This window comes from Lactuca saligna, chromosome 8 (assembly GCF_052625555.1).
Source record: "Lactuca saligna cultivar CGN05327 chromosome 8, ASM5262555v1, whole genome shotgun sequence".
Lineage (NCBI taxonomy): Eukaryota > Viridiplantae > Streptophyta > Magnoliopsida > Asterales > Asteraceae > Lactuca > Lactuca saligna.
In genome coordinates, this window is record NC_136424.1 from 222,373,705 (window position 1) to 222,509,416 (window position 135,712).

The following is a 135,712-nucleotide window of genomic DNA, read 5'->3' on the forward strand; positions in this document are numbered from 1 at the left end:
GTCCAACTCTATCCATTCCATGCTGACAGAAAGACAAATTCTTCAGAGCAACTCCCACGAGTTCTCCTTTTGCAATCACCTGCACATGCTGAACTGGCTCTAGCACCCCCGGGTTAGGAAAACCCATCACACTGACGACCCTCAAAACATCCCTCAGGATGAACCACTACTACATACACAACTCCTTGATCAGAATCAGACTGGGAGTCCAAGACTCCATCCCTGCATCCCTTCCGGGCCTCTCGGTTCTACACCCACGGAATTCCTTCCACAACCTCAGCAAACATCCCATCCGGACGTGTTTCCATATCACCACCGCACACACTGCGCAATAACCAAAATGAAAACACTTCAGTCATAACCTCACACTACTGATTTCACTCCCGTGACTTACACTCCCTCTCGGAGCTACATTCCCTTCATTTTTCCTTACCAAGGAGATCCATTTGGCAGTCTTGACACTACCCCAAGCGCCGCGGTACTAACCCAACACTACACCATTTTCCTTATGACATAGCCGCTATCCCATGCACCATACATACCCTGAATACACTCGCGAGGACTCTCAAGTCCATGCACTACCTCCACTAATCGTGATCAATATCTAGGGCCAGAACTTACAACGCTAACACATCACAACATACTCAACCCATTTCCTCGAACCGATCCAATAATACCTGCAGAGTCTTCAGCATGACTGGTCCGCCTTACCAGGTCTTCAGCCAATCTGGGCCACTCTCAAAACCTTCAGCCAATCTGGACTGCCCTCCAGGGCCTTCAATCTGGCTGGATCGTCCTCCGAGCCTTCGGCCTGACTGGTACGCCTACCGGCCTTCAGTCTATCCGGAGCGCTCAACCAGCATTCATCACTCCGAGTCCTCTCTCCGGGGAAATCCTCCCATGCATACTGTTCTAGCCCTCAAAGGGTTCCGAACTTTATCCCCATCATACATACTCGATCCTGGCCTGATCCCAGGCCCTTCACAATCAATGTCATAGGTCTGTATCCCGCCCCGCACTCCTGCTACTCACCCATACCAGCCTGCTCTCGGCTGATAGAAATACCGCTGAATCCCAAGCAGCTAAACAATCTCTCAAGCCTATCTACCATCCGGAGAATTTCTAATTCTCCCCCACTTAGGGCACTGACTATCAACCACCGGTCGCCATCACCGACCTCCCAAAACAACCTTGCACAAAACCCAACACTTACATGCGGATTGATTCCCACTAGCACTAGAAACCATCGCAAAAACACATTTCCACACTGATCATCCTGCTCAAAAGAAACTCAATCTTCAACTATCCATTCCTCAGACTGCAGATGCCACCCGACATTCAAACCAACACCGCATTTCCACTAATAACCCTCATGAATGATAACCAATGAAAACCCGAAACACTAACCCATAACCAACCCATAACCCTCAAAACCAAAGATTACAATACCGAAATCCACGCAACAAGACTAGCAGATAAACAATACTCTACAATAATCATAAAATAATAAGACATCCAGAAGAACATACCGGTAGCTGCATCCGGCACTGCCCTGACCTCCTCCACTGTAAGCTGAAAAGCACGACCCTAAGCCCTTGGGGGATCCACTCCACCCTGACCTCCACCTGTGATCCTCAACGTGGCCGGTGCTGGAGCCTGCACCGGTCCTGCAGTACGCTGTGGACAGTTGACCCTCAAGTGCCCAACCTGATGACAATGATAACAAATCCTCAAATCTCGAACCTGCACTGACTGCCGATAATCTCTCGCATAGTGCCCCTCCTTTCCGCACTTGCGGCATGCAACACCGGACCGACAAACTCCGGTGTGACCCCTCCCACACTTCCCACAAGTGTGGCCGCTTTGATCTCCCAATCTAGAATCGACGGTCTTAGACCGTTTCGGTGTCGGTTACGACTACACCGTAGCTTGCCTCAGCTAATGCAACTGCAACTCAATCTCCAACTCACGCCGCCTGACGCCCTCCTGCAACTCCAACAAAGTCTCGCACCTCTGCGCGGAAACAAACTACCTGATATCTCTCTTGAGCATACTCAGATATCGCGACATCTGAGCCTGCTCCGAAGCAAAGTCGGGGCAAAACATCGCCCTCTCAGTGAACATCCTGGTGATCTCCGTCACCGACTCCGAATCTTGCTTCAGCTCTAGGAACTCCCGAGCCAATCTCTCTCTCTCTCTCTCTCTCTCTCTCTCTCAACCCGCGGAACATAAGGAGTGTTGAACATCTCTCTGAACTGATCCCATGAAACCGCAGCCCTCTGCGCATCCGAATACGACCCCATGGTCAATCTCCACCAATCCTTCACCCCGAGCCTCAACAGGTTCATATCACACCTCACCCTCTGATCAGCAGGGCATGAACACATGAAGAAACACCCTTCCACGTCTGACAACCATCTCATAGCAATAATCGGGTCCTGAACTCCATCAAAGGTAGGGGCTTCGTATTATCGAAGTCCCGATACTGAAAACCTCTACCAGCTCCTCCCCCTGCCGTTGCTACAGCCGTTGTAGCCGCGGTGGCAGCCGTCTCTGCGAGAGCCGCATAACGCTCATCAAAATACTCCACCATGGCGGTCTTGATCGACCCAAACAATTCCGGCAGCTCGGCCCGGAACAACGCATCAACCTCATCGTGCAGGATCTCACATATCCTAGCATCCAAATCACCTGTGCTCATCTGATCGATAACCTCGGGCGGTACTAACCCACCCGGAACTCCCTCTCCTACTCCCAATCCTGACCCGGATCCACTCCCAGCATGCCTCGAAATCTCCATACTGAAAATAAACCACACTATCTCAGATACTTCCCACTAACCCGGGGACCAACTCTCAACCCAACCCTAGAAGTCATGGTTTCCCTGATACGCGTATGAGTCCTGTGCTTTCAGTAGTACGGGCCCATACTACCGTCCACACCTACCCATATTTGTATAAAGTACTACCACAACACTCTAGTGACAAATATACATAACAAGCGCTCAATCCTCACTCCTAGAGGAACACTGGAAATCTCATATAGAAGGAAACCCTAGGCTAGCAGGCATCATAAAATAGGCAACATTATCATGAAATTCTGAAGATCCCTAGCCTAGTACTAGCATGTTGTTTTATCAAAGCTCAATAAAAACAATTATCATGTATGGCATTTTGGGGTTACTTACTGGCTCCGGCTGATCGTACCTCCGCATCCTTCTTTTACTTAATTTGAAAACCATTTTAAATTCTCTTTTGAAAACCCTCCTCGATTTGAGACTGGAGTCACACGAGTGTTCCTCCAATTCACTCAAACCAAGGCGCTGATACCAACTTTTAACAACCAAAAATTTCAACAAAATTTAAACTTTTCAAAAACCTCCCAATTCATTAAGTTATTACAAAAAGGTTATCAATACATTTATTATCAGAGTATTCCCAGGTCCATATCATAAAACATAAACACGAGGAGCGGTACGATCACACCTTTGCCTTGCCACAGTCTCCTGAAGAACCTGAAAAACATTAAACCACAACTGTAAGCCTGAAAGCTTAGTGAGATACCCCCAAAATACCAACCACATATACCATACACATAACATGCTATATCATATCGAATCACAGAACAGCCATGCATATCGGGTCTACTGTGAGACTGGTCTGCCGTGTCGGGCCTTCAATCCACCTGGTCCACCCTCCGAGTCCAGTCATGTCCTTCGAGTTTGCAGTGTGGTTGGTCCGCCCGCACCGAGCCTTCAACCCAGCTGGTCCACTCTCTGAGTCTACAATATGACTGGTCCGCCCGCATCGGGCCTTCAGTCGGCCTGGTCCACTCTCCGAGCCTCGGCACGTCTGGTCCGCCCTCGTGGGGCTTACAACCTATCCGGACCGATCGCTGGGCCTTCGGAACAACCGGTCCGCCCTGGGTATCTTGGCCTACACCACGAAGTAGGACCCGCCTCAACCCAACTCCAGTCCAAACAACCATGTGCACATAAACATACAATCACATAACAATTCATATTCAGTCAAACCGATCTAGCAGATCACGTAACACAACATACTTTGAATAGGATACCGACCTAACCGGTCACTAGCATAGCATCATCCTATATACCAGGATACCGACCTTAACCAGATCTCTAACGAATACCATCCTAACTACCCGGATGCAAACATATCAAAGCAATAACATAACAACAGATACCCGGATCTCAATCCGATAAAGGGACGACCTTGGTGCCTTAGACCCTGTTGATATAGTGAGGATAACTCACCTCGAAACTGTCGGCTGAACGGATAACCCAAGCTGCTCCGACTACTGGTAGGATCTCCACCACTCGCCAACCACCAATACACTGAACTTAAAACAATATTCAACAATTACCAAAATGCCCCTGGAAATCAACTGGTCAACCCTTGGTCAAAGTCAAAGTTAAAGTCTACCCCTGACTGACTCTACTCGCCGAGTCCCCATACACAGAACCTCCTTCAATTCGCAACCCAACTCGACGAGTCATCTTTTAACTCACCGAGTCACAGCCCTTCCAAAAGAAACTTGGACCCTACGACCAGACTCGCCGAGTCCAAGAACAGACTCGCTGAGTCTATGACTATCTTCAACCTACTCGCCAAGTTGTTCTTACAACTCGCCGAGTTCCAGGCCATCTTCATCTAATTCGCCAATTTCCAGCCTTTCTTCAAGCAACTCGCCAAGTCCACCCATGTGACTCGTCGAGTACCACCGGGTCTGAATCCATACAAAGGCTTTCCAAGCCATGCAGATGATCCAAAACATATATCTACCCCTCCTAAGGCCATCCATCACGTAAAGTGGCAATCTTTACGTGAATCCAAGAAAATCTAGGCATTTTCACTCTTGGGTTTGGGTTTGGGACAAGATAGCGCCATCAATCTCTCAAAACCAGGGACCTTTATGCATTCTAACCCTTCTCCATTCCAGATCTAAGGTAGCAACCTCAGATCTAACCTCTAAACTCCAATACATCAAAAGATATGATCTCTAACACCTCCAAAAATGATGAATCTAGATAATAGCAACTCAAACAATGAAGTATTACCTCAAAAGGATGCTCCAAGATAAGGTTAATCCGAATCCTTGCAAAGCCCTTTGATCCAAGTCTCTTCTCCTTCAAGATTTCTTCAACAATCACTTCCCCAAGCTCCAAATGCACTCAAATCCTCCACAATCATGTATCTAGTGTTTCTGGACTACAAGGGAGATCAAAGAGGCTGGGGAGAGGGTATAATGTCCTTTAAATAGGGCTCATCCTCCAGATTTAGGGTTTTCTCCACTCAGCACCTACTCGCCGAGTCTACCCAGGGACTCGCCGAGTTGCCCTTATAAAATTTCACTTTTAGCCCTTCAACTCTACTCTTGATATTCCGGGATGTTACAAAAGTGCTCTATTGGAGATTGTTATCAGACAACTATATAGACATGAACTCTCACATTCAAAGTATATTCCTTTGAACATCCTTCTTGCATAAAACTTTCTAATCTACAAATAGATTCTTAATCTCCAACTCCCATTATGAAAACATTTCCATATTTTCCATATGACAACTCATTCTTAATAGAATCCTATTTATTTATAATAATGTCAATATGTTCCATTCAATACTTTACTTCCAACTGCCCTCTAGTGACCAATCCTTAGCGAACCTTAGATCGTCCTTGATAGTTGTTTAATTATTTTAGTCGTATCCGGTTCTGGTCCTTTTTTCCCTCTTAATACCCTAGGCATTTGGAAAATAAGAACTGTCTTTCACAAAGACGTGATATTTTACCAGTCTCTTGCTATAATATTGCCATATATATACAATTCCCTTATGTTGAACCTTTTCAATATAACATTCATACATATCCATGACTAAGTTTGATTAAAATTTCTTGATCTAAGCTCTTAGACTTGAACTGAAGTGTAAGTTCCTCTCCCATAAATATAGTAAAACAACTTCTTAACCTCTGCAACTTGGCGAATTGAAACTTTTTTTTCTATAATTAATATTCCTAACTTGCAATACATAATAATCATGCTCCCGCTAACATGATAATTATTTCCTTACTAGCATAACACTTATGCTCCCATTAGATTTGACATGTATTTAGAAATCAGTTGGACTTCTAGAAATCAATAGTTATTGACTTTCATTACCAAAGTTCATATTTTTGATACGATATGCTTTGATAAATTATATGTGTATCTGAACTAATTAAGAACTTAAAACAATAAGTACCAAATGTTTAGACTAATTGCCAAATCTCACAATTCGAACTATGAAGAGGGATGCCGTAATCATAATCGAATTTAAGAATGCAATTTACATAATGTTGTTTCCTTAAAATCTTCTTAGTGAAAGTGTTTCCTCACAATCATTTTCATGAAGCAGAGACAAACCTTATGACACTAAGATTTTATGGTGTATATGTTCCTATCCATGTGAATTTGTCATAACCATAATCGCAAGACAATGTTTGTGACAAATCCAAACTCATATGGATTGAACTTGTTCAATCTTTATTTTTCGCTACCTGGTAGCACAAGGGCTTACCATGTATTCTAGACCAGTCAGGCAACTCATCAATACAGATCAATGAACTTTCATTGATCTAGGTGCATCGCCTTTATGCATTTGAATGAGAACTCTTAGGACTCCCATGCATTGTCAACTCTACTAGAATGGCATAGAAACAAGAATATGTTAACACAATAGGTTACAAACCTCAATTCGTGTGCTAGTGATAAACAATAGGTTTACTCTTGATTAGTTCTTAAAGCTTTTCAAGTTCATTCAGACTCTCACTGACCTCTTGACATATAAGATTCTCTTGTTAAGAAATATTCCTTGACAAACAAATATTCAATAGTTAGTACAGGTTCTTATCAAGACAAACACTTCACACAATTGGTCTTAGTTGGTCTTTGACTTATCCAAGACATCACAACTTACCAATTTCAAATGTACAAAAGTAAGAACCTTTTCTACTCCACATATGATGAGTGTTGTAAATCTTCTTAAGATTATGCCACTCAATCACAATCTTCGAGTACGACTCTAAGACTTGATTTTGGAACAAAATATGATTCACCTTTTGATTTAATCATTCACTAATTTTCGATTCCTCTTCTTAGCCATAGTAGTGGACTAAGGTGTTCTTAGAGGATCCATTATGACATGGTTTCATAATCATAAGTTAGTCATAAAACACGATACTTAAGTAGTCTCCCTTCTTTTCAGATTGGAGAAACTTTTATCTTTCTGCCTAATTGATTCTTCTTATTCGTTTTGCTTTACATTGAGATCTTTTCAATGATTCAAAATTTCACTTAATCTTGTAAGAATAACCATATTTACTAAACCATTAGCAAATCATGACGAATATTCTTATCGTTCTTTGTGGCAGACTTAACCTAGTGCACAACAATGTATACTAGATCCCCTAGTCCTTCACTTGACTCACATACTTTTGTGAACAAGGAATTAGTCTCAATTTACCAATTACGAAGGTTCTCATTCATAACACAACACAAGTCACACGATTCCAAGTTTCTGTCCAATTGAAACTTGGGTGATGATAATCATTCCCTAATTGGTAAATTTTTGACACTACCATAAATAACATACTAAGAATCACATTTATTTTCAATATTGCTAACAATAGAAACATACAAACATCAATTTTCACAAAATACATTGCAAGAATATATATAAATAAGACAAAAATCAAAATTTATTTTATTTATAAAAACGTGGAAAATACTTGTCCTTATAACGCAATTACATATGAAAACTATGTTACTAAAATGGTCCTAAGCAATCTATCATAACTCCTATGTAGCAGCTCAAAAATCCGATCATTGAACCATGCGATCGAAATCCATCTCTTCGCGATCAGACTCATCATACCTTTCCTTTAAGCTTTCTTTCTTTTCTTCGATCCTACAAAACACCAAAATGCAATCTTATCACATCATGTATTAAGAATCTTCAAATAGGAACTTAATATAGTTAGATAGTGAATTTACCTGAAGTAGAGTCAGACATCTTGACTTTTCCATCCTTGTGATCTTTCAGGTAAATATGGAAGCTTAGCATCCAATGCCCCTTCTCTTGGCAGTAGATACAAATGGACTCTTTTGGAACAATACATGGGGCAATCTAAGATTCAGCATTTCTCTTTACCATCCTGTCAAACGGTTTGACCATGGCCAATACCTTTCCATTGGGAAGAGAAGACTTTTCTAGACTTCCAATGCTGCCATTGTCAATGTACATGGAAGTTTTGGAGGTTGATCTACCAATCAAATTTGCTTTACCAGTACGCCAAATCATTGTTGATTTAGCAGCAATAAGCAAATAGGTAAGATCAATGAGGGTCAAGTCGTGGTCCATCATATAGTAATCTTTAATGAACTCACTATATGATTCAGAAAGTGATTGAAGAACCAAGTCAACAGCCAGCTTCCTTGATACATCGACACCCAACATCCCCAACTTGTCAGTATGCAACTTCATATCCAAGACGTGAGCACATATAGACTTTCTTTCTTCATATTTGCTTGCCAATAGGGCTTGAGTGACCTTGAACTTTTCAAGTCATCAAACACGTGGGTCAGGGAGAACTATTGGAGAATGTGGAGGAAGTGAAGCATGATTTCCGTTTCCATGATCCAATCGCAGAACATCATATTCATGTGGAAAGTTTTTCTAAAGGATTCAGGAAGACCATATTTGTTAGATTTTGGCATCTACAAAACGGGAGAAATTCAAGTTAGTTGATTCAACCCTTAATATAACACCCAAAGGAAATATTAAGGCTACGACCCAACACAATATTCAACAACTCAGAAGAGGGATGTCGTAATCCAGCTGAAGAATATCTGAAGGTAGGTAAATGAAAATTTACCAATTTTTACAATTAAAACAAAATTTGAAAAAAATAGGTTTTAAATGATTGAAACTCCTAGATCTTTTGAGATTCATTGAACTTTTCAATGGCATGTTTAGTCTCGATTATACCCTTCAAGTTCATGATTGGGATACCGAGGATCACAAACAAGGTGTGAGTAACCATGCAAACTAGCTTAGTACTCTCGAAGACGTTTATCACCTGATCAATGTGTCGGTTAACCACACACGCTCCATTGATCAATGATAATCTTTGATCTACCTATTTCCATCCTTCATTGGTCCCATATTTGTGTGCCGGTTTTAGATTAGTGTCAAAGTCCATAACTATTTTGGTATGCACTTGACCAGATTATGAGCATGGTCCTTTTAGGTTGCCTTCACCATAGCAATATGTAGGATGAATTAAGGAGGGAAAGGTTTAATTATGATTTATTAACATATTAAAAGAATAATATATTAAAGGAGAAATCATAATGTTTAATTAATATTAGTCAAGAATTAATTAAGAATTAATTTTGTGGCTAAAAGAGATTAATGAAACTTAAAGGACTTATTGTGTAATTATAAGATAATTACATAGATGCGCTTATGGACTCCGTAGAAGGTGGAGTGGTTGAATTCTATGGGGAAACCCATTAGAAATCGTCCAAGGCTTCTAAAGAAGGAGTCCATGGGATGCTTAGGGCTTAAGCAGTCAAATTAGGGTTTCCTTTTTAGATAACCCTAATTGCCTACTTATTTAAGGAACCCCTAAGCCCCAAAAAAGTGGTGAATGATTTCCTTAGGGTTTCTGGATGATTTTGGGTTCTCCTCTCTCGTCTCTCATCATCCAAGTAGCTTAGTGGTGTTTGTGACTCCATTAGAGGTGTAACACTTGAAGCACTAAGCTTTCTGAAGCCAAGGATTCATTGTTATTGCTATATAACAATCAAAGGTAAGATCTAAACCCTAATTTCAGTTATAGTTTCTTAGATCTAGGGTTTATGGCTTTGGATAACCAATTGCATGTTCATTGGACAAACTAGATCCAAAGTTATTAGGGTTTGCATGTACACCATAGGATTGATGTATTGCTCAAAACCCATCAGTGGTATCAGAGACTAGGGCTGGTTGTTGATGAATTGATGCTTATTTGATAGTTTATTGGCTAAAAAATCATTTTTTGCACCTTCTGCTTGACTGACTCGGCGAATCTGTAGGTGAACTCGACGAGTCAGGCTGACTCAATGAGTCCAAGGATTTGGCAGTGATTTTTGGCGATTTTCTTGCTTTTTTGGCTTGGGATACTTACCATAAATGTTTTTAATTAATAAAATCCGATTTTTATTGATTTTTGGTGAATATCCTTACTAAAATAGAAGATAATTATCAATTAATCAAATATTTATTACCTTATAAGATAACCTTTCATTAATTGAGTTATTTGATGAATTATCTTGCAAAATATTGAATTAGGTAAATTTTAGATAATTACCAATTATTTGTTTAATTTAATTATTTGTAATTTGATCTAGATTATTTTGAAAAGTTTCAAAACTTGCCCTCAAGTTTTGGAATTTAAAATTTAATTAAAAAGTTTAATTTTGAAATATGAAACTCTAAAACCCTAGTAATTTAAAAATTTCAAATCACACCCTTATGGTTTTATTAATTAATTAAAGTGTATAATTAATAGAAATTCAACAAACCCATAAAGTTTTGGTTTATATTTAACTAAATTAAAAGTATAATTTATTAAATTAGACCACCTTGTATTTTAAAAGTGTAAAATACACCCTATACTATATATAACATTAAAAGTATAATATTATATATATATATATATATGAGCAAACAGTCAGTCTTACCGTTAGTAGGCCTCATTCACGGAGCTGGTCTATAAAGGGTGTTTAAGGAAATTACCTATAAATTAGCGATTGAATGGGTATCCACTCTTACCCATCGCATTCTTGACAAGTGGAGGGTCGTTAGCCGAACGGATAGGATAGGACAGATACCTTCCATTATAAGTATAATGAAGTACAAAGTAACTACATGCTTTTACAAATTCCCAAGTGTAGTTACTTTAGGCAAAATGTGAAATTGTATGCTAATCCATGGAATGACAATTTGTACCCTTGCCGAGACATTGGTGGAGCGTGTGTGGTTAACCGGCACGCTAACTTGGGTTTGGCATTGGTGCGAAGGCTAGCCCAATGTTTGTCGTAGATCAATGGAGCGTGTGTGGCTAACTGGCACATTAATTAGGTGATAGTAGCATTGAGAACCACATAGATTCGTATGGTTATTCACACCTTGTTTGTGATCCTCGGCATCCCAGTCGCAAACTTGAAGCGAATAATCAAGATTAAACATGCAATTGAAAAGTTCAATGAATCTCAAAAGATCTAGGAGTTTCAATTCATTTAAAACTTAAACTTCATTTTCGTTTATCATGGTGGAAATTGGTAAATCAACATTTACCTACCTTCAAATATTCTGCAACTAGATTACGGCATCCCTCTTCTAGGTTGTAGATTACGGCATCCTCTTTATGGTGGAAATTGGTAAATCATTATTTACCTACCTTCAAATATTTTGCAACTATTTTGGTATGTACTTGACCTGATTCTGAGCATGGTCCTTTCAGGTTGCCTTCACCATAGCAATATGTAGGATGAATTAAGGAGGGAAAGGTTTAATTATGATTTATTATTATATTATAAGAGTGATATATTAAAGGAGAAATCATAATGTTTAATTAATATTAGTCAATAATTAATTAAGAATTAATTTTGTGGCTAAAAGAGATTAATTAAACTTAAGGGACTTATTGTGTAATTATAAGATAATTACATAGATGGGCTTATGGACTCCATAGAAGGTGGAGTGGACGAATTCTATGGGGAAACCCATTAGAAATCGTCCAATGCTTCTAAAGAAGGAGTCCATGGGCTGCTTAGGGCTTAAGCAGTCAAATTAGGGTTTTCCTTGTTAGATAACCCTAATTGCCTACCTATTTAAGGAGCCCCTAAGCCCCAAAAACGTGGAGAATGATTTCCTTAGGGTTTCTGGACGATTTTGGGTGTTCCTCTCTCTTCTCTCATCATCCAAGTTTCTTAGTGGTGTTTATGACTCCATTAGAGGTGCAACACTTGAGGTATTAAGCTTTCTGAAGCCAAGGATTGATTGTTATTGCTACATAACAATCAAAGGTAAGATCTAAACCCTAATTTCAGTTATAGTTTCTTAGATCTAGGGTTTATGGCTTTGGATAATCAATTGCATGTTCATTAGACATACTAGATCTAAAGCTATTAGGGTTTGCATGTACACCATAGGATTGATGTATTGTTCAAAACCCATCACGATTAACCACACACGCTTGACCAATGACCAATAAGGTGCAGTGTGTAATTACATGGAGTAACACCAAATTCAAATTTTTCCTAAAGTAACTAAGATTTGGGAATTTATAAAATTGTTTAGTTACTTCGTACTTGATTATACTTATAATGGAAGGTTGTGTCCTATCCTACCCATTCGGCTTACGACTCTCCACTAGTCAAGAGTGCGATGGGTAAGAGTGGATACCCAATAACGGTCATTTTACAGGTCGCTTTCTTAAACACCCCTTATAGGCCAGCTTCGTGAATGAGGCCTAATAACGGTAAAACTGACCTTTTACTTATACGTATAACATACTAAACTTTTAATTTTATATAGTATAAGAGTGTATGTTAAACAATTAAAATACTAGGGTTTTTTTTTAATTTTATTAAAATTTCCAAAAATTAAAACCATTTAATTTAAAATTATAAAATAAAAAAAAAACTTTTGCTTTAATAATTATTCAAAAAATTAAACAAATAATTTAAATTATTAAATCTTAAATAATTATTCATTAAATTAAATAATTAATTTAACCTAATCCGTTTATCCCTTAGATTTCGAAAATTTTGGGAACGAATATTTCAAAACCATAATTATCCTATTCAAATTAATTTATTAACCAAGTAACAAATTAATAATTCATTCTTCACTCTCCAACAGTTATCCTATTCAATTCTCAGGTTTGAAGGCAAACCAAAACGACATTGCTACTATCAATTCAAGTACATACCAATTATAGTTATGGGCTTAAACACCTAATCCAATAAATAGCTGGTGGTGGTGGGGTGGTGGTAGTGTATGGTGTTTTGGTGGGTGATGGGGTGGTGTTGGTAGGTTTTCGTGATAGGTAGTATAGGTGGGTAGTGGTGGTTGGTGGTAGGCGGTGGAAGTCTTGTTGGGTGGTGGGTGGGGATGGTTGTGGCGGGTGCTGGTGATGGGTGGTCAAGGTGGGTGGTGGTGTGTGACAACCGGAAGTTCATACCATCGCCGAAACCCGTTTCCGTCTATAAATTCGTCTTTTTCAAATCATTTTCGTATACATTTTTAAAATTAATTCATTTATTCCGAGACTTCTATTATGACTTAATTAGTATCCAAACCCATTAGAAACTCAAGAAAACACCCCAATATGATAATTAGATAGATTTTAGCATTTGTCCCGCCGGGTTACGACGACTTAATCGGGTGCGACCAAAAGCCCAGTTTAACGTCGGTATCGGGTAGGATTCCACCGTGTCCCGAACTTAGGACCTATTTAAAGCTCAAAAGACTTCATTTGAAGCCTTTCCTCTCTCTCACTACTCTCTCTCTAACCTCTCTCCTCAAACTCAAGAATTAGGTCCAAAATCATCAAATTTAAGATCCAAATCACCAAGGTAACTACTCTAACTCCTAGTATAACATCTTAGACCTTGAAATTCGTGGTCAAACTATGGAATAGGACCATATTCATGAGTTTACGGCCCTAGAACAGTCCTAGGCCGTGAACTCATATAAATTGGGTTTTGGAGCCCAAAAACCCTTCCAATCGACCTTTGGAGCTTAGATATGACTTAGAGGCTTACCAAAATGGACTTAGAACACCTTGAACTTAATTTTTGGAGAGTAAACATGAGTTTACCACCCAAGAACATGCTTGGGCCGTAAACTCCATATCATGGAGAGTAAACTCATTTTAAAGTGTTAAAATGCCATTTAAACACACCAATAGCCTTGGAATAAAGTCTAGAAGCAACCACAAACGAATTAGAAGCCTTAAACTCAATGAAAAACCCTCCCTTAGGAGTTCACGACCATAAACCCCCCAAGGATGGTTCCTGGGCCGTAAACTCCTATAACATAAGCAAATGATGCCCTAAATTCCATCTGAGGCTTGTAAAATGAGTTTAAATCACATGTGATTGTCCTAACACCACCAAAACACATAAGAAATGGGAATGGGGGAGTTTACGGCTGTAAAATCCTAGTTTACTGCCGTAAACTCCATTAAGTGGTCTATAAGTGGGTTAGTTCCATTCCTATGCCTTAGATTTGATTCTAGCTAATTTCCCTAACTGATGTTTGACCATTTAGCACCTTAAAACCCATCATCCATGAGTTCACGGCTGTGAACTCATATGGACATGATATTAGGGCCATAAACTCCATAAGGAGTTTACTCTTGAAGAGTAAACACAATATCCAAGCCATATACGTCCCTAGATGTCACCAGGGTCCCTCCAAACGCTTGTAATGGAGTGTTTTCGCGGTTAGAAGTGTTTGTCCTTAACTAATAAATAATTCAAGTCCTAATTAGATACAAATGTGTATCTTTTCATAATACAAAGGAATCTTGTGCGTTTGCAAACCCAGAACTGACGTTTAGGATCCAAATCGACGCGTTCCTCAACCGGTGAGTTCATACCCCTACCCTTTTTCAAATGTTTTTCAAATGTTTTCAGGGGGAATACAAGAAAAAGTTCAAGGAAATCTTGTACTCAAACTTATTATTTTCAGTTCAAATGTCTATATTCTGTATGTTTTTAACATCGAAAAACTGTGTAAATCAAATAGTTCGAATTACGAAGTTAGCTTTCAGACAAATCATAGATTTCTTGATAAAGTGTTACAATCTAAATTATATTTCATAATCTACGAATAATTCATACTAATCATAAATTAGAACTAATATGAATAAAAATACGAAAATACAACTAGGAATAGAACGAATACGAAGATAACTAATAGGATAGAACGAATACGAAATAACGCCATTGGATGACGCCAAGACTTCAGAAATACAGTTAGTGTACGCCTTGAGTGTCACCAGAGTTTTGAAATTAATTCGAAAGTACGCCCCTGGACATCGACTGAGTTTCGAATACATACGCCTTAGGATGTCGACAGAGATTCGAAAATACGTCTAAGGTACTCTTTTGGAAATCACCAGAACATCGAAAATACTGTTAATGTACGTTTCTGAGTGACTCCAAATATTCGAAAATACCACTAAGTATAGCAGATAATCAACATTCGAATGTAGAATAACTAAGATATCAGAATACTTAATTAATACTATAAGTATGGTAGTTAACTAGGAATGCAAATACAAATGCGAATACGAATACGAATGCGAATAGGATTAGAAATAGGACTAGGAATGCGAATACGAATGCGAATACGAATGCGAATACGAATACGAATACGAATAGGATTAGAAATAGGACTAGGAATACGAATACGAATACGAATAGGACTACAAATATAAATACGAATACAAATATAAAATACGAATATGAATATGATTAAGAATAGGAATATGAATACGAAGGCACGCATCTCATTCAAGTGTAACACAATTAGGATATCAAAATACCTAGCTAATATAACAAGTATGATAGATAATCAAATATTACATTGGGATTTAATAACTAAACTTACTTTTAGGAAAATATAGGATTTTCCTGGGATAACAATTGTACATAACCAGATTTGTGTAATAAAACAGTTAATCAAACTTTACATATAAGAAAATATGGGATTTTCTTGGATAACAAACTTTTCGGAAAACCAAAGGGAACTTGTACATTTTCAGAAAAAAAAAACATCTTATGAACTCACCAGCTTTATGCTAATTTTCAAACTGCTTGTATTCTCAGGTCCATATTAGACAGGTACCCAGCGATCCTTTTTGGAGAAAATGGAGCGTACAAAAGACTCGTCTCTTCTTTTGTCCATATATACATATGTATAACACTTGTAACACTTTACTTTTGAACAGATGTAAATTCTAATATGTAATGTAATGGTTGTTTACTTTGCTTACTATGTACATTGGATTTGTTACTCAACGTGGAGTCCACCCTGGAACGTTTCCGCCTTCGGTTTCAGGGTGTGACAGATTGGTATCAGAGCCCTTGTTTATAGTGAACTAAGTATACCAGACCTTACATGGTATAAGACTATAAAGACTAAGGGGCCTAAGTGCACTGAACTAAAAGTATACCTCAAATATAAGTGTTTTCAAAAGTATATAAATATACCTAACCGTCGAAATCCATAACTACAAGTAGAACAAAACATAAGTAAATGGGTGTTGTACGCTGCGGTGAAACCTGGGCAGTTATGTAGTTGTGTCTAGGATCAATATAGCCTAGCCAACTATATTCATTTGAGACACGGCCAACATGTGCTTAGGAGTGACTGTGGTGTGCGGCATGCCTAAAACTTACCTAATACCCCAAACATCGAACCATGGTCACAGCGAATTATGAAATACTATGGGAGTATTTCTCGAGCCAAATCCGTTATAGAAATCCTTATCCCATCATTGCCCCTCAATCATTCCTTTAGCGATAATTTATTTGATTTGATGACTCTTTCCTGCTTTATCGCTTATTCAGAATATATATCTGCCATATCTCTTGATTCAATTCGGAGGATTTATCATCCTCTCTTTCCTAATCTTTTTAAATCAAGATATCTCCAAAGAAAGGACCTAGCCCAAGGAACAACAACTCTCCGCCGCCAGACTCTCCTCCGTTCAACAAATTTCAGAGAGCCAACTACTTCTCATAGATAGAGCTTTGAAGCATTCATTGGCATGGATTGATTGAATCTCAATCGTGTTGATATCCTTTGTTCCGAAAAATCTATCCATCTTAACGTCCGCCCTGGTCAAACTCTTATAATCTACGACAATAAACTTAGTTTCATTCGTTGCCACAGGTATATTCGTCTTAGACAACCCTTCTACTTGCAGTCCTTTTTCAATTCTAGTCCTGAAAGATAAACTGTTACCTATTCATTCGAACCTCTTCATAAACATAGTCCTCAATTAGTAACCGAATTGTCCTCCATCAAGGTAGCCAACAATGAGAAAGATGGCGCGTTACATTCTGAAACGCATATCCCAAGGAACATAGAACTTTTCAAAATCCTCATTTTGATTGATTCTGTAGCCTACAAACTCCGATTACCCTCAAGACTTAACAGCATCCATCCGGTATCCCACGTCTCTGTCATTAAGAAGTATCTACCCGATGAAACCCTAGTAATCCGTTAGATGAGACCAAAATCAATGAAAGTCTGAACGTCATGGTAGAACCAATCGAAATCCTAGATCGATATACTAATGTACGAAACAAAGTCATATTCCAACACTAAATCTTCGCCGGAAAGCTACACTAGGACTCGAATTCACTTGAGAGCGTGAAAATCCAAAAAAGTAGAAGTATCCGTATCTCTTTCCAAATCCTTGAGTCACATCTAAAGTTTGAATTTCGGGATGAAATTCCTTCTAACGAGGGGATAATGTGACAACCCGAAGTTCGTACCATCGCCGAAACCCGTTTTCGTTTATAAATTCGTCTTTTTCAAATCATTTCCTTTTACGTTTTTAAAATTAATTCATTTATTCCAAGACTTCTATTATGAATTAATTAGTATCCAAACCCATTAGAAACTCAAGAAAACACCCCAATATGATAATTAGATAGATTTTAGAATTTGTCCCGCCGGGTTACGACGACTTAATCGGGTGCGACCAAAAGCCCCGTTTAACATCGGTATCGGGTAGAATTTCACCGTGTCCCAAACTTAGGACCTATTTAAAGCTCAAAAGACTTCATTTGAAGCCTTTCCTCTTTCTCACTACTCTCTCTCTAACCTCTCTCCTCAAACTCAAGAATTAGGTCCAAAATCATCAAATTTAAGCTCCAAATTACCAAGGTAACTACCCTAACTCCTAGTATAACATCTTAGACCTTGAAATTCGTGGTCAAACTATGGAATAGGATCATATTCATGAGTTTACATCCCTAGAACAGTCCTAGGCCGTGAACTCATATAAATTGGGTTTTGGAGCCCAAAAACCCTTCCAATCGACCTTTGGAGCTTAGATATGACTTAGAGGCTTACCAAAATGGACTTAGAACACCTTGAACTTAGTTTTTGGAGAGTAAACATGAGTTTACTTCCCAAGAACATGCTTGGGCCGTAAACTCCATATCATGGAGAGTAAACTCATTTTAAAGTGTTAAAATGCCATTTAAACACACCAATAGCCTTGGAATAAAGTCTAGAAGCAACCACAAACGAATTAGAAGCCTTAAACTCAATGAAAACCCCTCCCTTAGGAGTTCATGGCCGTAAACCCCCCAAGGATGGGTTCCTGGGGCGTAAACTCCTATAACATAAGCAAATGATGCCCTAAATTCCATCTGAGGCTTGTAAAATGAGTTTAAATCACATGTGATTGTCCTAACACCACCAAAACACATAAGGAATGGGCATGGGGGATTTTACAGCCGTAAACTCCTAGTTTACTGCCGTAAATTCCATTAAGTGGTCCATATGTGGGTTAAATCCATTCCTATGCCTTAGATTTGATTCTAGCTAATTTCCCCAAGTGATGTTTGACCATTTAGCACCTTAAAACCCATCATCCATGAGTTCACGGCCGTGAACTCATTTGGACATGATCTTAGGGCCATAAACTCCATATGGAGTTTACTCTTGAAGAGTAAACACAATATCCAAGCCATATACGTCCCTAGATGTCACCCGGGTCCCTCCAAACGCTTGTAATGGAGTGTTTTCGTGATTAGACGTGTTTCTCCTTAACTAATAAATAATTCAAGTCCTAATTAGATACACATGTGTATCTTTTCATAATACATAGGAATCTCGTGCGTTTGCAAACCCAGAACTGACGTTTAGTGTCACACCCCAAAACCATTGAACGACGGAAACGTTCTGGGGTGGAGGACGTCATGTACAATATCACAACAATGAAAAGTAGTAAACAAGCAACAACATCATCCATTTCATTAATAATATAATTATTATACAAGTGTGTTCTATCAAATTATAATAGATACTAAAACATAAATCAAAATGAAAGATGAGTCTTGAACGAGCTCCATCTTCACTAAACCTTGCATCGGTACCTGTCTATTGATGACCTGAGGATACAAGTAATTTTGAAAGCGAGTATCAGCTTTGAAGCTGGTGAGATCATAAGTATTTTTAGTGTCATAATTTGTATGTAAGTACTTGTATCTAATTTGAAATGTAAGAATTTGTATATAAATGAACATCCTAGAAAACCCTATGTTTCCTTCTAACTGTATCCTTCTACCAAGGCATCTAGTATCCATGTGCGTGTCTCTTGTAAGAGTGTGTATTTTCCCAAATATGACTATCATTAACCAAAAATATAGTTTTTACATCACCGTGCATCGTGTTAATGTTCACGAAGTGAATGTAAAGGGGAAAATGAAATAGTACTATGATGTAGTATCAAATAACTACAAACGTACTAACTACCTTAAGTCTATTGAAATCTTGAAAGTACTGTAGTATTTGTAATAAGTGAATACCATTGTACTAACTACTTTAAGAACAAAAAGGTATTCAATATAACATGTGATCGACCTGTATCCTGCTACCGACTCTAGTAAAACGACGATGTAAGACGCCGTAAGAAATGACATTTGACACCCGTAGGCTTGCAAGTCCCACTGTAGCGAGCAACAAGGTGTAGGATAGTCAATCCAGTATAGATCTATACGCAAACTCATACGCTCCCCAATTAAGGATATTCGGGATACAAGTGCGGTCATGGAAGGAAGTGCCATGACCCGCCCAATGGTTCACATAACTGCATAAATGTATATGTAATGAATGTGCTAACTAAAAGTGAAATCTTTCTCTGTCTAGCCTGTATGTACTGAAATGTTCTGCCTGTGCTAGCTGTAATGTATGCTCTTTCTATCTAGCATGTATAGTAATGTACTGTATGTACTAGCTGTAATGTATGTTCTCTCTATCTAGCATGTATTGACTCATGAATGAACTGACTCATTGTATGATATTGTGTTCTACTAATAGTTCTAGTATCTTCCTAAACTACCCCTATGGTAGCTTACTAGTATAACTGGTAGGTATGAACATGGGCATATACCCTTGCTACCCAAGGGTATTGAATGAACTGGAAGAACCTTTATGACTATATATGTACACATGATATATAACTAATATTTAAACGACCTTCGGACGGGTACCCGATATCCCACCAGACCACATCTCAAGTGCGAAAAGGAAATAGGGTGGATAGCCTTCCTAAGTCTTTTAAACATTCCTCATATAAATATACATATATAGGCATGCAATTTATAATATAAAAGCATAAAGTAAGTTTTGTAAACATTTGAAAATAATTATTATCTAAGAAAAGATCAACTTGATGTCAATCTATAAAACGGTTTGAAAGCGTGGGTTTGATAAAACAGTTTAAGTATAAAAGAACATTTGTTTGAAACACAATTATAAATGAGTTTAAAATGAAGCATATAGAGTAAAGTGTACAACTTAATAAGGAGTTTTAATCATATAAAATGTTTATGAAAATCATTTGAAGGAAACTGTTTGGTAAAATAGCTAATGAGTAGCCAATCATTTGAATGCTGCTTACTAATCACATGTGATTGATATAGTAACTAGCATAATTCTACTTGTATCCCCCCCCATAAAACATTTAAAAACAGTTAAAACATTGATTAAGGGGTATGAACTCACCTGTAGTAAGTGATTGGAATTGAACGGACTATATCGTAAGGAAGGATCGGACAAGTGCTTGGTGTCAAGTGAAGACTTTAGACACACACAATGATCCTAATTACATATGAAGACATATGTATATAAACAATTAGTGATTAAAACACTACTTAAACATGTATAAACATTCTAATGCGAGGTAAACACTTTGGTCGAGTGCTAGGAGGCTAATGGGTTGCAACAAAGGAGTGCAAGACCTCTCATGGAAGTTTATGGTCAAAAGACCATATATGTTGGAGTTTACGGCCCAGGGAAGTAAACTCCTGGCCGTAAACTCTCAATAAGGTTCTGAAATGAAGCCTAACATTATTACAGCTCAAGTGGTGAATTGCTTCAAGGCTTAAACAAGTGTTTGGGCTTCCTTTTAACTCCTTTGAGGAGTTCACAGCCCTGGGACCATATCCCTTGGAGATTATGGCCGTAATCTCCCTTGGGATGATGTTTATGGTGTTTTCAAGTCCCTAAATTAACTAGGAACTAAACTAGGCTCTTGTACTAGGCATTAGAAGAGTTTATGGCACCATTTGGCACCATTTTATGGAGTTCACGGCCCTAGAACTTCTTGGGCCGTGAACACCTTACTCTTGGTGTTCCAAGTGTGTTTGCTAGTCCTAAAATCATTTAGGTACATGTCCAATTTAGTCTCTTGGCTTAAGGGGGGGGGGGGTAGGGCATTTTGTCACTTAAAAATGGAGTTCACGGCCCAAGAACTTCCTTGGCTGTGAACTCACTTTCACTCTTGATTCTTAATTGTTTTGGTGGTCTAAACATGTAATGGTAGTCCCTATGTTGAGTTCCAAGGCTTTGAGGGACATTGGGCGCACTTTTGGCCCTTAAAATGGAGTTTACTCTCCAAGTGTTCTTGGGCGGTAAAGTTTCAAATCTTGGGGTTTTGGTTCGATTTTATTGTTATAAAACATAATCTAAGCTATATAATACAACTAGATAGAAGTACTCTTTATTTTGGGTAAAAACCCGCAGATCCGTGAGAGAGAAATTGGCTTTTCTCTAGTTGTAAATGTAACTAATGAACGAATATGGTTCTGGTTTCTATATATAGTCCTGAGATTTTTGGCAGAAAATATTTTATTCTTGAAATGAACTCTAATATCATAGTGTATTGGAATAATAGTGTTGCACAAAACTGTAGTACGTCCACTCTCCTGATATCTCCTTAAGTGCTAAACCAGAAATACTCAAACTTATACCCAAAGTCTGAAATTTTACTGTAACTGTTCTAACTTCTATTGGCTTGATATGGTTTGTTCAGAATGGAAATTTCGGGTTGTCACATCATCCCCCTGTTAAAGGGAATTTCATCCCGAAATTAGAATTTAGATAAGGAAGTAGGTATGAATGATCAAGTCGTGAGGAGGAAACTTCCTAATCGATTTGTTCTAGCGCTCCTAAGTGAAATCGGGATCTCGGTTGGTATCCCAACGAACCTTCACTAACTGGCGACGGTGTTGCTTCGTCCGTTTGACCTCTTGGTCGAGGGTCACTACGGTTCTAATATGAAGGCGAGCATCTCAACGAGTGGACTTACAAAAGTCCTACCGGAAAGGTATGGTTTCACGATCGAGACGTGAAGAGTAGAATGTACGTTACTGATTTCACGGAGTAGATCTAGTCTGTGAGATACAGGACCGATTCTAACTATCTTGGATTTAGCTTTCCACGCAATACGAAGCGTATTAAGCCATTCCCAGAGTGATTTCTCCTAAAGAACTTGGTCACTCACTTGGAATCTCCAAGGTTTCTTTTTCTTGTTTAACTTCCCCAATCAAGGACCACCCCATGCTGGGTCAGAGTCGTAAAGGTTTCTGTAATTCATGAGGTGTTCTGAATGAACTATGACAGTAGGTCGGTAAGACCTAGAATTTGGCAAATGACTGTCGGCATCTCTGGTGTCGACAAATTCTCAACGATTTTGACAAATTGTAAGAGTACTCAAAATTTCCCACATCACTACTAGTGTGTCATAGAAATTTGACTCTTCAATTTCAAAACTCGTGCCTAAGGAACTTCGTGAAAAGTACTTCTGAAAGTAATGTTTCCATGGTTTTCTTCTTACTACGAGGGTAGATAAGTAAGTCATTACTTGGAGTAATGATGAAATGATCCAGGTAAGAAAGGCGTACCTTACTCATTTAGCTCATGAATACTATGGGTGTATTGGTCCTATCCGAAGGGTATCACTATGGACTCGAAGTGTCCGCATCGAGTTTGGAAGGTAGTCTTCCGGACATCCTTCCCTAATGCTCGAATTGGTGATATTCGGATATCAGATCCATTTTTGAAAGTAATTCTTTCCTTGCGTTTGCTCAACCAAATCATTTATGCGAGGCAGAGATAACGATTTCTACTGAAAAATCTTGACGGAGTCCTCGATAGCCGAGGTACATACAATGCAATCCGTCGATCTCTGGAAGAATTTGACCGGGATTCTCCAGGGTAAGAAGCCTAGTCTTCTAATTCTATTTATGTGTAGTTCACTAAGTTGTCTGGGCTGTTCTCGTATCTCTGTAGGTGTTTAGACTGTAGGGCAATCCGTTTACAGAAGTCATACTGGGTTCTATGTTTGTTCACATGACGTTGCGATTACTCGTAGTCTTGGGCAGTCTCCGTCCTGAAGTTCATATTTAGGATTCATACATGGTTTCACAATCACAATCTCGTGTATACGAGTCATATATAATTAAGATTGAAAAGGTAGTCGAATAATTGATTCTTCCTTAAGCTCATATCCTATCGGGGAAAAAGAAGTTAAAGTGGAATCATCAATTCTAAACCTGTAGAACCTTTATTATATATTACCCTTATGTATACATTCCCCAGTGATAGATCAACCACATGAATCCTTGGATTAAACTTGATGTACTACACGAGTGCTACTTCGGGGATTTCTTTAGAAAAAGAAAAGAACTATGAGGTACTCCATGCATGAGTACTTCGGTGTTCTGATATGACGGCTTTGCTAAAACGACGTTTACTGACAAAGAGATCTACGTATGAAGCTGTTTTTGTGAGGATCAAATTGAATCGAGTCATATGATAATGTCGGAATCATACAGAAACTTGAAGACATTAGATTTGAACATAAGGCGCTTACAGACAAAACACAACCGTGCAACCATGAACAGAGTTACAGTACTTTAGACTTACTACAAGACTATTGCTGCGAATAAGGTATACTACAAAAGACAAGTATACGGAGCATGCGCATCCTTATACTAATAGGATCCTGCAAAAGATAAGACTCTAGTTGCACTAGTTCTGGATAGTTTATAAGTCTGTTACAACGAACCGCCTAAATTACATTAACGAGGGTCCGACATAGTTTCTCCTGCAGCTGTGATCCTGAGAATTCTGCCGTCTGCACCAGAGTTCTTTGCTATAGGACAATCTTTCTTAAAGTGGCCTATCTCACCGCAGTGGTGGTATGACTGGCTAGTACTGGCATTGTTGGTGGGAGTGCGGTGTTTAGCCAGTGTTATGTGGACACAAGTGCCTTCCTCATTACTCCACCTTGGAAACTGCTTCCTAAAGCGTTCGGCTTTATCACTACTTTTTCGCGTAGGGTCGATCCCGATGATAGGGACTTGAGTGATGGGTTGTGCTGGTGCTCCACAGCTACGATCATGGTGCCCTATTTTTAGGCAATTTCAACATTGCATCTCATGGCAGGCCCCATGATGATGGAAACTAAACTTGTCACACTTCGGGAGTTTTCCCTCGTATGGCCTGCTAGGTACTGGGATGGCAGGGGTTTCCACTTGCTGTTGTTGCATGGCATGTTTTTGGGATTTCTTGCGTTCTTTCTGGGCTTGGTGCTTTCGTTTATTGTTCTCTGTTTTTCGGCTTTGCGAGCCTATGACTGTTACTGTTTGACGACTTCCTGGATGGATACCACGATTGGAAACTTCAATCCCATCATCAGCATTGATTGTGCTGATAGCGCTACGGTGCGCGAGGACATCTGTCATGGCAGCCATCACGACAGTTGTAATGGTGGTTTGAAAGGTAGCGGCGTCCATAGGAAAGGCAGAGGTTTCGTTTCTCGGCTGATTGTTTCCGGATGACGACATGATTCTGTAACACGAAAGATAAGGATTTTGTGAGCGATTTTGGTTGATCCTAGATGTACTTCGATTGTTCAAGTAAAGAGTAAGACTATGTTCTCGAAAGTTTGACCTACATCCCTATGATGCAGTCCTAGCACAGAATGGAAGTATGTTCGCGAAGGTTTGACCTACATCTCAATGATGCAGTCCTAGTACTGAATGGAGGTGTGTTCATGAAGGATTGACCTACATCCCTATGATGCAGTCCTAGTAATGGAATGGAAGTGAGTTTGTAGAATGGTCTTAAGACGTTTTTCATTCAAGCTAAGGTATTGTTGGTTGGTGAATAACATGATCCAACCATTAAAAGATACTTGGAGATGTCTCCGGAGCTAAATTACTATAGTCCAATGACTTGACTAAAGCATGAATTCAGATAGACTCCAATGAAAGTATGATAAAAGTACTTGAATGAAGAATGACACATAAGTTAGCCGACTGTCAAAATCTTTGATATTCATGACGTAAAAGTTTGGGAAAATGACCTTGTAAAAGGTATTACATCATATCCAGAGCAGATAGTCCTTGACAGTATAAAGACCTAACCAAAAGTACTTACGGTACATGATAATTTCATAGAAAATGCCACTTCAGGCATAGACATAAAAAAATTCCTTTCAACAAGGAAAAGTAAAGTAAAACATCTATTACTGGCGACGGTAATCCCTCTGGTGAACTCTCAGTTCAGCCAGTTGACGTTCCATATCAAGTAGGTATCTTTCGTATACTCTCTGTCGTACTCGGAGCTCAATGACTTCGGCTCGGGTTTCAGCTAGTTCTTGTAGCAGGGTCTCGTGGTTTCTCTTAGATCTCTCGCGAGTATGTTCAAGGCTGTTGGTGCGAAGGATATGCATCCCTCTGTTGGTGTTAACTTCCTCGATACGACGTAGAGTTGTCCTGCCCTGAATTTCGTTTCGGGCAACTCTACAGATCAGGATTGGTAGAGCTTTATCTGATGTGCTCCCTTCATTTACGTTGTACAAGCTTCGATCTCCATTAAACGGTATAGGTTGATCATGATCTTCGCTCCATGCTTCCAAACATTCAACCCATGGAGGCGTTGGGCCATGAAAAGCTGGGCGAGGGTTAGGAATTGGAACGGGAGTTGCCTGGGGTAGGTTCTCAACCTCAGGTTCGGAGTTAGCACCATCCGAAAGGTCTTCATCATTGTGATCATTCAAAGGAATCGGATGATCATTCTCTGGTTCTTCTCCAAACCATCCAGCAATGACTTCGTTCAGAAGGTACTGGTTGGCGTGGGGATGGAGTCCAACCATGTTATCTACGCGAGAATTAGGTAAGAAAATAATTATTAGACGAAACTATCTAGATAATTATTTAGAAAATATCCATTAGTTACATCGCTATTTGTGAAGTGTATACCAGTTATATGTAATCGAAACAAGATAGGCCTTCGAATAAGTGATATTAACTCCAAATTCACACAGAATAGGGGTAAAGTAAAAATGTTCACAGATTCTAAGTCTATGACATCCTAATTACATATAGCCTTTGTGTATCCACTTAGCAACTATCAACTTAGTAATGAAGATTTCGTTTTAGTTCTCAAGTATAAAGTACTTATAGTAACACCAAATACTCCTATAGTATTTTAAGTTTAATGGTATGTTCTATAGTTCTCTTTGTGGTAGGCTTTGTAAGATTTTAGACTTGTTGCAACCACACAACTACATTTAGGCACATGCTAGTCAACCCTCGGATAATATAGGTGATCAGGCTATATCTTCCCAGTTTTGACTATATGTCTCTAAGTCCACCTGTGTTGCCCAATAATCGTAATTCTTTTGTACTGTCCTAGTGACACTGATTTTAGCATGAATGCAGGCACGTATACTTAATTAAATATTTTATTATTTAAAGTATAAACTCTTGGTTAGAGTATTTTTAATCCCTTATGTATTTATAGTTAGTATATCTTTTATGGGTTGATATACTTAACTCACTATGAACAATGCTCTGACACCAATCTGTCACACCCCAAAACCATTGAACAGCGGAAACGTTCTAGGGCGGAGGACGTCATGTACAGTATCACAACAATGAAAAGTAGTAAACAAGAAACAACATCATCCATTGCATTAATAATATAATTATTATACAAGTGTGTTCTGTCAAATTATAATAGATACTAAAACATAAATCAAAATGAAAGATGAGTCTTGAACGAGCTCCATCTTCACTAAACCTTGCATCGGTACCTGTCTATTGATGACCTGAGGATACAAGTATTTTTGAAAGTGAGTATCAGCTTTGAAGTTGGTGAGATCATAAGTATTTTAGTGTCTTAATTTGTATGTAAGTACTTGTATGTAATTTGAAATGTAAGAATTTGTATATAAATGAACATCCTAGAAAACCCTATGTTTCCTACTAACTGTATCTACCAAGGCATCTAGTATCCATGTGCGTGTCTCTTGTAAGAGTGTGTATTTTCCCAAATATGACTATCATTAACCAAAAATATAGTTTTTACATCACCGTGCATTGTGTTAATGTTCACGAAGTGAATGTAAAGGGGAAAATGAAATAGTACTATGATGTAGTATCAAATAACTACAAACGTACTAACTACCTCAAGTCTATTGAAATCTTGAAAGTACTGTAGTATTTGTAATAAGTGAATACCATTGTACTAACTACTTTAAGAACAAAAAGGTATTCAATATAACATGTGATCGACCTGTATCCTGCTACCGACTCTAGTAAAACGACGATGTAAGACGCCGTAAGAAATGACATTTGACACCCGTAGGCTTGCAAGTCCCACTGTAGCGAGCAACAAGGTGTAGGATAGTCAATCTAGTATAGATCTATACGCAAACTGACTCATTGTATGATATCGCGTAGTCAACCCGTAGACTTGCAAGTCCCACTGTAATGTATGTTCTCTCTATCTAGCATGTATTGACTCACGAATGAACTGACTCATTGTATGATATCGCGTTCTAGTATCTTCCTAAACTACCCCTATGGTAGCTTACTAGTAATATAACTGGTAGGTATGAACATGTTCGTATACCCTTGCTACCCAAGGGTATTGAATGAACTGGAAGAACCTTTATGACTATATATGTACACATGATATATACCTAATATTTAAACGACCTTCGGACGGGTACCCGATATCCCACGAGACCACATCTCAAGTGCGAAAAGGAAATAGGGTGGATAGCCTTCCGAAGTCTTTTAAACATTCCTCATATAAATATACATATATAGGCATGCAATTTATAATATAAAATCATAAAGTAAGTTTTGTAAACCTTTGAACATAATTATTATCTGAGAAAAGATCGACTTGATGTCAATCTATAAAACGGTTTGAAAGCGTGGGTTTGATAAAACAGTTTAAGTATAAAAGAACATTTTTTTGAAACACAATTATAAATGAGTTTGAAATGAAGCGTATAGAGTAAAGTGTACAACTTAATAAGGAGTTTTAATCATATAAAATGTTTATGAAAATCATTTGAAGGAAACTGTTTTGTAAAATGGTTAATGAGTAGCCAATCATTTGAATGTTGCTTACTAATCACATGTGATTGATATAGTAACTAGCATAATTCTACATGTATCCCCCCCCCCCCCATAAAACATTTAAAAACAGTTAAAACATTGATTAAGGGGTATGAACTCACCTGTAGTAAGTGATTGGAATTGAACGGACTCTATCGTAAGGAAGGATCGGACAAGTGCTTGGTGTCAAGTGAAGACTTTAGACACACACAACGATCCTAATTACTTATGAAGACATATGTATATAAACAATTAGTGATTAAAACACTACTTAAACATGTATAAACATTCTAATGCAAGGTAAACACTTTGGTCAAGTGCTAGGAGGTTAATGGGTTGCAACAAAGGAGTGCAAGACCTCTCATGGAAGTTTATGGTCAAAAGACCATCTATGTTGGAGTTTACGGCCCAGGGGAGTAAACTCCTGGTCGTAAGCTCTCAATAAGGTTCTAAAATGAAGCCTAACATTATTAAAACTCAAGTGGTGAATTGCTTCAAGGCTTAAACAAGTGTTTGGGCTTCCTTTTACCTCCTTTGAGGAGTTCACGGCCCTAGGACCATATCCCTTGGAGATTACGGCCGTAATCTCCCTTGGGAGGATGTTTATGGTGTTTTCAAGTCCCTAAATTAACTAGGAACTAAACTAGGCTCTTGTACTAGGCATTAGAAGAGTTTATGGCACCATTTAGCACCATTTTATGGAGTTCACGACCCTATAACTTCTTGGGTCGTGAACACCTTACTCTTGGTGTTCCAAGTGTGTTTGCTAGTCCTAAAATCATTTAGTTACATGTCCAATTTAGTCTCTTGTCTTAGGTGGGGGGGGGGGGGGGGGTTAGGGCATTTTGTCACTCAAAAATGGAGTTCACGACCCAAGAACTTCCTTGGCCGTGAACTCACTTTCACCCTTGATTCTTAATTGTTTTGGTGGTCTAAACATGTAATGGTAGTCCCTATGTTGAGTTCCAAGGCTTTGAGGGACATTGGGCACACTTTTGGCCCTTAAAATGGAGTTTACTCTCCATGTGTTCTTGGACGGTAAACTCCCAAATCTTGGGGTTTTGATTCGATTTTGATGTTCTAAAATAGAATCTAAGCTATATAATACAAATGGATAGAAGTACTCTCGATTTGGGATAAAAACCCGCAGATCCGTGAGAGAGAAATTGGCTTTTCTCTAGTTGTAAATGTAACTAATGAACGAATATGGTTCTGATTTCTATATACAGTCCTGAGATTTTTGGCAGAAAATATTTTATTCCTGGAATGAACTCTAATATCATAGAGTATTGGAATAACAGTGTTGCACAAAACCGTAGTGCATCCACTCTCCTGATATCTCCTTAAGTGCTAAACCTGAAATACTCAAACTTATACCCAAAGTCTGAAATTTCACTGTAACTGTTCTAAATTTTATTGGCTTGATATGGTTTGTTCAGAATGGAAATTTCGGGTTTTGTCACATTTAGGATCCAAACCGACGCGTTCCTCAACCAGTGAGTTCATACCCCTACCCTTTTTCAAATGTTTTTCAAATGTTTTCAGGGGGAATACAAGCAAAAGTACAAGGAAATCTTGTACTCAAACTTATTATTTTTAGTTCAAATGTCTATATTCTGTATGTTTTTAATATCGAAAAACTATGTAAATAAAATAGTTCGAATTACGAAGTTAGCTTTCAGACAAATCATAGATTTCTTGATAAAGTGTTACAATCTAAATTATATTATATAATCTACGAATAATTCATACTAATCATAAATTATAACTAATAGGAATACGAATACGAAAATACAACTAGGAACAGAACGAATACGAAGATAACTAATAGGATAGAACGAATATGAATACGAAATAACCCCTTTGGATGACGCCAAGACTTCGGAAATACAATTAGTGTACGCCTTGAGTGTCACCAAAGTTTCGAAATTAATTTGAAAGTACGCCTCTGGACATCGACTGAGTTTCGAATACATACGCCTTAGGATGTCGACAGAGATTCAAAAATACATCTAAGGTACTCTTTTGGAAATCACCAGAACATCGAAAATACTGTTAATGTATGTTTCTGAGTGACTCCAAATATTCGAAAATACCACTAAGTATAGCAGATAATCAACATTCGAATGTAGGATAACTAAGATATCAGAATACTTAACTAATACTATAAGTACGGTAGGATAACTAAGATATCAGAATACTTAACTAATACTATAAGTATGGTAGTTAACTAGGAATGTTAATACAAATGCGAATAGGATTAGAAATAGGACTAGGAATGCGAATACGAATGTGAATACGAATCCGAATGCGAATACGAATACGAATACGAATACGAATAGAAATAGGACTAGGAATACGAATAGGACTACAAATATAAGTACGAATACAAATATAAAATACGAATATGAATATGATTAAGAATAGGAATACGAATACGAAGGCACGCATCTAGGTACATTCAAGTGTAACACAATTAGGATATCAGAATACCTAGTTAATATAACAAGTATGATAGACAATCAAATATTACATTGGGATTCAATAACTAAACTTACTTTTAGGAAAATATAGGATTTTCCTAGGATAACAATTGTACATAACCACATTTGTGTAATAAAACAGTTAATCAAACTTTACATATAAGAAAATATGGGATTTTCTTGGATAACAAACTTTTCGGAAAACCAAAGGGAACTTGTACATTTTCAGAAAACAAACATCTTATGAACTCACCAGCTCTATGCTGATTTTCAAACTGCTTCTATTTTCAGGTCCATATTAGACAGGTACCCAACGATCCTTTTTGGAGAAGACGGAACGTATAGAAGACTCGTCTCTACTTTTGTCCATATATACATATGTATAACACTTGTAACACTTTACTTTTGAACAGATGTAAATTCAAATATGTAATGTAATGGTTGTTTACTTTGCTTACTATGTACATTGGATTTGATACTCAACGTGGAGTCCACCCCGGAACGTTTCCGCCTTCGGTTTCGGGGTGTAACATGGTGATGGGTGGTGGTGGGGTGGATGGGTGAGGTTGGTGGTAGTGGTGGTGTTGTGGTAATAATGGGTAGTGGAGGTGGTTGGTAGTGATGGGGGTAGGTGGGTAGGGTTGGTTGTAATAGGTGGTGTGGGTGGGTGGTGGTAGTAGCGGGTGGTGGTGATTGTTGTGAGTGGGTGGTAAAGGTGGGTGAGTGATGGTTTAGGTATGTGGTGGGGGTGCTAGTGGTGGGTATTAGGTCGTAGTTTTGGTGGGTCGTGGGTACAGGTGATGGTGACCGGTGGTGGTCATGGATGGTGGTGTTGGGTGGTGGAGGCGGGTGTTGGTGGCGGGTAGTGGGTGGTAGTGGAGGTGGGTGGGTGGTGGTTATGGTGTGTGGTGGTTGTGGTGAGTGGTGTGGGATGGTGGTGGGTGGTGGTGATTGTGGCGGTTGGTGGTCTTAGTAGGTGGTGGTGGTGATGGGTGGTGGTGGTTGATAGTGATTATGGCGGGTGGTGGTGGTGGTTTATTGAGATTGGTAGTGGTGGTGGTTGGTCGTCGTGGTTAGTGGTGATGAGGTTGGGTGGTGGTTTTTCTGGATGGTAGGTGGGGGTGGTGGTGATGGGTGGTGGTGGTGGTGGTGGTGGTGTTGTTGTTCATATGGTGAGTGGTGTTGGTTAGTGGGTTTTTTAATTTTTTTTACTTATTTTTTTTATTTATATTAATATTATGTGATGATTTTAATTTAAAAAGTGTGTGGTCCAAATTGTTCTCAAATGTTCTCGCAATAAGAAATGTTCTCAATTGAACGCTATATATATATATATATATATATATCTATATATATATATATATATATATATATATATATATATATATATATATATATATATATATTACCAGATCTACACACACTACATACATTCTTCCATGGTTATTTTCTCTCTCTCATTTCAAACTTGAAGAACACACAAACATTACTGCTAGTTAGCCACTTGCAACCACCCTTGACTGCCTTTGCCTCCTACCGTCGGCGAACCGCCGCTGCCTACTACCTCCAACGAACCACCGCCCTCAGATCCACAAGTTCCAGTTGGCACCAAATCTACAATTTCAGCTTCAGATCAACGATTTTCCTCTTCGGATCTACAATTTCAGCTTTAGATCTATGATGTCTCTCTTCAGATCTACAATTTTCGTCTTCAGATATGCTATTTTCGACTTCAGATCTTCGATTTTCTCCTCCGAATTATGAGCTCCGGCAAGCGGTGATAACCACCACCTTCCTCCATCATTGTCGATCGCCATTTGGTTTCAGACCTGAATTTAAGAAGTTGTTTCAGCTTCACTTTCTCTATCTAAAACACAAAACATATCAAATCTGGTGCAATTTGTTTAGATCTGATAGTCGACCTTATCACTACCGACCACCACCTAATATCAGCTATTGTGCTTCGTTGGAACAACGAAAAACGTCACACTCTGCTCTGAAGTCTAGATCTAGTTCATCTCCAGGTCTTCGACATCCAGATTTGATGGAATATAAGAAAACTTCTCCGATTTGCTTCGCCGGAACAATAGATCTGACGGAAATTACCGCCAACAAATATGACATCCAGATCTCATATTACCACCATCGATGTGACTCTACCTCTACAACAACCGATGTCGCACAATCGTTTTTGTTGCCTACCATCAATGCTCATGGATCTGAAGCAAGGGAACAATCTCTGGATATAAGATGCATTGAAGGTGTTTGATGAAACACTTCACCAAAAACAAGGTATGTTTTTAAACATTGAATAGTATGAATAAGTTTCTGAACTTGTTTCTTAAGCTTGGAAAAAGTTTTTTTTTTTTTTTTTTTTTTTTTTTTTTTTTTTTTTTTAGTAATTGTTAAGTTGTTAATGCATGGACTTTATACATATATGATTGTTTCAACTAGAAAAAAAAAATTAAGGTGTAAATGCATGATTTTTTATAAGTCCTAAGTTGTGAATATATGATTTTTTGTAAGTATTAATTTGTGAATGTATGATTTTTTTATGAGTTTTAGTTGTGATTAAATGAATTTTTTATAAGTTTTAAGCAGTATATGTATGAATTTTTATAAGTTTTAATGTGAATTTAAACGTTTTTTTTATTATATTAGTGTTTTCTCAAATAATGTGAATTTATGTTTTTTAAGTTATGAATTGTGATGAATGTTTGACATGAGTGTGTGAACTAAAATCTAATATAACCTCCAACCCCCAAACATCATTAGATGTAATTTTAAACCTATAAATATATTCTATTAAACTATGAATTTGTGTATTAAATTATCAATTAAATGTATTAAGTTGTGAAATAATTATATTAAGCTGTTAATTTTTTTATGGATTTTATTTTTTCATCTAAAATATAAGATGAAAGAAGCATTATATATAGATTTTATTTTCTCTAATTTTGAATACCATGTAAAATTTTAATTGTGGATATTATATAAATTAAAATTTGAAAGAAAAACCAGTCTACATATCTGAATGTATAAATATAACTACTAAGTACAAAATATGGATGTGAATATATAGTTATTGTGTATTAAACTTTGAATTTAATATATTAAGCTGTTAATTTTGTGTATTGATTGTATTAAGCTGTAATTTGATTAAATTAAATTGTGATTTTTTTTTATGAATTTTATGTTAAAATATAAATATTTGTATTGATTTTCTTGTGAGTATTTTTTTGTAAAGTAAATATGTAAGAATATATTAGTTTTTATAATTGTTGCATTAAACTTTAAATTAGTGAATTAATATGTTTATTAAATTATGAATATACTATTAAGCTAACAATGCATGATTTTATATACAGATTTTGGTTTGAAAGAAATGATGGTTACGACGTTGACATATATGGATGGTGCTGATATGTGGTAGTTGATAGTGGTGGTAGAGTTTGGGGCTGACTTTCCTAAATTAGTGAATTAGTGATATTATGATTATGTTAAATTGTGAATTTTGTTTACTAAACTATGAATGGATTGTATTAAATTTTGTATTTTGTATAATTTTTGTGTCAAAATATGAATGTATGAATTAAAATATTAGAATGCAAAAATTATAATTTCACCCTTTACATACCAAAAATACAAAAAAAAAAATCCGGATTTTAACATGTTTTATAAGTATTTTGTATATATTTACTTATAAAATTGGGTTCTTACTATTCTTAATATTTTGTGGTTGTTATTTGAAGCACTCATTCATATATATATATATATATATATATATATATATATATATATATATATATATATATATATATATATATATATATATATATATATATATATATATAAGTCTTAAAAAAGGAGCTTCATTATAAGCCATTGCATCTAATTTGAATGGTCCAAAATGTTAATCCATGTGAATAGAAATCAACCAATCAAGTTCAATGCTTAAATTTTATTACCACTAAAGCACACAATACCATATATTAAGCGTGAAGAAACACATTCAACTCATGACACACCCATCTTACACACATAAAGAATATATTAAATTACCTAAACCAATCTGATTACTCTCCATTCCAAAATCTATACTAATAAATAAAATTTATTTTCTGCTACATGTCATGTCCTCATTGATTTGGATACATGCCATTTTAATAGATTTTTAAAATTTACTTATTTTCACATGTAATTTTCTGATTTGTTCACATATCATAACTTATTTCGGTTACAATTGAGAGAAATAAATGTTTTCTTGAAAAAGAAATAATATATTTATAATGTAATAAATGATATAATTAATGAGAGCTCTAAAATTAATATTAATATTAAATTTAATGTTTAAATATTGATATTAAATTTTTATTTTTAATAAACCCGTAGTATTTAGTTTGAAATAAAGACGCCTCATTTTCTTTCTCTCAGAACACCTAATCCATGTCGCCCTCTCCTCTACCCATACCAGTCAGCCTCCTGCAACACGAACAACCATGAAGCACCATCACCGCTTCCCGTTCTCGCTCCGTCAACATGAGTTTCACCATCACCGAACAACCACCAACACATGCTTCACATCCGTTAACCATCAAAATCCACTTCCTGCTCCACCTCCTCTTGCTCTTAAACGCTCACAGCCACCACCACGCCCTCTTTGTTTCTATCTATAAAAATCCTAGACCTAGATGTACACGCAGCGAGACACACGATCTAGGTATATATTATTTTTGAAATGGCATATCTTTTGGCTTCCTTTGCTCTAAAATTACCATTTTTCCAATTTATTCGTTTTTTTCCAGGCATTTGATGAAGCAATTGCTGATTTGGACACTATTTTTTTGTTTCTATTCAAAATTCTAAAATTCCTCAAAATCTATTTTTTTTTTTCTAACTTTTTGATCTGTATTGTTTGTTCTTTTTGGAATCAGCCTTTGTGACTTCCATATGGTGTATATCTCCATGGTTTTCTTTGATTAACTATAGATATCTAAGGGGGTTTGTCTATAACTCTTGATTTTTAACATCATTGTTAGGCATAACTACTAAACATACCTTATTTTGGCTTCTGAAGACGAAAAGAAAGAAGAGGTAAAATCATTTTTTTTTTTTATCTTATCTCAGTAAATCAATGGTCGTTCTTTCTGATTTATGATGCACTTATCTAATAGAGGAGTAGGGAAGTGTTATGGCCTTGATGAAGAAGGTCACGAGCTCCTTCAAGATATAAAAACGTCGTTGTCTTTCTACAAAAGTTTTGAGTTTCCTGTCTTTACTTCATAATGCATGCCATTCCTTTAAGAATTGTTTTCCTTTCTGTGTATTTAAAAAAAAAAAAAAAAAACTTTCCCTGTGAATTTTTTAGGAGAGTAAGAAGTTTAAGAGTCTAATAAAATTAAGTGTTCATTTTGAAAAAGGGAAATCTGGATTTTTCTGATGTGAAGGAATATAATAGAAGTATAAAGGTTTGGCGAAGTGCAAAGTAGAAACTCGGACATCTTTTATTTGGGGATGATAAGGGTATTTTGTCACTTTCCGAAAAGTTTTTAGTAATCATTACCTGGAACATTTTTTGTGTGGTAACTGTAACTTGCTCATGATCCTTAGGTCTACACATTGAAGACATTGCAAAAGAGGATCTTCATGAAGAGGAAGAAGATGAAATAGTTGATGAAGCAGTTGATGAACAAGAAAAAACAAATGGCAATCTTGTATATTTTCTTTGTCACCAAATGCCTTTGGTTTCGTATTTTTGTTGATCTTTAGAGCATATCATGCGACATACATAACATGGTCAACGAAATTGGTATGTTTCAGCTGACTTTTTCCCAAAATTAGTACCAGGTGTTGATTTATTAGGTTAAAGCATAACTTGGTTTATTTACTCTTCACAATTTGGTTTTATACTTCAAAAAATTTGATGACGAGGATGTAACGTTTATGTGTTGTGTGTCTGATCTCAGATTGTTTTCGTACACATTTAACTTTACTGTTGTATTGAGGTCATATTGAGCCATTTATGGTTCTTATTGGCCCTAATCAAATATTTTTTATAAATCTTGTGCATATATTAAAATTTCGTTAAATGTAATCTGCACAAAAAGTAGTGCTTTTGTTTCCATCTGTTAATTAATTTGTAGCTTATTTTTTCGTTTTTCTTATGTATTTAGTTCTCAATAGATCTTTGTGGATGGTTCTTTTATCATATATATTTCCATGCTATATAATTTGATATGAATAATTGTTAAGTGATGTTTTTTTAATTGACATTCATATATTTTGATGGATGGTGTAAATTTGTTTTAGTAAAGTTGTTTAAGTCGTTAAATGTTTTTAAATTTGTGCATTTAAAAACAGAAGTAGATGTTTTGGTTGTTTTGTATGCCAACAAGGTTTGGCCAATGCTTCTTATTAGTTCTAGGAAATTTTCTTGACATGTTGACATTTAGGGAAGTGCAGTTCAAGATTAGAAAGTAAATATTCATACCTTGTACTATTTAGAGCCAACTTGATTATGAAACTTTTTTTTTCTTGCAGTTGTATACACTGTTTAGCCTACTGTTGTTTTTATGCTGGTTAAAACACTTCATGTTGTTATGGTGGTGAGAGCAAATAAAGGCTCATCATGATGATGTCAACGGCTTGAGCATAAAGTTTCTCTATCTCAATTAGGATATTTCTAAGAAAATTAAAATAAGAATCTAAGAAAAAAGTACTTTAGAGATACGTTATTGATTTTTGTATGTTTTGATGTCCAAGATATTTTTTTTTTGTTACCGACTTACGGTTAGCATCAGAAAATAAAACGAAAGTTTGTTGTTATTATCAGTTTTTTATAATGAAAGATGTTTATCTTTTATTTTAATTTGGTAACGATGTTTGTAATTTAATATCGTAATGGTATTTTGTTAATGTATTTTGAAGTTTAATTCATGAGTATCTTAAACAAAAAACATAGTTGCAAATAAGTTGTTTTTGTTTGTGGTGTCCAAGTTAAATTAAAATTCAGACTTCGAAATTATGTATTGTTTATTATTTTGAAATGTTGAAATTTATATAGAATGACGGACATCAAGTGAAAACCATAAATATTGAATTTTAGTAAAATGATTGATAGAAATATTGGAAAAAAAACAAAATTCTAACATTGAAAAATAAAGTTTAGAAAATTATATGAATTAAACTAAATCTAAAATTTTATCGGTTTGAATAAATTTATAGTTTATACGGTTATACCAACTCCACATGTCTGTAAAAAACTATAGTTTAAGAGCTAAAAATAAATACGAACAAAGTTTATTTGATTGTTAGGAATGAATAATAAACAAAAGCATAATTAAGAGCAAAATATTGGATAGAAAGAATCTAGACCGGTACTAAAATGTCCGGACCGAAAAAAAGAACAGTTTAATATTGTTTTGAAACTAAATTTAGGTAGGTCTAAATTATCATATGTGAAGAAAAATGTTTTAAATTTTGTGTATTCTTGTTGTAGGTTATTTTATGTTATATGATTTATTTTTTTACTTAATTTCTATTTATTTTATAACAAAGTTATTAAGATATTGATAATAATTATAAATCTAACATTAAAATTAAGTTAAATATCATGTATAAGTGTCTGTTCAATTCAAAAGTTATATTTTTGAAATATTTTTTTTGTAGCTTAAAATTTATTATTTATAAAATAATGAATTATATGAATTATGTCACACCCCTAAACCAGAACGGCGGAAACGTTTGGGGGCAGAGGACGTCATATTCAGTATCATAACAGTTCATAGAAAGGAAACTACACACCACCATATATATTAAAGTTTCCAAGATGTTTACATAATTGTATTCATTACACGTTCAAAAGATAAATATATAGACATCATTCAAAAGAAGTAATTAACGCCAGCACGTTAATACCAAAAGTTGATTCCCAAACCTGCTTAGCGGTTCCCTGAGAATACAAGTTAATTCAAAGAAAAAGTGTCAACAATTAAGTTGGTGAGTTCGTAAGTAGTTTAGAAAAATTGGATGCCATTCCAAAATGGGTGTATGTTTTCCAGAAAACTCAGTATTTCAAGTGTGAAGAGTTATGACTTGTTGTGTTGAAATGAATGTATTAGATCCAGAAAATCTCATATTTTCCCTAATGGTTGAGATATGATTTGTTGTGTCTTCCAAGAAAAACCCTTATTTTCTTATAAAAGTATGAAATGCATATGAATGTTCATGTCATAAGTTGTAAATAATTGCACCAGGAAGATCCCTTATCTTCCTATTAGTTGTTTGGTTTGTATACAGGAAAAACCCTTATTTTCCTAACATGACTGGCAGTCTCTAAGACCGAAAATCGCAAGAAAACGACGTTCTTAAAAGTTGTGTCATAGTTTTATATAATAAAGCTATACGAAGATCGCATTTGTTAGATGAAGAATAGTTTTAACAGTTACTCGTTCATAAAAGCATAATACCACAATAGTTGTATATCCGATGAGTTTTATAACCATACTAAACATAATATGCCTGTAACGACGTTCTTCAGGCGTCGCAGCGTTATGACAACTGTCACCCCAAAGGACGGACTGTAGCTAACAGTCAGGGCGCGGGATCATGACTTCCCGTATAGATCTATACACATTTGACACGTTCTCCGAACGGGAGACTCTGGTTATAGACAGGACTTGCAGCATTACTTTCTAATAAAGAAAAGTAACGTTTGAAGATATACACGTCTCATGGATTCTCAACTAAGCCTGTATTAAAGTGATAGTTTTTGTACGCTAAGTTTATCCTTTTTCACAATGTTTAACAAAGCATAAATCACAAGTCTTTAGAATGTATAAAACGACTTAACCACGAAAAGTACTTTGAAATCATTATATACTTTGCATAATTCTAATGCACACAAAGTATGACAAGAGTTTTTCATAATAGTAATGAGTTCCAAGTGATTTGTTCGGTAAAACAAGCGAAGTGAAACTTTATAAAATACACGATAATAACCGTATGTTTACTTGTATTCCCCCCCTAAAAGAGTATAAAAGCATTTAAAATGTATTTAAAGTGTGTTTGAAAGGGGTATGAACTCACTTGAAAGTTTGAAGATAGCAAGATGGAAAACCGGGCAGAGTTTCGTCTCGGGAAATGGATTTTCCTCGGGATTCTCGGGATTTCTCGGGAGTAAAATCGACCTTCGGGACTTGCACAAAATGACTAGGGCTTCAGGGTAGTGCGAGCTCGGAAAACGAGGCAAAACGCAAGAAAAAGGAGAGTGAATGATCAATTTTTCCGGGAACCCTCGCATCCCTTTCACAGGGGGCTGGAAGGCACACGTACGCGGCGCGTACGGGACGTCATCGCTGACCGCATCCTCGGCTGCATCGCGCTTCGGACGGGACGGAGGGGGGGGGGGGTAGGTTCGCATAGGGGCGACGTGGACGATCTGAGGCCGTGGCCTCGAGTACGCAGGGCGTACGAGGTTACGCGGCGCGTAACTCGGATGAGGACGCTGACTCCTCCTTCGGATATTACCCGGATTTTTGATTTATTTTTATATATAATTTATTTAATTAACTTCAAAAATTTATATATTTCTCATACGAACTCCGTTTTCGACGTTCTTTATATCCACGCGAAGGTGAGACTAAGATCTACAACTTTCGTTTAGATTCCGTCGGTAAATTCCGAAATTATTTTTATTATTTATTTATTAAAATGATGTGATTAAGGAATTTCTTTAAAAATTCATAACTTTTTCATACGATGTCCGATTTGAGCGTTCTTTTTATGCACGTTTGTAGTTTAACGATATCTATGCTTTCATTTAGACACCTAAGGTCAGAAAGTGTTTTATTGAAACTTTGCGTTTTTACGTAACTTCGTATTGCCGGTTTTTGTCGGAAAACTTAGAATTGTCATAACTTCTTCGTTATAACTCGGATTTTTGTGTTATTTATATGTTTGGAAACCTTAAGACGATACCTACCACATAGCGTACTCCAAATAGAGTTTTTGAATACTTCATTTTTTGATGATATTCTAATTCCTTTCTCAAAGAGGTTACAGGACTTGATTTTTACTGACTTGAAATGACGGACTGTTACATCATCCCCCCTTTAGAGGGAATTTCGTCCCGAAATTTTAATACAAAAGAAGAGTCTTAGGGGCTGAGGAAGAGGTGTGGATACTTCTGTTGCATTTGATCTTCTCGTTCCCACGTGAACTCAGGTTCCCTCTTAGTATTCCATCGGACCTTTACTATTGGAATGCGACTCTGTTTAGTTCGTTTAACTTCCCTATCCATGATCTCGACGGGTTCTTCCGCAAAGTTAAGATTTTCATTTAGTTCGATCTCATCGAGTGGAATTACAAGTGTTTCGTCGGACAAACACTTCTTCAGGTTTGATACGTGGAATACTGGATGTACTTTGTTAAGTTCGATTGGAAGTCAGAGTTTGTAGGCCACTGGACCAACTCTTGAAATGATTTCGAAGGGTCCAATGTACCTAGGATTTAGCTTCCCATGTTTTCCAAAGCGTATCAGGCCCTTCCAGGGTAAGACCTTCAGTAGTACACGATCGCCAATCTGAAATTCCAAGGGTTGACGTCTTTTGTCGGCATAACTCTTTTGCCTATCCCTCGAGGATTTCAGTCATTCTCGTATTTTCACGATCTTTTCAGTAGTTTCTATGATGATCTCCAGACCAGTGAGGGTGCTATCAGGGACTAGACCTTTTACTAATTGTGTGTCTCCCACTTCCGTCCAGCACAGAGGTGATCTGCACTTACGACCGTAAAGGGCTTCAAATGGAGCAGTATTGATACTAGTATGGTAACTATTGTTATAAGAGAACTCGACCAAAGGTAAGTGAACATCCCATGCTTTACCAAAGTCGATTACACATGCTCGCAACAGGTCTTCTAAGGTTTGGATCGTCCTTTCACTCTGTCCGTCAGTTTGGGGGTGATAGGCTGTACTCATGTCCAATCTTGTTCCCATGGATTTTTGCAATGATTGCCAGAATCTAGACGTGAATCTGCTGTCTCTGTTCGAGATGATAGACATTAGCACTCCATGGAGTCGTACGATCTCTCGGATGTAGATTCTCGATAGCTTTTCCATTTTATCAGTTTCCTTGATCGGTAGGAAATGAGCGGACTTGGTTAATCTATCGACAATTACCCAAATAGTATCTTGGCCACCCTGAGTTTTGGGCAGTTTCGTTATGAAGTCCATGGAAATCTGCTCCCATTTCCACTCAGGAATTTCAGGTTGTTGGAGTAGCCTGAGGGTTTCTGGTGTTCTGTTTTTATCTTGGCGCAAGTCAAACACTTGCTCACATATGTAGCGATCTCTGCTTTCATGTTTGGCCACCAGTAGAGTTTCTTGAGATCTTGATACATCTTGTCTGACCCGGGATGTACGGAGTATGGAGTGTTGTGTTCCTCGCTCATAACTACCTCTCTAAGTCCACCAAACTTGGGTGTCCATATTCGGTTCATGAGGTAGCGTGCTCCGTCACTCTTGATTTCTAAATTCTTGTCCATTCCCCTAAGGGTCTCACCTGTCACGTTTTCGGGTTTCAAGGACTCTATTTGAGCTTCCTTGACTTGTGTTGACAGGTGCGAATGGATCGACATGGCTAATGACTTCACTCTTAGGCCAGAGTACTCCTTACGACTAAGGGCATCTGCCACGACGTTTGCCTTTCCTGGATGATAGCGAATCTCACATTCGTAGTCGTTGAGCAATTCGACCCAACGTTGCTGTCTCATGTTCAACTCCTTCTGGTCGAAGATGTGCTCTTGTGGTCTGTAAAGATAGTGCACTTGGTACCATATAGGTAGTGTCTCCAGATTTTAAGAGCGAAGACCACCGCCCCAAGTTCTAAATCATGAGTGGTGTAGTTGACCTCATGCGTTTTCAGTTGTTGTGAGGCATATGCAATAACCTTTCCTCTCTTCATTAGTACACAGCCCAACCCTTGCTTCGAAGCGTCGCAATACACCACAAAATCTTCGGTCCCTTCTGGAAGAGAAAGGATGGGTGCACTGCAAAGGGCATGTTTCAAAGTCTGAAATGCAACATCTTGCTTTTCTCCCCAATTGTAGGTCACACCTTTCTGGGTTAGGGCGGTAAGAGGCTTTACGATGCTGGAGAAATTCAGAATGAACCTTCGATAATAACCAGCAAGACCTAGAAATTGGCGAATTTCTGTTGGTGTAGTTGGTGCAGACCAGTTTTTGATAGCCTTGATTTTTGATGGATCCACGTGGATTCCTTCTTTGCTGACCACGTGACCGAGGAAGTCCACCTTTCTAATCCAAAACTCACATTTTGAGAATTTTGCATACAGTCTCTCAGTCCGTAACGTCTCTAAGATTTGCCTCAGATGTTGACTATGCTCTTCTTTATTCTTTGAATAAATGAGTATGTCGTCTATGAATACTATCACAAATTTATCCAAGAATGGATGACATACCCGATTCATTAGATCCATGAATACGGCCAGGGCATTGGTTAGTCCGAACGGCATCACTACGAAATCGTAATGTCCGTATCGCGTTCGGAAGGCCGTCTTGGAAACATCACTCTCCAGGACTCGCAGCTGGGGATATCCCGACCTTAGATCGATCTTGGAGAAGTAGTTGGCTCCTTGGAGTTGGTCGAATAAGTCATCGATTCGGGGTAGGGGGTATCGGTTCTTGATGGTAAGTTTGTTGAGTTCTCGGTAGTCGATGCACATTCTGAATGATCCATCCTTCTTTTTCACGAACAACACGGGTGCTTCCCATGGCGAGAAGCTCGGTCTGATGAATCCTTTTCCAAGTAGTTCATTCAGTTGGCTGTATAGCTCTTGCATCTCTGCCGGGGCTAATCAATAGAGTGCTTTGGCTACTGGGGTAGCTCCGGGAACCAGATCGATTCTGAACTCAACTTGTCTCGCGGGAGGTATTCCCGGAAGGTCCTCGGGAAAAACGTCGGGAAAATTGCATACGTCGGGCACATTCTTGATGTCCTGGACTTTGTGTTTCACATCTACAACATGTGCCAAAAACGCGTGACACTCCTTGCGTAGGCATTTCCGAGCTTGGATACATGAGATCATACGAAGAGTGGTACTGGGTTTGTCGCCCAAGACAATGAAAGTTTCGCCGGTTGGCAGATTAAGGAGAACGACCTTATCGTAACATAGAATGTCCGCATGATGAGAACTCAGCCAATCCATGCCAACGATGACATCGAAACTCTTAATCGAGACTGGCATGAGGTTGATTGAAAAGGGATTATCGTTTAAAGTTAGGGTGCAGTTTAAGTATATCTCCGTAGTGCCTTCGGTTTTCCCGTTGGCCATTTCTACTATGAATGGTTCACTTAATGATTGTGGTATTGATTTTAGCAGGCCTTTAAAGTCATGACTCACAAAACTCCTTTCCGCTCCACTATCAAACAAAATGCATGCATACGAGTTATCGAGAAGAAACGTACCCGTAACAACAGTAGGGTCCGTAATGGCTTCATCTTGTCCCATTGCGAAAACTCGGCCCCTTCCGCCGGTATTCCGGTTGTTTGCCTTTGGGCAGTCCCTGCGGTAGTGCCCCGTGTCTCCGTACTCAAAGCAGGCGTGGCTTACCCCGGTATTAGTAGTGGGTACGGATGGTTGGGTTGGCTCTTTGCAATAGCGGGCTGTATGTCCCTTCTTATTACACTTGGTGCATTGAAGATCATGACAAGGACCGTGGTGGTGGAAGTTGCATCGGTTGCACTTAGGAAGTTTCCCATTATATGAGCTTGTGGGGGCAGGGTTGGCAGGTACAGTCATAGCGTGGGTCGCTATTACTTGTTGTTTCTTGGGGTTTTCTTGGAGGGTTTGTCCCCTCCTTTTGTTCCAAGGCCTACTCTGGCCCTGAGCCTCCCTAGATGGATTTGCGGTTGTTGAAATGGTACCGTGTTTTACTCCGTGGTCGATGAGTCGCTGAGCCAGGCGTTTAGCGCTGTTGTAGGTAATAGGGCTGGAAGCTAGGACATGCCCTTGAATCTGGAGTGACAACCCCCAAATGTACCTTTCAACCTTCTTTGATTCTGGTTTGACCATGGTAGGGCACAGTGCAGCGAGGTCGTTGAACCTAGCTATGTAGGTGACTAGGTCAGACCCAGTCATTTTCGGATTCCAGAGCTCCTGCTCAAGCTTTTGCACTTCGCCCCTTGGGAAGTATTCTTCCAATAGTAGAACCTTCAGATCGTCCCAACTCATGGCGTTGGCGACAGTGAGCGTCACCGAATTCACATGCCTTTTCCACCAAGTGAGGGCTCGATCTATTAAAGTGCAAGCAACGAACTTGACTTTGCTTGCTTCTAGGCATGAGCAGATCTCGAAGACCGTTTCGGTCTTCTCGAACCATTGCATTAGTGCAATGACTCCCCCAATTCCATTAAAAGTTTTTGGCTTAGCATTAGAGAACTCCTTGTAAGTACATTCTCTTACTTTGCCATGACTAGTGCCATGATTTGGATGATTCGTGCTGCTTCCCGCCCCTCCATTTCCGTGGGAGTTTATTTGCGAGAGGGCTGCAGTTACTGCTGCTGTGATAGCAGCCTGGACCATGACTGGATCATAAGTTGGTGGTGGAGGTGGTGGTGGTGCCGTGCCCGACCTGGGCCTTAGGTTTGGACGAGGAGGCATCGCGCTGCCAAAAGAAAATGAAAGATTTATAAGTTTTGGTAGTTCAGAGTTGAATGATATTAAGTTAACTTCTAACAGTTCTAAGAAATTGGGTTTGACCGACACAATGTTTTGGGTTCATTACACGTTCAAAAGATAAATACATAAAGATCATTCAAAAGAAGTAATTAACGCCAACGCGTTAATCCCAAAAGTTGATTCCCAAACCTGCTTAGCGGTTCCCTGAGAATACAAGTTAATTCAAAGAAAAAGTGTCAACAATTAAGTTGGTGAGTTCGTAAGTAGTTTAGAAAAATTGGATGCCATTCCAAAATGGGTGTATGTTTTCTAGAAAACTCAGTATTTCAAGTGTGAAGAGTTATGACTTGTTGTGTTGAAAATGAATGTATTAGATCCAGAAAATCTCATATTTTCCCTAATGGTTAAGATATGATTTGTTGTGTCTTCCAAGAAAAACCCTTATTTTCTTATAAAAGTATGAAACGCATATGAATGTTCGTGTCATAAGTTGTAAATAATTGCACCAGGAAGATCCCTTATCTTCCTATTAGTTGTTTGGTTCGTATACAGGAAAAACCCTTATTTTCCTAACATGACTGGCAGTCTCTAAGACCGAAAATCGAAAGAAAACGACGTTCTTAAAAGTTGTGTCATAGTTTTATATAATAAAGCTATACGAAGATCGCATTTGTTACATGAAGAATAGTTTTAACAGTTACTCGTTCATAAAAGCATAATACCACAATAGTTGTATATCCGATGAGTTTTATAACCATACTAAACATAATATGCCTGTAACGACGTTCTTCAGGCGTCGCAGCGTTATGACAACTGTCACCCCAAAGGACGGACTGTAGCTAACAGTCAGGGCGCGGGATCATGACTTCCCGTATAGATCTATACACATTTGACACGTTCTCCGAACGGGAGACTCTAGTTATAGACAGGACTTGCAGCATTACTTTCTAATAAAGAAAAGTAACGTTTGAAGATATACACATCTCATGGATTCTCAACTAAGCCTGTATTAAAGTGATAGTTTTTGTAAGCGAAGTTTATCCTTTTTCACAATGTTTAACAAAGCATAAATCATAAGTCTTTAGAATGTATAAAACGACTTAACCACGAAAAGTACTTTGAAATCATTATATACTTTACATAAGTCTAATGCACACAAAGTATGACAAGAGTTTTCCATAATAGTAATGAGTTCCAAGTGATTTGTTCGGTAAAACAAGCGAAGTGAAACTTTATAAAATACACGATAATAACCGTATGTTTACTTGTATTCCCCCCTAAAAGAGTATAAAAGCATTTAAAATGTATTTAAAGTGTGTTTGAAAGGGGTATGAACTCACTTGAAAGTTTGAAGATAGCAAGATGGAAAACCGGGCAGAGTTTCGTCTCGGGAAATGGATTTTCCTCGGGATTCTCGGGAGTAAAATCGACCTTCGGGACTTGCACAAAATGACCAGGGCTTCGGGGTAGTGCGAGCACGGAAAACGAGGCAAAACGCAAGAAAAAGGAGAGTGAATGAGCAATTTTTCCGGGAACCCTTGCATCCCTTTTATAGGGGGCTGGAAGGCACACGTACGTGGGGCGTACTCCCGTACGCGACGCGTACGGGACGTCATCGCTGACCGCATCCTCGGTTGCATCGCGCTTCGGACGGGACGGGGGGGGGGGGGGGGGGGTAGGCTCGCATAGGGGCGACGTGGACGATCCGAGGCCGTGGCCTCGAGTACGCGGGGCATACTAGGTTACACGGCGCGTAACTCGGATGAGGACACTGACTCCTCCTTCGGATATTACCGGATTTTTGATTTATTTTTATATATAATTTATTTAATAAACTTCAAAAATTCATATCTTTCTCATACGAACTCCGTTTTCGACGTTCTTTATATCCACGCAAAGTTGAGACTAAGATCTACAACTTTCGTTTAGATTCCGTCGGCAAATTCCGAAATTATTTTTATTATTTATTTATTAAAATGACGTGATTAAGGAATTTCTTTAAAAATTCATAACTTTTTCATACGATGTCCGATTTGAGCGTTCTTTTTATGCACGTTTGTAGTTTAACGATATCTATGACTTTCATTTAGACACCTAAGGTCAGAAAGTGTTTTATTGAAACTTTGCATTTTTACGTAACTTCGTATTGCCGGTTTTTGTCGGAAAACTTAGAATGGTCATAACTTCTTCGTTATAACTCGGATTTTTGTGTTATTTATATGTTTGGAAACCTTAAGACGATACATACCACATAGCGTACTCCAAATAGAGTTTTTGAATACTTCATTTTTTGATGATATTCTAATTCCTTTCTCAAAGAGGTTACAGGACTCGATTTTTACTGACTTGAAATGACGGGCTGTTACATCATCCCCCCGTTAGAGGGAATTTCGTCCCGAAATTTTAATACAAAAGAAGAGTCTTAGGGGCTGAGGAAGTGGTGTGGATACATCTGTTGCATTTGATCTTCTCGTTCCCACGTGGACTCAGGTCCCCTCTTAGCATTCCATCGGACCTTTACTATTGGAATGCGACTCTGTTTAGTTCGTTTAAATTCCCTAACCATGATCTCGACGGGTTCTTCCACAAAGTTAAGATTTTCATTTAGTTCGATCTCATCGAGTGGAATTACAAGTGTTTCGTCGGACAAACACTTCTTCAGGTTTGATACGTGGAATATTGGATGTACTTTGTTAAGCTCGATTGGAAGTCAGAGTTTGTAGGCCACTGGACCAACTCTTTAAATGATTTCGAAGGGTCCAATGTACCTAGGATTTAGCTTCCCACGTTTTCCAAAGCGTATCAGGCCCCTCCAGGGTGAGACCTTCAGTAGTACACGATCGCCAATTTGAAATTCCAAGGGTTTACGTCTTTTGACGGCATAGCTCTTTTGCCTATCCCTCGAGGATTTCAGTCGTTCTCGTATTTGCGCGATCTTTTCAGTAGTTTCTCTGATGATCTCCGGACCAGTGAGAGTGCTATCAGGGACTAGACCTTTTTCTAATTGTGTGTCGCCCACTTCCGTCCAGCACAGAGGTGATCTGCACTTACGACCGTAAAGGGCTTCAAATGGAGCAGTATTGATACTAGTATGGTAACTATTGTTATAAGAGAACTCGACCAAAGGTAAGTGAACATCCCATGCTTTAACAAAGTCGATTACACATGCTCGGAACATGTCTTCCAAGGTTTGGATCGTCCTTTCACTCTGTCCGTCAGTTTGGGGGTGATAGGCTGTACTCATGTCCAATCTTGTTCCCATGGATTTTTGCAATGATTGCCAGAATCTAGATGTGAATCTGCTGTCTCTGTCCGAGATGATAGACATTGGCACTCCATGGAGTCGTACGATCTCTCGGATGTAGATTCTCGATAGCTTTTCCATTTTATCAGTTTCCTTGATCGGTAGGAAATGAGCGGACTTGGTTAATCTATCGACGATTACCCAAATAGTATCTTGGCCACCCTGAGTTTTGGGCAGTTTCGTTATGAAGTCCATGGAAATCTGCTCCCATTTCCACTCAGGAATTTCAGGTTGTTGGAGTATCCCTGAGGGTTTCTGGTGTTCTGTTTTTATCGTGGCGCAAGTCAAACACTTGCTCACATATGTAGCGATCTCTGCTTTCATGTTTGGCCACCAGTAGAGTTGCTTGAGATCTTGATACATCTTGTCTGACCCGGGATGTATGGAGTATGGAGTCTTGTGTGCCTCGCTCATAACTACCTCTCTAAGTCCACCAAACTTGGGTGTCCATATTCGGTTCATGAGGTAGCGTGCTCCGTCACTCTTGATTTCTAAATTCTTGTCCATTCCCCTAAGGGTCTCACCTGTCACGTTTTCGGGTTTCAAGGACTCTATTTGAGCTTCCTTGACTTGTGTTGACAGGTGCGAATGGATCGACATGGCTAATGACTTCACTCTTCGGCTAGAGTACTCCTTACAACTAAGGGCATCTGCCACGACGTTTGCCTTTCCTGGATGATAGCGAATCTCACATTCGTAGTCGTTGAGCAATTCGACCCAACGTCGCTGTCTCATGTTCAACTCCTTCTGGTCGAAGATGTGTTGTAGGCTCTTGTGGTCTGTAAAGATAGTGCACTTGGTACCATATAGGTAGTGTCTCCAGATTTTAAGAGCGAAGACCACTGCCCCAAGTTCTAAATCATGAGTGGTGTAGTTGACCTCATGCGTTTTCAGTTGTTGTGAGGCATATGCAATAACCTTTCCTCTCTTCATTAGTACACAACCCAGCCCTTGCTTCGAAGCGTCGCAATACACCATAAAATCTTCGGTCCCTTCTGGAAGAGAAAGGATGGGTGCACTGCAAAGGGCCTGTTTCAAAGTCTGAAATGCAACATCTTGCTTTTCTCCCCAATTGTAGGTCACACCTTTCTGGGTTAGGGCAGTAAGAGGCTTTGCGATGCTGGAGAAATTCTGAATGAACCTTCGATAATAACCAGCAAGACCTAGAAATTGGCGAATTTCTGTTGGTGTAGTTGGTGCAGACCAGTTTTTGATAGCCTTGATTTTTTATGGATCCACGTGGATTCCTTCCTTGCTGACCACGTGACCGAGGAAGTCCACCTTTCTAATCCAAAACTCGCATTTTGAGCATTTTGCATACAGTCTCTCGGTCCGTAACGTCTCTAAGATTTGCCTCAGATGTTGACTATGCTCTTCTTTATTCTTTGAATAAATGAGTATGTTGTCTATGAATACTATCACAAATTTATCCAAGAATGGACGACATACCCGATTCATTAGATCCATGAATACGGCCGGCGCATTGGTTAGTCCGAACGGCATCACTACGAACTCGTAGTGTCCGTATCGCGTTCGGAAGGCCGTCTTGGGAACATCACTCTACAGGACTCGCAGCTGGGGATATCCCGACCTTAGATCGATCTTGGAGAAGTAGTTGGCTCCTTGGAGTTGGTCGAATAAGTCATCGATTCGGGGTAGGGGGTATCGGTTCTTGATGGTAAGTTTGTTGAATTCTCGGTAGTCGATGCACATTCTGAATGATCCATCCTTCTTTTTCACGAACAGCACGGGTGCTCCCCATGGCGAGAAGCTCGGCCCGATGAATCATTTTCCAAGTAGTTCATTCAGTTGGCTGGATAACTCTTGCATCTCTGCCGGGGCTAATCGATAGGGTGCTTTGGCTACTGGGGTAGCTCCGAGAACCAGATCGATTCTGAACTCAACTTGTCTCGCGGGAGGTATTCCCGGAAGGTCCTCGGGAAAAACGTCGGGAAAATCGCATACGTCGGGCACATTCTTGATGTCCTGGACTTTGTGTTTCACATCTACAACATGTGCCAAAAACGCGTGACACTCCTTGCGTAGGCATTTCCGAGCTTGGATACTTGAGATCATACGAAGAGTGGTATTGGGTTTGTCGCCCAAGACAATGAAAGTTTCGCCGGTTGGCAGATTAAGGAGAACGACCTTATCGTAACATAGAATGTCCGCATGATGAGAACTCAGCCAATCCATGCCAACGATGACATCGAAACTCTTAATCGAGACTGGCATGAGGTTGATTGAAAAGGGATTATCGTTTAAAGTTAGGGTGCAATTTAAGTATATCTCCGTAGTGCCTTCGGTTTTCCCGTTGGCCATTTCTACTATGAAAGGTTCACTTAATGATTGTGGTATTGATTTTAGCAGGCCTTTAAAGTCATGACTCACAAAACTCCTTTCCGCTCCACTATCAAACAAAATGCATGCATACGAGTTATCGAGAAGAAACGTACCCGTAACAACAGTAGGGTCCGCAATGGCTTCATCTTGTCCCATTGCGAAAACTCGGCCCCTTCCGCCGGTATTCCGGTTGTTTGCCTTTGGGCAGTCCCTGCGGTAGTGCCCCATGTCTCCGCACTCAAAGCAGGCGCGGCTTACCCCGGTATTAGTAGTGGGGACGGATGGTTGGGTTGGCTCTTTGCAATAGCGGGTTGTATGTCCCTTCTTATTACACTTGGTGCATTGAAGATCATGACAAGGACCGTGGTGGTGGAAGTTGCATCGGTTGCACTTAGGAAGTTTCCCATTATATGAGCTTGTGGGGGCAGGGTTGGCAGGTACAGTCATAGCGTGGGTCGCTATTACTTGTTGTTTCTTGGGGTTTTCCTGGAGGGTTTGTCCCCTCCTTTTGTTCCAAGGCCTACTCTGGCCCTGAGCCTCCCTAGATGGATTTGCGGTTGTTGAAATGGTACCGTGTTTTACTCCGTGGTCGATGATTCGCTGAGCCAGGCGTTTAGCGCTGTTGTAGGTAACAGGGCTGGAAGCTAGGACATGCCCTTGAATCTGGGGTGACAACCCCCAAATGTACCTTTCAACCTTCTTTGATTCTGGGTTGACCATGGTAGGGCACAGTGCAGCGAGGTCGTTGAACCTAGCTGTGTTGGCGACTAGGTCAGACCCAGTCATTTTCAGATTCCAGAGCTCCTGCTCAAGCTTTTGCACTTCGCCCCTTGGGCAGTATTCTTCCAGTAGTAGAACCTTCAGATCGTCCCAACTCATGGCGTTGGCGACAGTGAGCATCACCGAATTCACATGCCTTTTCCACCAAGTGAGGGATCGATCTATGAAAGTGCAAGCAGCGAACTTGACTTTGCTTTCTTCTAGGCATGAGCAGATCTCGAAGACCGTTTCGGTCTTCTCGAACCATTGCATTAGTGCAATGACTCCCCCAATTCCATTAAAAGTTTTTGGCTTAGCATTAGAGAACTCCTTGTAAGTACATTCTCTTACTTTGCCATGACTAGTGCCATGATTTGGATGATTCGTGCTGCTTCCCGCCCCTCCATTTCCGTGGGAGTTTATTTGCGAGAGGGCTGCAGTTACTTTTGCTGTGATAGCATCCTGGACCATGGCTGGATCATAAGTTGGTGATGGAGGTGGTGGTGGTGCCGTGCCCGGCCTGGGCCTTAGGTTTGGACGAGGAGGCATCGCGCTGCCAAAAGAAAATGAAAGATTTATAAGTTTTGGTAGTTCAGAGTTGAATGATATTGAGTTAACTTCTAATAGTTTTAAGAAATTGGGTTTGACCGACACAATGTTTTGAGCTTGAAAGTAAAGTTTGAATAGATGTACCTATGAATTGAACGAATTGCGCATGATTAACAACAAGAAAAGGGATATACCCTTATATATATTAAACATATACTTGTGTTACAGCGGGGTCAAGACAAAAGTTCTTGACCTTTCTAAAGGCCTCCAATTACAGAACAATTTAAAGAAAATAATACTTTTATCCGAAGTCCTAATTTATAACAAAATTTGAGAGTCGGGCAAGTACTAATTGCGGCACGCTTTGCGTTTGGAGCTCGACTCCGTGTCGGACTGCTTCGACTCCATGAGGCGCCTATCAAACGCAGCTTGTTGTTCCCTCAATTCTGCGAAGGCCGCATTTGTTTGTGCTTGAAATGCTTCGGCGCGAATGTGGATGTCGTTCTACAACATCTCTAGGCGGTTGATATCGGCCGTGTGGATTTGTACTTCCACATTGACCTCTCGGATTCGGTTGGCTTGCACTCCGGATTGATAGCACTGGTTGGCGAGTTTGCTAACCATGACCGGAAGTGCTCGGTCGGCTGATCCCCCGCCTCTAACATCATAGAAGTCTCGGCACATGCCGAAGAGAGGGCGTAATCTTTGTTGTTGGCTCCAATGATGGAGGTGACTTCCCCACACAGGAGTGGGTCCTTGGAAGTTCCTCACATGAACGGGAGGTTGTGGGATTTGTGGATTGATGATTTCTGGCTTCGAATCCGTGCCAGAGTCATCCCCTTCCTCCAACTCTATAGGCTCTTCGTCTTCTTCAGGATCTTCTTCGATCCATCCTCCATTACCTTGGTTGGGGTAGTAGGGGTCATTAGGGTGATGGAATCCCGCCATTTAGACTGTACGAGAATAGGGTTAAAAATTTACTATAAGTTAGAGCACATGAAACTTACCCTTAAGTTTAATGGTTGACGGCAACACAACAACTCCCTTAGTATTATGTAATGATGTGCTTTTGGTAAGTTTTAAAAATTGTTGTCCACTGCAGACACTCCTTGGCATACGTTAGTCGGCTCTCGGACAAATATAGTTGATCAGGCTATATTCTTCCCAGTTCCGATTACATGTCCCAAGGCGTACCTGTACTGCACAACTTATTTATAATACTTCTAAAGTTATTTACTATGAAACTGTTATTAGTATAAAATGAGTGCATGCTTACCTTAAAACTAAATAAATTTAATTTCAAACGTATGACTTTTCTCAGAGTGTTTTTGCCCAGTTGAGTTTATAGTTGTATACCAAAAAGAAATGGGTTTGATATACTAATTCCCTATAAACAAAGATCTGATACCAATCTGTCACACCCCCAAACCAGAACGGCGGAAACATTCGGGGGCGGAGGACATCATATTCAGTATCATAACAATTCATAGAAAGGAAAGTACACACCACCATATATATTAAAGTTTCCAAGATGTTTACATAATTGTATTCATTACACGTTCAAAAGATAAATACATAAACATCATTCAAAAGAAGTAATTAACGCCAGCGCGTTAATCCCAAAAGTTGATTCCCAAACCTGCTTAGCGGTTCCCTGAGAATACAAGTTAATTCAAAGAAAAAGTGTCAACAATTAAGTTGGTGAGTTCGTAAATAGTTTAGAAAAATTGGATGCCATTCCAAAATGGGTGTATGTTTTCCAGAAAACTCAGTATTTCAAGTGTGAAGAGTTATGACTTGTTGTGTTGAAAATGAATGTATTAGATCCAGAAAATCCCATATTTTCCCTTATGGTTGAGATATGATTTGTTGTGTCTTCCAAGAAAAACCCTTATTTTCTTATAAAAGTATGAAATGCATATGAATGTTCGTGTCATAAGTTGTAAATAATTGCACCAGGAAGATCCCTTATCTTCCTATTAGTTGTTTGGTTTGTATACAGGAAAAACCCTTATTTTCCTAACATGACTGGCAGTCTCTAAGACCAAAAATCGCAAGAAAACGACGTTCTTAAAAGTTGTGTCATAGTTTTATATAATAAAGCTATACGAAGATCGCATTTGTTAGATGAAGAATAGTTTTAACAGTTACTCGTTCATAAAAGCATAATACCACAATAGTTGTATATCCGATGAGTTTTATAACCATACTAAACATAATATGCCTGTAACGACGTTCTTCAGGCGTCGCAGCGTTATGACAACTGTCACCCCAAAGGACGGACTGTAGCTAACAGTCAGGGCGCGGGATCATGACTTCCTGTATAGATCTATACACATTTGACACGTTCTCCGAACGGGAGACTCTGGTTATAGACAGGACTTGCAGCATTACTTTCTAATAAAGAAAAGTAACGTTTGAAAATATACACGTCTCATGGATTCTCAACTAAGCCTGTATTAAAGTGATAGTTTTTGTACGCTAAGTTTATCCTTTTTCACAATGTTTAACAAAGCATAAATCACAAGTCTTTAGAATGTATAAAACGACTTAACCACGAAAAGTACTTTGAAATCATTATATACTTTGCATAATTCTAATGCACACAAAGTATGACAAGAGTTTTTCATAATAGTAATGAGTTCTAAGTGATTTGTTCGGTAAAACAAGCGAAGTGAAACTTTATAAAATACACGATAATAACCGTATGTTTACTTGTATTCCCCCCCTAAAAGAGTATAAAAGCATTTAAAATGTATTTAAAGTGTGTTTGAAAGGGGTATGAACTCACTTGAAAGTTTGAAGATAGCAAGATGGAAAACCGGGCAGAGTTTCGTCTCGGGAAATGGATTTTCCTCGGGATTCTCGGGATTTCTCGGGAGTAAAATCGACCTTCGGGACTTGCACAAAATGACCAGGGCTTCAGGGTAGTGCGAGCTCGGAAAACGAGGCAAAACGCAAGAAAAAGGAGAGTGAATGATCAATTTTTCCGGGAACCCTCGCATCCCTTTCACAGGGGGCTGGAAGGCACACGTACGCGGCGCGTACGGGACGTCATCGCTGACCGCATCCTCGGCTGCATCGCGCTTCGGACGGGACGGGGGGGGGGGGGGGGGGTAGGTTCGCATAGGGGCGACGTGGACGATCTGAGGCCGTGGCCTCGAGTACGCAGGGCGTACGAGGTTACGCGGCGCGTAACTCGGATGAGGACGCTGACTCCTCCTTCGGATATTACCGGATTTTTGATTTATTTTTATATATAATTTATTTAATTAACTTCAAAAATTTATATATTTCTCATACGAACTCCGTTTTCGACGTTCTTTATATCCACGCGAAGGTGAGACTAAGATCTACAACTTTCGTTTAGATTCCGTCGGCAAATTCCGAAATTATTTTTATTATTTATTTATTAAAATGACGTGATTAAGGAATTTCTTTAAAAATTCATAACTTTTTCATACGATGTCCGATTTGAGCGTTCTTTTTATGCACGTTTGTAGTTTAACGATATCTATGACTTTCATTTAGACACCTAAGGTCAGAAAGTGTTTTATTGAAACTTTGCGTTTTTACGTAACTTCGTATTGCCGGTTTTTGTCGGAAAACTTAGAATGATCATAACTTCTTCGTTATAACTCGGATTTTTGTGTTATTTATATGTTTGGAAACCTTAAGACGATACCTACCACATAGCGTACTCCAAATAGAGTTTTTGAATACTTCATTTTTTGATGATATTCTAATTCCTTTCTCAAAGAGGTTACAGGACTCGATTTTTACTGACTTGAAATGACGGGCTGTTACAAATTAATCAAGATATCTACAAAAATTTCATAACATAAAGTGAAATGTTTATTTTTAGTTTGATGTAATATGACAAAAGAATAATGTTACATAAAATTTGATTATATCGAGTTTTACAAACTTTAACCAATATAAAAGAATAGATTAAGCTCAAATGACAACATGAACATCAAAATCCATAAAAGTGAAAAAAAAAAAAAAAAAAAAAAAAACTAAACTGATATTGAACTAAAAAAAAAATCGAATTTGAGCCAAAAATATGAACGAAAAATACCGCTAGACCAAAATTGGACTAGAAAAAACTGGGTAAAATAAAAGACAAAAAATTTACATGATTTTTTTATTTGGTTATTAGTTCATAGTTTTCTTGAAACCGACTCTCAAACCAACTGCCCTATGCTTTCACGAGCCCTAGGCTCTGATACCAAGTGTAGGTATACCACTTTATATTACCTTGGTGCCCAAGGTATGAACTGAACAATGAAGAAGAAAAGAACAAGAACGATGAATTACTTGCTGAACTTAGCTGAACTTTATTGCTGGAAAAAAATTAACTTAAGTTATCCCAACATATGTTAGTACCATTTTTTGAAAACATTCACATAAGCTATTTTTTATAATCAATACAAGTCTTAATTTATGTTAACTAGGAACAAATTGAAAGGTAACAATTTGATGACTGTCGTAATGGAACTAACTTTCGTCTGAAAACTAATCGAAAAAATGAAACTAATCGTCGTCGCCGCATCGCGCGGGTATCCGACTAGTATATATATATATATATATATATATATATATATATATATATATATATATATATATATATATATATATATATATATATATATATGACAAAATTGCAAGAATGATCCTTGTGGTATGTCAAAACTAGCACCTTTGGTCCAAAATGGGTTTGGCTCGCAAGGATGGTCCAATAGTTTCGTTTTGTTACGAGTTTGGTCCAATTTCCTATGAATTTTTTTATAATGACGGATTTGCCCTTATATTTTAATTTTCTATTTTTATTTTATTATCAATAATTAAAAAACAATTAAAAATAAAACAAAAATAAAATACTCTCTCTCCTTCTCTCTCTCTCTCTCTCTCTCTCTTTCTCTCTCTCTTTCTCTTTCTCTTTATCTTTCTCTTTCTCTCTCTCTCTCTCTCTCTCTCTCTCTTTCTCTTTCTCTTTATCTTTCTTTCTCTCTCTCTCTCTCTCTCTCTCTCTCTCTTTCTCTCTCTCTCTCTACAAACAAAATTAATACAGATCTGGTAGTGGATTTGTAAAATGAAGAACCCTAACTTTTATTAGTTTTGTTCAATTCATTGTATGAAGTCGAATAGACTAAACACATACACACTCATATATGCATATGAATCTCAAGAACACTCGGTTTTTCCTTAGTTCAAGAACAAGAACATCATATTCACGAACTAAGAAATCGATTTCTGATGAACTGCAATCACCACCATCGGAATCAATTTCTTCTATGAATTGCCTAATTCAAACCCACAAGCACACAAACAACTCAATAAACATAAAGATGAAGGTAAACTGCACCCCTTTTATCCCTCTCCCTGAATCGCAGACACCGTATACCCTAAATCAGTACAAGTTAAAGAGATTATGATTTACATATGAAAGGGATTACGATTTACAACCTAGAAATTTTTGTGTCCTTTCCAATTATTGAATCAAATACCAATCATGTCGCTCTCTCTTGTTCTTCTCTAAATCGGTGTGTGTATCAATTTTAGGCGTAGAAGATGACTCCTGTAGAAGAACAACGATAACAGTGGCATTGTAGCTCTAAACGAAAATGAGAGAAAAGCCAGGTATAGTGGTTTGAACTAGGAGGCAATGGTGTTGTTGGTATTCGTCGGAGATGTTACCTGGTTTAGGTGATGGGCGAGGTACGATGGATGATGGCCAAATATAATAGGTGATGTTGAGGGTCAAGCGGGTGGGTCATGCAAGAGAAAAGATGTGTTTTCCGGCGATTGTATTCTCACATAGGTCACTGAGAGGTTGCAGCATGTTTGATTTTGAAATTGTTTTGAACTGATTTCTTTGAAATTGTCGAAGAAGACATATCAGATAGGCAGGGGAGGGATGAAGAAGATGAACTGTTCTTGGGTAAAAAGAAAAAAAAATATAGGGCGAATACGGTGGAGAGAGAGAGAGAGAGAGAGAGGGTATTTTATTTGTGTTTTATTTTTAATTATTGATAATAAAATAAAAATGGAAAATTAAAATATAAGGGTGAATTTGTCATTATAAAAAAGTTCATAGGAAATTGGATAAAACTCGCAACAAAACAAAATTATTGGACCATCATTGCAAGCTAAACCCATTTTGGACCAAAGGTGCTAGTTTGACATACCACAGGGACCATTCTTGCAATTTTCTCTCTCTCTCTCTCTCTCTCTCTCTCTCTATATATATATATATATATATATATATATATATATATATATATATATATATATATATATATATATATATATATATATATATATATATGTTTTGAAATGATTAAATGATTCCCACTTTATTCTCAGTAAATTTTGTCCGTAATACATTAGTTTAAAAGAACATACAGCGATTAATTATAGATTTAATTAAAGCATGCTACATAAAATTAAATATAACGTCCTACTTTTTTTCTTCATTAAAAGCTCATCCTTACATAAAAGTATACAACTGAAAAGGATAAAATATGTTTTATAACCACCAAGTCTACAAATTGGACTAGAGAATAATATTAAAAAGAACCAAAGATAAATGGCTTAATAACCTCTCAAAAAGTCTTTGAACAAAAACATTGTCAGAAGATATATCAATACCTAAAAATAAGAAATTTTTCATCAAACTTTATATCTTCGAAAAATATGAAACCATCATGCATGCAATGAGTGCGTTAGTATTTCATACTTCTTTTATACTACAGTGATCCATACTGACGTCCTCTGATGTGTTACATATGGTGGCTTGTGATCGTGGAAGAGAAGAAAAGAATGGTTTTGGTGGAATTTCCAGTGACTCCATGTTTCCTTCTAACATTTCAATCACTCCATTGATGGATGGCCTTTGTTTTGGATCAGTTTGTATGCACCATAAGCCGACTATTGTCATTTTTCTAGCATAATCATTTTCCTCTATAGTTGTCACACCATCTAATAAGATTTTATCCTTCTTCAGACGGTTGTAAATCCAATGAGGGAAATATATCTCACTCGTATGCCCAGAACCAACACCAGCATCAACATTTTTCCTTCCCCCAACCATTTCTAGTATTAACATCCCATAACTATAGACATCCGATTTATGGGAGACACCTCCGAAGTTTCTATTAACAACTTCAGGGGCAATATACCCAATAGTGCCTCTAGCCTCTAACATAGATACGATACTGTCTTTCCTAGAGTATAATTTTGCAAGCCCAAAATCTGCTATCTTTGGGCAAAAGTCTTCATCAAGGAGGATATTATGTGGCTTTATGTCAAGATGCAAAATTCGAGTGTTGCAGCCACGATGCAAGTAGTCAAGACCTCGTGCAATTCCAATGGCTATCTCATATAACTTGTCTACACCTATGGGTTTGCTTGTATTTGGACAAACACGACCATATATAAACTTTTCTAACGATCCATTTGGCATGAACTCATATACGAGAGCTCCTTTTTGATGCTCAAAACAAAATCCCAAAAGAGTAACAATGTTAACATGAGATGTCCTACCAATGCTTGCAACTTCGTTTATGAATTCTTGCCCAGTTGCTTTTGATGAGTTCAAAACTTTTACAGCCACAAGACGTCCATCTGAAAGTTTCCCTTTAAACACAGTACCGAAACCTCCTTGTCCTAATTTAACTTCAAATGAGTTTGTCATGTCGTTAATATCAGCATATGTGTATCTTTTTGCACTCAACGATCCATATTGTATGACAAAGGCCTCAATGCTATTCTCGTCCGCAGTTGGATGATTAGATAAGACAACACAATTGCTTCTTAGTGAGGATTTCATACTGCAAATGCACATCAACACAATTGATAGTGATATTGCCGATAGAATTCCTAGAACTGCAAACAAAGAAAAAGTTACTGCCTCAGAAATAGCCTTGAAAAAAAATTCTAATATAAATATTTATCACAAAATGCAACCATTGTCTTCGTTTTCCTTATCGCATTTAATTAAAGGAAACCTCCAATCACCACAACCTTTGGAAATTCAAATCAAATTATAACAGATAAGAGGATAAACGTACTCATTATCTTAACCGAAACGCCGGACCCTGCAATACCAACAAAAACTTGTATTAAATCTTGCTTACTACGATAGCCATGAAATATAGGAATCTTGAGTACACTAACCTTCTAATGAGTTTTTAAAAAAAATAAACATTTTATTCAGTTAAACCATCACTTACTCCAAAATGCTCTATTTTGGATTTGATTTTCAAATTCCAAGAGGTTTTTTTTTTTTCAAAGAAATCTCTTTACTTATATCTGAAATATCAATTTCGAAGTGTTTAATTTCACCGTTTTTCAATCAAATTTATGATTTTATTCTCTAATATTGAATATAATTCACATTTACTATTATCTGTTTAACTTTTGGGTTGTATTTAAGTAAAACACAATTTTTTTTTTTCGAATTTTCGGAATTGACCCTTGGATTTCAAAGTTGTTTTTGAAACTATAAATTTTTTTTTTTCGAACTCCGAAATTTCTGTTCGGAAGCCAGAATGTTGGTTCGGAATCCAGAATGTTGGTTCGAAGTTCCAAAATGTTAGTTCAAAATGTACATTTTTGTCAGAAAAATAATTTTTATCTCGGTATGGAGTACTCATTCCGAATTAAGTGGTTATTTTTGTCGAAAACAATTTTTGTGGTTATTTGTTTTCAAATACACATTAAATTATGGTTAGATTCCTCAATTTCTCTTAAATGTAAGTTTCTTGATTCATTTTAGATGGTTTTAACCTACCTTTCAGAGATTAACTTTTTAGATAGGTTTCATGTACGACTAGTCTATCCTCTCTCATTGACGCCTAAACTATGTGCGATGTGTGCAACAACTTGTGGCCTCATGGACTAATTGGGCCTAAGTTTAACCTATAAGCATCTCCATTGAAAGCTTTTTAGAAACATAAAATATTAAGAATTAACCTATAATTTTTTTACCAAACGATGGTCTTTTAGTTTAATTATAGGAGTATCCTGGAAAAAAAACCCAAATGTCACATCTTTCCTATAGTTTAGTCATTGAGTCGATGACCCCGAAACATTTATACAAACAATAAATGTGTAACTGTGTGGTGATTAGATAATAGGGAATTATTTATATTCAAAGAGTATGATAACACAGACAATTAATTTATCATTTTGTTTCATTTTGTGTGTTACTTCCTGAATATTAATTTATTCAAAATGTCATAGTTATTCATATTTTTGGGAGTCCGTATTGATTTAAGATTGTGATGAAATATTTGTAGATTGTCCATGATAATTGGACATTGCATAGGGATTGCTGCAAGATTCATGAGTACTTAGAAACTATGAATTTTGATTGTTGGTTAAACTCACGCTTAGATATTAATTCATATATTCAATCACGAGTAATTATAAGACGATAATATATTTTATTCTTCAAACGAAGATATATAAGTCATAGTTTCCAAGTCTGTTGTATACTATTTTGCATCAACGCATTCGTAACAAGATGTCATAAAGTGTAATTCCATATATGACATGATGAGTGAAAGGTATGCTTATATAGTCAAAGTTTATTCGTTCATTTTGCCTCAACATAAAAGTTATATCTTTAGGCACCTCAACGATTTGTTGCTGATATCTGAAGTGTTTGGCCATGCCCATACTAAATTGATGTGTTTAATTAGTGATCTGAATCTAGTAGTCATAAATCAGAAATCGGGAAATAGAATCTTTGACTATGAGATTGATTTATATTCGTGTCTTATGTCCATATGATATCTTATAGATAGAAGGAATAGTTGATCGATTATATTAGGGCCAACGTCTATTTTAATCTGAGTTCGACAATGGCTTTGGAATGCACTATCTACTTGTTAGTTAGAGATTTATACTTGCAATTCTAGTTGACGACTTATCCAAGTGAGAGATTGTTAGATTAAGGTTTCTAAGGTCCTAAATAAATTAGTATAATGAAAAAAGTAAAGCCTTCTTGGGTTGCTATTAAGAGAGAGGTAAAAGATTTATTAATATATTAATTACAAATAGTAATAATTAATTAATAATTAAACATAACTAATTGGAATTAATATTGGGTTAATTAGAAATAATAAATGGTGCAATAGTTGAATCGCAATTGTTTAATAATTGAAAAAGGAAGGCAATTCTAGAACCCTCCATCTTATAGACGTTTTAAAAAAAAAAGATTTGAATAGGTATAAAATAATATTAATGAAACAAGATTTGAATAGGTATAAATAATATTAATTTATTATTCAAATCTAGGGTTTAAGTGTTATCTGACAGCTATATAAATGGTCTTAACCCTGGGCCAAAATCAATCCATCCTTCTCACATAGAGAAATCATTTTTCTCCCCTCTCCCCTCTCTCTTATTTCGATCTTAGGGTTTCCTAGGGTTTAGGAGTGATACATTAGAGGCTTCCACATTATTAGGGCTAGCATTCCAAAGAAGGGTTCTTCAAAGTTGGTTGTTATTTTCGATTATAACAAAAGGTATGTAACCTAAACTTTGTAATTTTTGATTTTAGCTAGGGTTATTTAGGTTTTCAAAGTACGTTGCTATTATTTGAAAATCCATAGAATTTCTAGGTTGCATGTGCCTATAATTGTTATGTGAAATTCTACAAGTACATAGAAGTAATCTTGATAACCCATCAATAATTAATTATCATGTTTCTTGTTAGTGTATCCCACATAGGTGTGATAAGGTCTTATAAGTGGATATATATATATATATATATATATATATATATATATATATATATATATATATATATTGGAATCTCTCTTCTCTGCAAAGGATCTTTCAAAGAGTTAATATGGGCTCCACATATATTTACATGGTATTAGAGTCGGTGTATAGCACCCCTTTGCCTCAGCACATCCCTTTCTATTCTCATCAATCCTCCGAATAAAGATAAAAGTGTTATTGTATCCCACATTGGTGTGACACGGTCTTATAAGTGACTATATATGTTGGAGTCTCTCATCTCTCTACAAGGGCTCTTTTATAAAGTTAATATGGGGTCTACATATATTTGCATTTCTGAAGTTTTTTTTAATTCATCTCAGTTAAATGTTGAAAGTAAACTAATGTAACTAAAAATTGTTTTTTTTTTCTTAAGCATGACACCAAGGGGCATCCTGCATGAGGTCTCATACACATATAAACAAATAAAGGAAACATTAATACTACTTCTAACCTAGTTATCCACAATATATTAAACTCAAATTATTTGTATAAATATTTTTTTAGATAGAAACGTTTTTATATTGTTGCTTTACAAAATTATGTCTTACATTGGTAGTTGTAGGTTGATGGTATAAAATGATTATATGTGTTTGAGATAGGTAACAAGGCATTCATTGGGGTGATTTTAGCGTTACTGATTCATTCTATGTATTGGACTTTATGCATATTTCAAAGGGGATTATATCGTAGTTTTAATACAATGTTGGAGGTGTGGAGTGCACACTTGTATTAATATAGATTGATTTCGTTATGACCAAAATAGTTGGGGTCAAGGAGATTGTACCACCCTTGCGAGGTTCCAAAGGGCAGCACCCCTTGGTTGGCTAGGGAAAAAAATTGTAAATTACTAAAGGTACCTTGGTAGAAATTATTGAATTTTTGGGGGTTCTAAAAAAATTATGTATGCTTTTTTGTAATACCGCAGATTCGGGCTAGTCAATTGAGAGACAATAAGCGTCAAAAATGACTTTTGATAGAAGGTTATTTAGAGTAAATAATCTTAACCAAGTTATAGCATATGTCAGAAGGATTCCATACATATAAAGAATGCTGAAATCTAACTTATAACGAAGAAGTTATGAACCGTCGAAGTTTTACGACTAAACCAGCACGACGATGTGTATCGTAAAAAGCGAGTTTGCGATAAAATACTTTTTAACCGTAGCGATCTAAATGAGAGTCTTAGTATACGTTAAATCGAGAGCGTGCATATACAAAACGTTCAGATCTGACTTCGTTAGACGAAGTTATGGTTTTTCTAAGATTTGGCATAGCAGTATGCAGCCCGGAAATTGAATTTTTGATCGATCGATTTTTAGCCGACACAACTTAAATGAGAATCGAATATCTCATTAGTAGGAGCTCAAAGGTATAAAAACAGACAAAAACGAACATCGGATGACAAAGTTATGATTTTTTAACAGATTTATCTAAGCCTGTTAAAATATAACTTTTAAAAAAAGTCAAAATTAGCCGTTGGAGTCTAAAAAAAGTTGTAGAGCACGTCGCTACCTACACGTGGATATAAAGAACGTCAAAAACTTGAGCTCGTATGTAAAAGTTATGGAATTTAGAAGTTAACTAATGTTTAGGATTAACTAACGAGTGATACGTGTTAAGATTTGGGCCAACCCTTCCTCCCGACGGCTTGGAACAAGATTGCGACACCTAGACTGAGTACGCCCATCGTAATTCAAAGTACGCCCAACATACTGCTGTTTTGGCTATTACGCCCAATGTATCCTTATGTTCGCTCATCGTACGCGGGTGCTAGCAGCCTATAAGTAGCACTCGTTTTTCCTCATTTCTCCACAACAATTATCATCCACTTCTCTCTCAACACCCCCCAAACCCTCAAGGATTTTCCCTAGCACCTCCTAGGTGTTATATACGAGTCCTGAGTGCCAGAAGGCTCCATGAAGAAGAGATTCCGGCTCATAAGTTCTGCCCGCGCAGAGCCCGGTTTAATGTTCATTATCGTTATTATGAACCTATAAACAATATTAATCCATGATTCCAAGTCGTTATATTGTTTGATCTACTTACAGGGATGATATATAAGTTGTGATTTAGTGAGGTGTTTAAAGTGGTATTTCCAAATAGTACACTACATATACCAGACGAACTCTACCTCCGATATGATACTACCTGGATGTTCTTTACTTGATTGATCTTAATAGTAGACTTTGAGTTAATGAGGAATCTATACTAACAATTAGTCTCAATAGATATTAGACGAAAATGTAGAGATAATAATGCTAGGTTACATCAAAGGAAAAAACAGTTGCTAGAAGCAAAGCGCTGCCCAAATTTCAAGTCATCACTTTAACAAGTGAGTACATAGTCCCATTTATGAACATGATTTTAACACCAGTATTAATAAAAGTATTAAATATATGTTGAAAGTTTATATGTGAGTTATGTGCTTATTATCTGGACATATGTGTTATATGTATATTTGATGATATACGTTATGCAAACCAGACATTATTCTATATGTGTTGGAATATATTTAAATGATAATGACAATGGAAGTATTATAAAATAGAATTTAAATGTATGTTAATGCTTAATACTCTGTATAAAATATTACACTAAGTTAAGATAATGTTTTCGTAACGAAGTTAGTATTGGAAGTTGATTATAAGCATTTTAGTGTCGCTTAGTGATGAAATAAGACTTAAAAGAGATGCTTAGTTCAATTAAGTTTGGATATTGGGTAGTATCTTAATAAGGATTCGTGTGTGATCGGAATAGAGAATAGAAACTTTGTTCGACGAGATTGATGATCGGTGGAGTATGTTGTATGTACAAAAGTACTTTCAAAGTACCAAGTCTTTTTCAAAGCTCTGTGTCTTAGGTGCTGCTTGTGTCGGCGTATTATTATGTTCTTGGGTACAATTCCTACTCATACTAGGGTACTATAATGTGCTCGAAGTACTATCATTTACAAAGTCCTTTTTTACACTATTGTTTGTCGGGGGTACAGGAGTACTTTGTTAGTATTCTTCCATACATGCTATTTTGAAGAGCTTTGGAGTCATCGTTTCCTTTATGAAGTGATGAGATGAACTTCATGTGTCAGCATTTCCTTTCATGAAGTAATTGAGGGAACTTCATAGAGTGCCTAATAGAGTGTGTCAACAATAGACCACTACCAGGTATGTCTGATGTTGTATTTCCGGATAGGGTGAGTCTGTGGGTAAAATACATCATGATTTCAGACCACTGTTAGGCAAAGTTTGATGTTGTATTCTCAGATAAGGTGAGTCTGGGGGTATTTCTAGATAACAATCCCTGACTTAATTGTCATGTTGTTTTTACGAACGAAGGTTCATGGTGAAATTTTTTCCATTCCCCTGATTTGATGTATTTACGGATCCTCGTTTGCTGCCACGAAATTTTCAGAGCAGCGTTGTCAGATTGTTATTCATATTGATCCTTTAGACTAGATCTTGTAAGATCGTTGTATATGCTCTATACGTGGGAATCGACGGGATGGGATAATTTGTTGTACATATGATATATTTGTGTTAATGATAATAGTTGGATTTGCAGGTTTCAGATATACATTATTATCACATTGTGGGATTAAAATCCTTATGTACTCACCAGATTTCCCAACCTGACCCACTAAGTTTATTGTATCATAGGTGACTATATGAAAGATACATGCTACTAAGAGATTGAAGGAGTATTAGGATACTATTTTAATTACTATAAGGCTTGTAATATTTTGTTGTGATTCCAAGTCGTTATATTGATTGATCTACTTACAGGGATGATATCTAAGTTGTGATTTAGTGAGGTGTTTAAAGTGGTATTTCCAAACAATATACTACGTATACCAAACAGACTCTACCTTTTATATGATACTACCTGGTTGTTCTTTACTTGATTAATCTTAATAGTAGACTTTGAGTTAATGAGGAATCTAGACTAACAATTAGTAGCAATAAATATTAGACTAAAACTTAGTGATAATAATGCTAGGTTACATCAATGGAAAAGACAGTTGCTAGAAGCGAAGCGCTGCCCAAATTTCAAGTCACCACTTTAACATGTCAGTACACATTCCCTTTGATGAACATGATTTTAACACCAGTATTAATAAAAGTATTATATATATGTTGAAATTTTATATGTGAGTTATATGCTTATTATCTGGAAATATGTGTTATATGTATATTTGATGATATACGCTATGCGAACCAGACATGGTTCTATATGTGTTGAAATATATTTAAATGATAATAACCATCCCTAACTTAATTGTCATGTTGTTTTTATGAACGAAGGTTCATGGTGAAACTTTTTCCATTCCCCACATTTGATGTATTTATTGATCCTCGTTTGCTGCCACGGAATTTCCGAAGCAGTATTGTCAGATTGTTATTCATATTGATCCTTTAGGCTAGATCTTGTAAGATCGTTGTATCGGATCTATATATGGAAATCGACGGGATGGGATAAATTGTTGTACAAATATGATATATCTGTGTTAATGATAATAGTTGGATTTGTAGGTTTCAAATATACATTATTATCACATTGTGGGATTAAAATCCCTATGTACTCACTAGGTTTCCCAACCTGATCCACTCAGTTTATTGTATCACAGGTGACTATATGAAAGATACATGTTGCTGAGAGATTCAAGGAGTATTAGGTGACTAGTTTAATTACTATAAGGCTTGTAATATTTCGTTGTGCTTATGTTTCTGTATTCACGATGACATCCCAATGATTTAATATAAATAAAATACATTTCTTCATAAATTCTTTGATAATATCATTATCATGTTTTACTGGGAACAAATTTCGCAATACTATTCTTTAAAAGGATACTCTGATTTTTAAATAGGCATAAACAAATCGGTCTTTTCTAGCCGTGAAAATGGAGATGTCACAGTTGGTATCAGCGCATTAGTTTAAGTGAAGTAGGTACTTGTAGGAAATTTCTACACTTAAACTTAAAATGCTAAGCGATGATTGTGAGATGAGTCTCTGGAATATTTACGATGTATGCTTGAATAGACACGAGCACTAGCTTATTTAGGGGAAGATTCCTAAATTTGTTTTATGCGCAAAATTATTTATGCTATAAGATGCCTTATATGTTTTGTGATTCTATCGTTTGATCGGATCTATGCCCTATTGCTGACTAGATCTGGAAATTTTATGTGTTCAGATTTCTAAACATTTAATTATGATATTAAACTGGCATGTAACTGTTCGGAGTAATAAGAAGTTTTTACACGTCTAAACCTTCTCTATCTTAAATTTCTCATCTCGAACAACTATTACGGTGTATGGAATGTCATGGTGAAAACTCGTAGCAAATTGAGTAAATGGAGGAAATGAGAAGCCTTACGATAACGAATGATACCTATTGGAAGATATCGTAAGAGTGGTATATTGCTTTTATAATACAACACGTATAGAGGAGTAGGTACATCCAAATGTAAACATTTGATTGGTAGGATAATAAAATGATTGGTGTAATCCATGAAGTTATCCCATCATCTGGCATTTCCACTACCAACTGAGTTGAAGTAGAATTGATGATTAAAGATACGCATGGAAGAAGTCCTGGTAGAGTCTAGGGAATTTTTATGATTATTTGGACACATTCATATGTGTTAAATCATGATGTGATTTTAGGAAATAAGAACTTGGGGACTGCGAGACAATACTAAGGAAACGTATGCGTAGGTGTGAAAGGTAGTAGAGGCCTATACTACCGGAAGCACATGACTCGCACTTGGATCATGGAAAGTCATAAGGTTACCAAGGCACTAGTAATTGATTCCGTTTTATTCATGTATGTCGTTACCATCATTTCGGTAATGACTAAGAAGATGATTGTTTTTCCGACCCTTGTGGTCATATCAAATCGAGTCCGGTTAAGATGAGTGTGTTACGTGGTTCAGAGAACCAAGTTCAATGTAACATTCGAATTAAGCCAGAAGATTGAAGTAAAAGACAATCGAAGTGATCAATAGAAGTATCTCAAACATTGTTAAGGTAAGAAGCTTGTAGCTAGAAGTGCTTCATGCTAGAATGTGATTATATCACAATAGAACATAAAGGAAGGTATATTTCGTTCTAGAATTTGACTCTAAAAGTCCTGAGTCTAAGAGTTGCATCATGCGACATGAGGTCAATAGAACATAACCCATCGGTTTATTATGGTAATCGAAGTAAAAAAAATTAGCTTAAGTTAAATAGGTTCAGGAGTTTGCAATAAAGATCTAGTTTGTAGCTTGAAGATTATGCTTGAAAGTACAACATAGTACGAAGAGAGCTGGTGCAAGATTGAGCACCGCAAGTAGTTAAGAACTCCACGAGTTAGATACTCATTTGAAAGGATATAAGAGTTACAATTATTACCTAGGATGAAAAGATAACATATGGAGTAATTATGCAAGCCCTGTCTTGTTGATGACTCAGGGACGTAATCACCTAAGGGGAGATAACTGTAACGCTAACAGATTCGGGCTACTCAATTTAGAGACAATAAGTGTCAAAAACGACTATTGATAGAAGATTATTTAGAGTAAATAATCTTAAACAAGTTATAGTATATGTCACAAGATTTCATACATATAAAGAATGCTAAAATCTGACTTATAACGAAGAAGTTATGACCCATCGAAGTTTCGCGACTAAACCGGTACGATGTTGTGTATCGTAAAAATGAGTTTGCGATAAAATACTTTTTAGCATTAGCGATCTAAACGAAAGTCATAGTATACGTTAAACCGAGAACATGCATATAGAGAACGTACAAATCTGACTTCATTCGAGGAAGTTATGATTTTTCTAAGATTTGGCACAGCAGTATGCAGCCCGGAAATTGAATTTTAGATCAATCGATTTTTAGCCGACACAACCTAAATGAGAATCAAAGTTCTCATTAATAGGAGCGCATCAGTATAAAGACAGATGAAAATTGACTTCAGATGACAAAGTTATGAATTTTTAACGGATTTTAACTATCTAAGCCTGTTAAAATATAACTTTAAAAATAAATTCAAACTTAGCCGATGGTGGCTAAACGAAAGTTGTAGATCACGTTGCTACCTACACGTGAATATGAAGAACGTCAAAACCGGAGCTCGTTACAAAATTTAGAAGATAATTAATGTTTAGGATTAACCAGTGAGTGACATGTCGCAAGATCTGGGCCCCACATTCCTCCCGACAGCTTGGAACGAGATAACAAAACCTGGACTGAGTACGCCCAACGTACTTCTGTTTTGGCCATTATGCCCAACATACGTGGGTGCTGGTAGCCTATAAATAGCACTCGTTTTAACTCATTTTTCCACAGCAATTCTCATCCACTTCTCTCCCAACACCCCTAAACCCTCAAGGCTTTTCCCTAGCACCTCCTAGGTTTTAGAAGCGAGTCCTAGAGAGCCATAAGGCCCTGAGAAGAAGAGCTTTCGGCTCAGAAGTTTTGCCCACGCAGATCCTTGTTCCTTGCTAAACTCCTTTGTAAGTGAGTTATGCTTACCCTACTTTAAGTATAACTTATGTTTAAGTTCATTATAGTTATTATGAACCTATAAAAAAGATTTATTAGTTATTCCAAATTGTTATACTAATTGATATACGTAAATGGATGATGTTTATGCTATAATTTAGTGAGGTGTTTAAAGTGGGACTTCCAAACAGTATACTTCGTATACCAAACGGACTCTACCTCCGATATGATCCTACATGGTTGTTCCTTACTTGATAGATCTTGAAAGAAGACTTTGAATTAATGATGAATCTACACTAATAATCAGAATACATATTAGATTAAAAGATAGCGATAATAATGTTATTTACGTCAATGGAAAAGACAGTTGCTAGAAGCGAAGCGTTGCCAAATTTCAAGTCATCACTTTAATAAGTGAGTGCATAGTCCCTTTCATGAACATGATTTTAATACAGGTATTAATAAAGGTATTAAGTATATGTTGGAAGTCTATATGTGAATTATATGCTTATTATATGGAAATATGTGTTATATGTATACTTGCTGATATACGTTATGCGAACTAGACATGGTTTTATATGTGTTGAGATGTATTTACATGATAATAATAATTTAATTATTATAAATGTGAAGATAAATGTATCTTAATGCTTAACACTCTATATAAAATATTAAATTAAATAAAGATAATGTTGCCATAACAAAGTTAGTATTGAAAGTTGATTATAAGCATGCTAGGCTCACTTAGTGATGAAATAAGACTTAAAAGAGATGCTTAGTTTAATTAAGTTCGGATATTGGGTAGTACCTTATTAAGGGTACATGTATGATTAGAATAGAGCGTAAAAACTCTGTTCGAGGAAATTTATGATCGATGGAGTATCTCCTACGTATAAAAGTACTTTCTATGTACCAAATATTTTTTCAAAGCTCTATGTCTTAGGTGTTTCTTATGTCGAGGTATTATTATGTTCTAGGGTACGAGTCCTACTCATACTAGGGTACTATAATGTGTCAGCAGTAGTATCATGTACAAAGTCCTTCTTTTTTACACTATGGCATGTCGGGGTACGGGATTACTTTATTAGTATTTTACTTTTTATGTTGAAGAGCTTTGGAGTCATCGTTTCCTTTATGAAGTGATCAAAAAAGCTTCATGTAACAGAGTTTCCTTTCACGAAGTAATTGAGGGAACTTCATAGACTGCCGAATAGAGTGTGTCAACAATAGACCACTACCAGGTATGCATGATGTTGTATTTCCGGATAGGGTAAGTCTGGGGGTAAAATACCTCATAGTTTCAGACCATTGCTAGGTAAAGTTTGATGTTATATTGCTAGATAGGGTGAGTCTAGGATTAAAATACCTCACAGTGTCAGACCAATTCTAGGCACAGTTATCTAGATAACCATCCCTGACTTAATTGTCATGTTGTTTTTACGAATGGAGGTTCGTGGTAAAACTTGTTCCATTCCCCTCATTTGATGTATTTATTGATCCTCGTTTTCTGCCAAGGAATTTCTGAAGCAGCATCGTCAGATTGTTATTCATATTGATCTTTTAGGCTAGATCTTAAGAGATCATTTTATAGGATCTATACGTGGAAATCGACAAGATGGGATAAATTGCTGTAGAGATATGATATATTTGTGTTATTGATAATAGTTGGATTTACAGGTTTGAGATATACATTATTATCACATTGTGGGATTGAAATCCCTATATATTCACCAGGTTCCCCAAGCTGACCCACTCAGTTTGTTGTATCACATGTGACTATATGAAAGATACATACTGTAAGGATTATTAGTCAACTAGTTTAATTAATGTAAGGCTTGTAATATTCCGTTATGCTTATGTTTCTGTATTAACGATGACATCCCAATGTTTTAATATAAATAAAATACATTTCTTCGGAAATTCTTTGATAATACCATTATCATGCTTTATTGGGAACAAATTCCGCAATACTATTCTTCAAAAAGGATAATCTTAATTTTAAATAAGCATAAACAAATTAGTCTTTTCTGGCTGTGAAAATGGGAATGTCACACCTTTCAACCCAAACTACCTTATAAAGGTAGTTAATTTTGATTTCTGGATATTAGAATGCTCTCGCTCTTTTTTTTAAACATACAAAATTGACACACCATATTTTATCTAGTTCATGACTATCTTTTGTGCCTAGAACACTGGTTATCCCTTTGAGGATTATCCTGTGTTGAATTTCTCGTAACCTAGGCATATGGGAAAATATCGATATGGAAAGTGAACCAACACCTCCTTGAAGAATCCAGTGATTATCATATTCTGTTTCTACCTTATTTTCTAACATTCATGGCATCATTAAAAAGAAAATGAATTCAAGCCTCTTCATAGTTATGGCATTATCAATGAGAACACATTAAGTATGACACTATTTATTTAATAAATAAGATGGGTTGTTTATATGTTGCTTCAGTTTTACATACCAAGAATATGCTCTTATTATTCTCTAGGAGCAAAAAATTTATCTTTAAAGTAACTTGCAATGTTCTTGACATGTTCTTGAGTCATAATGTTGCTATGTAGCCTCCTGGATGTCTGGTAGTAACCATGTCGTCTCTTTTCCTTATGCACAAACAATAAGGCACGTTGAAAAAGTATACACATGCTAGGTTAGGAAGCGATACCGATGGATGGACCCCAGTATTGCTCTCTGATGCCTAAATTAGATGTCAATTGTGACTTTTGCAAAATTTATTATCCAGGGAAATTTTCTACCTTTTTCAGTGTGTATCATGGCCTTTATATACAAATAAAAAAGTCCGAGTTCATGTTTCATTGACCGGTTTACACCTTTTCCCAAGGGTTACAAGGGTAACCTTTAATATAATAGTACTGCCTTTTTTGTGTTCCCTAGGATGTTGCACAGATGAATTTATTGCAATCAAATATTCCCTTTACCAACTGTACAGTTGATTTGGGCTGCTAAAGGTAACCGACCTGGTAAGCTATGGGCTTACGGTGCTGGTTAGGCATTCTTTAATATTTTTGCTTCGACTTTATGTATGGGCTAACTTCCATACACCATTAATCCTCCCAACTTAATTGCTAAAGGATGGTGCTCAACCGTTTTTAATAATTGGAATTTAAATATCCTTTAATTACCTAGGTAATGAATTGTCTGATGTTGGTTACACTCGCTTGCACACTCGCATAATTGTTGATGTCATTGGTTCCTCAGAAAATTGGCACTCCTGCCTCTTTTCCCTTATAAATATCTATGATATCAACTATTCTTCTATTTCCTTCTAGTTATTCTATTTTGCCATTATTTTTTTGTCTTATTAGAGATAAAGTCTTGACTTACCATGTCCATCTTACATTCTACAGTATCTCGTGATCGGCTAGCCGAAGTTTCTCATAAATATCATCTCATTGAGTAGGATGGTGCCAAAATTTCTTGTGTGGGTGCCACTATCGATAATCCATATGCTGGTAAGAAGAGATTTTATCTTTATTATCTTGAATCAGATTTAAGGGTTCCTTTGTCGCCCTCTTTGGTCAAGTGATTCAGGATTATAGAATCCATACTTGTCAACTGAAACATAATTCCATTCGAAGATAATTTGTTTTGAGTTATTGTGCCATGCATGTCTTGTTTTTTCGATAATGGATTTGTTATAGTATTTCTTGTGTATATGAAGTAGTGGTGCATGTATCTATTTTCGTTCCAGTGGAAAGAGCTTCAAAGAGGGCCTTCCTGAATCCATCAAAGGGTGGAAAACGAGTTTATATGGATCATTGCTTCGCGTTTTACTTATCCTAATTTTTTTCATCCCCTGGTATCATTTAAGAATAAAAACCTAAGTGATCTTCTAATCTTGGTCAAGATATATCCAAAATATCTAGATTGTGTTCGGTTACAAAAAAATTTCCTAAGGTGGCATTGTACTCGGATGGTAACTGCTCCTTCCTTGTATGTTCAGGGGCCAGGTATTTCCTTTTGTTCTTAAACCCTTGTTGAACTTTTAATGCTTGTCTACATTGCCCGCCAATCTTTTTAATGTTGTGTGCATCTTTGTCTATATAGGTGATGCCTGATTTCTTTTTTGTTGTGTCACTTTCTTGAAGGCAAGAATTATGATCGAGGTATTGCCTCATATGCTTTTGATTTACCTATAATGGATGATAGCACGAGTAATGATGAAGAAGCATGGAATAGTGAGGATCATAACGAGGAGCATGGTGAAGAGTCTCAGTCTTCTATTCACGTCCATGACTCATATGATTCGGACTTCGGTAGTATTAATAAAACTTTGGAGATGTTGTTAGGATGATTATTGATGATAATGATGTTGATAACGAAGAAAATGATACTAGTCTGCTTTCCCGGAAGAGGGATAGGGAGCGGAACCTCAGTTGCTTTTGCTATTGTAACATCCACTATTTTTCAAAACCAATTTAAAAATTTTGTTTATGCTTTTAAGTATTGAAAATGCGGAAGTTTCTAGTTAAATAAACATCTTTCAAATAACAAATGTCATTGTATTAAAACCTTCAGGATTTCATTCATTTATATCCGAACATACATGACAACGTAGATAAAAAGGTCCTAAAATTAATAATTCAAGCATATCCTTTATTCCACTCAGCATCCTAAGTAGGCAATTTCAACTTTGGTTCCACTACCTATGATGCAATAAAATGATTGGGTTAGGTTTGGGAAACTTGGTGAGATACGTAGAGTTTTTAAGCCCATATGTTTTAATGATAAAGTATCATTCCTGTAAGACATATATTAGGTGTAAATATACAACCTATCCTAAAACCATCTACCCAGTCCTAACCGATCCTCACATATCCTAATTTGAAATCAATTGGAAGAATCACCTTACCGGATGAACTATCTAAGCAAATTTTTTAGTACACCTGCTAAGGAGTCTGTGGCTAGTGTATGTCATATAAGGCAACCAATGTTCACACATTCTGATGAATATGACTTCTCATTTCAACTACGTCCATGGGTTGTAAAGCCATGCTAACAATGTAATTCACAAGACCGCCAAAAATAGTCAAGTGTTGGCGATCTACTCTGGTCGATGACCATGACAAAATCGTTCGGTTGTCTGATCGGGACCCACCATTTCTAATCATCCAAATATGGGGAGGATTACACTCCAATCTGGTCCCATCCCTAACCCAACTACGATACCTAATCGATTTCAAGCCTATTCGACACTAACCAATCCTATATAAGTATTATTCCTAACCTAAGCCAAGACCTATATCAAAAGATAATAGATTTCTACAACACTTCCTAATCCAAATGTTACTATCTTATCTTTATAAATAGCACATAACACAAATAATAAAAAAAAACATTTATTATATGGATTTTTTAAGTTAAGATTATGTTCTTGATAATAACTACACACTCACTTGAAAAGTGTCTGGTGATTGGTGAATCGGGCAAAGCTATGCCTTACACCTTTCTCGAAAGACTAAGATGTACATAATACTGTGTCATAGTCTAGTTTTATACTATGTGGAACTATTATCTTAAGAGTTAAGATTCCTCAACAATTCCAAAGTCTAATTCAAGATCAAACAAGTAAGGATCGGTCAGGCGGGACAATCGGGATGCAGGATTATTTCAACATATAGTCTTTTTAAAATCCAACAACCAAGCCGACATGACCATTATAGACACATATCCTATAGTAGATTAATAAACATGAAAACGTGGAATCATAGCTCACTTAAAAGGTAAAATAGATGAGAATCAGGATCTAAACAGTCAGAATACCGACTTAGGTCCTTCCTACATGAAGGTTATGGAAAGTTGATGAGGGTGTCGTAGGGCTTCGCTGCAGCTAGAATGAAGAAAAATGGGATATCAAAATTTTCAGAGAAATACCGAGTGTGTGGGGAGGAGTGAAACAATGAGTTGGTATTTATAGGTGAGTTTGGAGTTTTGTGCATTGTGCAATAGGAGGTGCACCGTGCATAAGGGTGACGTTGATCCATTGGGCTGCCAACACGTGGCAGGATTTGGGAGGGGCTACATGGTTGACTTCACGTGCAAGCTAAGCATGATTTGAGTATACGTATGACGTTTCTACATTTTCAAAATTGCATAACACCTTCATAAGAGCATTGTTTTTAACCTTATTTATATCCACGGAAAGCTCTCAACGAGATCTACAACTTTCCTTCACACTTCATCAGCTAATTCTGATTTATTTTATTTCTACAAGCTTCGCCTATTAAATCCCATATAAAATGCATAACTCTAACATCCGACTTCCATTTCTAATGGGTTTTATATCATTGGAATCTTAACAACGAGATCTTCAACTCTCATTTAGATTGTTTTTTGCTAACAATCTATCGATCTAAAATCTGATATCGGTGTCCACACTGTTGCGCCAAATTTTAGAAAAATCATAACTTCCTCTAGTGAATTCAGATTTAGACGATACATATACACACAAATTCACTTTTAAGATATCTATGAATTACCTTTACACTTCCTAAGCGAAAAAGCACTCTAACTGAGATTCATTTTTTACGCTATCAGTAGCCGTGTCGGTTTTATCGCGAGACATTGGCGCTTCCTAACTTCTTTGTTCTAAGTCGTACCGAAGCGCTCTAAATATGGTACATGATCCTAATTACAATTACTATAACTAGGTTGAGATTATTTTTCCTAAGCGATCTTTTGTTTTTTGACGTGTATTTTAAATATTATTTATTTTATTGTATAATATATCTTAATATCATATTAAAACACATAAGCACATAATATATTAATAATCATGTCTTATTCATTCACAAAATAACTACATGACTTGACCATAAAGGTTACATGCTTGATTACTAAGACTATCTAGAAACACAGGTGTTACATTTCTCTCCCCTTAGGATGATTTTGTCTCCAGCATCATGTGTCAGCTAAGTAATGCGGATAGTGACTCTTCATGTCACTTTCTGTTTCCCAGGTGAGATTTGAACATGTTCAGTGTTTCCATCGCACTAGCACTAAGTCCATCATCTTACGACATAACTTCTTTGTCTTACGGTTGACAACTTCTATAGGCTCTTAAACCAGCTGCCTATCTTCGTCGATCTTTAACTCTGAAAGTGAAAGCATAACCAATTCTTCTCCCGAGTAGTTCCTTAAATAACAAATGTGAAAGGTATTATGGATACCTTCCAGTTTGGTTGGAAATTCAAGCTTGTAAGCTTGATTCCCTACCCTTTGAAGTACCTTGAATGGTCCTATTAAATGAGGACCCAACTTCCCATGCTTTCCGAATCTAATCAGTCTTTTCCATGGTGAGACGTTAAGTAACACTTGATCACCCAAATCAAATGTTATTGGTCGTCATTCTTTTTTGTGTAGGTCTTTTTATGACTTTTGCCAACTAACTTCCTTTCCCTAATGACTTTATGCTTCTCGGCGGTTTCATGTACTATATCCGAACCCACAAAATTTTTCTTTCCCGCTTCTAGCCAACACGATGGTGTTCAACACTTCCTTTCATATAGTGCTTTGTAGGGAGGCATCTTAATGCCTGAGTGATAACTATTGTTGTAGGAAATTCAGCCAAGGATAGATGGTTATCCCAACTACCTGGAAACTCTAAGGCGAATGTCCGCAACATATCCTCCAAGGTTTGGATAGTTCTCTCTCTCTCTCTCTCTCTCTCTATCTCTGTTTACGGATGATAAGCAGTATTCAAACACAACTTCGAGTCGAACTCCTCATGCAGACTTTTCCAAATTTTGGAGGTGAATCTACCGTCCCTATCTGACACAAAAGATAAGGACTCTCCATGAATCTTTATGATTTCCCTTACCTGCCAACTTCTGCATAGACCAATCCTCCCGTGCTGTTATAAAATCCGCACTCTTTGTAAGTCGGCTTACTATAACTCATGTCATGTCATGACCTCTCTTTTTCTTCAAAAACTTTGTTATGAATTATGTGGTAACATCATCCTATTTCCCTATGGGTGCTGGTAAGGGTTCTAGACTCCCATATGGCTTCTGATGTTGTGCCTTCACTCTCTCACAAGTTATGCATTCCGTTACGTAACTTGTTACCCCGACCTTCATTATCGGCCACCAATAACAAGGCTTCATGTCTAAGTACATTTTGGTGTTGGCTGGGTGTATAGAATACATAGTCTTATGAGATTCTTTCTTGAGAAGATCCCATATCCCACCTATCTTTGGCACCCAAATGAGATTCTTAAACTTCTTAAACCTGTGTTTGTCTTCTTAAAACATGAATGTCTTGCCTAGGCATTCTTCTTATAGATCACTCTCAACTAGAGCCCTGATCTGAGCTTTTTTGATCTTCTCCATAATCGTTCAGATTACTTCAAGCTTCAAAATATCTAGCTCTCTTTCTTTCAGGAATCACCTTTCTACTCAGGGAATAGGCTATAGTATTTGCTTTACCCGAGTGGTAAACTATCTCACAATTATAGTTCTTGAGTAGCTCCATACATCGCCTTTGTCTCATATTCAACTACTTCTAAACAAAGAGATATTGGAGGCTCTTATGACCTGTATAGAGTTTGCATTTGATTCCGTAAAGATAATGCCTCTATATGTTTAGGGAAAAAACCACTACTGCAAGCTCTAGATCATGAGTTAGATAAATTTGCTCGTGGGAGTTTTGTTGTCTTGAGGCATAAGCTACTACTTTTTCCCTTTGGGTAAGAACACATCCTAATCCAATCTTAGAAGCAACACTGAAAACTACAAAATCTTCATTTCCTTCTAGTACGACGAGGATTGGTGCATCGCACAATCTCTTCTTTAATTCACCAAAATCTCTTTCTTGCTTCTTGCTCCAAGTATAGACAACTCCCTTTTTTGCCAGAGCAACAAATGGAGCCTCAATAGAAGAGAAATTTTGGATAAATATTCGATGTGGGATTCTTTGGTTTCTCCCACTTCCTTACAACTTCTTTCTTTGCTAGTTCAACCATAATACCTTCCTGGTTAATTACATGACCCAAGAACTGAATCTCCAATATCCAAAAGTCGCACTTTGAGAACTTTCCATAAACCTTCTTCCTCTTAAGGACTTCCAGTATTTCTTGAAGATATTTTCTATGATCTTGATTGTTTTTGGAGTAAATCAAGATGTCTTCTTTGAGCACTATTGCTAATTTATCGTAAAAAATGTTTACAAACTCGATGCGTCAAATCCATGAATGTTGTTGGGGTATTTGTTAGTCTGAACAACAAAATAAGGAATTCATAGTGTCCATATCGGGTTCTAAAGGTTGTCTTGTCGATATCTGCTCTCTAATCCTTAACTGGTGTTAACCTGACCTGAGATCAATTTTGGAGTAAACAGTTTCTCCTTGCAATTGATTGAGCAAGTCATCTATCCTAGATAAAGGATACTTATTCTTGATCGTAGCTTTATTTATCTCCTGATGTCAATACATATTCTCATAGTACCGTCTCTCTTCTTTATGTATAGTACTGGAGCTCCCTAGGGTGATGAACTAGGTTGTAACATTCTAAATTTGGTATGTTTCCATCTTGACCCCTTAATGCAAATTTCTATCTTTTTGGTCCCCAGCTAGTACGCGGGGCATACTCTATGAGTATGCTAAGCATGCTAGAACATTTTTTGGACGCGGGATTCACCCACATACAATGGGCGTACTTGGGAGTATGCTGGGTGTATAGTAACAGGGGGAAAACCCTAATTTTTAGGGTTTGTGCCCTATTTAAGCAACTTATGTTTCCTTGATTGCATCTTTTTCCCAACCTTTACTCCATAATACCCTAAGTACGAAACCCTAAGTGCCTTTTCTATGTTTAAGGTTGCTTGTGAGATTTTGTGTTGTTTTTAGTGATAAAGAAGAAGAACACTTGGAAGTTTCTTGGGAGTAGCTTGAGCTTCTAGATCCAGGGTCATCTTCATCTTAGCAAGTCATTTGAGGTAAAAAGCTCCCATCTTGATGATTCTTTATGCTAAACCCAACTTAGGGTGTTATTTATGCATTTTGGGGTCTTTTGAGCTAAAGTTGATTTTATTATCCACCCTAGATGCCATGGATGTTAGATTTTAGCTCCATTGAGGTCCCTTATCCTTACAAATGTAATCTTTATGAGAGATACATGTTCATGCATGAGTTAGAGCCCTTATTATGGGTCTTAATGGAAAAAATTTGGTTTTAAGGTCCCATTAAGAGATGCAAGATGATAAAGTTGCCATATTTATGCAACATGGCTTTAAAATGAAGTAAATCTGAGGTTAATAGCTTAAGTGGTTAAGTGAATGTTGGCCAAAAGCGACTCTGACCAGCGTGCGGGGCATAATCCCTAGTACGTTGCGCATACTAGGTTATATTCTTGTCTCCAAGTTAATGTTTGTACGCCACGCGTACGGGAGTACGTTGAACGTACTCGGTATAGTGGGCTTTGACGTTTGGGCTTTTCGACTCAGGTTTATTTTGGGCGTTTAGGGTTTGGCCATGTTAGGCTATTGGACTTCTGAATTTACGCCATGGATAGACTAAGGGATTTCTTGGGTTTAGTTCCATGATCGTTTTGGGCCCAATTTTGAAGTTGGGCCATGATGCGCCTTAGGATGTCATTAAGGATTTTGGGCCTTTTGAGTAAATGGGTTGGGCCTTGTTTTGGGCCAAGTAAGAAAAAAGGTAAAATGGTCTTTTTACCATTGATATTGGACAAGTAACTTAGATTCTTGATTATGGGTTGAGATCTAATAATTAATTGGATACTATTTCATGATGTTAGCGTGGGGATTTTCCATACCAGCAGACTGAGATTTTATCTGAGAGATTGTACATCTTGAAGTGAGTTTCCTTAGTGTGTATAGTGGGTCGAAGGCACCAATGTCGGCCCATGGTGGTTATGTTTTGGACGCTAGTTATCTGTGCTAATCTTGCATGTGTTATGTAAGTAATACTGTTATGCAAATTAGTATCTGTATCTACAAATAAAACTACTTGTGTGTATATGAACCTTGTTGTAAGTCTCCAACCTAAAACTAAAATGTAAGTGATGTGGTTCTGGAAAATAGTTTTAGTAAGATTTATCTTTTGTGAAACTATTAAGTGTACTCTAGCCCATAAACCAATATGTTTTGTAAATACTCTAATGTGAGTTATCATAACCATGCTAACGACTAGTTGGCCTGCTACAATGTTCTTCAGGCATCGGAACTGGAAGACATTTGTCACCCTAGACTGGCTGGTCTAACTATAGAAAAAAATTGAGGTATGGGGTTGTCAATCCTGTATAGATCGATACACAAGTGTCACGCTCTACTTATAGGTGACATTGGTTATAATTTAGGACTTATGTGTGTACTCTGGTTAGTATGGTGAAACTAAATGTCTCACAAGTTTGTTTGAACTAGTTTACGTCTATTGTACTGAAAAATCGTATTCTTGTAAATGAAATAATTATATCATTAAATAATTATATGATTCTTCTAAAATGAAAGTGTAGTTTTGTGAATTCACAAACTATACCAATTATAATTTATTATGTTTGTTTTTCAAGAACATTTATATAAATATGTAGTAATTATCTTGTCTAGTTTCAAATGTAAGGTCAAAACACTATATTTTCGGTTGTAACCCACAAATTAGTGAACTAACTAGAATGTACTCCCTTGGTTATAAAAGTTATATTTTAGTAAAAAGCTTCAAAAACCATGTAGTTTTACAAATCATAAATTTTCTTCTGATTTTATAGCATAAATTATGTTTGTTTTGTTAGTTTTGCATTTCAAACTAGTATATATCACAAATAATTATACAAAACTAGTATTAACCATATATGATGCAAATAATATCTTATCTTTAACATAAAGATGAAAACATGTAAATATTTGTGTTATAAACAGAGTTTTACTTGTATCCCCCCAATACTAAAAACATGAAAAAGCTTAAAAATGTGGGGGTGTGAACTCACATTGAGTGGATTTGTGGGTTGTTTGAGAAGATGATGTGAAAATTACAAGCCTAAACTCTTGTATGGAGTTGATGAACTTCTTTGGAGGTGATATTATCCTAAGTGTTTAACACATAATGTTGTGTTTAAATAGGATGAAACTTACATAAAAATGTATGAATACTCTAGATTAATACGAAAATCTTACCGAATTACTAAGAACAAAACTTGAGAAATAAATCCTTCGAGGCTTTGTGCTTAATCTTGAGATAGTTTAGAGTAGAATGAAGGAATGAAAAATTGTGGGGAGTTTGTGGATAATGATCTCATATATATTATAGGAGGGAAGTGTGATAGGAAGTTTGTCTAGTTACCTATTGGTTAAAGCATGGATATTTGTTGGTTAATAAACTGCATGGGAAACTGATGATGTATCTTATCACGAAAGTCATCTATTCTTATCTGTTTCCTTCCCTAGACCAAAATCACTAAGGAAAAGAAGTCAAATGGGTGTTTTCCACCATACATGACCGAAATCACCTTGTTCCCTTGGTGATTTCGGTCCTACACCTCCACTAAGTGTTGTTTTTTGCCTTAATGGATCCCTAGCATGTGTTTTCGGCCTTAGTGGGCTTGTATTGTATTGATTTCGATCTTGGGGTCACTCATGGAAGGGTTTTCGGTCTTTGTAGGTTACTTGGCATTGTATTTTTATTTTGGGAGTTATTCCTTAAAGTGTGCTTTCATTTCTAGTTTGTTGATCCTCAAGGTTAATTATAACAAGGTTTTCTAAGTACATATTATATTAACTTATACAAACAATGCCTTCTTGGTTTGTAGTATTTTATTGCAGCAAATTATGTTGTGAATTTACTTGCATATGGTTACAATTTAGACCTTGCTTGATCCAAATTGTTCGAGTTGTCACAGTTGTGACGAGTGATGCAAGAACGCTGAAGGGGGGTAAGGTGATATTGGAAAGCAAGTTGGTTGAGAATCATTGTTTCAAGGAACAAGTTATGCTCTTGCCGGGTAAACTAGCTTCACTGGAATTGGAGAATATTGGTAATGTGGATAATATAGCAATATTGGACATGGGTGTCCGAAAGCTCAAGGGTGATCTCATGGTTGTAGTGTTTCAGAACACTAATTTACAAGCTAGTTTGGCCGTGTTGACCAAAAGAGTTCAGAAGTTTGAAGAGGATGTGATGTGGGTGTTGTCTGAAGAGATATGTAAGGTGGTTGATAAGGTATTTCCTGATTTGTCATTTTATAATGCAAACCATACATTTAAGTTAATATGTATTCACTTTGTGAAGAGACAAGGTTGTGAGATAATGCACCATGAACACTCTTTTGGTCTTGCTGAAGTTGGGGTAGCCTTTTATGTCTACTCGCTTATAGAGGATGGAAGAAGCTTTTTCAAATTTATTTTGTGGGGATTTCTTTTCGGAGTTTGGTTATCCCGTTGATTTGATTTCCTAGTTAAGATCTTTTATTTCCGGATGTACTGGGGGTGACACATCTATAAGTGGTTGTGGTAATGAGGGTGTGTCATAGGTTATTACGGTTAATTAGCATTGGTATTGTTATGATGGTAGTGGTGTTGGTTTTTTTTTTAGAGATTGACTTTTTCCACCTTGTCTGATTGCTTTGTTTTTTGTTGAATTATGAACTGATGTTTCTTGATATTTTCTTTTCCTTTTCAATGTAAAGTTTCTTGGTTTTGTTCCTTTTTGGTTTTTCTTTGTTTCTCTAGTCTTTTGATTATTTTCTTTAGTGAAAATATGGTTTTGGGTTTTTATTCTCTAGGCTTTAACACGCCTATCTGGTGGAGGTGGTAAAATATGTGGTTCACTATCTTTTTTCCGTCATAGCAGAGTGGTTTTGTTTTTAAGTCATTTTGCATAACACTTGTTTCTTCTTGTATCGAGCGTTGCGATTATGATTAGCATGTGGCTATTACTAGAATTTATGAATGTGTTGGTTACGAACGTTTGTGTGTCTAATTAACTGAGTAACTGTGGTTATTAGTTGTTGCAAACCAAAACTGCAAAACAGTCAGTTAATCAAGCTATAGTTAGATAACTATTGCTTCTTTATTGGTAACCAGGTTGCTTTGATCAATTTCCAATGATCAAAATTTCTAAGTAGTCGGTTGATCGAGATACAACTACAAAATTGTTATCACTTAGTTGGCTAACCAGGTACCCTTGGTCAAAATATTGAATGACCAAAATTTCTAAGTTTTCGGCTAACCGAGCTACGATTAGAAAATTATTGTTGCTTAGTTAGCTAACCGTGTACCCTTGGTCAATATATTGAAATGACCAAAATTTATATGATATCAGCTGACCGAGCTACAATTAGACAATTATTACTACTTAGTGGGCTAAACAGGTACCCTTGGTTAATATGTTCCACTGACCAAATTTTTTAAGTAGTCGGTTGAACGAGCTACAAATAGACAATTAGTGTTTCTTAGTTGGCTAAATGGGTACCCTTTTCAATATGTTGCAATGACCAAAATTTCAAAGTAGTCGACTGACCGAGATACGATTAGACAATTATTGTTGCATTGTTGGCTAAACGGGTAGCCTTGATCAATATGTTGTAACTACCAAAATTTCTAAGTAGTCATTTGACCGAGCTACATTTAGACAATTATTGTTGCTTAGTTGGCAAAATGGGTAGACAATTAAAACAAAATTTCTAAGTAGTCGACTGACCGGGTTGCGTTTAGACAATTATTTTGCTTAGTTGGCTGAACGGATAGCGTTGATCAATATGTTGTAATGACTAAAATTTCTAAGTAGTCGGCTGACCAAGCTACGATTAGACAATTATTGTTGCTTAGTTGGCTAAATGAGTAGCCTTGGTCAATATGTTAAAATAACCACTATTTCTATGTAGTTGGTTGACCCAGCTACGATTAGACACTTATTGTTGCTTAGTTTCCTAAACGGGTAGTCGCAGTCAATATGTTGCAATGACCAAAATTTCTAAGTAGTTGGATGACCGAGCTACATTTTAGAATGAATGGTGCACTAATCATTTCTTCAATGAACCATCATTACAATGATTAAAAGGACATTCACTTTGCTTATACACGTCCACAAAGGTATTGTTCAACGCTTCAAGCTTACTTTGGGATGTTTCCATAATGTATTGCATATAATTGACGTTGTTGCTACCTGGGCATACTTGCTTTGCTTTTGAGGCTCAAGTTCATGTGATTGTCCTGGTTACTTAAGTCCTATCAGTCTGCCTTTTCTTGTTTCCCCATGAGAGAAGGCGCCTTAGCATGGTACTTCCTTTCCCTGTTTCCTGCCATCGACTTCTCCTTTGGTGCCTTGCTTGACAGCCATGCTATAGATGGCCCTTAGATGGTTTTTTTATGGCTTATGCTTTCGTTTGCTTTTCCTCTTATCAATTTTGATTACTAGCTCATCTCTCTCTACTAGTGTAGGGTTTTGTACTACCTTGTTATCCTTAATGAGCAATGATATTTCTATTCTCTTTTGAATACCTGCTACTTCATCCCTCTTTTATCTTCAACATCTTCGTGTTATCATGTTTTTTGTTTACTTTCATTTGCATGGACCATGTGAATTCTCCTATGGTGATTAAAACATCTTGCACTTGTATTGGGAAAGTTTTTTTTTCTTCCCATCATCTCGATATTCTTGCGTAAATTGCTATTTGCCTCTGAAATTGTTGCTTTACCATCTACTTGCTTGTTTTTCTCTTTGTTCCACTCTTCATTTTCTTGCATGATTTCCTGCGTAGGAGTTGGTGTTGTGTATCTTTGGTGGCATGCGATGCTATAAGGATTAACAACTTTTCTTTCATGATTGTGATCTTGATCTATTTTCCTTGCTTTCTTCTTCATAGGTATTGTGCCCACTCCCGGCATGGTGTGAAATTTGACCACTCAATATGTTAAAGATGTTATGACCCTAAACTTGTTCATTTCCGACCTCCCAAATATGATGTTGTATGGTGATGACCCAGGTATGATTACAAACCTTATTACTTAGGTACCAATTTTAAAGTTGTTGTAGTCCACTAGCGTTAGCGACAATGTGATTGTACCTTATGGCAATATGTTATTGCCTACGAAACTTAATAGGTGAGTCTCTGGTGGTTCCATTTTCCTTTGCAACTGACTTGGGGGTTGTCTGTAGAAGTTTTATACATGAAATTTGTAGAACTACCACTATCCATGTATATCAAGTTTATGTGCTTCCTTCCTATTAACGCCCCCAATGTCCAGTGGTTAATCTCCTCAATGGTTTTCGATGTGGCAATCCCATTAATCAAATTTGAATTTGTCTCATCCTACTCGTAGATAACTTCTAGATGTTTTGGTTATCAAAACATGAAATTTTTTCTTTTCTTGGAACTCTTGACTTTGGGTTCTCTAGGGGAAATCCTTTATAGTTGCTTAGACCAGAGTCCTTTTTTTAGGTCACTTAACTACACATCTTGCATTTTGTTTTCCAACGCTCTCTTGAGCGTGGTGCATTTAATTGTATCTTGCCTAGTGGTGTCATGGAACTCGAAATATTTTCTATGTTATCTACCACTAAATGGTACCCCACTTTTGTGCCACTGCTCCTTTTGCCCTCACCTATTACTTCCACTTCATTCCTTGCTCTATTTCTTGTTGGTAAGTAGCTTTGGCTTTGCTGTACAAAATGGGTTTGTCTTTGTGTCCTAGTGTTGCCATATCTTTGATTCTCTTGAGTCGGAGTGTTTATGTAAGGCATATGATTGTCCTTATTGATGTATATCCTTTCTCCCTAATCTCTTTCAATCTTCTCAGATGCTACCTCTTCTTGCCCCATAAAATGGTGGACCCTTTCCATCATGTCTTTCCTTGCCTTGGGCTGCTTGCCAACTAGTTTTTTGAACAAAACTCTTGGACGTAATCTATAAGTGAAAGTGGCAATGACCATATTGTTTGTCCCTTCTGGGGCACTGAGATTTACTTTATTAAATTGGTATAAGAAAGCATGCAATGATTCATCTTCTTGCTACCTACTCCCACGATAGCTTGGGTATCCGCTGTGTACTTTCTTTTATGTATGAAGTGACCCACAAATTCTATTCACAACTGGTTAAAATCATGTATACTTTCCGACGGCATGCTTTTGTACCATAATCTCGGTGGTTCGGACAAGGTAGTTGGAAAAAAGACTTACCAATAACTCTTGTCTAAACAATAGGCATCCATTGTCCATTTATAATTTCCGAAGTGATCATCTGGGTCACTTGACCCGTTGTATTTCAAAATTTAATGTAGGTTCATTCCTATAGAAAACTGGTATTCCCTTATACATTTTATGAGGGTAAGTTATCTGACCATAGGACACGTCAATGGTTAAACATTTATGTTTCTTGCCACATGTGCTTCTTTATTTATTGTCATTGGCACCCACTAGATTTGTAACAGCATTTGGTTTCCAAAAATGGTATGAGGCATGTATGTTGGCTAGGACTGTGCTAGCCAAAATGCTTGATATTGTGCATATGGTAATGGTGGTGGCATTAGTACTTACTGTTGTACATTTTGTTGTGACGATGTTGTTGTTATTGATAAATGTTGTTGTAACAATGGTGATAAGACTTCACAGTTAGTTTGTTGTTCTTATGGGTTGATTTGGATTACCTATTGCATATGTTTGGTTCTCTCATTCTAGAATTGCTTGTTGTTTCTATGGTGACAGACCTTTCTTGCCTTGTTTTCCTTCTTTTTGCGGGTGATTGTCTGTTCAACCATTCTACAGTTTGCACATTTGTCTGAGCAGGGTTATGTGTTGTTGGTAGAGATGGGGTTATCTTCGGTGGTGTGGTGGTTGGTGTTGCTGTTGTATTTGGGGTGAACAGTGGGATTACACTAATTGAACTAAAAGGTGAGTCTAATGAAGGGCACGAGGTTTGCTAATTTATTTGTATGGTTATTACGATGGTGTCAATGTTGCTATATAGCCTCCTAAGGTAGATCCACTTCTACAGATAAAGGAAAACAATGAATCTTCTACATGGGTAAAGTCTCATCAATTGTATATTCGTTATTCTCAATCAATGTCTCATATGGTACATGATATCTTCCATGAAATGTGACTATGATGCGAGCCGCAGAGTACAAACCTCTGAGTCACGCATCATTGCTCATGACCTCCACTTGATCTCTAACTAGAAACTCCATTTTTCTAATGAACGGATTGTATTTGTTATAGACGATCCATCAACCTATTCTCCAATACTTCCAAAAAGTGAACCCTAAGAGGCAATTGTATCTTAGGTAAAGATATCCTTCTATCATCGAAAACAAAACTCAACATCTCTTTGAATTCCAATAAACCATTCATTGTAAGTGCTTTCATTTCAAAATTAAATTCCATTAAATATTGAGCATCAATGTGAATATCCACTAATCACCAAATACCATTCACTTATGGTACATTACTTGAATTGATGATGAACCTTCAAGTTCTAGATTGTTACTAATGACATCTCTTGTCCTTAGAATCATGTTGTGTGTGTCTATATATATATATATATATATATATATATATATATATATATATATATATATATATATATATATATATGTCTCAAAGTTTCTCAACTAACATGACTTAATGAGATCTCTTCTCACAAATCTCCCAAATATTAGTCACTCTTATCAATTGAAACATCATTAGCCACCCTTTTCAAACAATTTATCCAATAACAAAGCTTATTGTTTAGTTAGAAGAACTCTATCTAGTTCCCATTGAATAAACTACAAAAAGAAAAGGGTGCAAAACAACTAGCGTTATCCTTAATCACATATTTTTAATACCCAAATTTTTTCCTTCTCTTGCACAAATTCTCAATATCTCAAGTTTAAAACAACATGCTATATAGATTCAAATCTCTATATGAATGATCTTTACAATTGGTAACATAATTTTTGTGAGATAGAAAAATCCATTTCCTAAGTGTCAACAATCTTATCTTTCAGAAACATAGTGTATGTAAAACATAACATTCCCTAATGTCATTGATCTTTACTATTATCAACATAGTTTATTTGAGACACCAATACTCTCATATTTATTTTTTCATGAACGAATAAATGCGCTAGAACCATGGTGACGAATGTGTAAGTTGGATTAGGTGTCTAAGACCATAACTTAAATATGTATATATTTGAATTGATAGTAGCATAGTCCTTTTGAGTTTCCCTGAAACCTAGCAATTGGACCACAATGATTTTTAGAGAGAGAGAAATTAATTTATTGTATGGATAATAAATTAAATAAATGGTTTATTAATGTGTTATGAAAATAATATATTAATTAGAAATCATATTATTTAATTAATATTTAATCAAAAATTAATTGGAATTAATTTTGTGATAAATTTGATTAATTAAAAGTATAGGGACTGTTTGGTTATTTAATGATAGTTGAGAAAGAAAGGCTCTAGAACCTCATGGAATGAGGTGGACGAAAATCTCTAGGGCAAGCCCAGGAGATTTCGTCTAGGGACCTTGTATTAGGGATTGGGCTTCTTGGTCACCAAGCAAAGGGTTCTAAGTCATATCCCTTAAACCCTAGCTTTGGCACCAAGTTTCCTCAACTATATAAGGAGCCTCCTAGCCCCTTAATTTCGTGACTCCTTGTCTTCCCAAGGCTTGTACAAAATCTTGTCTCCCCTCCCCTCTCTTTATATTATCCTTTTGCTATGTTGGGTGCGATTCTATTAAAGGCACGACACTTGTGGTGCTACCTTCCAAGAGATCAACAAAGAGTAATTCTAGTTGTTTGCTATAACAACCAAAAGGTATGTAATCCTAAAACCCTATCATGTTAATTTCGAAAATAACCTAGGGTTTCCAGGTTTCTTTTTGATGTTCATTGTTATAGGTTCAATAGAGAAAACATAGAGCCTATTTAGGTCCCATGCAAACTTAAGGGTTTTAATTTTGTTTGTTTCCAAAATTCTATCAGTGATATCAGAGCACATGGTTTGTTTTCTATTGAATAGATATAATAAAACAATAGATCATTCCGGATTTATTGAAATTAACCCCTAAAAGGACATAATTTCGACTAGGGCTAGGGTTTTAGAAACCCTAGCTATCACCCCTTGGATTTCAAAATTAAGGACTAGGATTTTGAAACCCTAGCTTTCCTCTCCAAGTAATTTCGAAAACGGTAGGCTTATAGGGTTTCTATATTTTGATAATTGTTAGTTTAATTCACTTAAAAAGGATCATTATAAAATTGGAATCCTTTACCCTTATTTTTGAAATTTAGAGGGTAATGATTAGGATTAAATTATTTGACAAGTTTAATTAGATAATCCTAAATTGATTTAATTTATTTAAATGTTAATAGTTAAATCATTATTAATTTATTGTAAATTTAATTAATTAAATATTAATTTTGAAATTAAAATATAAACCCTAGTATTTTGAAAAGTTTAAAATACACCTTATACTATATGTAAAATTAAAAGATAATTATTAATATATGTATATAACTAAAGTCAGTCAAATCGCTAGTACGCCTCATTCACGAAGCCATTGGGTATCCATTCTTACCCACCACTCTATACAATGACCACCATTGGGTATCCATACTTACCCATCACTCTCTTGTATGGAGGAGGGTCGTTAGCCGAATGGATTTGATAGGACACTAATTATCATTAAAAATATAATCCTATTAAAAGTACTAGAAGCTTTTAAATCCCAAATCTAGTTACATTAGGAAAAATGTGAAAAGTATGCTAATCCATGAAAACGCACATCTTGTTTTATGTGTCATTAGTGGAGCATGTGTGGTTAATCGGCACACTAAAAGGGACTATAAAGAGATATGACGGACATCTTGAAAATTATCATTGCTGATGGAGCATGTGTGGTTAAGAGGCTCATCAATGTGAGATGGTAAATGACATCATAGGCGTCAAGAGGGTTTGCATGGTTATTCACATCTTGTTTTTTTTTTTTTTTTTTTGATCCCCAACATCCCAGTCACAATACTAGGGTTTTAAAAAACTAGGAGTTTCATATTTGTCACAACTCGAAATTTTGTGTCTTGTAAACTATACACTCAAGCTAAAGTGAATCAAAAGCTTAAGAACATGTGTAACACCTATGATTGCGACAACAAAATTTCAATCAAATACACCATACAAGCATTACAAATAGTCAACAAGCAATTGGAAACCCTAGAAGTTCTTATTTAGGTCCATTTTGGACTAGAACTTCCTTATTGGGCCTAATGGACCAATAAACTTCCAATTTGACTATCTTGGGTTTAAAACTCTTAAATGGGCTCTAATTGGACCCACATCTATTTGTTTCAACATTTTGGGCTATATTGGGCCTAGAATGAAATAAATTCAAAATTTTGAACCATGACTAACCTAAACTAGCCCAACAAAGTGTAAGAATCATATTATAATTTTTTTTTTTGGGTTAAAACTCACCCAACTTAATATAAACATGGGCTTGTGGGCATTAAAGCCCAAATTTTCCCTTTTTCCTTCCAAAAATCTCGGCCCAAGGCCCAAACCCAAGGATAAGATGAGAGTTGACTTTGTCTTGCCACTTCATTATTGCCTTTTGGATATCCATGCAACTCATCCCATATCTCCATGCATAGCACTTCAAAGGTCACCTCCTCTCCTCTCTCTTCTTGCTCTCGGCCGAACACAACACACACACACTCACAAAAATCCATTTCATTCTCTATAAGTCTTGAAGGACATCTCCTTCCTCCTTCTTCAAAAGTTTCGAGAATCAAGAGCTTTTCAAGGAGGTTTTTCCCACAAACACATCATCTAAGGTAAGTTGATGACTAATCCATGATCTAGCTACTTCATTTCATCAAAAATCTCTTCTAAATCTATTCCAACTTGTGATCATGCACCTTAGAAGTCACTAAACTCGAGATCTACCAAGAAGACTTGCTAGGATCGAAATTTTCTTCTTTTCTCTCTTCAAAACCGAAACTACAACTCAAGGTGAGCTTCATACCCCCTATTTTCTGTTTTTATGAGTTTTTTTTTGGCGGGGGGGGGGGGGGGGGGGAATACAAGTGAAAGTGTAGATCTATATGTGTTTTGTATGCTTTGTATGATTTCCATGCTTATATGTGTGCTTTTGTGAGTTATAATGTTGGATTTAGCCATAAAACTCCTCAAAACCGAGATTTACCTTATGTTAAATGATTTTAGCCTCTACTATATTTCTACATACTAAGTGTCTCTAGAAAAATAGCTAAGTGGTTTAGTAATAATTTCTTTGGACTAAAAACACAATTTTTGGACCTAAAATGTGAAAAATACAAAAATTAAGGGCCCAAATTGACAAATCACGAATTCTGATGGATGAACTGTGTCAAAACAGTTTCAATAAAACAATTTCTAGAAATATACTCATTTAGAGGATTAAAAACATAAATTTCAAGCTTAATGGGCTAAAAATGACATTTTTGGCCCAATGAGGCCCATTATGCGAAATTTTCTGTTTTGGAGGGCCAAAACTGTGTTTTTCTGTAAAACAGTGGACTATAAGTGATCCAAGTCCTTTTCAAAGGTTTAAAATGCTTTTTAAATTTAAAAGGGACTAAAGTTGCAAAATTTTACAATTTGGGCCAAAATTGTCAAACTTGCGAAAAAGAAGGGTTATAACCGAGAAAACTGAAATTTCAGGGACTTAAGCTGTTTTCTAGGAAAAATATGCTGGAAAATATTTATTTCAATAATTTTTGGTATTAAAATGTCAAGAAAATTGATTTAAGGACCAAACCGGAATGTATTTAAATAAAGGGTTGAAAAAGTAAATTTTTACAAACAAGAAGGGGCTGAAAACAGAAAATTTTCAAGGCTAATTCAATACATGCAATTTGACCAAATGATGGTACCACGACTATCGACGTAATACAATACATTACAACACCAAAAGTCGTTGTTAAACGAATTGGTTCGGTCTCGAACCAATAAAAATCCGAAACTACTAACACGACGACACTATGACACTACGACATTACGATTCATAACTAATAATGTTTGGGAATTCAATATACATGCGAGTGTGCACAGACGTCTACGCACCATCTTTGGGCCCCAAAAGTGTAAAATCTTGTTTGTTGAGCCTAGCTAGCCCAATGACCTGATCTTAAGGCCCGAAGACCTCTATCTTACGAAGTGTTGGGTTTTACTGATCCGACATAACGTAAAAGGACTTTCAATGGCTTGTATACTACTGGTCCCCAAGGGTCCTTTGGTATTGCTAGTAGAGTCTACCTTTTCATGTGAGGCGGGTCTGGGACCCCTCGTACCTTTTTATCCCCAACCGGCTAATGGAGTCATCGAGGCCTTCGTGTCCTCGTTCTCTTCGGGTGTGGGACTACACGTAGTTAGGGCGGTTGGATAACGTGATTAGTACGGACAACGCCTACGGGATCGTTAGTATTGCTATAGACTAGTCGTTTGTGTAACGTGTGTTTGTAGCAAATAATCATGCTCAAAAATAATCCAACGTCGCCTGGTACTGATAATTTCACGCGTTGCAATTGTTTCAATGTACATTCATGTAATTCAAAGAATTAGGAAAACATCGGGTTTTCCTAGGGTATTTCAATACATACGGATTCGGAATGCACACAATTTTAAATGAACAATTTTTACAAGTATAGAAACAAACAAGCATACCTATGGATCTTCACACCTTTTTGACTATACTATTTTCAGAAAATATCGGATTTTCTGGTGGTTTTTCAACACATTACAAACATTGGATTTCAAACATTACTTATGAACTCACCAACATTTCATATGTTGACGTTTTTCAAAATACTTGTATTCTTAGGTAACAGATAAAGTGAAGGATGAATTGTACTCTATGACGTTTTGTTGTGGTTTAATTTAGTATCGAACAGTTATTTTTGAGAATGTAATGTTTTGGAACAATGTAATGGATGTAAACGCTACCAGTTGTATCATTCCAAATGTTGGTGATGTATAATGTTATGTTTCATGTATATTCATTGTGATGGTATTCAATTGAGTCACGACAGCCCCCGGACGTTTCCGCGGTCTGGTTCGGGGGTGTGACAATATTTTAATTTTAAAGTATGCAATCCTAAAACCCTAAAACCCTAGGAGTTTTGGAGCATGTGTGGTTAAGCGTCTCATCTATGTGTGATGGTAATTAATTAAAGATTAAACAAAGTCATATGAACAATTCATTGAGAACTTTCTTATGATAAACATCGGCGTGACCCTAATGTATCTGACCCAACTGTTGATTGTTGCTGAAGCTGAAATGCTTAAAAGCACATCTAAAGCAGAAATGCTTATTAGGTCTAATTCCAAGGTTTTCATGGTCATTGACAATAATGACAATGGTGGTCCATAAAATATTCCTCATCTCAATGGAAAGGGGTCGGCCAAGATCAAGCAGTTTGATCATATGGTAAAGAGAACTAGTTATAGGATAGATCCATGTGCTAAACCCAAGGAGTCCATATGTTTCTATTGACAATTGAAGGGACATTGGTTTCGAAGCTGCACAAAGTACCTAAAAGATCTCATAGATAGTGAAGCCAAGCTGTGTGACTCTACTTTAGGTACATCTATTATGTAACTCCATTGTTTTAACAAGTTCCTATTCATGGACTCTTAATACATGATGTGATAATCATATTTTGATATTATTGCAGGATCTAAGAGAAAGAAGGAAGATTAAGAAGAGTGAGCTAAATTTGATCATGAGAGATGGACTTCTATCACATACTCCGTGATCCAAATTTGGAGCTACTACTTAGCTGTTAGGATAATTTAATAGATTGCTATTACTCTTTGGAAATCTCAAAGTTTGGGAATTTTTTCGCTATGATAGATATAAGGGAGAGTGCACTCATAATTTTTTTTTTTCGAATCTAAAGGATTAGATCGTATAGAACTTAGTCATAGATATCTATGAATGCCATGTTGAAATAGTTCAACATAGGAAATTCCATATATGAAAATATTATAGCAAGAGATTGAACAGACATCGGATATATTGAATCGAGTCCCATACGCTTCATATATAAGATCGATTACATATGTTGTAATATTCACTTATTTTGATTTTTCCAAATACCTTGAGCATTGAGAGGAAAAAGGATCGGAATTTTTGTATGACTAGATTTGTTAAAGAATTTCAAGAACATTCTGAGGTTCACTAAAGATCGGTTGCGTGTGGATAGTTAGAAGTATGGTATTAATTTGGATGGACCATAATGACATGATTATGGATTAAGATGATTCTTGATTAGAATTGATGATCATATGGGAATATGGAAATGTTTCCATAATAAGGGTTGATTATTAAATCAACATGTGAGTTGGAAACTTAATTGCAAGAGAATTGTTCAAGGAGTGTACCTTGAACTTCAACCTTCATTATCATTGAATTCTTTCTAGTAACAAAGTTCCAATGGGACAATCTGTAATGTCTATAATATGGTTGGCTCAGTCTCTGTGACTTTGAAGCCTCGACATCATAGGAGGCCAGTGCATGTAAGGTTAGAATTCTAATACATTTTAGACAGTGACAATAATTTAGAATTGTGAAATGAGCATCTTTGCAATAGTGTCTAGTCGATATGTTCACAAAGGAAGTACCATAGAGAGACATGGTATGCATGTTTATAACATGGCATGACTGATGTTATGTAATTCAAGTGGTAAGTTGATTATTCGAAACATTATAAAATGAATAGAGTCTTAATTATTGTGATGATTAAATAGTAAGAGTTTTATTTATATTCAATAAGTTTTTAGACCATAGTTAATTAATTTATTATTGTGTTTCACCTTGCATGTTTTACTTCCGGAATAATTTGATTATTCGAAATTCCACAGTCACTCGTACTTTTGGAAGTAAGTAGTGAATTAAGACTGTCATGAATTGAATTGTAGATTGTCTAAAGAGTTTTAGACATAACAATGGTATTTCTACAATATTCATGAGTACTTTGAAATTAAGATTTATGTATTGGATAAACCTACGCTCAAAGAATTTCTTTATGGAATTTATCACGAATAATTCTGAGACGGTAATATCTTATAATCTTAAAATGGAGATATATGAGTTGTAGTTTACAAGTTGATTGTGCATTGATAATACGTAAGTGCATTAGTACCTTGATGTTCTAAAACATATTGTCATGAATAATCTGATAAGTAAATGGTGCAAGCATATAAGTCAAAGTTTATTCGTTCCTTTTGCTCTAACACGAAAACTGATATCTTTGGGCCCCTCGTAGTTTTGGTGTTGACTTATATTATTGGGCCCAACAAGGACTAAATTGATGTGTTAAATTACAAGTCCTATAGCATCAAAAATCAGAAATCGGGAAACAAAGTCTTGGACAATGAGATTGATTCTACTCCATGTCTCATATCCGAATGATATATAGTTGAACGGAAGATTATATGATCACTTATCTTAGGGCTCATAACTGACTGTGTCAGAGTTCGGCAACAACTTTTGGAAACTACAATTTGCTGATCGATTCAAAAGTTACACTAGCAATTATAGTTATAGATTTATCTAAGTGGGCGACTATTAGATTAGGTATTTAAACCAATAACTAAAAATGGTATATACTTGAATTGATAGTAGCATAGTCCTTTTGGGTTGCCCTCAATCCTAGTAATTGGATAGTATGATTATATATATATATATATATATATATATATATATATATATATATATATATATATATATATATATATATATATATATAGAGAGAGAGAGAGAGAGAGAAAGTAATTTATTATGTGAATAATAAATTAAATAAATAGTTTATTAATGTGTTATGAAAATAATATATTAATTAGAAATCATATTCTTTAATTAATAATTAATCATAAATTAATTGGAATTAATTGGATTAATTAAATGCACAGAACTGTTTGATTATTTATTGATAGTTGAGAAAGGAAGGCTCTAGAACCACATGGAATGAGGTGGACGAAAATATTTAGGGAAAGCTTAGGAGATTTTGTCCAATGCCCTAGTATAAGGGATTGGGCCGCTTGGTCACCAAGCAAAGGGATCTAGGACATATCCCATAAGCCCTAACTTTGACAACAAGTTTCATCAACTCCTATCCGCTTGATTTCGTGACTCACTCTATTCCTAAGGCTTGGATGAAATCTTGCCTCCCATCTCCTCTCTTTTATATTATCCTCTTGCTAGCTTGGGTGTGATTTTATTAAAGGCACGACACTTGTTGTGCTTGCGTCCAAGAGATCAACAAAGAGGAATTCTAGTTGTTTTCTATAACAACTAAAAGGTATGTAATTCTAAAACCCTCTCATGTCAATTTCAAAAATACCCTAGGTTTTCCAGGTTTCTTTTTGATGTTCTTAGTTATAGGTTTGATAGAGAAAACATAGATCCTATTTAGGTTACATGCAAACTTAAGGGTTTTAATTTTGTTTGTTTACCTAAATTCCATCAGTGTCCTATATCTCATGATCCGCTGAATCATTTGAGCATAACCCGTAAGCTAATAGTTATAACAATGTTTATGGTTGACTCATATATATATTGTCAGGTTTGTGTTTCTGGAAAGGGTTATTTTTGTCGTTTAATATATATATATATATATATATATATATATATATATATATATATATATATATATTATCGATGGTTATCCAATCTCATTATACTAATGAGAATCAATGGCTATGATAAGTTTCATCACCTAACGAACCACTAACAATGACAGTGGCAACATCGTTTCTTCTCTGCTGATCTCTACAACCACTGACGATGTTTTATTTAACATTGAAGTTGTGCCATAGACCGATATGACTCTTGAATTATCAACCCATAATTTAAAATAGCCCCTTGAAAGCTGTCACACCATTTTTTTTGTACTCATTAACTACTTGGGCAGCTACAACTTAATCAATGAATGAGATTAAACTTATCTTATTGGGAACCCTAATCTCTCCGTCTCCTTTAATTTAATTTTTTTGAAGTATCAAAATTTTCACAATTCCTTAAAGAATGTTTGGCAATCTTGGCAATAACCCCTAAGCGAACTTCTACATGGCATCCTTCTCTTATCTTACAAAGTCAATCTCAATCCTTGCTTCAATAACACCTCTTTCTCCAGTCACCATCAAGAATTCCAACGAAACTCCAAACTTTGAAATACTTTCAACAGTTGTTGGCACCTTATTCAAAGATCTTATTTAATATTTCTAATCCACTCCCCTCACCACGACATTAATGAAGAAATCTATTGGCATCAATGAACATGACCTGTGTGAACATGTTATAAACATTTGTGATACATCTCTTTGTAATTAATCAAACAAGGATGCATTTCATGTGTGTCCACTACATCACTTCGACGGGGTTTTTAACGGTCGATTGCCTCGACGGCCTATGAAGGAGGAATTTTTAGGATTGGTGCCCAACTTTGATGAATTCTATAGGTATCATCTTGTTATTTTTTAAATATAATTATTAATCCTTTTATGTATGTAATTATGTATTTTTTTTATTAGTTTTGCAGAGATTCTTGGGGCAGGATAACTTTGGGAACACTTGTACTGCAAATAAACATGGTAACTGGAACTCTTCATTAACTTCTTCATCTTGTCAAAGTAAAAAATCCAAACCACAAAAGTTAACATATAGACTAAGCGGATTTTTATTTTCCTTTAAGGTGGTAGTGCTTTTTATAGCAATATTATCTTCTTAAAATTTTATTTTTTCTAATACTATGATACATAATTTTGTCAAATATAGAGTTAAAGAATTTTTCCAGTTAGAATTTTGTTACATACCCAACAACCAAATCTGATACCCCAAGCCATTGCATGGTCTAAGCTTACTTAGTTACAAAATAATCAGTGCATCAAGTATATAAATTTTCCATTTTCAGCACTATGTATCATCATGTTAATAATTAATTTAAAATTGTATTAGGGGTAATCACCCTATAGAAAAGATAGAGTCGACACTAGATAAGAGTCGTTCTTCCTGGTGGTCTTATATCTTCGTTTTGATTTAATGTGACGATTTACATCGGTCACCCATTCCCACGACACCATCTTTTATACCATCACATCATTGGTCACCTCATTATAAGCGCTACACAGGAAGACACAATGAGATGATACTAGAGTTGCAAAAACAACTTCAAGAAGATAAGAGGTTGTTGCTCGCACATGTCATGCGTATGTATGGCATGAAAAAACAATTAGGGCTACTTGTAGACACTTTCATAGGGAAGTATGATACACGCTATAATAAGCTTACCACAGATGATGATGGCACATTCCATAGGTTAGAGGTACATTTTTAATTTTATTTATCATATACTGATTATTGCATCATTGATTATTTAATAGTATGAAACGGTTACCTTATTAAGGGCGACACGGTGCTCGTATATATTGGATTTCCATAGATGGTCATGGTATGTCAAAGGATGACTTTTGGTCACACAGGTTTAAGGTACAGATTTAATAAGATATGTGATATATACTGATTGTTCTATTGTTGAATGTTAAATTGTAGATAACCTTATCTTTATGTAGGGTGTCATTGTTAATCCAGAGAAACTACATGATGAAGGACCTAAGCGTGCATTCGTGTCTGATTACCAAAAGCCACCATTAGCATATAGCTAGGCATATGCAACAAGCGACATATTTTTCTCGATATGGTTGAAGTCTGTGTAGACTTAGATACAAAGGAAAGACGTCACATTCGTATGCACACCACTATTAGACGATTGTAAAGATGATAACATTAAACCATGATGCTTCGTTATTTTTTGTTCACCGATTTCTCATATATAAATCGATGATGGAGTTTTTGATGGATAAATATGAGGAATTTTACAACAGCAGGTTGAAATGTCTTGTAGTTTTATATGTATGCTATCATTACATACTAAACATTTAGTTATGTTACTCTATTAATTACATGTGTTGATCAACAACACATCATGCTCTGGATTTCGATGCTTCTAGAGTGAAGGACATATCATGCTCGGTGGACATTTCTTCAAACTTTCAACATGGATGTAAAGGATTGGCATGACTTGGATGATATATGCATTTACCTACGTAATAGTCACTTATAACAAAATGTTACATGATGATTTGTTATTTTTGATCTTTTGTGCAACTATACATCCCCATTAGTATAACGATTACACACTAGTTTTTAGGGGTTTTGGATTTCCGGACGATCACTATCCTATGTACGATAATTACTTATCTACCAGCTATTTTCAAAATATTTATTTCACTTATAGATATGTGATCCTGTATCCACAAACTCGTAGTGGCTATCAACTATTGGGGTATTAAACTAACCGACGTAATCCCCCTCGAGAGTTTTATACTCACCCTTGTGAATGTCGATGACTAACCACAATAGTCTGATGATAAAGTGATTGTGAAGTTTTCTTATGTTGTTGTTTGGAGAGGTTGATCATTGGTCACATCACGTGAGCATAGATTGTTGCACCAAGACCTGGACCAACTCATATTGAAGGCAATTTGCAAAGATTCCATAGAGTACATATCAAAAGTAAGTGTCTATTTGCACATTTATTATTATTTGAACACATCTAAATTTTTATAATTATTATTTTTTGTAGTGTATATTTTGTTTCATGACATTCCAAAGTTATTTGTTTTTGCAATACAGGTTTTGTTTCATATGGAAAATACATTGTCATTTAAGTTATAATCTAACCAAATGACCTTAGATCTAGTGGTAAGAAGGTCATGGTATAAAGTCTCACTAGGAGACACAGATGCTGTTAGAAATAGTTGCCGTTTCAAAAAGAAATTTTTGATTATAATAGTTATAAATAACAATAAAACCAACCATTAATTGAAATTAGACTAAAAACATAAACACAAAATAACCAAATAAACATAAACTTATAAATAAACGACTATGAAAACAAAAAGAAAGGATAATAAAATCATTTAATGTGAACTATATATTGACCTTTTAAAATGGGCTATTGACTATCCCCATTTCAAAGTGTGATCTGAAATCTTAGCTTATATTAAGTTGTTCATTTTACAAAAATAAATAAATAAAATAAAAGTTACTTTTGTCGAAACGAATTGGTTAATTTATTTAATTTTCTTAAAAAAATATTTTACTAAGCAACTATTTTTTTTTATTATTATTTTTGTACATATGAAGGCAACCAGTTATCCACGACTTCTAATGTGCCACCCTTTCACTATTTTAACTTTCCAATAGTTGTAAATTTGCTAAAAAGAGGGGCAAATGTGATAGTATTTAACTTGAAGATAGTAATCTTAAAAAACGTACCTTCACAATGACCCAAAGTAGTCGTGCCGCCGGAGCAAAAACACATGAACTCCGTCGTATTGCTATTGTAACCGCACCGCCCAAAGGAAGTTTCACACTTTTTGCAATTCCCCATTCTCTCCCATGCGAGCTCGAATCCTCCCCTCAAGGCTTCGATGAACTCTATCCCCAGCAATCTTTCTGGCCCAAGTTCATGATCCAACACCGTCGCTACAACAGCATCGTCATCACATGAGTACTCATCCCAACTGAAATTCGCTGGCTCGGAGTTCACTTTATTAACGCACGACTTACTACTCGCGGAACTCAGACACGGGATTTCATGTGCAAAAGGCGGAACTCCGGTACAATTAAAGTGAACACGTAGGTTAACATTCTGATCCGTAAAAAGGAAAGGCAAAGTTCCGATTGAAATGTTATGGCGCACCATGGGGCAGTCGACGATCGGGACGGTGGCAGAAACGTCGTAGTCTACAAGGACAATAGTCTTTGGTTCGTAGAGTATATAAGGGAATTCCAGTATTTGATCACCGTAAAATATATTTTGGATATAGTAAGAATCGTTTCCCAAATTAATAGTTGGAATATCCTGTTGATCACCGTCTTTAGAGCAATTGATTCCAAAACCAGGGTAACCGCAGAACCGGGTGGAGGTTTCACTGCCGATCCTCCAAAAAGGGTAGCTGATATTGATGTTCCCGCAGTTGTATGAAGGGCAGCTGGGGTAAATTGAATAATTGAACTGAGCAGCCATGGAAATGAAGAAGAAGGGTAAGAGGAGGAGAGACAGTGAAAGAGAGTGGAAAAGGTCGGACATGGTTATTGGAATGTTGTAACAATAACTAAAAAAAATACTGGATTATATTTATAACAAATCATATACGTAATTGGCACCTGCCTCTAAGTTTTCTATTGGGTTGGACAAAACACAAAATAAAAGTAGTCGCATAATAACTTTACTAGATAAAAAGAAAACACTCCATCGTTTAAAAAAAAAAAACTTATTTAACTTAAAATATTATATTTTGAATTGTATAATGATCATGAATAACTTTATTTTGTGAATTATAGTATATGTACTCTCAGCAAACATGGTAGTCATAAGCTTCGTTTACGTTATGAATATGGTTTTTTTAAAAACTTATTATCATTACAACTAGATGAGATTTATATGGGCGTCATGTAGTACGCCTTGGCTGTTTTAACATTATTTTTAAATAAATCCATGATTTGTATATACTATAATTTAATTTTAAAAAGTGGAACCTTATTTTTTTCAAGTTTATAAGTTGACGTAGATTGTATACAAAAATAAAAAAATAAAAAAAAAATAAAAAAATAATAATAATAAAAAAATTACAACGAAGAGTGTGCCAGTGAGAACCATGCTAAATAATATTTGACCAAAAAATTGGATGCATAATAAATATCTCACTCGTATTAGGCAAATGAAGCCGTATTCTTTACTACATATAATAAAGTATTATGAATTAGAAGTCTTTCCTATAAGAAATCAACCTTATCGGAAGCCACCTGTTACACACAAGACAAAGACCGAATAATAAGTCTTCTCCCAAATTCTTATTGGTTTCTCGGAAACCACATGTTACAAACAAGATAAAGAGTGAATAATAAGTTTTTCTCCCAAATTCTTCCTTGCTGTTTCTGTACGGCCACTGTTTACAAGCAGTTTAGGTAAATTATTTTTTATTTAAACTCTTTTACTCTTTCCTTAGAATCTGGAAATTTTTTGGTTGAAATTATGAACAAAAATAAACATCAACTAAGAATTAAAAAGCTCTATAACCAATTATTTCCATAAAACAAAGAAGTTAGCATCATTTTAAATTAATCATCGTCCATATAATCTATTTTCATACAAATTTATGTTACACATTATAAGATATTCACGTTATTGTTTGAACACCTTAGTACAATTTACCATTGACTAAAGACAAAACCAATCAATATAATAGTAGGGTAGGTGAGGCTGTACGGATTATAAAAAATAATATGAGTTTTATCAATAAATTTTAAGCATATATCAAAAATTCCTATATTGATCAATTATCTTACATGTCGATAAGTTTGTATTTTGGAGCTCCTAAACACCTAGATAACATAGTGATTTGGAGCTCCGAAATTTAAACTTATTGACATGTAAAGTAATTGATCCATGCATGAATTATTCGTATATGCTTAAGATTTAACGATGAAACTCATATTCTTCTTATAATTTGTATAATCTCACCTAACCTATTATTATATTGATTGGTTTGTTATTAGTCGATTGTTTCTTATATGAAAATAACAGTTGGTTTTCCTTTAACTTACTGTTAGGTAGATTGTACTAAGGTGTTTGAAGGTTTGTATTAATCGAACACAATCAAGTGTAAGAAACAACAAACAAACAAACAATGTAAAAAATTAAATAGAAAAAGTAAAGAACACAAAAATTTCTCCAAATTGTCTTTCACCAAGAAAAGATTTGTTTTCACCAAGAAAACGGGTTGTCACAAAGACGGTCACCAAGACATGACGACTCAAGGCTGTTTTACATTTGGGTTTCACCCTAAGTATATATACCAAACTAATCTAGTGAATCCCTTGATTAAAATAATTGTATATAATCTACATATAAACAGATCCTTATCACCAAGATATCAGTTCTGTTATCTATTCTATATTTACAGAGTACAACTACCTAATATTCAAACAATATCTTCCTATAATATACAAAGATCACAAAGATCATGAGATCACGCTAATGCTAATCATTCTGGAACTGATGCTAACGTTTGCGTTGGTCAGCATGTAATTGTGTTTGACTCATCAGATCATAATATATGACCTTACAATCTCTCCCTATCCGATGATATCAAAACTAATCTCCAACGAATGTTTTTGGCTCGTGCTCCCACTGAGAGTAAGAATGAAATCTTAACTCTTGCAATTTTGACCAATGCTCCCCCTACGAAGATGAATGACTCATCAAACATTTATAAATTGCAGCAGACGACGAACGAATAGATAATGAGCTTGAGCTAAGCTGAAAACGTTGGCATCAACTTGTGTAACGACCCAAAAGGTCTTTCTTTAACGATGTTAGTGTTTTGTTACAAGATTATTAAGCGAAGTAAAGTAAGTTCGATTCTAAGAGTGTAGAATGAAATAAATTTAATAAAAAATGGTGTTATTTAATATCTATATGAATTATTCTATATTTAAGAGGAATGTAAGTTAATTAAATTAATTTAGGGTAACTTCTAGTTATAAAAGGTGTAAATGGTATGGAGGGGCTAAGTTCTCAATAAAAGAAATTTAATTTGCCGATAATCTAGAGTTAGGGGGAATGGAATACAAAGTTGGGTATGTGAGGGGTTTAGTTGTAAAAATGGAATGTAACAGTCTTGAGTTTGATCGATTAGGCTTTCCTTGCGTTTGTTTTCCTTGGCTCCCACGGTCAAAAGTAATTGGCCTAAAGTCTTTGGGGTTGTGTCACGCATCAAAGGCAAAGCCAAAAAAAGGTGGCAATGCAGCGTACATGTTGAAGCCCACACATGATCGTTGTCATATCTGGTGCTCGACATCCGACAGCAACAAGGTAGGAGGCAGCGATGACGTGAAGGAGGAACAAGAGAAAAAAAACGATTGAGCAAGGAGGAGGATTCATTAGAGGTGGTAGAGGTTTATTTATTAGAATAAGTGGATGTAACTGATTACTTCCAGATGGTGATGGGTATGGATTATTCCTATGAAGAGGAGGGTGTTGATCATTACCTGGAGAGCTAGGAGGAGTGTCTTCAATCATTATATAATCATCATTTACCAGAGCCATTATACATTTGATGTCAGCCACATCTTTGGTACTTTGATTAGTCTTTCTCCAATAAATTGAGTCATCTGAACCAATAAGGATAGTTGGGAGAGCAACATAGTTTTAAGTTGGAATTAGACTTCCCCTGAAAGGTAGCATAAGTAGGCATAGGAATTGGCATTTGGGGAACAGTTGCAGCTTAAGGGGAAGGAGATGCTGATCTTAGAGAATTTGCATCTTGAATCAGTGGATTAGTAGTTTCCAGTTGAGGTGGGTTTGATCCACGTTCTACTATATCTTCTGCATAAGGAGTTGTTGATGAAGTTAAAAAAATAAAAAATAAAAAATAAACAAACAAATGACAAGAATAGTTCAACATACTAATAAAACCTTGAATTTTAATATATGATGAAATCACAGGGATGGGAGGGAGGCGAGGAAGAGGTAAACTTACATGTTCCCTGTTGAGTTTAATGTACTATAAGACTCTTATGGTGAACATTAAACCCTAAATGCTTTGGATCTAAGTTTTCCCTAGTTATACATGCAACGAAAATTATCCAAAGCATGAAACCTATAACTAGCATACAACATAGATATTTGAAACATAAAAACTAGTTAGAAGATTACCTCTTAGTTGTAGCTTGTGGAATTTTGGCCTTTCAAGATCTTAGCACCTCAAGTGTGATGCCTCAAACAAGTTACAAACACCATGAACAAGTGAAGGATAAGAGAGAGGCTATGAAGCATACAAAATCAGCTAGGGTTTAACCGTGGAGTACTAGTGGCCAATTTTGCAAGCTTAGGGGTTCAATATATAGTTTTGAATTCCTAGGGTTTCAACTTGTAAACCCTAATTCACTTGGTTGGGCCTTTAATCCAAAATCGGCTGGGGTTTAACCGTGGAGTAACAGTCTCCCACTTAGATAAGTCTAACAACTATAATTTCCAATGTAACTTCAAAATCCGATTAGCAATTGTAGCTCTCAAAAAGCCGTTGTCGAACTCTGACCTAGTCAATGACGTGTCCATTAGATAAGGGATCATATATTCCTCCATTCTAGATATCGTATGAATTGAGACATGGATTATAATCATTTTCTCTGTTCATGTGTTGTTTCCCGATTTCCGATTTATGACGACTGACTAATTCAACAAATCAAATCAGTCCAGGCTTCGCCAAGCGCTTAGGGTTCTTATCAATAAATCATCAAGGGGCCCACAAATATCGCTTGTATCCCTCTTAGGGTAAATGGAACGGATAAACTTCGACTCATATACTTGCTCTATTTACTCATCAAAGTAAGGACCATAGGTAAACACCAAGTTACCAGTGAGTTTACATATCATCAATGTGCAACCGACTTGTAAACTGCAACTATATGTCTCTGTTGCAAGAATATAAGATATTATTATCTCACAATTACTCGTGATAAAATCCATGAAGTGATTAAATGAGTGTGGGTTTAATCCAATACTCAAATCTTATTTCAAGAGTACTCAAAAATATTGTAGCAAACTTTTGCTATGTCTAACACCTTAGACAATCTTACAAAAACTCATTCATGATAGTCTTATCTCATTACCTACTTCCAAAGTATGATTGACTGTGGATGTTTGAATAATCTTATTATTCGCGAAGTCAAAACGTGCAAATTGAAGCACAAGAATAATTTAATCCAATATGGTTTCAAAACTTTTGAATATAAATAAAATGCTTATTATTTAATCACCATATTGATTATACATTACTCATTGTATAATGTTTCGATTAGTCAACCTAATACTTGAACTAAAAAAATAGTTATCCCATTCTCTAAGCATGCAAACTATGTTTACCTATGGTCCTTACTTTGTGAAATAGATCAATTGAAAACATTTCAATGATGCTCATTTCACAATTCCAAATCCTTACCTAATTCTTGCCACTATAAGAGTGTGTTAGATTCTAAACTTCATGCGATGATTCCTTTTGTAATATCGAGGTACAAAAGTCAAAGAGACTTTACGAACAATATTATAAAGTATTCCTTTGGAGATTGTCTCAAGAACAATTCCATGGAAGTGAAGTTTCAAATTCAAAGTACATTCCTTTGAACATCCTTCTCGCACAAAATTTTTCTAACCTACACATAGATTCTTAATATCCAACTCCCATTATGGAAACATTTCCATATTCGCCATATGACAACTTATTATTAATAAAATCCTATCTATTCATAATAATGTCAATATGGTCCTTCCATTACTATACTTCCAACTGCCCACAAGCGACCAATCCTAAGCGAGCCTTAGATCGTTCTTGATAGTTGTTTAATTCTTTTGTCATATCTGGTTCTGATCCTTTTTCCCTCTTAATTCGCTAGGCATTTGGAATAAACAGAACATGAAAATATTACAGCACACGCAATCGATCCTATACTTAGAGTATATGGGATACGATTCAAAATGTCTTACATAAAGACATGATATTTTACCAGTCTTTTGCTATAACATTTCCATATATAGATTTCCCATGTTGAAACATTCCACCATCGTAATAATATATATCCATAACTAATTCTAATTAATATTTCAATCTAAGCTTTTAGATTCGAAATAAAGTATGAGTATCCTCCCCCTTACTATAGCGAAACAATTTTTCAAATTCTGCAAATTTACAAAATTCTTAACCTTTGTTTCCTATAACCAGTATTGCTAACTTGCAACACTTAACATAATAATCATGCTCACACTATCATGATAATTATATTCTTACCAACATAACCCTTATGCTCCAACTAGCTTTGACATGTACCCAGAAATCAGCTGCACTTCCAGAAATAAATACCTATTGAATTTCTTACAAAACTTTAGATTTCTGGTACGATATTTTTCGATAAGCCTTTATCTAAGATCATACACCTTTTATTAGAAAGCCTATTTGTGTGTCTAAACTATTTCAAAACTTACAGCAATAATTTCTGGATGTTCAGACTATTTGCCATTTCTCACAATTCGAACTATGAAGAGGGATGTCGTAATCATAATCAAATTTGAAAATGCAATTAACACAACTGCTATCTTCTCATAATCTACTTAGTGAATGTATTTCCTCACAATCATTTTCATGAAGTGGAGAGAAACCTTATGTCACTTAGATTTTATGGTGTATGTATTCCTATCCATGGGAATTTTTCATTATCATTAGACAAGGTCTTTGACAAAATCAAACTCATATGGGCTGAACTTACTCAATCTTAACTTCTTGCCACATGGCAACACAGGGGCCTACCATGTCTTCCAAGTTGTTGAGCAGCTCACCCAAACTGATCAATGAACTTTCAGTGATCCATGTGCTTTTCCGTATGCAAACAATTAAGAACTCATAGAACTTAAATGCATAGTCAACTTTAACTGGAATGAGCACAGAAACAAGAATATGTCAACACTATAGGTTACAAACCTCAAGTTGTGTGCTAGTGATAAACGATAGTTTTATTTTTTATTAGTTCCTGTAAACTTATCAAGATATTTATGACTCTTACTGACCTATTGACATATAAGATTTTCTTGTCAAGAACCATTCCTTGACAAAGAAATATCCAAGAGTTAGTGTAGATTCTTATCAAGAATGACACTTCATACAATTGGTCCTAGTTGGTCTTTGTCTTAACAAAAACATCACAACTACTAATTTGAAATGTGTTATAAACCTACTTAATATATTTCACTCAAGTCACAATCTTGGAGTATGACTCTAAGACTCGATTTTGGAACGAAGTATGATTCATCTTCTCGATATAACCATTTCAACAATTCCCAATTCCTCTTCTTAGACATGCAAATGTACTAAGGTGTCCTACGAGGATCAATTGTGATATGGTTTTCATAATCATTAAGATGATCATAAAACATGCTACTCAAGTACTCTCATTTCCTTCCAGATTGGAGAACCTTTTATCTTTCCGCCATCTTGATTCTTCTTATTCATTCTGCTTGTACTTTGAAACTTTTCAAGGTATCAAAATTATACTTAAACTTGTAAGCATAATCATATTCACTAAACTCTTAGTAAGTCATGACAAATAGTGTTATTGTTCTTTGTAGTGGATCTGATCAGTGCACAACAATGTATATTAGAACCCCTAGTCCTTCACTTGACTCACATCTATATGTGAACAAGGAATTAGTCTTAATTTCCAAAAAATGAAAATTATCATTCATCATATAATACAAGTTGCATGATTCCAAGTTTCTATCCAATTGAAACTTTGTCACACCCCAAAACCGGAACGGCGGAAACGTTCTGCGGTGGATGACGTCATGTCAAGTATCACAACATATGCAGTATAGTAATCAAAGTACAACAACCATTGCATTAATAGTAATATTTTTACATAAGTTACTGTTGGATAAGGTGTCTAAGTCCATAACTTATTTGGTATATACTTGACCCGACCCGGCATGGTCCATTTGGGTTGCATTTCATCCAAACTATTTATGGATAATTTTATGAGAGTTATACAAATATGTTAATTAATATATTGTAAATTATAATATATTAATATGAAGTTATTTAATTAATCTTAGTCTTAAATTAATTATGAATTAATTTAGAGATTAAAAGGAAGACTAATTAAATTGTAGGCTATTGTTTTATATGGTGTGGGCTAACACTCATTAGTTAATGGGCTAGGCTTATATGGAAGTCCATGGAGCTTTTAACCCATGGATCCTTGGAAAAGGAAAGGTCATGGGTTATTAGGGTTTCACCCTAACCATGCACACTATATAAGCATGCTTATGTTGCATGAAATAGCTACGAGGGTATGTGTGTTTGTGTGTGGCCGATTTTATAAGTGTGTATACACTCTATCAAATTTTTCCAAGAGTTTGTGGTGATTTGTGATTCCATTTGAGGCATTCACACTATTGGTGCTTGGCCCTCAAACTCCTTAGGAATCAAACTCATCAAAAGGTATGTAATCTCATCTAATTCTTTTATGTTTAAAAGTACCCCATGCCATGTTAGATAGGTTATGAACCTTGTAAATTTTTTTATTTTGCATGTATTTAGACAAACATAGATCCAAGGTTTATTAGGGTTGCATGCACACTTAGGAAGTGTTAGATTGCTCAAAACCCAACAGTGGTATCAGAGACTAGGCTTGCTTGTTTGATACTTGATGCAAAATAGTGAAAAAAGTCAAAATTTTTGCTGTCTGCATGATGGACTCGCCGAGTCCATGGGGGGACTCGCCGAGTCCAAGGCAAAATTCATCCTACTCGCCGAGTAGGTTCGTGCACTCGGCGAGTAGAAGGTTCAGAATGCAGATTTTCGACTTTTGCTGCTGGAAATGGACTAGAAACTTTACCCTAAACTGTTTTGATGTTTTAAAACTTATTTTAGTTGGTGTAATGATTGTTCTAATCCATTTACAATAGCATATATCAAAATTTCATGCTTTGTATGCGTTCATATAATTCTTGAAACTTTGATAATCATGTTCATGTTCTTATGAATTTAGAAGATGATAGGAATTATTTGCTGAATTGTTTAGGATTAATTCTTGATCATTTATGTGTTTTAATGGAGTCCATAATTTGTCCTCAAGTTATGGATATCCAAAGGTCACTTTTCTTTAACACACATTAAAAACACATAAGTTACATAAAATGAAGAGTCTTCATTTTATGAACCTTTAATTCATAAGTTATGAAATGAAAAGTTTTGAAGAGTTACAAAACTTGCCCTCAAGTTTTGGAATTTGGAAAAGTTTCACACACTTTAATAAACTTTAATTCCAACACTTAGAATTTTAAAAGTTAAAATTCAACACTTATACTATTTATAACATTAATGGTTATATATATATATATATATATATATATATATATATATATATATATATATATATATATATGTATAAGAACAAGTCGTTTTACCGTTAGTAGGCCTCATTTACGAAGTCGGTCTATAAGGTGGGTATAAGGTTGTTGTCTATACAATGGCGACTTAATGGGTGTACACTCTCACCCACCGCTTGCTTGACTGGTGGAGGGTCGTTAGCCGAACGGGTAGGACAAGGACTTATAAATTCTCATTATGTATGATGAAAATTATAAAGTAACTAAATCTTTTATTTAATTCCCAATCTTAGTTACTTTAGGAAAAATGTGAACATGGTGCTAGTCCATGGAATTCACACTTTGTACCTTACCAAGTCGTTGGTGGAGCGTGTGTGGTTAACCGGCACACTAACTTGGATTAGTAAGGATCACGAAGGGTGACTTAATGTTTGTCATAGATCAATGGAGCGTGTGTTGTTAACCGGCACATTGATTAGGTGATAATATTAAGGGTACCAAGTGAATTAGCATGGTTATTCACACCTTGTTTTGTGATCCTCGACATCCCAGTCACAAAACTTGAAGGGCACAATCGAGATTGAAACATGCCATTGAAAAGTTCAATGAATCTCAAAAGAATCTAGGAATTTCAAATCCAATTAAAACCTAATAAATCATTTCGTTTTGTGGTGGAAATTGGTGAATCGTCATTCACCTACCTTTCAAATATATTATTACTTAGATTACGGCATCCCTCTTCTAAGTATAATATATTGTGATTGGATCCTAGCCTTAATATTACATTTGGGTGTCTTATTAAGGATTCTATATATCTAATCTAAACTTGCTTTCTTCTTTCAGATGTCTTCCAACACTAATGCTTCGGGCTCTAACCCAACTGGTTCTTTCTCTCTCATGAATCTTTGTGGGAGAGTCATCTTTGATGGTTCCAACTTCATGGACTGGATTAGGAACACCAGGATGGTAACTCGTTATGAGGACGAGGAATATGTCCTCGATAAGGAGTTAAAAGAGCTTGATGAGTCTACTGCTACTCCTGAGGAGATCGCTGAATTCAGGACACATGAGAGAGATACTACTAAGGTGGCATGCATCATGATGGCCACGATGACAGCCGAGCTCCAAAAGTCCTATGAGGACTTCTACCCTTTTGAGATGCACCAAGACCTGATGGAAAGGTACCATCAGAGTGCTCGTCAGGAGCGGTATGAAATAATCTCCTCCATGATAACAACCCGCATGAAGGACGGTGAATCCGTCACAGGCCACATGAAAAATATGCAAAGGTATGTGGACTGTTTGTTGAAGCTAAATGTGAACTTCCCTGAGGAGTTGGCAATTGACATCATTTTGCACTCCTTACCTTCTTGTTACGATCATTTTCGTATGACATATCATATGAACAACGAGGAAGTTACTCTTAGCAAACTTCAAGGACTCTTGAAGACCGCTGAAACCGGTCTTAAGGGCAAGTCGGTTGTTACCTCTACTACTCCTAGTCCAACATCTACCCCTGTTTTGGCTATCGGGCAAGGCAAAGGGAGAAAGAGGAAGAACCCTTCGAAGGGTACCAAGGGAAAATCCCTTGAAGTCTCCTCATCAAGGACCAAGAGCGGTTCTGTCACTCCTTCTACCATTCCCAAGGATGCTGATTGCTACTATTTCCAGGACAAGGGGCACTGGAAGCGAAACTGCCCTAAATACTTGCAGGATCTGAAGGATGGGAAAGTGAAACCCACCCACGTAGGTATTTACACAATCACCATATTCTAACTCTTGGGTGCTTGATACAGGATGTGGTATTCACAGGGCCTAAGAAGAAGTGAGGATGTGGAGCATGAGAAGATAAACTTGATCATGGGGAATAGGAAGGCTTCACCTGTTTCCAAGATTGGAGTTTATACTTTGTTGCTGAATAATGGGTTAAAATTAGATTTGAATAAATGTGTGTACTAGCCTGAAATGGCGAGGAATATTATTTCCTTTCATGCTTTGTACAAACAAGGTTTTACCTTTTTGTTTGATAATGAATGTGGTGGTATTAATGCTTTCTTTAATAAGGTGTTTTATTTTTAAAGCATTACCTTGTGATGGTGTGTATGAAACTATGTCGATTTTAGACAACTTAGGAAATAATGTGTTATATATTGATTCTTCTACTAGCCTAGATAAAGCATCATTGTTGCATTGTCGTCTTGGACATGTAAACAAGAAACGCATAGGCCAACTCCAAAAGGGTGGAGTTTTGGAGTCATTCGACCCTAAATCGGATGATAGTTGTGAATCTTGTCTACTTGGAAAGATGACAAAATCGCCTTTCACTGGAACTTGTGAAAGGGGTGAGGGTTTGTTGTACCTAATACACACTGATGTATGTGGTCCATTCAAAACCGCCACAAGGGATGCTAATCGGTATTATGTGACTTTTATTGATGATTTTAGTAGATATGGTTATGTCTACTTGATCAAACATAAGTTAGAAACCTTTGAAAGGTTTAAGAAATTCAAATAGGAAGTAGAAAATAAATTGGGCAGGAACATTAAGATGCTTCGATCCGATCGAGGTGGTGAGTATCTTAGTACCGAGTTCCTTAACTATCTTAAGGAGTGCGGGATTGTCTCACAATTGACTCCTCCCAGGACACCACAGCTAAATGGTGTAGCTGAGAGGCGTAATCGAACCTTGTTAGACATGGTTCGCTCTATGATGAGTCGATCTTCGCTACCAATCTCTTTTTGGGGGTATGCCTTAGAGACTGCCGCCCATATCCTTAATCTAGTCCCTACAAAGAAGGTTACCAAAACACTTCATGTGATGTGGACTAGGAAGGTTCCTAATTTAGACCACATCAAGATTTGGGGTTGCGAAGCTTTCGTGAGGTGTGAAACTCATGATAAGCTCGAACCCCGAAGTGAAAGGTGTATTTTCATCGGCTACCCACAGAAATCCTTCGGTTACCTCTTCTACAGACCCGGTGAGAATGTGGTCTTTGTAGCAAGAAGAGGGGTCTTTCGTGAGAGAGAATTTATAAGCCAAGGAGATAGTGGGAGGCAAATTGATCTTGAAGAAATCCAAGAATCAATTGGTGAAGGAACCTCAGACACTAGCAATCAACCTATGGAGGAAACTCCTGTTGAGCCAGCTGACAAGTCTGTACCTCCAAGGCGTTCCACACGAGCTAGGAATACACCTGAGTTTTATTATGGTTTTCATATTACTATGGAAGGTGATACGTTTATCAGTGATAGTACACTTGTAAATTTGGATGAACCTAGCAGTGTTAAGGAAGCCATGACAGGCCCGGAGTCTGCTAAATGGAAGGAGGCTATGGATAGCGAGATACAGTCCATGTATGACAATCAAGTTTGGAACTTGGTTGACAATGTACCAGGCCGTAAGACAGTCGGGTGTAAATGGATCTTCAAGAAGAAGACCGACATGGAAGGAAATGTGCATACTTATAAAGCTCGACTGGTTGTGAAGGGTTTTACTCAGACTCAGGGTATTGATTATGATGATACCTTCTCGCTGGTAGCAAAGATTAAGTCTATTAGGGCTATGCTAGCCATTGCTGCATTTCATGATTATGAAATATGGAAAATAGATGTCAAAACCGCTTTTCTTAATGGAAAATTGGCTGAGGATATGTACATGAATCAGCCAGAGGGTTTTGTCAGTGCAAAGTACCCTAATAGAGTATGCAAGCTTGAGAAATCCATTTATGGATTAAAACAAGCATCTCGTAGCTGGAATCTTTGTTTCGACGAGAAGGTCAAAGAGTTTGGCTTCTCGAGAAGTGAAGATGAGTCTTGCATGTATGTCAGAGCTAGTGGGAGTATAGTTAGCTTCTTGGTACTGTATGTAGATGACATACTACTTATAGGAAATGACATCCCAACCTTACAGGAGGTTAAGTCCTGGCTTGGGAATGCTTTGCTATGAAGGACCTAGGGGAAGCTTCCTATATCCTAGGGATAAGGATATTAAGAGAAAGGAGTAAAAGACTAATTGGACTTAGTCAGAGTACCTACTTGGATAAGGTGTTGAAAAGGTTCAACATGCAGAATTCCAAGAAAGGAGATTTACCGATCCAGAGCAATACCAAGCTGAGTAAGACTCAGAGTCCGAGTACAGAGGCAGAGATAGCTAAGATAAGCCAATTACCGTATGATTCCGCTGTTGGCTCGATCATGTATGCTACGACTTGTACCCGCCCTGATGTGGCCTTTGCTTTGAGCATGGTCAGCAGGTATCAAGGGAACCCTGGAAAGGCTCATTGGACTGTTGTAAAGAACATTCTCAAGTACCTGCGGAGGACTAAGGATTGGATCCTTACCCTTGGTGGGAGTGATGACTTGAGAGTATTAGGGTATAGTGATGCTAGTTTTCAGACTGATAGGGATAACTTTCACTCTCAGTCGGGCTGGGTCTTTACCTTAAATGGAGGGGCAATCTCTTGGAAGAGTTCCAAGCAGGAGACAGTGGCTGATTTGACTTGTGAATCAGAGTATATAGCAGCGAGTGAAGCAGCGAAGGAGGCGATATGGCTGAAGAACTTCATTGGAGACCTTGGAGTTGTGCCAGCTATTAAGGAGCCTATGGAAATTTTCTGTGACAACAATAGTGCGGTTGCTTTAGCTAAAGAACCGAGAGATCATGGGAGATCCCAACACATTGACAGAAAATATCACTTCATAAGACACAAGATAGAAGAAGGACTCATCGTGGCAAAGAGGATATCGTCAGATGAGAACCCTACGGATCCCCTTACAAAGGGACTGACGAGGGCTAAGCATTTTCAGCATGCGAGGCGCATCGGGCTGAGGGACGATATTAGTTTTACAGATAAATAGTTTCTCTGAAACTTGTAAAATGTAATTGACATTTGATGATGAATAAAATTGTGATTTATTTATGAGTAAGGTGTTGCTATCATTGTCAATTATTTACAATTGTTTCAGCTTTGCATGTTTTGACTTCCAGAATAATTAATTTATTCAAACCTCCACAATCGGTCATACGTCGGAAGTAGGTATGAATCAAGATTATCATGAATTGGGTTTGTAGATGGCTAAAGGTGTTTAGACATGGCAATGGTTGCTACAACGTTCATGTGTACTCATAAGTTATGAGTATTGGAATAAACCCACGCTCACTTGTATCACTTCATGGAATTTATCTCGAGTGATCGTGAGACGATAATATCATCTAAGTCTTCAAACCTAGAGATATGAGTTGTTACCTATGAGTTGATTGTGCATTGATTGCACGTAAACGCATCAGTAACTTGATGTTATAAAACGTGCCTTTGTGTACAATTCAACAAGTAGTAGAACAAGCATATGAGTCGAAGTTTATCTGTTCCTTCTAGAAATAGAAGCGATATATGGGCCCCTCAATGATTTTGTGTTGACCCATGTACCGGGCCTGGTCAGAACTAAATTGATGTGTTTAGTTGAGTTCTTTGTCAAACAAATCGGAAATCGAGAAACAACTGCCAGGCAATAAGCAAGACATAGTTCCATGTGTTTGTCCGGCTGATATCATGAGATCTGAGGATTATATGATCACTTATCTCAAAATGGTGCTTCGTAGTTCAACAAAGTTTTTGAGAGCTACGATTGCCGGTTGGTTCCTGAAGTAATATAGTCAAATACAGTTATTAGACTTATCCAAGTGGGAGTCTGTTGGATAAGGTGTCTAAGTCCATAACTTATTTGGTATATACTTGACCCGACCCGGCATGGTCCATTTGGGTTGCATTTCATCCAAACTATTTATGGATAATTTTATGAGAGTTATACACATATGTTTATTAATATATTGTAAGTTATAATATATTAGTATGAAGTTATTTAATTAGTCTTAGTCTTAAATTAATTATGAATTAATTTAGAGATTAAAAGGAAGACTAATTAAATTGTGGGCTATTATTTCATATGGTGTGGGCTAACACTCATTAGTTAATGGGCTAGGCTTATATGGAAGTCCATGGATGATCCATGGAGCTTTTAACCCATGGATCCTTGGAAAAGCAAAGGTCATGGGTTATTAGGGTTTCACCCTAACCATGCACACTATATAAGCATGCTTATGTTGCATGAAATAGCTACGAGAGTATGTGTGTTTGTGTGTGGCCGATTTTTTAAGTGTGTATACACTCTCTCAAAGTTTTCCAAGAGTTTGTGGTGATTTGTGATTCCATTTGAGGCATTCACACTATTGGTGCTTGGCCCTCAAACTCCTTAGGAATCAAACTCATCAAAAGATATGTAATCTCATCTAACTCTTTTATGTTTAAAAGTACCCCATGCCATGTTAGATAGGTTATGAACCTTGGAAAAAATATTATTTTGCATGTATTTAGACAAACATAGATCCAAGGTTTATTAGGGTTGCATGCACACTTAGGAAGTGTTAGATTGCTCAAAACCCAACAGTTACATTATATAGAGACATCAAAGAAATAAAAAAACTAGTATAGATGCAGCTCGGTTCTAGGCTGACTTTGCAAAAGCTCCCGGGTGTACCTGTCTATCGCTGACCTAAGAATACAAGTTCTTTTGAAAGCGAGTATCAACATTTTTATAAATGATGGTGAGTTCATAAGTATTTAGTGTCATTTGTGTAAGTAAGCATTTTTATTCAAAATAACTTTATGAAAAGTAGTAGTTTAGAATCTACGGTGTATTAGTGTCCTTTCCAGAAAATCCTATATTTTCTAAATAAAAATAGTCTTCTACCAAGACCCGACAGACTCATGCTATAAGGAGTAATTTTCCCCAAAATACTATCATTATCAGAAAACAGTATTTACTTTAAAGGATAATGAGAAAATCGCAAGTAAAAATACCAGGGGAAAAATAACATATGCCTCAGCAGTAATACTGTTGACGAAGGCTTGACACGGGTAGGTCGGCGCCCCAGAATGGTCGTACCGGGTAGGTCGGGCACCCCAGAAATGCCTGGCAATATGTACGATATGTGATTGTATGGTATGCGGTATGATGGGGGAACTCACTAAGCTTCATGCTTACAGTTTTCAGTTTTGGTTTCAGGTACCTCTTCTTCGAAGGGGAAGGAGCTCGCGCGGTAGCAGCACATCATACACACGCTTTGTATTCCACACTATGAGATCGCCCTACGGATTTTGTACTTTAACTTTATTATGTTTTTATAACTGGTTTCCAGACACGTACATCTTTTATGAAACGTTGTGATTGGTGAATGTTTTATTTAATGTTTTTGCTAAGTATGTGTATTTAAAAATGAAATTTTTGGCCCGTATTTTTGGGGTGCTACAAGACAGTGTCAAATGAATGACACAACTAGCAAAGTCTAAAACAAGGAAATACAGACTCCAGACAGTGTCAAATGAACGACACAGCTAGCAAAGTCTAAAACAAGGAAATACAGTGATAAATCTTTTTACCTTAAGGCCATGAATTATAAGGTAAACATGGAGATACTCGTAACCATACTGATTGATAGTAGAGAACTTGACGCCCTGCAAGCATCAGAATGAATGTGACATTTGTCACCCCTTGGCTTAGTAGGTCGGGGACTGTAGCTAGCGGTCAGGGTGTGGGAGTATCAGTCCTGTATAGATATATACACACAATGCCCGCTCTCCCTCCAGGAGACTCTGGTTACCAACTCAACAATGGGGAGATCCGTGTCTCGAAGATGCATATCGTATTCTGAATTCTATTGTAAGTACTGGAATAATGATATAGACTCACGAATGAAATGACTACTTTGGAATTCTCATACTAGAAAGAGTAAATAACGTCTCCTAACCATTCCTATAATAGTTACTAGTGTCTCTGTTCTATGAACAGTGACTGGAAGGATGCCCTTGCTACCCAAGGGAAATGAACTGGTCGATAGAAACGTTTATGTCTATACATGTATACATAATATAGAACTAATGTTTGAATGAACTTCGGACGGATAACCGATACCCACCAGACCACATCCCAACGAGGAAAAGGAAATAGGGCGAACTATCCTTCCTAAGTCTTTCAAACATTATTTATATAAATATACAAATACAGGCATGCATTTAACGAAAGATCTATGAATGATTAATGGAAGAATGCCCTTGCTACCCAAGGGAAGTGAAATGGTCGATAGAAACCTTTATGTCTATATGTGTATACATGATATATAACTAATGTTTAAACGACCTTGGGACGGATAATAGATACCTACCAGACCACATCCCAACGAGGAAAAGGAAATAGGGCAAACTAGCCTTCCTAAGTCTTTTAAACATTTTAACGAAATAAAAATATAGAAGAAAACTCTGATGAAAACCTTGGAAAACCTTTACACATAAGAAAATTTACGACTTGGTGTCAGTTTGTAAGACAAGTTTTGAAAACCTTTGGAATCATTTGAAAAACCTTTGGAAAAACCTTTAACAAGAGTTGAAAGCGAGATTGGAACATCAGCAAAATCTATTTTGCTATACAGTTATTAATCACACGGGATTTATCTAATAACTGTACAGTTCATCTTGTATTCCCCCTATAAAAGCAGTCAAAATCATTTAAAAGGTTAATTCAGGGGTATGAACTCACCTATTGTAAGTAGATCGGATGGAGGTGCTAGTTGGGTGCTCGGTGTCAAGTAAAGACTTGAACACACTTAGTGACCTATTAACATATGATGACATATGTTTATACACAATTAGTAATTATAATACTAATTAAACACGTATAAGCATCCTAGTGTGCGGAAAAACACTTTGGTCAAGTGCTACGAGGCTATAGGGTTGAAATAAGGGGGTGTATGGCCTAGTTAGGGAGTTTACTCTTCAAGAGTAAACTCTTTATGGAGATTTATGCCCTAAGACCATATCCCCATGAGTTTATGGCCGTAAACTCATGGGTGGTGTGCTCTTGGATGCTAAAAGGTCTTATATCACTTGTAGAATTAGGCTACGTTCACTTTTAGGGCATAAGAAAGGTTTAAGGCTCTAAATGGGCCATTTAAGGGAGTTCACGGCTGTAAACCTAGAGTTTACGGTCGTAAACTCTCTCTTGGTCATTCCCTTATTGAATTAAGGTCTTAAATGAAAGAGTATAAAGTTCTATACATTTTTCCAAGTCAAATGGAGAAGTTAGGGCATCATTTGGCCTCATTATGGGAGTTTACGGCCCATCAACCAATCGTTGGGGGGTTTACGGCCATAAACTCCTAGGCCCTTAGTTTCTTTGATGTTTAATGCCCCTACTTCATTTGTGGTTGGTTCTAAACATTTACCCAAGCTTTAGGAGGTGTTTAAGGGCAAATTTAATACCTTAAAAGGTGTTCACGGATCATGAAAGAGGGGTTTACGGTCCAAGAGTGTTCTTGGGTCGTAAACTCATGTTTACTCTCCGTATGATAAGATTTTGGTGTTCTAATCTCATATATGCAAGTCCACAAGTCGCATCTAAGCCCTAGGAGTGATTTAGAAGGGTATTGAGCTTCAAAACCCCACTTATGGGTGTTTGCGGTCCAAGAGTGTTCTTGGGCCGTTAACACATGATTTTTGCCACTTTTGGATGTCTTAAACACGAATTTGCATGTTAAATGAGCTAAACAACAAGTTAGGGTAGATCACTTACTAGTTTGGGGCTTAAAAGAGGCGTTTTTGGATCGAAGGCAACTTGTAGAGAGAGAGAGAGAGAGAGAGAGTAGAGAAAGGGTGGAAAGTTTTCAAATGGATTCCACTCACCCTTATATGGGGGTTGAGTTTGTGGCGCGGTGAAAATCTACCCGATACTGACGTTAAACGGGGCTTTTGGTCGCACCCGATTAAATGGTCGTAATTGACTTGGTTGTAACTAAAATTTTCCAAGGAATATTGAGGGTGCTTCTAATTTGTTCCAACCCTTATGAAGTCATAAAAAGTCACAATTTAATTAACCTATTCCAAAAGGTTAACGGACAATTTAATAAAGCGGGTTTTATTAACGGAAGGAAGGGTTAAAATGACGGGATAAATTTCGGGTTGTCACAAACTTGGTTGATGAGAATCCTTCCTTATTTGGTAAATTATGACACTACACAAACGAAAGAATCAAATCCATATTGCTAAAAGTAGAAACACACAAACATCAATTTTCACAAATACCATTGCAAGGAAATATAAAATAAGATAAAATCAAAAGTTTCTTTATTTGTAAAATTGAGCGGAAAAACTTGCCCTTTACAATGCAATTACAAATGAAAACTATGTTACTACATATTTCTAAGCAATCTATCATAACTCCTAAGTAGTAGCTCAAAAATCTGATCATCGAACCATGCGATCGAAATCTATCTTTTCGCGATCAAACTCAACATGCTTTTCCTTTAAGCTTCCTTTCTTTTCATCGATCCGAAAAAACATTAAAATGTGATCTTATCACATAATGTATTAAAAATCTACAAATGGGAACTTAATAGAGTTAGATAGTGGACTTACCTGAAGCAGAGTTATACATTTTCACCTTTCCATCCTCGTGATCCTTCAGGTAGATACGGAAGCATCTCATCCAATGCCCCTTCTCTTGGCAATAGAAACAAATAGACTCTTTCGGAATGGCACATGGGAGAATCTCTGAGTCTTTCCCTTTTCATTGGGAAGAGAAGACATTTCTAGACTTCCACTGTTTCCATTGTCGATGTCCATGGAAGTTTGGAAAGTAGATCTTCCAATCAAATTTGCATTACCAGCATGCCAAATCATTGCTTATTCAACATCAATTAGCAAATAGTTAAGATCAATAAGGGTCATGTCGCGGTCTGTCATATAGTAATCTTTAATGAACTCATTATAAGACTTAGGAAGTGATTGAAAAACCAAGTCAACAGCTAACTTCCTCGACACAACGACTCCTAACATTCCCAACATGTCAATGTGTGACTTCATCTCGAAGACATGTGTACACACAGACCTTCCATCTTGTTGTTTGCTTGCCAATAAGGCTTGAGTGACCTTGAACTTCTCAAGCCGACGAACATTTTGGTCAGGGAGAACTATTGGAGGAGTTTTTTCAAGTCAACGAACATCAATTTTTCAGTTTTTTTAACTTTGAACAATTAACCAATGCATAAATATAACATAAATCACTCATGGCTCTGATACCACTATTGAGTTTTATGTAGTGTAACACTCCTATGGTGCACATACAACCCTAAATCCTTTGGATCTAATTTTTCACTAGTTATACATGAACCAAAAATTATCCAAAGCATGAAACCTATAACTAGCATACAACATAGATATTTGAAACATAAAAACTAGTTAAAAGATTACCTTTTAGTTGAAGCTTCTAGAATTTTGGCCTTTCAAGAGCTTAGCACCTCAAGTGTGATGCCTTAAACAAGTCATAACCACCATGAATAAGTGGAGGATAATGAGAGAGAGGCTATGAAGCATACAAAATCAGCTAGGTTTAACCTTGGAATACTAGTGGCCAATTTTGCAAGCTTAGGGGTTCAATATATAGTTTGGAATTCCTAGGGTTTCAACTTTTAAACCCTAATTCACTTGGTTGAGCCTTTAATCCAATAATCCATATGATAGGCCCTTTGGACTAAATCTTCATGGACTCCACAAATATTTAGTCCAAATAATCAACATGGGTCATTAGCCCAAACTATAAGTATCACTGATTTACTTAATCAATCCCCGTAAATTTAATTAGTCTCTTTTGATCACTAAATTAATTCCAAATTAATTCTTGATCAATACTAAATAAATAATATGATTACCCAATTAATATATTATACTTATAATATATTAATAAATCACAAATAACCTCTTATGCAAATATACATCCTATCAAATTATTCTGATGAAGGCTACCTGAAATGAACCATGCTACTATCAGGTCAAGTACATACTAATTATAGTTATGGGAATAGACATATAATCCAACATTCCATTGGGAGGAGATCCCTACTTCCCAACTGAACAAATAGGATAGCCTCCGGACACTCAAAACTATCAAACGTTAACAATTATCTCCGATGACGAAACATAGGAAGATCCGGAAGAAGATTTTGAGGAAGGATCGAAGGAATACATGGACGAGAATTCATAGTCTAAAGAAGAAACAGAGAAAAAGGAACCAGTAACCCATGCGACATCCACTCCGTTGTCGCACCCGATGTGTCCCCACCACTCATGAGACATCGCCTTGGCTTTGGGATGCCTCGCACTAGGGGGATCGTTCGAAAATCCATTCAACCTTGCAAGAACATCACCAAGAAGACTCCAGATCAATTTCCCATGCCCAAGGAAAAAAGGTTCCATACAACCCCTTCTGGAAATATAAAACAAACCACCATTGGAAAATCGTAAAGAAGAAAGGAAGAAAGGTTCTAAGATCAGACAGCCCTCAGGAACCAAGCCCCAGGACCCTACATAGATTGAATCTTTATCACTACTATTTGATCGCACCATCCATTTAGGTAACCAACTTAAGATGGGGAGTGATGACATAAGTATCGTGGAAAACAATAATGAGAGGCTCACCCGACGGATTTAACAACTGAGAACTCTAAGAACCCAAGACTATAATGTCACAAGGGAGGATCGTGATATAGTCATGGCCACCTATAACTATATAAATACCCATGAGGCACTCCGACATGAATCTAAGGGACTGATGTGGATGACAATGGACAAGGCTATTGAAGTGGATGAAAGATCCTGGGGAATGGAACAAAGAATTTGAGCTTTAGAAGAACAATTCCAAGAAATTTTGAAATCATTGGCTCATAACTTGTGTATAGACCTATACAAGATTGACCATCCTACACCTTGCTGCTAGCTACAGTGGGACCTGCGGGTCTATGGGTGACAAATGTCATGCCATTTCGACATCTTCGAGCGTCGTACTTTACTAGTCAATCAAGCATGGTTACAACAATATCACATTATACCTTAATTAACAATTGGTTTAAGGTAGTTAGTACAACACTAATTACTATATAAATAATACTACAGTACATCATCAATTTTCCATTGCATTCACACTGTGGTCTTCTCAAATAACAGTAATGTAAACTATATTTTAATAATGATAGTCATAATTGGGAAAAACACTCACTTTTACAAATAAACAACATACAAAACATTCAGGTCTTGGTAGAAAGCTACATTTCTAGTAGAAAATATAAGATTTTCTAGGTCATTCAAACATTTACTACAAACACTTACAAACATTTACAAAAAACATTTGCAAACACTTTTTTCATATTTATACAAACATTTGACATTAAAATACTTATGAACTGACCAACTTAAATGTTGATCCTTTCTTTCAAAATAACTTGTATTCTCAGGTCACCAGTAGACATGTACAGATGATAGATTTTGAGAAGATGGAGCACTTTCAGACATTTCTTTTATATATATATATATATATATATATATATATATATATATATATATATATATATATATATATATATATATATATATATGGTGTCTTACATTTACATTCACAACACACATGTATAAATTATACTATTAATGCAATGGATGATGTTGTTACTTTTTTTACTATTATGCATTGTTATGATACTGTACATGACGTCCTCCACCCACGAATGTTTCCGCCAATTCGGTTTGGGGGTGTGACAGATTGGTATCAAAGCATTGTTTATAGTGAATTAAGTATATCAAACCATAAAAGATATACAAATTATAAACACATCGGGATTAAAATACTCTGACAAAGAGTTTATACTTTTAAATAAGAAAATATTTAACTAAAATATACATACCTACATTCATACTAAAATCAGTGTCATACTAGGACAAAACAAAAGTATTGTGATTGTTGGACAGTATTAGTTGGCTTGGGGACATATAATCAGATCTGGGAGTGATATAGCCTGATCAACTATATCTTTCCGAGAGGTGATTAACATGTGCCTGGGAATGGTTGTGGTGTTGCAATAACTCTAAAACTTACCAATGTGTAGTCGGAAAGCAAGAGCACCACCATGGCAGCCAACAATGGTGGTTGCCACCGGTTATAGCTTTTCTGCCGCTGTGTACCACCACCGGCCACCACTAGGGTGGTTGTATGTATGTATGTTTTTGTTAGTATGTATGTGTGTGTTATTGAGATTCGAGTTGTAAAATGTAATTAGCAAACATAATAATGAAAGAAACTCAAAACCACCACCATAAGGTGGTGGCTGCCGCCGTGATCCACCATTGACCATCACTACCCGAGGTGGTAGTGGGTGGTGCCCCACTAGCAAAACCCTAATGGGCTTAAGGACTTGGTTTTGGGCCTATTGGGCTATTAATGGGTTGGAAACCCTACTTAGGGTTTAGAAAACCCTAATTTTGGATATATGGACTTTGGATCAATCAGGACCGCACTAGAACCGTTTATTAAATTAAAATATTAATTAATACCCATTTGCAATTAGCCTAAGTCCATGTGAGACTTAATGGATTAATTCCTTAATGGGTTAAGTAGTGACACTTAACCCTAATTGTTATTTTATGTGAAACCCTAATTTCACTTGCACTTTGAGTTGGGCCTTCTTATTGGGCCTTGGTTATTGGGATAATAATGGGCCATCCAAGAGCAAGCAAATGGACTTAGAGTAAATCCCATGTAAGGGGTTTGGGCCCTTTGGAAAATTTGGCCATATATGGGCCATAGTTTGGCCCTTGATGATTACGAGATTTTGGGCCATCAGAATGTCAAGTGTGGGACCAAGAATAAATGGTTGGGCCTTAAGGCAAGACCATGTAGAGGTTTGGGCCCAAATTGGAAAATTAGGCCATAGTTGAGCCTTGGTTCATTATTAGACTTTTGGGCCTTGAGCTTGAATGGGGTAAAGCAGTCTTTTACCCCAAGCATGGTGATATGGGCATATTTAGTCATAAGAATCATGCATGATCTTAATACTTTATGTTAATTTTATCTCAAATAATGAACCAAAGGTGCTTAATTAGCTTAAATATTTCATTTTCAGCAACAAAGACATGCTCGGATGGAAAAGAAGTGGAACTAGCGATTGGAGGCTTGGATCTTGGATTTTGAAGAAAGAAGGATGTTGCTGGACAGCTTGACCCCTTGTCAGTGTTTTGGCCATATCTCATGAACCATAACTCCGATTGACGAGATTCAAAATGTTCTGAAAACTAGACACAATTTCGGACAACTTTCATTTTTTGAGAAAATGCTGATTCCAAATGAAATCGACGAGTTGGTCAGACGTTTCGCAATTCTGGACGCGCTGACTTGCCGTACACGGGTTTTAAGTGACAGACTCACCGAGTAGGTCACTGGAATCGCCGAGTAGCCTCTGTTTTGTGAAAATCTATATAAAGGGACTTTCAGATCGATAACCTAGCATATAGGTGAACCCTTGGAGGCTAATTGTCGACTAATGGTGCTGCTGGAGCGTGGGAAGCTAAGGAATCAACCCTACATTCAATTTTAAGGAGAATCAAGTCAAAATCAAGTTTACTCTTACCTAATCTCTTGTTTGAACTATGTTTTTACCAATTGATTTCGTTTTGAGCTTGTTTCTGTTGCAATCATGAGCTAAAACCTTTAAACTTCTGTTTAGGGAGACAAAATTGATACTTTGGTTTGATATATGGTAGGATTGATTTAATATTGGTGATTTTGTTAATTCTAGCTTGTTTAAGAACCTTATGTGTGAATGATAACTACTTTTCTGTTAATAGGAAGATAATTAAGTTGCATGAACATATCTTAATTGCTACCTCATATAATTTATGTGACAACTTTATTATATGACTAGGATTAGCGACTGTGAAACTAGAATTAATAGAAAAATATATAAATTCATGTGTGAGCTTGTGTGATGACCATCAACAAGAGGTTAACTAAAGGACCAAATTAGTTAGCTATTACAAGTCTAAATTAACCCGAATAAATAACCTAATGAATTAAATTACATTAGACAACTGGCTACTGTTTGAGTTAGTTTGTTCTCTAAGGATTAGTGCATCGAACGTGAATCTAATTACTTGAATCGGTAGCCAATAGAAAAATTAATCTGTTGCACTATTACCATAATATCAACCATAGGATCAATTGAGTTGAACTAAACAGAAGTTCCCTTCGTTATTGAATTTAGTTGAATATTTGCTTATCTAGTTTTTAGTTAAGTAGTCTAAGTATTAGTTGGTAAGTTTCTAATCTTGCAAAACTAGAGAAACCCCCTTTCTATTACTTGTTTTATTTAGATAATATTAGCATTTATTTTAGTTGTTTACCGTTCCCTGTGTTCGATACCCTACTTGCTTGAACTATATTACTAATCGATAGGTACACTGCCTTTCGTGTGTTTATTTTGTGTCTATGTTAGTAGGATTAAACTAGTTCGTTTCACACACATCACATGGACTTATGGGTATATGTGTTAGAACCTAATTATTAATTGGGTGTTATTTTGATGATTGACAGATTCAGGAATCTGTCATCCAGTAGCTAGGGTTTTGTTAGTAGGACTTCAACAGTGTGAGGTAAGTTTTCCTCCAGTAGGAACGGGTCTAAGGCACCAATGTCGGCCCGTATATGTAGTTGCAGTATGTCGGGATAAGCCCGATACCGGGGTTAGCCCGATGCAGTTTATATGTTTCCGGACCTCGGTCTGATGCCAAGGCGATCCCGAGGAGTAGTTATGTATGCTTGATGTCTTAGTGATTCATGCATGTTTATGTTATGTGTTATATGTTCCGGGCTTCGGTCCGATGTCGGGCAAGCCCGATGCAGGATATATGATTATTTTATATGTTTATGTTTATGTTATGTTCAATTTATTTATTCTGTACATTGGTTCGATACCGGGCGGGGCCCAAGTTATTCCAGACTTCAGTCCGATGCTGAGCGGGGCCCGACGTAGTGAGCAAGGCCCAAGTTATGCCGGACTTCGGTCCGATGCCGAGCGGGGCCCGATGCAGTGGGCAAGGCCCAGTATGTGATATATGTGTTATTGTATGGTATGTGGTAGTTTGGGGGAACTCACTAAGCTTCGTGTTTACGGTTTTCAGGTACTTCGTTCTCAAATGAAATGAGCTGACTCGATCGCAGGATCGCACTATGTTTTTCGCACATGAAATCTTTGGGATTACACTCTGATATGGTTTTATGATACTATATTTGATTGATGGCACTTTGGTTTTGACATGAGATATTATTATGAATGTTTTGTATACTGTTGGTTTTAAATAATAACTTAATTAAAATGAAAATTTTAGTCTTAAATTTTTGGATGTTTCAGGGGCGGGTTATAAATGGAGCGGATCAGTGAGAATCCATACCTGACCCTTTTAATATAAGAGTTACTAGGTATGGGTCACTAGCGGGTAAACGAATCAAAAACTATGATCCAAACCCATATAATTCTTAAGGGTTTGGATCAGATTATGGTTAATACTTGCTCCATTGACAGGCCTAAACACAAGTAAATCCGATTGAATAACAACCCTAACTAAGCCACAAACCACTTGGGCCTGTTTGAGATTGTTTTTTAAAGTGAAAAGTTTTTTTTACAAAAGAACTTTTTGATTTTAACTTTTAAGAATACAAAAGTCAAAAATTAGTTTTAAAAAAAATGTTTGTCTAATATTTTTGGACTGTTGAAGATAATTTACCTTATAAGAAGACAAAAGTTACAAAAAATCCCAATTTCTTATCTTTTGAAAAACCACCAAAGTTAATTCCAAAATACTAACCAATTATTATTATTAGTAAGCTCTGGTCACCAATAACGATATGAGGATTTTGAGCTCTTGGATTTCTTCAATTTTTTATCTCAACCACATAAACTCCCTATTTACATTTTTTTTATAGTTTTTTTCTTGACAAAACTACACAATTGGTCCCCGTGGTTAGTTCAAAATTCCCACTTTGATCCAAAAAAGTTTGGACTAGTACTACAGGTCCAAACTTTTCATTTTGTTGTGAGTTTGATCCAAAAATTTTGATACATTTTATAACGATGGATTTGTCATTTATTATTTTATTTTACATTTTTCTTTTATTAAAGTAATTAGAAAACATTTAAAAATAAAACAAAAATAAAATTCTCTCGCTCTCTCTCTCTCTCTCGTCAAACCAAAACAAGATCTGAGATATGTTTCTTCGTTAGAATTTTCTCCGTAAACACTCAAGGAAAGGAAAATAGAGGGAAGATCGGATAATAGAGAAATAAGAAAATGAAATTAGAAGACGGAATCAAATCGAGGTCATCGGTTCTCGGGTTCTTCATCTAAACACACACATGGTGATCCGAAGACGAAGCGACGGAGGACAAAACCTTGAATCGCAATCCGCCTCTTTGCCTCGAGAGTCTTCAGTCACGAGCTCAGGTCTCCGATGTCCTCAGAAGAGAACGGATCTACGCCGGTGAAGTCTAAAAACTTTCTTCAGATCTATCGATCTGGAAGCCCTCTTCCTCTTCATATCTGAAAACCCATCCCACAGTGGTAGCTCGATTTTCAGGACAAAAACCCTAATCCGTATGGGAAGGGTGGCGGAGAAAAAGAGAAACTAAGAAAAATCCTAGCTTCGACCTTTATAATTTTGAAAGAAAAACCTATCGTCCTTTTTTCAAGATCTAAAGATGGTGGAAGCTTTGATGAAAGGGTTTCAACACCTTCGAACGACTCAGGCCATGTATTTGCTGCCAGATTTTTTTTTTTTTTTTTTTTTTTTTTTTTTTTTTTTTGTCTTGATCTTTCTAGATCCATATCAGCTTCGTGTTCGTCTTTCTAGATCCATATCAGTATAGATTTTTTTGAATTTTGATTTAAGATTGTTAAGCTTATACAAATCTTTAAATAGTTCTTGTGTCTTTACAAATCTAGTTGATCTTGTGGTTTACAAGTTTGTAAATACTTCTTGTTCTTCATATCTGAAAAAATATAATGTTTTGTTCTTCATATTTTGAAAAATTATGTTTGAATTCATCAAATGGTGGTGATAGTTCATGAGGTTTCTGAAAAGAAGAGAGTGAGGAAACAGAAAGATGTAAATGTAGATAGAACGGAGGTTTTGGAGATGGTTTCCGACAAGAATGGTGGTTGTGGTGGCGATTTCTGGCAGATTGTGGTGATTTTCGGCAGGTGGCGGTGGCTTTCGGCAGCTAAGAGTGGTTTCCGGTTCAAATTTTTTTTTGTACCAAAGTGTTAACCACAGGACCATTTTTTTTTTTTCACGTTCCTTATTTCCGATCGTTCCACTATTCATGTATTCCTGCTCCTTAAACTTCAACTGCTCCCGGCTCCATCTTCTTCGTCAACCACAGAAACCGCCATATCCACCCCACGTTCTTCCTTCATCACATATCCTTCTTCATTGTGTAACTGTCCCGTCTACATAAGAGTTCAATCTCAACCTAATTGCTTCAATGGTTTCAACATTTGCTTCAAATTGCTTCAAGCTTCTCATAATCATGGACCACAAATCAACTGAGAACATTTTCCCCTTTGAATAAAAGCCATCCAATGTATGTTTTAATTTCTGTTTTCACAAATTTCTAGGTTTACTTCCACTTTGGATTGGGCTTTTCAACAACAAAACTCACTAGTTCTTCTCCATCATCTGCAGGATTTTTTTTTTTTGAATGCACTTGGAAGATCCCAGACAACGATGGCCTCTTACTTCCATATACACTTTTCTATATGTAAATCTCATTGGACGTCTACTCACTTACTCAATAAGTTTCAATTTTAGGTTTTTTATTTGTCAACTGATACTGATAATAGAGATGCTATTGAGGGAGAACGACGACTATTGTCTCATTCGAGGCCACCTGCCACTGCTACAAAAACCAAGGTTTTGACGTTCAATTTTGGATTCCGGCTTGAATTTTACCAGAAGAAAAATAGTAGATCCCGTTTGACATCTGTAAGTTTCTCAAAATCCATATTGATGCAAAATCAATTTAACGCTTTCTAAAGTCTTAATTAAAAACTTTTTAAGAAGCTTTTATGATTCATAGCAAGAAATCAGTAATCTTGATTTCTAATTTCCCCACTTTATCACAAATGTCTATAATTGAGGATGTTGATTGCATTTCCAAACGAATTCACACAAAATTAGGGTTATGGTTTTCTCTGCTTTTCACTCTATATTGGATGGCTTTAAGCTGGTAATTTTCTTTGTTGTCATTAGTTTATAATCTTGAACCAGGTTTGATTTTCTGTTTGTTTTTCGGTTTTAGCCCTAAATCAATTTGTGTTGCTTGAACTAGGTTTGTTTTGTTTTGTTTTGAATCATGTGTTTGCTAGATCAGTTTTAGCCATAAACCGATTCGTTATTACATGAAAAAAATGGTTCGTCATTTGTGACTTTTGATAGTGAATAACAAATTTAAACTGCGATTTATCGTTTGTACTTAAATCCAATAATCATCATTTGGGTTCTAATTTGTTGCTCTTTTGTGTATATGAACTTTCTTAAAGTATAGAAAAAGTGGGGGGAAGAAGTGAAGTTTGACTTTAATAATGCAATAAACGCAGAGTGACTTTAATGATGTTAAACTATACAAACTACCCTCTTTAAGTGTTTGAGGAATCTCAAATATGACATTTCATTGATTTGCATTGTTTATTGGTTTGATAGAGTATTAGAGTATGCAACTGAATCAACATATGTTTTTTTTAATGTGAATATTCATCTTCTGTCTAAACTCTTGTCATTTTTTGGGTACTTATGACTTTATAATTGGTCTTTTAAGTCCATGTATAATAACCAATATGTCCCCATCTTCTTTATTGTTTTAATCCTTTCTATTTAATTTTTTTTTATAAAATATTTATTATTGATTACAATACATACTTATTCATAACATTGATTTGTGAGTTAGTTTTTCAGTTTGTGTATATGTAGGTTTTGCAAAATTATCTTATTTGTTAGGATTTAAAAAAAACATGATATTACGATTTATGATCGATGTTATTATTTCAAGTGTATCAAAATTTATATCATGGTATGTCATGATTTTACCATTAATCACGAGTTAAATAACATTGTTAACGTTTTTGAACCGTTTGATGTATTATTTATTGATAAAGTGATATAGACTTAAGAAAAAAAAAGTCAATGTTTCTTAGTTCTTACATATTTTTGTTTCTAAATATTTTAGAATTCAAAAGTGTTTTTCAATTTCTATTATAAATAGTGTACATTGAAAAATCTGTCCAATAAAAATATAATTTTTAACCCAAAATAGCAAAATATATTTTTTAAAGAATAAGATTGTATAAACATCGGATAGATATAACACTATTTATATTGTTCCAATTAATATATGTCAAACATTGAACGTGGACCAAAAACTTCCTATTTATTTACATTGTTCAATTAAAATTAGGGGTGAACATGGTGCAGTTCGGTGCGGTTTTTGGCCAAAACCGAACCGAAAACCGCAACTTTGGTTTTTTTTTTTGGGAAAGAGGCCAAAGCCCCGGAAAAATTTTATGACATAAAAAGAAAAATACAAAAGTTTAAGTCATTTTTGGACAAACCCCAAAAGTGAACCAAAGCCAAACATCAAAAAGATACCAAAACCAAATACAAGGTTTAAACCCAATAAAATAAAAAAAACACCAATTAATTTCCTTCCATTTCCACAAACCGGAATGGTCTTCAACTCTCCAATGATCCACATATCTTCTTTGACTTCTAATCTTCACAAATCTTCCCCTTTTGATATCCTCAATCTTCACTCCAATCAAAGCTCTCAAAAAATCTTCTTTAATATCCACGCTTGTCTTCAACTTCAAGCTCTTGTAACAAAACTTCCAAAACTCAATATACTCCAAAATAGCAATATACTTCATATCCCTTATTCTAATTTTCCCAACCATCATAAAATCCATCAAAAATAACCCAATGTATATACAAAAACCACCATTTCTCAACCTTCCTAACCTTTTAAAAAACCAAAATTTTAATCCTGTAAACCAACCCTTCTTATCATCAAGTAAATCAATGTAAACATCACTATCAATCCTAATATTAACAATCTTCTTTAAAATCTTCAAATACTTCCAATCTTCAATCAACCGCCATTGACTCAATCGATCTTCCAAAAAAATAGTCATATAATCACCATGTTTTCTCATTATCAAAGAATTTTTCACACAAATCTCATTTCTTGATTTTTTACGGATAAAATCATAAAACCCACCAACTAAATTACTTGGATTTGAACCAAGATTTTTGAACTTTTTACGGAAAAAAGTTGAAAAACCATACTATAATTCCCGGATTTGAACCGGGTAAAATCATCCTTTTTTGGAAAAAAGGGGCCAACCACATGACTAAACTACTTGGAATTGAACCAAGATTTAAGTTCTTTTTACGGAAAAAGAAGAAAAACCAAACAACTAAACAATCCGGATTTGAACCGGTAAAAATCATCCTTTTTTGGAGAAAAGGGGCAAACCACTTGACTATACTACTTGGACTTGAACCAAGATTTAAATTCTTTTTATGGAAAAAGAAGGAAAACCAGCCAACTAGAAGTTCCGGGCTTGAACCGGACAAAAAGTGACATTTTGTTAACCAAAAAATGCCAAAAATATGGTGGTATAGTCTAAGGATGACGTACCCAAGCCTGGTTATTAATGGGTGAATATCCCACCACTTACTGATCGAACAAGTAGTGGCACCCACAAATGTGGAGAATCCTAAATGAATAGGATAAAAATCACAACTTATGGGGATGAGACCCATATGCAAATTTATGAAAGCCACTTCATAACAAAACATTCTTATGAAACTCGGGATCAAACCGAGATGCAAAACACTTTTAAGGGAAAAAGTGAGAAAAATCTCAAATCCATCAATCCCTTTTATATACACGCCTCGTTTCCAAGGCGGATAATCATAACAATTGGAAAACTCGAAGTGAAAAAAATAAAAGCCCACTTCATAAGGTCTTAACCAAATGAAACTCGGGATCAAACCGAGAAGCAATTCACTTTTAAGGGAAAAAGTGAGAAAAATCTCGTGCCCGTCAATTCCTTTAGAACACCCAATAATGAATAATCCAATCAACTTATGACCGATATGCCCCTGTCTCCAAATAATGAAATACCAATGCCAAAACTTGAATATGAATCTGCATTGAAGACAAAGGACCAACAAAATCCACCCAACTTCAAATATCTTGAAATTCATTATCATCAAACAAAATTGACAAAATTGCCCCCGCCTCCAAAGTTTAAAAGAATAAGAATATATCCCAATCATGACAAAGTTCCATTTATAGCCGAGACCATACCATCTCTCAGCCATCTCCCACCAATAATAAAGAGCACCAAATTTTATAAACTTCCCAATATACCCCTGCTCATTAATTCTTCCTTCCCGATGGTAACATTCTTCTAATCGCATATAATCATCCCACCAACAAAACCTGCGAACATAGGCTTGATATAAAAAAAATCCACTCCTCTTTTATGATCAAAGAAATATATGAATGTCCAAATTGCCCCTGCTTAATATCCTTCTCAATTGTAAACAGGATTCGCTGCCAATTCCGCCACCCATTCCCACCATCAATTTCCAATTTCCATCGCTGAATGCTAAAAAAATCCAGGAACAAATAAGAATAATAAATCAGAAGACATCAGCACCCATAAAGACCGACTCCAGCACTTTCTATTTTCCAACTCCCAAACACTTTTTACATCAAAAT

At 36.4% G+C, this 135,712-nt stretch overlaps 1 protein-coding gene and 2 long non-coding RNA genes across 7 annotated transcripts; 2 read left to right on the forward strand and 1 right to left on the reverse strand.

Annotated features, from left to right (window-relative positions):
• The first annotated feature begins 35,460 nt into the window (after positions 1 to 35,460).
• Positions 35,461 to 37,918, forward strand: LOC145008384 (uncharacterized). 5 transcript variants are annotated; one of them, XR_013663391.1, is made up of 5 exons: positions 35,461 to 35,770; positions 35,856 to 36,144; positions 36,471 to 36,573; positions 36,661 to 36,859; positions 37,591 to 37,918. It is a non-coding gene; the product is annotated as an uncharacterized LOC145008384 (long non-coding RNA). The 5 variants fall into 5 exon arrangements; XR_013663388.1 differs by lacking the exon at positions 37,591 to 37,918 and having other exon boundaries at positions 36,661 to 37,110; XR_013663392.1 differs by lacking the exon at positions 37,591 to 37,918 and having other exon boundaries at positions 36,498 to 36,573; positions 36,661 to 37,110.
• Positions 37,919 to 59,317: 21,399 nt separating this feature from the next.
• On the reverse strand, positions 59,318 to 103,167 carry LOC145011315 (LEAF RUST 10 DISEASE-RESISTANCE LOCUS RECEPTOR-LIKE PROTEIN KINASE-like 2.1). Its single transcript, XM_078970016.1, has 3 exons — positions 102,339 to 103,167; positions 60,780 to 60,806; positions 59,318 to 60,594 (listed from the first exon to the last, which is right to left on the reverse strand). The coding sequence occupies exons 1-3, from the start codon at positions 103,153 to 103,155 to the stop codon at positions 59,441 to 59,443; spliced, it is 1,998 nt and encodes a 665-aa protein (XP_078826142.1). The 5' UTR covers positions 103,156 to 103,167; the 3' UTR covers positions 59,318 to 59,440.
• A 26,894-nt stretch (positions 103,168 to 130,061) lies between these two features.
• Positions 130,062 to 132,760, forward strand: LOC145013315 (uncharacterized). The gene is made up of 3 exons (XR_013664920.1): positions 130,062 to 131,509; positions 131,611 to 131,910; positions 132,468 to 132,760. It is a non-coding gene; the product is annotated as an uncharacterized LOC145013315 (long non-coding RNA).
• Positions 132,761 to 135,712: the final 2,952 nt, after the last annotated feature.

Bases quoted from the DNA above. Each gene is read 5' to 3' on its own strand.
- LOC145011315 (XM_078970016.1), bottom strand. From the start codon at position 103,155: ATGTCCGACCTTTTCCACTCTCTTTCACTGTCTCTCCTCCTCTTACCC. The intron at 60,807-102,338 runs GTACGTTTTTTA...TTGGTATTGCAG, and splicing joins TACTTTGGGTCATTGTGAAG to GGTCCGGCGTTTCGGTTAAG. The intron at 60,595-60,779 runs GTACGTTTATCC...CTTTGTTTGCAG, and splicing joins CGTTTCGGTTAAGATAATGA to TTCTAGGAATTCTATCGGCA.